A 144,179-nucleotide genomic window follows, 5' to 3' on the forward strand; every position below is an offset into this window, starting at 1 on the left:
TGTTGTTAATTACTCGACTTCTCTCATCAACTCTTAAACATTTTTACACATTTTAAATGTTTAAGTAAGTTTGCCTATATATAACAGCAGGCATATTGTTATAAACTATAAATTTTATGTTTAGGCTATAAAGTAATTTTACACAACAATCTAATTCTTAAATTTGTACATAATACAAAATTACATACAAACTAAATATTTTTTTACGATAATATAAAATTTTACGATAATATAAATATAAGGTAATATTAAGTCATGTTATTGTATTATTTTGAAAACAAGTTGCTTGTTGCGTTATAACTTTGAAACTAAAAGGATTTGTTAAAATTTATTTAACTACAATCAATGAATTTACATTATAACGGGTAGTAAATTAGATACCAAAAATCTCATAACGAGATGCGACTCGCCATTTAGAACACGGGAGCAACGGGTAAAGAACTTCGAAGAACGCCGCCGCGATAGGACATTATGTTGGCAAATGTTGCAACGACAAGCGACGTGCCATTCGAAACACCACGTGACTATCAGAAACCTTAATACTTTTTCTGCGGATGTATAAATAGCCGTGTAATTTTATCATTGCATTCCGTATGAAATAATTGCGCGGTTTACTTACCGCAGCAGTGGTTCATTTCGGTTAGGGTAATCTCACTACTCTCAAAGTTCTTTACAATAAAATTTATAGAGAATTTAAACATTCCTTTGATTTCAGATAGCAATATATTGATAGAGTTGAAACATACAATTTGCTCGGTTTTCAGTTAAGCTTTGCTTTTATTAGACTCTTGGACATAACCTTCTTCATATGTAAAGATATATTTAGTATCTGTAGATGTTAACGTTGCTAGCCCGAAGGCACAGGCAGCTGCAATGGATCTGAGTTCACGGAACTGAAGGGTGCACTAACTTAACAAAATGAACCTAGCCCGAATTGGTCAGATGAACGAAAATGAAATGAGAGTAAATGACGATGTGGGATGAAAAGGATCTTTGCAAAAAGATTAACGATATCTCTGAAGACCATTATTATCATCATGTCAGGTGATAGACGTCTATTGAAAGTCATACGTCTCCTCCAAAGTGCGCCAAGATGAGCAGTTTTCCGCTACCGGCAAAAGCAACTTCTCGCAATCTTGACTATGTCGTTGATTTACTTAATGGGTGATCTACCCACACCTCGTCTACCAGAGCTCGTTGTCGACACCGCTATACGACCATTTATACGAGCGATGTACACCAGCCACTAACGCTTCAGACCAACTGTTCTTCAAGCTACGCCGGTGACCTTGATTCTTCTGTTGATCTCCTTATTAGTAGCCAATAGGGAGTTTCATTTATGTCGCCTAAGTTTTAATTTTTCCATACAGATATTTATAATTCGGCCATGGTTAAATTTACTGTCCTCATGCTTACACTAAACCTTTTTACATATTATGCAAGAGGTATTTTACCTTCCTATTATCTTAAATAATATATCTTGCCATTGCAAGGAATTGTCAGACTTGAAAATAAAGCTTTAACTTTTATTAACAGTGGTGAGGTAATATAATATTAAAAAGACTAGATTTTCAGACTACAGTTTAAGATCAAGACGAAGCGAGCCCGGTATGACCGTACGCTAAGAGTCAAGTCGTCTTTCTTTGAACAACGCCTTATTTGGTTCACTCGCCTTCAAAAACGCTACTACGGATGACACACTTCGAGGAAAACTGCCACAACAGGACGCATTGCCAAACGGCTTGCCATACTATACGCCGCGCGAGTATTGGAAATCCTTATATATTAATTTATTACCCCCAAACTCCCCCTATTTCAGGATCACACGATCAAAGTTATTTTACTTTTCGCCGTCAACCATCTGTATCGTAAATGAGGATAGTAGATATGATGGTCGCTGACACACCGCATCTTGCCTTACCTTCGCTCTCATTTGATAATTTTTAGTTGATTATTTGATCCATTTATCATATTTGGACCACACACACTTTGTCACCTATCTTACTAGATATCTCTTCTCTTCTAGTTCTTCATATCTTGACAGTAATCCGTGATCCCTTCGGTGCCAAAATTGCTTTATCTATTTATTACATAAGTATATGAAACTTTCCGTATTACAAGTATGTTTCATTTTTGACATAAATTTCCTTATATATTCACGATAATCTTAGACCGTAAATCCCACAGCTTCTAATAGAAATGAATCTTGTGTCCTAGCCATAAGGGATTAATTTCTAAAACTGCGAATCCATCGATTTAATTGAAAAAAATTCTTTTAGTATTGCTAATATTATAATGTCAATGAAATTTTTCAAAAATTACGTTCGTTTTATCCGTAATTGGGCGACCAGAGCGAGTTGCAACTATGACAAGAAAATTCGTGGATTAAAAACGCTTTAACCAACTTTCCGCTACTCTTGATGTTGACGCTAGGTCTGTAAACGCTACCATGTTTTGCGGCTTGCGGCTTACTCTTAAACATTTTTTTTTATATAAAGTTAAATATTGCTACTTTCTTAATTAGATTCACTAATTTTGACAGAAAGAAACACAAATAAAAACTAGCTCTACGCAAAATTTTAAATTTTTATACTTTATTCCTTTTTTAAATGTAATCTTTATTAATGATCGATAAATGATCTAAACCAGCCAGATACAAAAAGTACAGCCAAAGAGGTTTTATTACAAGTTTGTACTAACTATTTGCGAAAAGATTTTTTCCCCGGCTTAATATAATTAATAATAATTATTATATATATATACATAATTAATAACTCTAAAGAATTAAACCCATATTTACGCAGTGTATATTACTATAATTTTTTATTTATAATAATGAAATCGTCGCTATAAATAAAGTTATAGTAAAGATATAAAGCTAGTTTTACTAAAATCCCGATAACATTTGTAAAAATTCGCACGTTTAAAGAATTATCTTTTTTGCTCTGTCTTTATCAAAAAGAAACACTTGACAACCTTTCAAGATTGCCGTTAAATAATGTGAAGAGTTTTACCGCGGCGCTCTCGAGGAACAGTGTACCGGTGTAGCTCAATAGCTACGGACCTGCTCTCGGCAAAATGGCGTGGGGTACCGTTATCGCCCTGTTTACACTTTGCAGCTTGTAAGTACCAATTTTAGTTTATGCTAAAATCTAACCTAACTTTTGATGTCAAATTTATAATTGCTGATAAGATATCGTAACCTTTTTTTCTCTAATCATCGTATCCGTAAACAGATAAAAAATTGTGTAATATAGTTCCGTAAATAATCATCCAGGGATGAATTACGGAATTGAAATGCGGTCTCTCATTCTGAGCTTCATTGACCAGCTCACAGTTACTCTACGAGCCATGGAGAGGGCTATGCTGTGGAATATCTTTACGAGATAGAATCAGGGATAAATAAACCAGATGGATCGGATATAGGATATATGGATAGAACAGATGGTCACTGGGACCATAGAGTTTCCCGCACGACGGACCGGCAAGCACAGTAAAGGATATCCAAGCACAAGGTGTCCACCTTGGATAACCTTCTTGAAATCGTTGGACCACGTTGGTTGCAGTCCACTACCTACAGTTAGTTAGTCCTGTTAGAAATCCATGGACAGAGCTATATCTAAAAGTGGCCATCTTGCGGCTAAAATGATAACGATGAAATAATTTTTTTTAAAACTATTATAATTTGCTTCGTTATTAACTAAAACTGTGAAATGATCGCACATTTTATTTAAAATAAATTTCGTGATATTACTTTATCATTGAACATTTATACGTAATTACTAATATTATATTACTTTTCCTGTCATTAATAAAACAATTGCTAGTATTTTTTTATAAATTAAATATTTTAATGGGGGTAATTAATTATATTGCCTAATTATTTTCTGGAGATGCTTTTGCTGGTTATTATATACACGATTAATTTATGAATTCCCAATAATTATATCTAACTAAGAGAATCTTTAAGGAAGTAAGCGGAAATACATTTATAATTTTATGCAGTTATATACAACAAACGCAGAAAGTAAATAATTTCATATTAATACATTAACAGGTTACCGTCGACACGTATAGGTATCGTTTTAATAATTTAATAGCTTTTTCCAATCAGCATGACATTTACAGTACATACGTATATATTAATATAAATTGACCTTTACATAAGAAAAAATTAAGGACAATTAATATAAGTAGTAATTACTGTAATCTTGTTTATCACTTTTTTAAATAGTATTATGCATACAACTCAATGCCACAAATAAGTGTATCTAAACTGGTAACATACATTCATAGATATGAAATAGACATCGAGTACGTGTAAGTAATAGAATACATTAACAATAATTATTTTATTGTTCTCATTGTGTCTAACACCACCCGCATGGCATCATCGAGGTTAAATAGCTAAGCGCACATCAATATCAATGTTTGCAGGAGTCAAGCTCATTACACGAAATTCCCAAAGGGATTCACATTTGGTGTAGCGACTGCCTCTCATCAGATTGAAGGAGCCTGGAATGTTAGCGGTAAGTTTTTGGTATAATAAACAAAATACGTATTTTTTTCGTCATCGTCATTTTAGCCAATAGACGTCCATGCAAGACACAGGCGTCTCCAAAAGATCTACAGAGGGATATACCATAATCGCCACGCTTGATAGGCGGTCGCAGTGTGGTATTATGGTACGGATAAAATGCTGCTGCTCGTCCTTTGGAAATTTGTTTGTGAGCGGTGGCAATCCTATTAATTATAATCCATAAAGTGTGAAATACATAAGATTGTATCCCGGGAATCGAACCCTCGATCGCAAGCTTCCGTTTCGCTTCCTTTACCGCAGAGCTACTACTGCCCGATTTTTCTTTTAAATAAAATTATAAAAAAATTACCTCTCGTTACGTGTACGCGTATATGCACATATATATGACGTATTTTAGTCTTTAGGTCTTTTATTCATTACAACTACTGATTAATAAATCCCAGTCGCTTCAAGAACTTAATGAACGCTGACATAACCCTCCTTGCACGTGAAATTTTGAAGAATCCGTTCTAAGCTCGCGTCCATCTGGTGAAAAGAATATTCCTACAAAATTTTAGTATAAGCCTTACAGTTCCAGAGAACGTTATGAGTAGAAATAGATGGTAGAAATTTCCAAAAACAAAATTATACTAATACGTCAGATGTCAAAAAAGGTTATAAAGTCATAAAGTATTAATTGTGATTTAATTTTGAATTTTTGCATTTGGTACTTTGTACAGGTCGGCCAAGAAATTAAAAAAAAATTTGATTCCAATTTAAAAATTAGGGACGATATAATTACTCATTTTTTCTACGAGTATAAATCTAATAACACTAGAAAATTACATTAAAATTTTTCCATATTTTAGTACAATTGTTTTGCCAATAACACCGTATCTGTTCCTTTTTTCGGAATTCTTGAAATATTTATAGTATACTTGTCAAGATGCTGTCATAAACTTAACTGTTATCTCTTATCTACATCTCAGTGACTCCCATGAAATACGTGAACAGAAACTAAAAGTACTTATAAATTTATCTCCACGAATTTTTATAAAACCGATATTAACGATAATCAAAGATTGATATGTTTTTGCTTACTGCCTTGTATATAATATACGATAATTTTTACAAACATCCTTAATATGGCAGTTAGAGCAATTCATTTCCTAGATTAATTATCACTAATTAATCTTTTAAACCATAATGGAATTTTTATGGCATATGGATAGTAACTACATACCATGGATAAAATAGAACGAACTTATCATTCAAACTAGTTAAACAGCGGGTCATAAAAATTAACATATTTTTATTATTAACAGTTAATGACATGTAACGTGTAATTAAATTGAATAAAAAAGAAGATTCCCCGATAAACACGAGTGACGAATGCATATAATTGTGGGACAAAAATAGATATTGATAATAATGTTTATTTATTGATTTATTTCAAAGTTTTTGTTTATAAAGTCACCGGAGTCATCATATAAGCATTGCTGGAACATTTCTATCTTCCATGATTAAAAAACTAGTTACTAGTTTTCTTGTTTCATTTCATATATGTTACTTTATTTTACAGGAAAATCAGAAAATGTCTGGGACCGTCTAAGCCACACTCGCCCTGAGATGATAGCCGATGGTACAAATGGAGACATTGCCTGCGATTCCTATAACCGATATCTCGAGGATGTAGAAGAGTTAGCTTATCTTGGCGTTGATTTCTACCGCTTCTCACTATCTTGGTCTCGAATCCTACCTACTGGTCGAGTTGATTATGTAAACCCTGACGGCATCCGTTACTACAATGCTCTACTTGATGCCCTTGCAGAAAAAAATATTGAACCACTGGTAAAACAATTTTAAATATATTTATATGGTACCTGGCATTAGATTCGGCACATCAGATAGAAGAGTACGATGGGCCGTATTCGATTTTGTGGAGCGGTCTTTACTGCATAGTGGTCGGAGATATATGCTTATATATTATTGATATGTATACAGAGTGATTGGCATTGTAGATGTAAAAGCTTTAAAGGGGTGAACGTATTGCTCTTATGCTATTAATAATGTATAGTACACCCTAAACAATAATCAATTGTTTCGGAAATTATAAATAACATCATGATAATATAATTGGAATCGTTGTTGTTTGGATTACTACAAATGAAAAGTAATATTATCCTTCCGTTCATACTGTGTACTGCAAGAAGTTATTAGCCTGTCAAATTTAAATAGAAAATATAAATGATTACGACATATCTTAGTCATACTTTTTACATAATATTTGGAAATAGATTAAAAAGCTTTAAAGCTTATTGGTGACAATTTTTTACACATATAACCAATCACTCTATATAGAATAGATTAAAATTACTGACAAAAAGTATTTCTGATGTGCCAAATCAAATGCCTGGTGACCAATTCACGTTTTGTATTCTTCAGGTCTTTTACATAATATTTATGAAATCATTAACAGGTAACGTTATTCCACTGGGACCTACCTCAGTCACTTCAAGACCTCGGCGGGTGGGCAAATCCGAAGATGATTGATTATTTCCGTGACTATTCCGACCTCTGTTTCCGAGAATTCGGGGATCGTATTAAATCATGGATTACGTTTAATGAGCCATACGAAATTTGCGAGGATGCTTACGGCGATGTGAAGAAAGCCCCCGCCATCGATAGTCATGGCGTAGGAAACTACTTGTGCAGTGACACTCTTCTTAAAGCACACGCCGAGTCTTACCATCTGTATAACGACTCCTACAGGTCCAAGCAAAACGGTACAATAATGATTTCTATCAACTCCATTTGGTACGAGCCCAGCGATCCGAGCAACGCTGAACAAGTCGCCTTAGCTGAAGTGGCAAACCAATTTAAAGTAAGTCAAATGTAAACATTAAAAATTACAATAACATTATGCATATTGTGTATGTACTCATAAACAAAAAGGAGCACATCGAACATATACATGATTACATATACACTATGTACACAAACCTTTTATGTTTTTACAGTTATTTTCAGTCATACAAAGCATTCACTCTTCATTCATTCCTTACTACCTTACCTACCCAGGCTAATAACTTCTGGCAGTTTAAAATCTGCAAGGACTGATAGTAAACAATAATTAATTTTCGTTTACCGTCGCCCAAAGCAAAGCCCTCAAAGATATCTATGAAGGATATATCATAATCGCCACGATTGACAGGCCGATTGGCGAAGTGTAGTGTTATGGTACGCAGAGGGCGCTGCTGTCCATCCTCTAGAAACTTGTTTGTCAGCAGTGGAAATCCTTTATAATTAATCGACAAAGTGTGAATTATATAAGATTGTATGCCGGGAATAGAACCCACGACCGACGATCGCGGTAGTTATCTGTATTTTAAAAATACTTTTTCATACTTAGTAATCATTAAGTTATTTATTAATTATGAAAAATATTTATTTTCGAAGAGGGTGTTCCACATAAGTGATCAAAGAGACGACCTTTTTATTTATAATAGAGTAACGCTTGAGTAGCCTTCATTGCCTATTAATATCCTGTACACAGAATATACCAATAAAATCAATTCAGCTATAACCTGTTCATTCTTAGCTCTATTTATTTTAGGGACAAAAAATAACTGCTTGCTTAAAGAATAAATTTAAATTCAAAATCAAAAAATTCTTATTCAATTTATTTTGAAATACATGTCTTATTGATTACATCAAGAGGAATATACCACCATTTCGGATAAGAAATCCTGGTTAAAAAAAAGAGGCGAAAGAAACTTAGCGGGACTATTTTATTTTCATTAAAAAAAAATTCAATTACAGGTTTATTTGACATTGAAATATCGAGACAAACATATCTTGTATGAAATAATTTACAGTATTTTACCTTTAGCGCACATACGTTCTTTGACATTTTTTAAATCTAGGAATGGGAGTTTTCTCAACATTATCCGAGCTTCTATTGTAAAAGTGTAGTGTGTGTAGTGTCGTATGTAGAATCAGCTTTGATTATAATAATACAATTATCATTGAACATTTCATTTTCCTATCTACTACTACTTTGTTTCGTATAATCCTCCTTGCGTCGTATTGTTATTACTGAGAATCACTTTTTCACATAAATAAATGTTCTTATCACGTGATGATATCTCAATATCGCTACATGATTTAAAATTTTATTGTAAAAAAAAACTATTAAACAAATAAGCTTTTCCCATTTTCAGTTCGGATGGTTTGCGCACCCAATTTTCACCGAAGAAGGCGGTTACCCTGCTGTAATGGTCGAGAACGTTGCCCAACAAAGCGCCGCTGAGGGCATCCCTAAACCGCGTTTGGAACAATTCGATGATTACTGGATTCAACGTATTAAGGGAACTTCTGACTTTCTTGGCATCAATCATTACACAACCTATTTAGTTACCGGCCCTGGCGTTGACCCAACAGCTAAATCACCATCGTGGCTTAAAGACATTGGAGCCGTAACTTCGTTAGATGTGGGAGGTGATTCTGCGTCTGCGTGGTTCAGGGTAAATAAATACATATAATATATTATAGTTATTGACAAATCGAATCAGTACGAAAGAGACCCGAAACGAAAGAAAATAACCAACATAGCCCCGCGGATTAGAAAGTTGAAATGGTAGAAGGTAGGCTCCATAGTGCGCAGAACAACTGACCGCTAAGGCGGCACGGACCGGCAACAAAATGAAAATGAGGTCTTGTTAATCGGTATTTTCTTAAGGGAGATATTAGCAGTATACACGATTAACAGGCGGAGAAACTAACACCTGTGCGTGTATTCGTTCCTCAAAATCCACCAAAACAATGAAAATGCAAAAACAAAATAACTATTTACAAAGCACCTGTGCGTAGCGGCACCATAATCACTTGTCGTAACTCCGTAAATTGTCATAACATTTAGTTATACATGTATATCAACGATGATGAAATGATGACAATGATAATGATTTATAATTTATTGTTATATTATTATATATTTCTCTATTTTGTGTGTATAAACTACTATTCGAATTAGTAAATAGTGATATTCTTTCATTTAAAAATATACAGAATGTTTATAATTGAAGTTGTTAACCCCAGATGTCGTTTTTTAATTGTAAGTAAAACATGTATTTAAAATATTTCAACACACGGCTACAAAAAAAAATCTTTATTCACCTGCCACAAAATGGTTTGTGTTTTTGGAATCGGAACAACACTCTTTGGTGATGGTATTTTTCATTATGTTCATGAACTATCTACCTATAACATATTTTAAAATTAATTCTTAGGTGGTACCAACTGGTTTCGGCAACCTTCTGCGCTGGTGCAAGAGCTCTTACAATGACCCACCAATTTACATTACTGAGAATGGTTTCTCAGACCGCGGCACTCTGGAAGATTACGGTCGTATTAAATATTTTGATGTAAGTTTGAAACCACAGACTATTTCACTATTTATTTTAAGAATTAAAATGGAGTTAATTACTTTTTACTTATGCTGTTATTGTTATATTTTCAAATAAATTATTATTTATTTATTGTTATAGATCAATATCTGAAAAATTTTAAGAATAAAAAGTTTAATTTTTTTTCATTTTTGTTAAAGCTATCATGAACCGATTTTGGTATTAATGTGTAAACTGTTTACAGGAATACCTAACAGAAATTTTGAAAGTTATTTACGACGATGATGTAAAAGTGTTGGGATATACAGTCTGGACGTTAATGGACAATTTTGAATGGAGGGCTGGCTTTTCGTTAGTACTTTTTTTGCTAAATTTATACAAGTGTAACATTCGATAAGGAATCACTTCAAATAGCAATTTAATCTTTATCATCATTTTAATTATATGAAGATGCGTAATTTTTGTTTTATAACTTGCAGGGAACGCTTTGGTCTATATCATGTAGACATCGAGGACCCCAATAGGCCTCGCACTCCTAAACTTTCTGTAGAATACTACAAACAATTGATCGCAAATCGCGAACTGCCTCAGGACGAAAGATTTAAAGATCCTTCGGTAAGCTTTATTCAATACTTTTAAACATTACTAATAAAATTATATTTTAGATGCTATATGTAGATCATTTAACAAAAGATTGATATTATTTAATAGAAGACAGTAGCACCTACTTGCAACGTTTCCGACTTCTATTTTTTTTTTGTAACAGCGTTGGATTTTCTAATTTAAACCGTAAGACTACCAATTTTTCGAAGGATAGGCAGCAGCGTCCTCTGCGTACCATAATACCACACTGCGATCGTCAATCCGCCTGCAAAGCATGGCAATCACAGTATATCACCCAAAGATATATTTGGGGTAAACTTATGCCTTAAAGTGGTTAATTTAAAATAAAAAAAAAATTCAATACAAATTTTAAAAACTCGCTCTGCCAAAACGTATTATCCCTTGACATTGTAATTTTTTTCTTTTTAAGTTAGATTTAAAATTAACCAAATGAAACTTTCTATACAATGAAAGCAAAGTTGATTGATTTTTTAAAAAGCGTAATTGACGCTTTTCAACATTTTAATAGTTCTCGACAATTTACAATTAAACATTCTATCGTGCTATAGTAACATCGTGTCTTTAATTTTGTAACAGGTTTTATCGCTAATTAGTTTATTTTGTGAAGTACCACAAATTTATTTTAATATTCTGTACATAAACTTAGTCGTGCCATATTTTCTTCATTATTACAAAATATAAAATAAACTAACATTTAAATTAAGCTAAAAGCATTGTTGTAAAAAAACATATTTGCTGTAACATATCGCGAATTCTCCAAATAAATGTCTTTAGTGTTTGTTCTATTCATATTTTTGCATTTTCTATTGGAAATAAATTTTAAATCAATTTTTATATCTATATAATTGGCATGATGTTACAATTACTAGAAGCTTTAAAACTAATATTTTAATTTTCCGTTTGTATAAAGATTTGTATTTACTGCATATGTTGCGCTTTATGTTTATTTGTTTGATGTAAATAGTGTAAACTAAAAATACACATTCAAAAGCATGTACCTTAAAATAACACATATCCTTTCAAATTCGTTTTAACTAATTACATTTCTTACGTCACTAGGAAAGATGTAAAATAGATAACTTTGTATTGGCATTACTATGCAAAATTCAAGGTTTTTTCAATATTAAACCGAAGTTTAATATCACCCACAGATATTTTAAAGTCTAATTATCTCTTTACATTTAGAGGTCAGTGTACATAGAATTTAATTAATTACTTTAATAACTTATTTTGCTTTTATAATGTTGCATATTATAATTTAGTTTTTATTTATGTAATGTAAATTAACTGTAGGCCTAATTAATATGCTTTTCTATATAATTAATTAAAACTAATATTTTAACAGGAAAGGAGGCTGTAAAGCATGCGGTGATGGATATTGTACATTGCTGAAGTATTACAAATATTTATTTTTATTAAATAGAACAGTAACACGTTAAAAATGTTTTCTTTTTTTCCCACAGCTGTCAATTAATGTAGAGCTATAAATAAACAAAGGAGGCCAAAATGAAACATGTAATTGATATTGAAACAAATATTTATTTAGTTCGTATAAGAATATCAAATTATTTACAATGAAATTATAGCAAATTAAAGTTAAATGACATTTGTAATTTCATTGTTATAACATTGATACATGATGTGTTATATACACTACATAGAAAACTTGCATCTGCGGTCAGACTGAAAAGATATGTTTGTAATTAAAGGCTATCTTAAGAAATAAACTATATATAGTTTAAACTTGATATATTGTTCAGCATATTACTCCTTTATAAGCAATGCCAAAGGCTCGGGTTTGGGCCGGTGGCGAGCGGATTGTTGTAGCAACATGGAATGTTTCTCATTATGTCATCGTGGTGACAGTTAAAAAACGAGTGCGACCGTGCAATGTTCAAAAACAGTAAGCAACCGGGCGGAGAAGTGGCCAGCAAACTCTGAAATATGTTTCTATTGGATTCAAAACTTTTTTCTTAAAATGTCTATATGTCTCTATATGCCTTGAAATTAGTTTATACACTATGTTAAGAACTTTTCTAAAAATATGATTTTATGCTCCCACTTCTCAAGCCGCTAGCGCGATTCCAAACTGTTCCTAATGTTGAGACGAAAATGACATTTATTAAATATAATTCAATCGCTGCCACAGATACAACTTTACTTGTGTCAGTCCGATAAATTCTAATACCTTATGGTAAGGAAGCGCCAAGAATAATGAGCCGAACAATATGAAAAGTAAATCATAACTTAAAAGTATAAGAAATAATATACGACAAATAAAGTACAACGAATGGATGTTCAGAATACAAAATAAAATGTATCATAAACCCAGCACCGTTACACCTAATTACAATAGTTACAGTTGCTAATAATTGCTATTTAACATAATAATGAAGATTACATTAAGTCTTATAAGAATAACAGTACTTTTACTAATATGGCAAAGTTTTCAATGTAGCATTTTTATATAGGGCCTAATTTGGATAATATTACACACTTTTTTTAAAAATCAAGCTAAACTGAATCGTAAAAAATAGACTAGGTGGGTTTTAACAATTTCGAAATATTGCGCATTCGCTGCACCAAGTTCTTATAACAAATATAGGGAGTATTGTCGCAGTCAGACGTGTGTTGCACGTATATGTACCAGAATACATTTAATTTGCGTACAAAAATAGTTTATTTACTTTAGAAAGGGTCACGGTTGGTAATAGCGATGAAAACGATAATGGTAAAGCACACCTCCATGGCACACCTCCCCGACTAGGAAAGAATGTGCCAACTGAAATAAACAGAGCTGGCAGACATTTGCCAAAGAAACACACTCCTCAGCGGCACCCAATTACGCCGTGGTTATTCGCTAATGTTATTTCCTAGTGGCACTAACACACATGCATGGAGATACATCGTCCACTTCAAAACAAACATTACAATAATATTATACTTAATAAGTAAACGTAATAGTTGCCAAAATAACTATCTAGGTCACGATTTAACTAACTAATCTATGCATAATCTCAAAAAATACGCAAGGACGGTGTAAGTAGACAAAACACGTTATTACAACAAGTACATAAGTAATATAGTTTTAATTATGTCCATCGACTAATATAACATCAAAAGTCACCAATAAGTGTAGAAATATTCAATATAATCTTAATAAAAAACACAATAAATAATTTTTATAAAGGCACAATAAGGCACTGTTATGTCAAGGTGTTATCACAATTTCATTATTTATCGATAGAGTTATATCGTCAAAGTTATTCACGTATCGAATTCACAAAGTCGAGGATTTCCTACAGTCTTAGAATGAAAGAGTATGGAAAACCTAGCTTACGGGGGAGCATTGCAAACACCTCCTTTCACATAGGAAAGAAGCTTTTGCAGCGAGCGCCATCTTTAATTTATCTCTACTTGTTACATTGTCATAAGCGACTAAGATATAATATTTATAGTCGCTTTGTTATTTGTGGTTTGTATACATAATTTTTTAACTATAAAAATTTATAAAATATTTCGCTGAATCCATAAACCCGTTATGATTTACAGTTTTGTAATAATATGGAAAAAAACCTTGAGTATACAAGTGAGTTTATAGATTATTCAGCACGTTAATATCAGATTACAACACATTTCCTTAAAGTACGTCAAATGAAACTTCCTATTTTATAAAATTTCGTATCACCTATCTCATTCAAGTAAATGCTGAGATGCAATTTCCAATCGGGGTGACGCAGTATTCACAAAAACTATTTGTTAGTTCACTTGTATTTCTACCGCGAATACTATTAACTAACAGTATGATGCGGCGACGACCGCACCGGTTGTATCTAGCGGCAAATAAACGTATATTCACACACGAATGTCCATACACCCTAAGCTAGTTATTGTCATTTTCTGATTGAAATGTACACCATCATTACCGTCACCGACGTTACGCATGTCGATGTTTTCAATATCCACTCCGACCAACCGTGCGATAGATAATCTGGACGACACGGAACAAAACCAACCCTACATTTAAAAATATATTCATGTAACCATCTTCAAAACTGATGAAATAAAAGCTTATGTAGCTCTTTGTTGCTATTGGAATTAGGAGCAAATATAATTGTAGATTGAATATAAAATATAACTAATGGAGAAGCAATATTATTTTTTTTATTTTATTTACTTTTTTTCAAACTTCTATAGAAAAATATAACTAAACTAAAATGATTTAACTAAGACCGTACCGTATTAAAACATTTACTTCAGATAATTTCATTATTTTTATCACCGCAAATAGAATTCAACGACATTATACGTGAGTTAAAACTTTGGAATTTTAAATTTAAAATGGCTCAAATTTTTACTATATGTACTTAAAATTTTTTAAATTCAAAGAAATATGTGTTTATGCAAATATTTAAACTTAACGTCGTTATCAGGGTTTAAATGATGGATGCGTTTACCATCCCGAACTCTGTCCACATCGTGGCGTTACGAAGCTACCGCGCGGTCAGTCCGGAGTGGTCTCAATGTAAGTACTAATTAAACAATAGGTAAATAACAGCTAATACAAAGTTTGTAGGCTCCGGGCGGAAGGCGTCGCCTACAGCCAAGTGAGCACGTTGTCGGTCTTGCTCGGTGTTGAGTTTATTAGCGATTGTACGTCGTCCAGCAGTATGTCATTTGTGAATTCGCTCAACTGAAAACAATATTAATATTTCATTAATTTCTAATATTAGTATTATATCTCTAAACACATCTTCATATTTATCATAGCTATAGGACGTCCACGGCTGGACATGGGCCTCCACCATAAATTTCCAATAAGACTTGCATGAGCGATAACATAAACACGGTCTTATGTGCAGTTTATGGGTGGACCTGCTTCGCTGCGCTTACCGATCCGTAGTCTACTTACTCCGTAACCTTACGGCAGCCATCAGTCATCTCATCAACAATGCAAGCAATTTAAGTTATGAAAACTGAAACGAATGATTGTTATAAATTCTTAGTACTTAATAATTCACCTGTAAAGAAGGCACTAGATCGTCCGTGGAGTCGATGTTGTCGCCGAGCGTGATGTCGGTAGGGTCGAGGTTTGCGCCTGCTTCGCTGGAGCAGTCCATGCGGTCGTCCATGCCCGCCAGGAAGTCTTCGGGCGTGTGTGGCATAGAGTAGGAGGGGTTGACGGCCATGCCTAGCCCGCTGTCCGCGGACTCCTGCCGCTGGTGGTCGGTGAGGCCGGACAGGAACGGGTCGAGAGGTAGCTCAGTGCCGGCGACGGCCCCGGCGCTACTAGCCAGCGACGACACGATCGAACTCGATTGCCGCCCCATTAACTCTTGCTGGAGAAATTTTCATGCATCTTGAGCAAATGTTATTACATTTTCGAAACGTACATATTTTCGTTCGCGGTTCGATAGCTTTATGAGAACGTGCACAATATGTTTTTGATGAGATTATTTTATGCAAGTAAAAGTGGAGTGAAGTAAACTCATTAACAGTTATTTGCTCAAATCGAATATATTAAAACTTTAAGAAATAGATCACGGCATACTGTTATAGTTTCATGTCCTACTTAAAACATAATAAAAATTTTATGTTAAAAATAAAATGTACGTCATAGTTGAGCGGTATGCGAGTGACTATCCCGTATCTATTTAGAAGCAAAACTCTCAGTATCTGTTCTCTATCAACATAAATACATAAGGTGCCTAGGAATACACGAATAATGACATGAGCTTTACTTATTCCTCTTACTTTAATAAATCATAATTAAAGGAGTTTGTTGCCGCTCCAAAAAATACGTGTATAAGGAAAAGAACCTCAGTAACGTAACCGTAAATGTTGAAGTTACATAATGAACTCATGATATTATCTAGACAAATAATAACGTGTTAATTTACAGTCCTAATTTGCATAGCTAGTTTTAATATTTTTTGTGCAAAGTAATAAAAAAGTTAAGGTATAATGATAAGACAATAATTGCAATTATTATACCTGGAGCATAATCTCCTGCTGACGCTGTTTGAGCCTCTCCCGTTCCATCTGCAAGGACTGCAGGCGCAGCTTCTGCTGACAGGCCTGAAGCGAAGCGTTGGCCCATCCGCCGCCCGCAGCACCCGCCCCCGCCACAGGCGTGCGCTGCAAGTGTTGCGCTGGAAGCAACGAACACAAACATTACATAAAAACATCCGCGCATGTACACAGACGCGCACAATACAATCTAAAACTTACGTATTCTAGGATCGAACCAGGACGTAGTGCGAGCGGCATGATTGATGAAGTAGATTTCTCCCTCCGGCGTGGCCGCCTGCTCCCAACCGTCCGGCAACGGGCCCAGGGGGTCTGTTGTCGTGTTACTACTTGTACTCTTCGCTGCTGAAATTAATCGGAAACGATCGATCAGCGGTATGTAATGCAATAAATCGGCAATTGTAATCGATGTCTGATCCTCTCAACAGCGACTAGTTGCAAGCGGGGGGGAGTTGCGAGTTTTAATATAAACGGGCACGTGATGGAAAATCAGGTGCGGGAAGGTCACGGGGCTCGTTCCGAGAAAAGCGTAGCGCAGATGTCGCTAGCGGCGGCCGATGATTCAGACGGATGTCGCCGCATCACCGCCGCGCAACGAGCGATATTAATGCATGTGTGCGGACATTTCACGCAACAAACAAGTGCTCATTCATAAACAACGCTTATATACATAAGGATTTAACTTATACATGTACTATTCTAGTGATTTTATTTAAAGAATACACGCGTAGTCATACATTTAAAAATATAGATGACAGGAAAAATAAGACCAATCTATTTATTCAGATAAATTCCTTTTCATTATAACATCCAGACCAATTGTATATTAATCATAGTACGTACATTTTAATTTACAATAAAAAAAATTACAAATATATAAAATATAATACATAATGAGGTAATTAAGTCAATGTATAGTGATGTCAAGTAATACATAACAAGATAAATAAGTAGAAATCATTACTTAATAGGGCAACGGCTGATCGATGGTGCTTTGCGCGTTGGCACGGTAATCTATTATGTCTATCTACGTCGTGTATGTTTTCTCGGAGTACTTAACATATATAGCTTACTTAAATACTTGTCGGCTTACATTCAAAGAAAGGGTACATACTTGTACGTCTCCATGATACATCCCCTTTTTCGGATCAGAGGATATTACAAATGTTTGAGACTTTAGTTCCTGTTATTTGCTGGTTTATTTACGACGGATTCCCGATTTATGAACAGAGACAAATAATTAACAAAAGGTGAACTGCCGGAGAACAAACTCCCATGTACGACTTATGTTTATAGGCAAACCTACGTACAATTTCATCTGAAAACAAAAGCCGACCAGTTTCTAGCTTAAAAAAATTAAAAAATTAGAAGCGCTCTACCGAAACTAAACCCGTCGAATTATACACCTTAACCTAAACTGCAAACAGTAATGTTTTATCAAACTTCAAGACATTTCAAAGACTTTAAAAAAAATTTAAAACAATACAAATCAAGGAAAAATGTATTCTATTTAACGATATTTTTACGAAATTAGATAACTAAATAAGCATTGAAATAAAACCTTTTCTCTGCCATTTCAAAAGACTATTTTATAGCTAATTCGCAAGTCTTGTGATTATTAATAAAAATATTTTCACATCTTCTTTCTACCAAAAAGTGACAAAACTAAAAAAGGTGTTTTCCAGATTATGCTTGAAAAGGTGAAGACCGCCACCATAACCGTTACCGTCTTTACATAAGACAAGTGATATCAAAAAATATTAAAAATAATATTCATTCAAATTTATAACATTCACTAACTATCAACAGTATATTTTAAACTATTGGAACTTTTAGATAATTATCTTTGACTTCCTATATTAAACAGACACATGTACTAAATATATTATATTATGGTAAACAGTGATATAATAATCGCATAAGTAGGTAATGAAAACAATAATGGTTTGTTTTGTTTGATAAATATATTTGTATTATATCATTGTATATAAATAGCTGCTCCCGAGAAATTCATCAGAACGTGTTCTCGAGAAAGATGTGTACGTAATGGATCATAAGAATGTTATTTCATATTTGAAAGGTAATATCGCGACATGAGATTATATCAAGGAATGCACTATAAAAACACTATTCCTATGTCAGGTGATCTACATAGACGGTCTTGTTTGCGCTGTAATAAAACAAAGATAAGGTTAGATCAAACACTGGATGAGGCGGGAGTTTCGAGATTCCTACTAAAAATACGATATGAACGTTTTTACATTACTTCCTGAATTATGTTAAATAATTAATTATATTATTCGTTACTATGTATTCGATGACGAATTGTAAATATCAAGAAAAGAAACATCTTGTACTACAATATACCACAGCGCCTTGACGAAGGTCTTTGACCAATGTCTGACTTACGGCAGTGAAACGGGAATGATTCACTTTGGGAATCATTAGTTAGCTCAGTTGCTCAACGAGATAAGGAGAGCCTATGCTCGGGATTTGTTCACGAGGATTCAGGAATGACATCTATAGACGAACGAAAGTAGCCAATATAGCCATTAAATTGGGAAGCTAGAGATATCGCGCTGCTTGGGCCGTAGGGTTCAGGAGAGGAGACCACGGAGCGACAAGCATATCATCATAACAGAATAAACACTCTCAAGGTGGACTGGCGAACTGATTAAGTTCCTCCGAAGACGCAGGACGCTTACGACAGGTCCTATTAAAAATCAACAGAGGAGACTTATGTCCAACAATGGACGTCTCGCAGTTAAAATAATGATGATTAAATATGAAGGCGTATCTGATAAGTAGTTTTAGTAAATCCCGTAATAAATTACATTCCTGGATCTTGAATTCTAGCAATGATCATATATTAACTCGGCAGCTTGATAACTTACATGTATTGTACAGACGTAACTCTCCTTTGAAATAGCAGATAAAGTTTTTTAGTCATCACAAAAGCTTTTAATAAAATATCGAAAGTGATCTACACGAATATATACATTAACAATTGGATGGAACATAACAATAGAAGGTAGTTTTGCAAATACCTTATTAGATATAACGTACTAACAAAACCGGTTACATATATTTTGGCTTTCATTATAATCACATGATATTTAGCGACAAAGAACTAAAATTTTTCAAATTGACACGAAGATATTAAAAAAGTGTTCAGAAAAAGTGTTTTCCTACAATTCTATACTTATAGTATAGTCAACCGTATGGGGCTCGTGAAGGTTTATCAAAGTAAAAAGTACTAGCGAACTTGGGATAGCAATTACATACTTTTTATGTATTTTTAATTGCTGCTGTTTGGAATATATACGCCTAATAGGCGAAATTTCCGTAACAGACATCTTCATTTAAGATCAAATTGGATATAAAAACTCCATTAAAGCTGCTCCTGGCATAATATATACAAAGAAATCCAACAGACAGTACATACGAGATTTTACCATCGCTGGGTACATGTGCTATTAATATACTTAGTAAAATTTATCTTAATTCGAAACAAGTCATTGCATAAAAATGTAAACTTGCTATTGTAGCCATTATGAATTTGTAATTTGCAGGCATTAAAAGTAAATATGAAAACAAGGAGACTGTATTCAAATGACCAAAAGAATATAAGTTAAGACTACATCTTTATATGACGCATGTATCAGAAGGAAAGAGTTTTCGCCCTGTAAACTCAAAATTGTCAGAAAAAAGTCTACTTAATGAGTTTACATCAAACGTAGAATTAAAACAATAAAATGATGCGTAATGTCTTTCAACCTATAAGATAAGTTTGTAGCCTATCTTTGAAAATACAAAAGGAAGGAGACAATAGTTCTTTGTCGAAAGGTTTTTTTTTGCTTGAAGACAATGACATCGTTCATAAATTTATGAAAGGTTATTTGCTTTTGGTCAACTAATTATCTTTTTACGGAATCTTTAAAAAATGCAAAAAAAGTCATGCTTTTATCTTCGATATACTCAACTTCGATATGAAAGACATATGCCTAATGCTAAATAAATGGAAAAAGTATTTACTTAAAACTTAGATTATACATATTTCGGAACCGTTTTTATTTCTGGAAAATTTAATTCCGTTATCCGGAACAGGTCGTACTGGATAACTTGAAGGAATAATGGAACGTCCGGATAGGAACCGGACACTTGATGACCTTGACAAACTTGGTGCGTCCGCCTGCAACGACCTGCAATACTCTTTAAACGTGACTAGGGCACGTATTAAATTAACGCATGGACAATGCTACACTTGCATTCTAGGCAATGAAAACGTACGTAAATATACAATTCAGTAATATTATATTATTCATAAATAAAAATAGCACGTCCGCAATGCGCTAATTAGAATCATATTGCCACCAAAAAAGCTGATATTCACTACACTACCTTTACATTTTATAATTGAGAATAATGTTAGACTTATATTAAAATGATAATCAAATTGAAGTTAACAACTTTTTGGTTTTGAAATGTTTATTGTCATAAATTCAATTAGCTTAAATTGATTCACCTGTCATTAAAAACAGATGTTCATTTTTTTATTTATCATTTTATTATCGAAATAGGGTAATTTAAAGTGACCATTCGTGTACGTAATAAGAATACAAGAAGATATACTAAATGAGGCATCCTCCAACTTAAAGCTTCGAAACGCGCCCTGATCTGAGATGAGCCTACAACATACTCAGACGGTTTTTTTTTAACTTTGCAATATTATCAATACATTAATTACAACAACTCCTTTCTTTTTTACAACTTGTTTTAGGATATCATTAAATTTATTACAAGATAATATTAAAAAACTACATGAAAATGTATTGTGATAGAGTACGCAGTTCACCACAAAAGAGTTACTTATTTTGTGAAGCCAAAAGAGAAAGATATAACAAACTTTTCTTTTTTTCTCGTGACTTACGTAAAACACTATTATTTTTAATTTTATATATATATATATCCATAAATATATCATATCGTATATCATCTATGTACCTTCATAATATTTTGTTCAACATTTTTTAATCTGAGAAAGTCATGTTATACGAGTTTTAATTATAGGCCAGAAAGTTATTTCAGTATAAAGAATATTCAGTAAATGCGACTGTAAACAAGGTATGCGACAGCTGTAGTGTCCCGAATAGGCACGAACTCAGCGCGACACAGTTGAGGCAAGGATAGCGGCACCTTTCACGGATATTATGTCGAAAGCGCTGAAAGGCGCGGGCGCCAGCGGCGGCGCCGGGACAACGATGTATTTTCCGAACCTCCTTTCAACGCACGTCTCGCATCAGCCGACGGAAACAACGCGTTAATTCCCGTCATAAAATCAGTTTTAGAATTCGGGTTATTTACTTGTTTTTATTTTAGTTTCATGATAATTTTAAACGACGGTCTGCAGCCAATTAGATCACGTGAACACAAACTCCAAAGGTTTTCACTGCCTTTTCTCATGAAGCTTTGAGTTATTTTCATCTAAAGATTTTACAACGATTTCCTTGAGATTTAATTTCTTACAAATATTTAGAAACACTCGCAAACTTTAGTACACGAAAGAGTTAGTAAATTTTTGTCTTTGTTCAATCTATAGTCTTTCTTACTTTATTTTATTTACATAATTTAAAATCTTTCTATTACATCGAAGAACTTATTACTGCATCCTCATTGGGTGTACAACTAGCAACTTTTAAAAATACCAAAACAAATGTCATTATTCTTAATCAATAATTAGAACTTTATTTCACTCCAATAACTAATGAAAAAAATTGATTGCATCATATCTATTGGTTACCACCTTTGGTCACATTTTAAAGTTTCTAATGGCCGTGCCGAGCATCGCTACCTTAAGAGTTTTTAAGGTAAGCGCCCTTTATACTCTGCCCCCTCTGAATCAATCCACAAACGACACTTAGATAGCAGTGAAAGCCAAGAAAACAGAAATTATTTAATTGAGATATTGCAATACCTGTGGGGGTCGCTGGTGCGATTGTCTGTGGTGCCGCGTTCTGTGTGAGGAGGGTCTCGGCACTCTGCGCTGCAAGAGTTTTGCGCGGGTCCTCCCATGTTGTGGTCTTCGTTATATGACTGCAATGTAAAAATTTCTCGTTAAAAATTATCCCAACACACACATACATAGGACAGCATTATCGCTATAGAACTATAACACTCGGTGTCGGAACGAAGAAGTCTTTTCCTCTAATAAACTCGATCGATTTGTCAGCTCAGTTTTATCAACAGGTGCTGTTTATAATTATTGATTTGTCTCTTATCCTATGTATCCAAAATATAAACCAAAAAATATGATATTATTATGTTAGACTTTCTTATATGACAGTAAAATTTCACTTTATCCTGGTAAACAATGAGCCAGTCGACTTCATACTCGCAGATAGTTTTAGATTTAAGTTATTTGTGAACAAGACCTAAGATTTTATTGATATTAATAATTTAATGTTCAATATTATGTGCTATTTAATAACCTTGTTATGTAATAAACAGATGTTAAACATCGAACAAAACTATTTTTAAATATGTATATAAGTAGTGTTTTGATAATATCAATTATAATATAGCTATTATAATTTGGTTACAGAGAAGGTTAATTTCTAAAGTCGCATCCGTCTGTTACACTTAGCACAAACCTATCTGCTTTAAATATATTTTTGAATTTATAACCAAAACACTAAATCCAATTATGAGAAATAAACTTTTTAGCTTTTGTACTAAAACCAATTTCCATTATCAAATGAAATAGATATAAATCAGACAGACAGACAAAATAATCGTTCCCCGATCTCAGTAAGATATTAAATTAATAAATAAAAGTGATCACTCTGAAATAGGTTTTAATTATTTTTATTTATATTTTGTTTTATGTATTGTGGCAGGTTAAACTTTTGACAATACAAAATCGATTAGTACAGCGTGTCAATTATAACAATAAAGATTTATATTATAATGATGTTTGATAAAATAAAAATGTACGATAAACCTACACTTTACAACGTATAATAATTATTATTAAAATTAGTCATAAATACATCATATTTTTAGTATAACAGAATAACATTTAATTATTAAGCAATTAAAGTTTCTTTGAAATCGTTACTAATTACTCATTAGCCACAGTAGTTTTTTTTTTATATTGTTACAAAACGTGCACTAGTTTTCCTTAAATACATCAATTTACGTCATACGTATATTAATTTTGAGTGGAAAATTATTTGTTGGATAGGATTACACATTTACTGGATTAATGTAAATAAACACTTATGATCAATGAGTCTCAGTTCGATTCGAAGACTATAGAAGCTATAGAGTCAATACTTAAGTTTTTAATAAGTACTTTACTATAAGCCGTTAGCAACAGGCGCGTACGTCGTACCAAATCTTCCTGCTTAGCGGTCAATGTGACCAATTTGTAGTAAACCGGACGCGGCGACTGCGACCTAGTGAATAAACAACCACCGCCATGATCAGTGTCTGCCTCTTTTACTTTCTTTACGCCGAAAGTAGGCGCATGTGACGTCACTCGCTCAAAAGTTTATTAAACCTATTAACTGACAGCCTGTGTTCGCTGTTTAGTCCGTTTCGTTTTACATTTGTACAATGAAGTATATTATAAAGTTAAAATCCTATACTAGTACACTTTATTTATGTCTGATATGTTGATAACAATCGTCATCGCGTTACTGAATTGTAAAGACAATGTAAAGTTTTTGGCGGTTTTTCAGACGAAAGACTAATTTTGCATACACTTGGTATTATTATGAGATTAATATCCCATTCTTCTTCATTTTCTTTTCAGCCGATGGACGCCCACTGTAATACATAGATCTCTTCTAAAAGATAGCTAAGATGACCTGATCTGCGCTGCACGCATCTAACAAGTATCCGCGACCTTAACTGTCGTTGTTCACCTAAAACTAGATTTAGTGTACAGTTAAAATATAGCATTAAAAGATAAACGATTATGTAATAAACTGATCGATAAAAATTACCTCAATTTTATCCACATAATATATCCACAGACATACAATAACCGGTACTATTATTTTTTCATTAAAATATTTTTTTCTTTAATGTCGTCTAATATTGTTCTTTTATAGTAGGGGCAATTTTTAGGTTGTTTTTAAACAGGTGTTGTGGGAACACCCACAAGGTGGACAGACGGCCTTGTTAAGGTCAGAACACAACGGACGCAAGCTGCATATTGCCGGTATTTTTAGAAATCTATGAGGGAGGCCTAGGACCTTATGTGCACATTTAACGTCTATAAGAATGATTAAAATTTATGGTTGATGTTCGGTTAGTTTCAATTTATACGTTATAAATTTATGTACAGTAACAATTCCGTAATATGAAAGATAAGGAAAATGTTTAGTATTGGAAAGCGCGAGAGGGCGTCACCACAAAGAATCGATTTGCACGGAACGGTAATGAACTTGGCCGTGCTATCAGCTGTCCGATGTCACGCTAAACTTGCGGCCGCAACGAGCGCTGCACCTGCCTTCGCTCTCAACTTTTATAATTGCGATTATTCGATTCGTGAAGCACTATACAAAATATTACTAACAATAGTACTACTTTCCCTCATAGTTCTAATCCATCCACAACGTCTACAGGCTTACAAACATATTGCATACCAACCAAGAGTAGTGTTGATTCTTGTTCAACTAGAAAAAAACATGTTTCAAAGTTAATTAGTATTTTATATACCTAAGACTCGACTTCATCGAGTTTAAAAATGTTTTCTATGGTCAACAGTTTTCGTGTATCCCAGATAATGTTCAAAAATCTTACCTGAAATATAAAAATAATGTTAAAGAACGTTCGCGCGGTAATGGTGTGTGGACTATTAATGTCTTCATAAAAGACAGCACACTTTTGAAAATGATAACCTCCGGGTTTAACTTTGAAATATCAAAATTTAATAAATATATTATGTAATATTTCTTTCAAAGTATATAGTCCAGGTGAGTTTCTTTTACCTATTTTTCTCAAGTCTATGTCATTATACATCTGATTCTATGGTAGACTCCTATATACGTCAATAGGAGAAGTAAAACATTCTAGGTTGAATAAAGAATTTTTGATTTTGATAATATCCCATAACCCTGGAATTGGAATGTTAAACGCGTTTCGAGTTGCTAAAGTAGAAATCTCCTCACGACCTATCACTCTATCAAACGTACGTCTGAACGAATATATCACATATTATTACAGGATAAAAAACTGCGAATTTATTGAAGGAATTATTTCAGCCGAAGTGCCTCTACTGTGAGACACAGGCCTCCTCTATAGATTTATAAACGGACTGGTTGGAAGCGACCTGGCAAGACCGTCTGTCCGTCTTGTTGGTAGACGTCTTATACTACGATTGACGTTACGTGGTCTTCACTCCATATCTCTAAGGCATCTATTCTGCGCGCTGTGGCGTGTCCACTGCCACTACAACTTGCCGATACTTTGGGTTATATCGGTTACTTGCGTTGCTCTACAGATCTTCTTATTTCTGGAGAAATCTCAAGCATAGTTCTGCTTGACTTGTTGAACGATAATGAAGCTTGCCAATGCTTGCCGACGTGAGATAACTCGTTTCAGTGCCGTAATTAATCAATTACCAACACATTGGTTGTAGATGTTCGTATTATAGCAATGAATGATATTTTAGATATACAAAAAAAAGTTTCGCTTGCGGTGCGATAACAGCGCCCGTCTCAGTAGGCCGGCCGCAGTGATTGTTTTTACAATACTTCCCGTTACTGTTTTTCTTCATTATTGGTTTCTCAAGAATTTACCACTAAACTGTCAAACAAGTGTTACCGCATCATATATTATTCACAAGTTATCCTTCACATATTTAACTTTATATAAAATAATTATTTATTAATTACATAACAATTCGATTTAAATACTTGAATTTTTCGAAATTTTATTTCGCAGTTAAGTACTTATTGGTGGAGAAATATAAATATTAAATTAAAAATTATTAAATAAACATTATCCAAACCATTTATACAAGGAAACACTTTTATTAGAATAAACCGGCAGGCATCATCAGCAGGTATCGATCTCTCCGTTAAAAGACGTAGCCTAACACTTCAAGCCAACGAGGCAAGGTTGCAGTCGCTCAATGAGCCATAGAATATAATGCTCTGGATTTCTCTTCGTGATTGAATCAGAGGTTAAATAGCCAACCAGATTGGTAAGTTGAAGTGGTAAAGAACAGGCAACGCGCAGAACTGATGGCCGCTGGGACCTAAAGATTCTGAAGTCGAGACCACGGACAAGCATGGCAAGCGCAATGTAAGACATCAATGAATGACAAATGTAGGACGGAAAACGTATCAGATTAGTGCCACTAATCGGTGTAACATTACTCCTGAGGATGCCCCGTGGAGAGGTAAAACACATGTTGAGTGATTTAATGGTGGTAGTTGTGTAATTCGCATTGTTTGCCACATGCGCATTTATCAGCGGGCTGGCGGGGGGTGTACTTTATTGCACGACTACTGCTGTATTGGCGGAAGTAGCTATATATTGGTTATTTTCTTACTTAGGATGGACTTCCGCAAAATGCCGCCTGAATCCATTAGATACATAAGGTTACCTGTCCACCCACCGGCCAACCTGGTTATGGTCGTAGGAAAACGCTGGTATCAAAAATGTTAATCCGATATATCAAAGTTCAAGTCCTCTTATGCAGCTTGCTATTTAGCTAAACGCGATTCCAATATCAGTCAAAGTCTATCACAACCTAAGCCATGTCACTCCATGGAGCGTCTTCTTAGGCGATATTAAGGCTACAAGGCCTAATTAGGTAAAATAGGTAACTTAATAGCCCGAACCATCGATAACAGCCATAGAACCTTGATAAAGAAACCTATGTCCGAACATTATGAAGCTTTAAATGACAATTATATTACAAAAATACACGTGAATGAAACAATTATCACGTAATATTAAATTTTAATTCATGTATAACATTAACTTGCAAACGTAGTAAATAGTATCAGTTTACTATATTGCCTCACAATAATCTTTGTTATTCGTAAATGCCACAATCTAAATAATAATAAAAAAAATCCCTAACAATAATACGATGGAATTTAAATACATTGAAACCGATTAAAAGCATAAGCTTATGAAATCCTAACTAATCGCCACACATCAAAGTTTATATTTTTTATCAATGGAAGCGAACGTCGTTTGTTTTAAAGGAATGATAATATCCATTATAAGAAGTCATAACTCGTGACCATATAAAACAAATATGACATTTAAAAACCTTGTTATTAAGTGTATAAGGAGCTGTGATGTCGACAAAAAGACTGTGTCTCACAACCGATATGATATTAAATACATTTGTGCAATAAAAATGCATATGTTTAGAAAAGTAATAATTGCTCTTCGGAGAACTTTGAATTCTAAAGTTCTAAACAAATTTTAATACATTTTATTTATTTAAAAAAAAAGCTGCACATCAAACATTATAGAAATCAAGTTGCATTGCTGTTGACATTTATTATACAAATACGAAAAGTGTATATTATTTTGTAGTGATATATGTTGTAAAATTAAGCCTTGCCTTTGAACTAGGTATTAAAGTGTTTCTGTCTATTACAATGTACACTATAATTGTTGGAAAAGGATGCATAACGTATATATATTTAAATATTTACACACATAAATTTATTTATTTATTTCAAATACACTTCTTACACAAAGTATTAAATGAAATTATTCATCGGTATTACCGAGTGGCGGTAGAACTAAGTTGACCGCTAAAACTGTGAACTTAATATTATTTCGCAACGTTAGATAAGTTACTAATGGTTACAATGAATTATAATATACTTTATATTTACTTGAATTATTTGTATGTTATATAAACATATAAATATATATGTGGAGATGGCACTAGGCATAACAGGTAATTTTAATATATTTTTATTTTTGATTTTTCAAGTCAATTGTATTATCTATATATTATGTGGACATGTATGTTAAACGTTTAGTGTGTTACTAGTTGTAAAATTTTAGGATAATCGAAGATTTTCTTTACCCAAAGCATTAATTAAGTTTAATAATTATTTTTTATGTAGATATATTTAAATTTTGATTGACTTGTTTGTCTAAAAATCGACCAAGAAAACAAGGGAATCCGTGAGTAAAGCTTGTCCTGATCCATTTGAACACACTTTATAATGTCTCCGCTTTTTTCACTTGCTGGGACACGGAAAAGACGTGTTGATTGCGTCAATAATAAATAAATTAAAATTTGATAAAAGAGCATATTGTTTACAGTTTCAGTAAACGAAGAGAATGATGACTGCTTTAGGCTAACTATTTAATATTTATCCTTAAGTAAGCAGCCTATAGAACCGAAAACACCTGAGTAAAGTTTATCTCATACATATTAAAATGCAATATTCAAATCAAATGGCTGTTTTTGAAAGCACATACTGTACGTGATGCCACGTGACAACGGTGCACAGTTGCGGGGAGGTCATTGCGGGACGAGAGGACGGGGAGGAGGTTGGAGGGGGAGGGAGGGGTGCGCTCGGGTGTGTAATTACAGCGCAGCCTGCCGAGTGCCGCTGTCGGCTCTACCGCGCAGCTCGGCTCGTGTTGCATAACACCGACCAAACTGTTATACAAGGAGACTTGCACCTATCATGTTTGTACACAATCACATTATTTACTCACAACCCACACACTTCGCGGAACACAATAAGTAAACTACACCTCCCAGGCGTGTTACCGATTTAAATTACTATTCGCGAATATTGTTTCCTCTCAAATGTGTTTCCCAAAACAATAGTTCACCCTACAATCATAATTAATAAATAATTTTATATTCAGTCACTACTTTACTATATCTCCTGCTATAGGGCGGAATCAACACAAAACTATCTTTACTTCCATTATTTCCTTATATAATTTTTTTAAGGATTTTTTTGAAAAAAAAAATGGTTCAGATTACTAATAAAACCTTCTTAGATAAGCTCCTAAATCTTTAACAGATGCAATACAAGGACTCATACAATTAGTCAACTGCACAGACAACTTCGTAAGCAAGCCGGACCTGTAAATGAAGTTATATTAAATAGGCTATGTGAACAATCACCAGATGACAAGCTACGTTGGGAAACTACATATCTTTCTCCCTCGTGAAGGCCTTCCACTCTTACACAATAGTCGATTGCAGTTTCTCGATAGCACAGATGTCAACCGGCGCAATTGCTATAGCATAAAGACATCGACTATACCACTTTTTAATCATATTTAATGCAAAATTATCGGTAACACACATTATACATAATTTATAGTTTTGTATGATATATTTCATACGAGTACATACTGGAAAAACTAAAGGACCAACGCTCTCAAAACATCTGGAACATAAAAATAAAATAAAGCCTGAAATAATCCGTTGAAATGAATATATATGAATAAGTAATATTACCGTAAATATGAGACATTATATTATTAACTGTTTGATAATGGAATTCTTTGTGTAAGTTATGTTTTTCAATAAACACACGAGGAACTTGTCTTTCTCGTAAGTTACGTCTCGCCTTTATATAGTGACAATATAAATAATTTCAATATGAATAAAAGGAAAAAAAATATGATCATAATACAAGTTTGTTTCCTACATGCCGCACTATTGTTCGAACTTGGTTTTCATAACATAATATTTTCTACACAAACATCAAATGACTAACAAGAACAATCTGCTTCAGACAGTTTTAAAATGGCGCTGGTTACCACCGGACGAGCATCACATGTCGCACGCACATCCGCGTCGAATGCTCGTAATTGTATCAATTTTGAGGTGTCTATAGAACTTCCCGTGTTCAGACTTCCCTTTTTTAGACCGGACTTTCACTGCTGCCCAAATGTCACTTGCAGATATCGCGGATTATTATGGGGCGGGTCGCAAAGCGCGCCTAACTTAAGACCTCTTCCAAGGTAGTGAAACCAGAGGGCTCCCGGAGCAGCCTCGATTCGGGCTTTTACAAACTACTACTTACCCGAATTAGGAGGCCGACGAGATAAAGCGCTTCGGCGGAATCAGATTTCTCATACAATAAGTCTACTAGGTATCTTTTTCTACCATTCATTATCATTAAAAGTTATTTATTATTACCGATGTCACTAATTGCGCACAAAAAGCCATGTCTTTTACTGATAAATTTACACGTTGTATGTAGTATTGCCATGTAACCTCGGAACAAAGAAGCTTATTTGCCCATTGTAACCGATTACGCATACTTAATAAGCAACTGTTAATATTATCAGAAGTTAACACAGACCCCTTAGTAATCAAAATGTATTTTTAGTCTTTACATTTAGTCAGAACGGGCTAAAACAAAATCCCTGTTATTATCGTATTGAGAATTTCTCTGTCTCTAGTCCAAAAGAGAATTTATACCCAACTTCTAAACTCTTGTCGTCGTTAATCATGTAGATAGGCCGGGGATTCTCCGTGAACGCTATCACAAAACCTTTAATAGTACACTTTACAATCCTGTATACTGATACATGTTTTGGGAATTGGAGAAAGACGCAACATTTTTTTCATCGATACATCAAAAGGCTCCTTTTAAAGTGTGAAGCCAGTATATCACGACCTAGTGTTTCACATACTATCCTAAAAATGTGGGGGACGAACTCGCTCCGATACAGCAACGAGAGACATCTTTTTTATGCATAAAACGAAGGAGATCTTCCTATTCTATATTAAACTCTGTTGTAAATTAGACGAATCAGAGAAGTTATATGTAGTTTTTATACTGCTTTAGGATACGCAGACAAGATTTTTTAAATGTCAATAGTCATTAATAGTTCTTGTCTATTATCTTTTACCGAAATTTATCACAGCGCTAGATGTTTGTTTACGCATAATATTTTCGTGTACATGGTACCGTACCTGGACAAATTATGTGAAACATTTCATGAATAAAATTTCCGTTTTTTGTTTTAAAAACCAGGTATTGAACACTGATAAGAGTGAATGAAGAGGTACATTAGGTGTTCATAGTAATCGTAATTAGCTTGAAGGATTATTGGTATAATATGTTATTTCATTGATTTTAATTTGAAATATTTCCCAGTTCCTATAATGACTGCAATCTAAGATATCACAAAATAATAATAAGTAAGTATAGTAAATTCAAAATATGTTTAAAGTAAATTTTTAGGTAGATAGTAAAAGACCATGGCGATATATTTAAAGAAAATTGTATTTTTAATATAAAAGTATGTCGGTTCTTACCTAGTATACATAGTGAGTATAAAAATATATTAAAACAGTTTCAACCCTAAGAATAGACAATAATCTAATTACAAATGCTGAAGGGATTCGTAGTTCTATAGATAACGGATGATCTTGAAAATGTTTATTTCTTCATAGCTGCTGCTTTTTATTGCTATATTTAACGTGGATAAAACAAGCAAAAGTTTTTTCTTATCTATAACTAAATAATCTCATAAACAAAATACTTAGATTTTGTAAAGAGGAAATGTTTATGTACTAAATAGATATTTCTCAACATTTTTATCTATTATTTATTACATAGTAATTGTAAAAAAATTTCTTATGAAGATTGAGTAGGTTAACTTCTTCGACGTTAGTTCGTTCAACGCACAGCCAAAAAAAATATGTTTTAAATTTGGAATACGGATTAAGAATAATCATAACAAATGTGTTAATAATAACCAGAAATATTTTATAAATTATATTGACGTTTTTACGCTTTGATGATATTACCATTATTTAGTATTTATGTATAAAAAATAAATATATATATATATTTATTACAGTATTAAACATGCTAAACATCCTAATTGATCATTTTTAAAATAAAAAAGCAATTTGTCGAGTTTGAAGTGTGAAATCGAAATAATTATGACGTGAATAAAAACACGAAATTATAATTTTTTCTAGGTTATATCGTTACATAAAAAAACATTCACTTCACATTGCCATAATATAAAAATTAACACTTTTGCAATGTACTTTTCTACATTACTAAACTCTTACGAAGCAGATAAGGAAAAATATCGAATTAGACATATTCAAAATTTATCAGATTTTTATTTTCTTTTACAAGAAGTGGGGTCGCTGTCCCCACAGCCCCTAACGATATCCATTGAAGTCTCTAACATTTAAATTGAAACGATTATAGTTCTTAAAGATCTCAAAGTGATTTAAATGAACGATGATAGTGCTCCGTAACAATCTGGTGGATAAATGAACCAATTCTGGGCGTGACTCATTCATTCACATGAATACGCTTTACTAAGCAGCAAAATTTATTTACGCAAACACAATCCTAAAAATGTCTTCATGTTTTGATGCTACTACTATTTACTTTATTATTAAAAGACTGTTTATTAAAATTAACTTTTTTCTCACATCTTAAATTAATTACAAAGTAATCTTTCATAGATTACTTTGCATCTAAATTTTCTTGTTTTTTTTCATATTCATTAGAAAATACGTAAGGAATCGCCGTAGCAATCTTGTGACATTTTCACGTCTTCCACGCGATAGATTGTAGGTTTTTCACCGAGAACAACATGGCGGAGACGGCGTTCTAAATTTGAATCTCGGACGAGTCGGCGCTCGCGTACGTAAATAAACGCACACATAAGTAATCAGTAATACAACACAAACGAGAGCAACGTGTAACACCATATTATAACGCAGTCTGCATGTCAGTCAATTTCCCTTACTTAATATACAAATAGTAAAAATGGTATGCCAAACACTTGTGCTAGCCTTAATACTCTGTCAAATGTTCCAAATTGGGTAACCAAAATACAGCTAAGACTATATTATTGTTCACTCACACTAACACGCAAATATACTCACACAAACAGAAGTGGACGAAAACGGCTGAGTGACGCATCGACTTCCGGCCGATGATTTTATTACGGGATCTACTGTACTGTTCCAGCCGAACTATGGAACAAACATAAGTAGAAAATTTTCGCTTTAAATTTATTTTAGACGCAAAACATACCAGACTGTATAACTCTTACAAATTAATGCGTGCAACGTAAAATCTTCAAACAAAAGATTTGTGTGGTTTTGAATATAGGAACCGTGGCGCCAGACGACGCACACTTGCAACGGACTAATTTAACTACGCGTTTCGGTTTCTAATCTTTTAAAAAACAAGAGCGACAGATAGAATACCTGTTAATAATTATTATGAAGTTTTTATCCTATATAGCTCGTAATAATTACGACATTACATCGCTAAAGCTTTACACCTGTAATCAATTACCCTGTATATGTAGGTAAATAAATATGATTTAGACTTATTAATGTATGCATGTATATGAATATATACTTACATATTTTTATTTACTAAATAGCAATGAGTACAGAAAGATTGTTAAAAACTTTTAATTGAATAAAAATCTTCAGTTGCATCACTAAAACATGAACTGAAAAAAGGTCTAATTTATGCGAAGTAGGCCCATTTGTAAGATTGCGTAAACGATAGAATATTTACAATCGTAAAGAAAATCATTTTTTGTGAGGACTAAAGGTCTATTTAATTGTGCACTACGTGATGCGAATAAAAAATTAATAACTATTATTACTAGGTTTAGCCGACGTGTACTGTAGATAGTGGAACAGCATACAAGGCAGTGTGCGCCAGAGACTAGACGGCCTTGCGGCTAGGTGGTCCGCCTCTCGCCGCCAGAGGTTAACAACATGTTTTTTTTTTCATCTAACTTTAGAAAGTACATGGATAATACGCCAGTCACGTTAACTTAAAGAAATTACTAATGTCTTATGAACACACTGTGACATCAAAATTACAAAAAATAATCAGTATCGAATTATTTACGACGTATATATAAAACAAATTCGAATTAATGATTTCTTGATTCTCATTGTGCAATCAATATTTTAATGCCTTAAAAATTTCAAATTTAGAATATATAAAACTCGAGTGGCGAAACAAAGACGTTTCATTATTCGAACTGTGTAGTAAGTAAATGTTTTTGTGATAAAAAATTCAAATTTAGTATATTAAAAACTTGAATGGCGGAACAAGGATGACGACGCATCGTGACCTGCCTTTTGTGATGCGTTGACTCAAACTGGACCCGCTTTAATATAAGCAGCATCCGGGTCGGAGTTGTCTTTGAATCCTTCTCATTATAGAACACTCAACATAATATATTGTTGTAAGGCCGTCAGCAAGTTCTTTAATAGTGCAGAATATTAAAACAAACTTATAATATATATATAGACTTATGGTTTAGTTTGGACAGAAAAATAAATGCAAAGTGATTGGTTATAGGTGTAAAAGTTTTATCTGGGTCAATGGGTAGCATCTCTGCGTTTAGCTTTTAGGCCTGTTTGAAACGATTTCTCTGACATTTGTTATATTAATTTGTTATTCAATTAGAATGCGATAGGCCAATGACTTTTTCAATACAAAGTTTGCATGGATAGACAAGAATTATCAATTAATTTTAATACATAGTAATCCGATTTTTGTAAACGCTTTTTCGTACTATTTTTAGATAGGATGTGTTTTGCCGTCAATTATGCATACATTAAATCCAAAAATATAAATTAAATTAAAAGCAAATGAGCTATATATCCACCGCTTTAAAGCTTTTACACCTGTTTCTAATCACTATATGTTCAATTGTTGCAAAATGAACAAAATATATAATTAGAAACGATTTGTTATGAAAATGAAAATATATGTTAATACGTAGAATTTATTATTTATAAGAAAGTAAAATATCTCATTTCATTATAATTACCACAGACTGTCACGTGATGAACGTATTTTTGGTTGGAAGCGGTAATGAAGTTATTTCTAAAGGCGTCGTAAAATATTTGGTAAAAGTACGTATAAACGTCATTTTATGAAACGTGTGAATGGTGTACCAGTGTAGCGAACTACGTCAATTAGTTCTAATGTATAGAATAGTTACACTAAAATATATTACTTACACTCTGTATTACACAATTTTTACTAACCAAATGATGATTATATTTTCTCAATAATTTAACACATAAAAATGTTTCTTTAGTAACTCGAGTTTATTCATCTGCTTGCGGTTGCCTACTGCTATTTTTATATGAATGAAGGAGAGGAGCCCGTTTATTCCTTGTCTAACAATGGCCAGTTTACAAGTTGACGTTTACGTGTAACCATCAAATTGTAATAAACTTACACCCACAGTAGTCGATCGCTGTTGTTTCTAAACTCTATCCAACTACAAATAAGTCGCGAACAGTGTTATTGTGCAGTAATTATATTAAGTCGAAACTGAGTCACGAGGAGTCATGTGGAAATCTGCGCCCTATTATTAGACATTAATCAGAAAAAGGCTAAACGCGGTGCAAGTGCCCGGCGCCAACGGAAATCGGTCTGGCACGAATAATTCATTGTGCATTACGCGCTTCTCATTCATATGGCTGCCACCGCCAGGTCTTGGATAGAGCGCCCATTCAGAGATGAGCGCAGGAAGCTGTAATAGTCGCCCGGTATCGGGTACTCTTGCACCGGATTCGCTCGCTGCCACCGGAAACTTAATACGTCTGTCGTTCTCTCGTTTCGTTCCTATTACGCCTACGGATTTATTAATATTTTTATCATCGTACACTATTTGACATAAGCAAAGGGCAAAATAATTAACATTATAAATCTCGTAGCAAAAACTATTGTTTTGTATAATAAATCGATAAATCAATATGTCACTCGATAGACGCTTGCTGTAAGTCATAGACAAGCCTTCCCAGAAAAATTAAATTATTATCATTATTCTTAAAAACATAGTTTTACTATAAAAAAAACATTATATCGTAGTGCAAGTTGCACTTTACTGTTCTCAGCACGATGGACTTTGTACCAAAGTGTACGTATATACATCCTTTTCTTTCATTAGTCTTTATATTCTGTCTTTTTCGTTTGTATCCCCCGCGGCAACGATGCTGCCTCACTTCGAGATTCGTGTCGGTTAAAATTTTTCTATTACCGACGACTGGGCTCTTCAACGTCAAGATTAGTGATGGTTACTAACCAATGAAAGACTTTTCTACAGATATGATGAAACCAGTTTAAAAATATTCCGTGAGACTAGCATATTTTAAAAATTCATTTTTGGTTTATTATTAAAAAAAAACATACACTCTTATTTCGTAAAGATGACTGAACTCAATATGCATGCATACCATTTCCAGCACGCGATTTGTTGAATGCATAAAATTTGTCCCTCAGGCTCAATGGAAAGAACGGTTAAAGTAGATAAACAGGGCAACGTGTATATATATATACACACCTTGAGACAATGCTAACACGTAGTTGTGAAACTTCTACTTCTAAGCGAGAAGGGACGGTGTACACCGCGCCCGAGATGCAAAATGTCAGCTCCCACTTTCGTAACATTTGCCTCGCTCGACTCGTTATTGTCTGATAATTCAAGGACTATACGAAAGAATATAATATGATTTCTTTAACTTAAAACATATCTGAAATATATGATGACCTTTCTTTTAAATTGAAACAAACGCGAAATGAACCAAATTCATCTATGATGTACATATACAGAATGATTTAATACGAATTACTACACATAAAATCATTTATTTTTTACTGTTCTTGCAGACTTGCCCGCTGCATTGTTATAGAAAAAAAAATCTGTGATAACTTCATTCAGTGATAACTTCGTACAGTGATTGTAATAGTAGTAATAGTATAAAAAAAGTCTAACACTAAAGCTTTTTCCTGGCGAATGAGCTACAGCTTACCCCCTTAAAGCTTTTAAACCTTAACCAATCAACCTGAACGCGATAAATTAACCGTATAATTTTTAGGATATTTCACAGGAGTTTTCTTTTGCAATTGCCCATTGTAAAAGAATTTGACAACACCTTTGTATTCTACCTGTGACGCTAAACTGCGTTATCAAATCTCGCTTCCATGTTAAAGGAAACTGGGTATTAAAAAAGTTGGGCCCGTTTATAAGGCTTTGAAAGATTTTTTATAGGAAAGACGAGCAAGCGGCCCAGACCATCGTAAGCGTTCACTGCCACCCACGAATATCCTGAATTAAATTTAGTTAATTTAATGGAATACATACATTACAAAAAAAACTTCAAAAACTTTCAAAATCTTCGTCCAGACATTTGTATAAAAATGGTAAATGTAAAGGTAATTAAAATTTAAATATTAATAGCTAACTCGTTTCTTACGTTGTTAAGTTAACGTTTAATAATAATCTATATAAATAAATATTTATCGGCTAAGAATTTTCTTCGTAGTGAAAAGACAAGTTCTAAATAGAGAAAAAATGTAAAAATTGCGAGGACAGTAGTAAAAAGTACACTTTTTTTTCTCATGCAGACCGAGATAAAGGCCTCGTAAAGATGTAATCAAACAAAAAATTTCGTGAATTATAAATCATCACAAAGAAAATTACTTATTATTAGGATGTTAAATCCTCTCCGTCCTCTGCGTACCATAACATTATACTGCGATCGCCAACTCTGCTTGGCAAGCGTGGCGATTATGGTACTTAGCCCCAAAGACATTTAGGGGAGGCATGCAGTGGGCATCTATGGGTTGAAACTTTGACTTATTATATCAATAAATATACTAAAAACGTAATAATTGCAATCTTATTTAATGAATACTAACTTTCGACAGAGCGAGGTTGGTCGCGGCAGAAAGTCTTGTAATAAAATACAATAACAAATAACAAATGCAACAATGGCTGTCCATAAACTGTTGGTGATTATTGATGATTGTCACTGGTACCGAGAATCGCGGCAAGCCGCTCAAAAGCCGGGGCGGAAAAGGAAAAAATCAATCCCTTTGTTATTAAGAAGTTAGATGTAACAAAATAAAACGATCCGAACACGCCCGACTCTGCTCTCTCACACAGGGAGGCGCCAAAACGGCCACATAATTTATTGACCGCTATATTGACGAGATGTTATTACCGAGATAAAGATTTTGAGCGCCATAGTTAATAACAGAAAGTAAAATATTTATCATTCAATATGTTTTTTCATTAATAATACAAGGCTATATATAAATTAATGTGAAAATATTTTATTGTTACCGATTTTATGAAGCTTCATTAACAGTTTATCGATATTCAATTCGTATTTTTTCAGGTATTGGATACTTAATTCATTTAATGATCGGATTTAAATTTATCTAGTCTATTTAAGGCTTTTCAAACCACTAGAAATATGAAGAGTATTAAAAAATATTAAAATATCTTAACGACGACAATTAAATACAATTTGATAATTAAAATGACACGTAATGTTAAAATAATGGTAGTCAGTTATTCCAAAACAAAAATATAACTAAAATACAAATTATTATAAAATGTCATTATCGCATAAAGGCAATTTTTAAATAAATACTATTGTCGTGAAAAAAAGTTCTTAAGGTCTTTTAAATAAAAAATCATCAATGTTTTATTTTTAATAGATTGTGAGAGGAATATTATAATTGAAATATATTATATTTGAACATTAGATCAGTGAGATATCTTTAGTGCCTTAAATATATTCGTGAGATAAATGTCGACTATTCTCAATAGAAGCAAATGTTGAGACGGGCTACAAAGCGAGTCCCGGCAGGGAGACGATTACAAGGGAGTGCGCGCGGGGGGACGGGGGCCGCGGGTTCGATTCCGAGAAGCAGGAGCGAGCCGGAGCCTCCAAGGCTAACTGCGGTAACATCACAGAGCCAAGCTCGTTAACTCCGTGAGGTGAAAAACACACGGCGGATGCTCTTTAAGCGTACTCAATTAAATTTAAAACATCGGGCACACCGTATTATTCTTTTTCAACCCTGAATTTTATAATTAAAGTTTTATAACATGGAATACTTTATTACGAACTATATAATGACACAGAAATATTACGTGTATTTTTATAGAGCTTTCTGTCAATAGATTTCCTCGTAAAAATGTTACACTTTTTTTCTAACAATCTACCAAATTATTTGACAATCAAAAATTCCCCCCAAGTCCTAACTCTTTTTATTCCGATTTATTACAAGAAAAATGTTCAACCGCAACAGTGCACTTTGCTCTTTCATAATAGTTTGCTGTTTAAAAAAGCCTGTCTGAATTATTTATTGAGTCGTTTATTATCATTATATACATCGAAGTACAGTTACAAATATATGTCTATTAGCATAACTTAGCCGTCGCCATTGTCGTCGTCTTTTTACTGTTTATCTTTGCACTAGGTTCGCAAGCATAAGACACAGTAGTAACAAATACGTTTTAATATATTTTTTTTAATATTATTATATTTTTTACATTTATCTTATTGTTGGTTTAATTTATATTCCATGCTTCCTCAGTTTTCGGCCACCTAACTAATGATGCTATAAAATACCATATTATGAACAATAACTTTAACATTAGTCCGTGTTAAAAACCTACTATTAAACACAAATTAATTCAAATTTTTCATTTATTAACATATATAATGTGAAATAAATTTATATCAAGTATTTTGTGATATTCTAAATATTCTTGCATAAAAAAAACAGTTAATAAAAACGATAATAATAATATCGAGCGTCGCCTACCGTGTAGTAATTTGATTTATGTTCCAGTAACACAACAAAATTATAGGTTTTATTGTGTTACGTAAATAAATGCACAACATAAATTGTAAAAATAAAAATAAAAGACGTTATTTTTTGACACCGAAACAAGAAAAAGAACCATTACGAAGTTAATATAATTTTTTTTATTTTATACGATTTTTTGGCCGGTAAACAATTATTTTATCTTTTATTTATATACTCTTTATTGTAAGTACATCAACACAGATACAGAAAGAAACAGACAAGGGAGGTAGTAAAAGAGTTGGTCTTATTCCAATCGGCGATTCGTTACTAAGGAAAATAGACCAGGCTGTAAAGTGATATGAAGGGTTGGGGAAATGAATATAAAGAGATTACCTGTGTTATGTATATACATAATACAGATACATGGATACACATACAACAACAAAACAGATACAAAGAAAATATATACATCGACATTGTTTAATTTTTGTTTAAAAGATGTGTTTTTGTGGAGTTTCCAGCTACGTCTATATATATTCTATAACTATAATACCTTGCGAAGCAGAGTGGAGTTGAAAATAAAATAGAGTTATATAAAGTTGTCTTGTTAAAAGTTCCAATGTGGAACAAATTAATTATCTTTCACACTCCTATACACAAATTACTTTCAAAATTTCTTTTTGCGATGGATATTTTTTTTATTTAATCTCTGTGCGTTTGACTAAATGAATAAACCAGAAGTGATTTGGTCATGAAAATTAATTAAAAAATGTGCACAAAAATATCAACTTTAATTAATAATTGTCAATGCAAATTACGTAAAATACTCTATGTGATTATTGTAAAAGTTGGTACACCTAGCACAACTTATAAAGTAACATGAAAACTTCAAATTACATTCTCAAACGTTTTAATTAATAGGAAAAGAGATTATTAGGTAGAAACTCAAAACTGAGGAAAACAGATGTTTTCTTTCGTTAAATATAGACAAAACATTACCTAAATTAGTAGTTACCAAAGTAGTCCAGAGGTCTACGTGGGAGTAACAGAAAATAGAGCTTCACAATTTGTTATCGGAGGTCCACAAACATGTATAAGCTTTCGATAGTGAAGAACAAAAATTTTGGCTTGACTTCACCTACGTATGAGGGCAATTTTTACAAAAGCTAAGCGGCAGTTACTTGTTTTACAACTTGCATATTCCATATTTACGGAACACAAATTTGCACATCTAATTTTGATTTTTTTTTAAAGTTTTGGGAATATAGTAGAAAAGCAGCAGCTGTGGTTCCACCGAAACCAGGCAAATTGAAAGTAATCTATGAGGAAAAGTGTTTGAACCTCTGGGCTAAACGATTGGTAGTTGAATTATTAACTTATAACTAAAAGAATATTGTATTGAAAAATAATTATAATCCATTTAAGATACACTATATATATGTAACGAAAATAAGTTCGCAAAACGTCGTGGTACGTCGTGTAGCGGCGTCCGCTATGCCGAAATAACCGCACGCGCAGTATTCAATGGGCAGGCGGTCGCAGGGCGAGCAGGGGCACGGGGAGAGGCGGTGTCGCGGCGCTCGCGCCAAAATTAGACGTAAACAAGACGAACGAGGCGCCGCCATCCACGACGCCGGTCCCAATGCCCCACCTAAAAGCGCGATAACTACCCGTAAGGGTTTACAAAACTCTCCAACGACGAAAACCCTTTATTGTAAAACCATTGACTAGTCATTTAATTAATAATGATTTCCGGGTCACCTCGATGAATTTAGAATATGTTTTATTAATTTCAATTAAAAACAAAGAAGGTTATAATAAAGTTAGTATTTGCAAATTGAAAACAATACTTCCTTTCTTATACAACAGATATTATAAAAAAGATAATAAAAACTCTTGTCCCTAGCTGTCAAATGTTTGACGTCAATCAAAAAAAAAACCCGTGAACAGGTGAGTTAAGATATAATAATATAATTACAAAAGCCTTAAAATGAAAATTCGCAGTGTACTAGTTTTGCATGTGAAAAAGAATTTATTGTTGGTAAAAAATAATCGTTGTTTATCATAAAGACATTAATTCAATTAACAAACTGATTATCCTGAAAATGTTTCGTCTGTTATTATTTTCTGTAGTATTGCGACAGAACGATAACTCTTTTAACAAAATTAATTATGTTAGTGAATAATTAATTTATTCAATGAATATTTAAATTAAATATTAATTAAAAAGAATCTCATCATAAAGATTACCGTCTGTATTAATTTTTAAACCAAACATTTTACTAATTATAAAAAACCGTTAAAGAATTTATGACAGTTTTTATCAGCGTTGATAAAACCTGTGTAATTATCATTTAATAGGTGACGATAAAAACTAACTAGGTAGCAACTAGAAGCAGCGAGATAATTAAAAAAATATTAAACTTCAGTTATAGCTAAGCCAAGGATACTAGTATTGACTACTGAGGCTTTTTTTCTGACATACATATTGTCTGTCATCTTATACGAGTAGTTGTCACTACATAATTTTGACAATTAAAACAAATTTCAATACAATACTTTATTAGGAGCATCTTATGTTCGACACCAACAGTAATATTTTAAAACATCTAGCAAGTAACAAGCAACTATTAGCTTTCCTCGTCGTTTCGGCCTATAGATGTACCAGCAAAGCATAGATCTCACCCAAAAGTATCCATTGGCGACATACCACAATCGCTAAACTTGACAGAAGGGTTGGCGATCGCCAGTGTATTATTATGATAAGCAGAGTTCGCTGGCATAGCAATGGCAATCCTATAAAATTAATGTACAAAGTCATATAAGATTGTATCCCTACAATCGACCACCTCGGATCGCAAGTTCCGGTCCTCAAACACATTTTTTAGTTCTTTACCGACTTCTTTCTTTAACACTACATTGTATTTCCGGACAGATTTAATAAAGCAAAATACCTCTTATCTCTTTGGTTAGTACAAGCTAAAAATGCGTTTATACTCAACTTATGTGTTGATTATTCTCGTTTACCTGACGATTTTTGTCTTTAGACTGATTTCTATTTAACCTATGATTATGCATGTTCTTGCATTGACACCAGTTTCAAATGTGGCTTAGGATGTTTCATGAAAAACGTGGTAAGTTTATAGAAAAGCCCAGCAAAAAAAAGACTGGAACGGCACTTTTTTAAAAAGAATATTATAATATCAATATTATACCAAATTATTTCCTTTTCCTTCTAAAATAATATTTCTATTCATGACCGCAACATTTAAAAGTATCGAACGAGGAAGTATTACCACAAAAAACCAGAAATAATATGTGAATTGTTATAGGTCAAGGTTTTTTATAAGAAAGAGTATGTCTTCGACTACGTTCATATTAAAAATGGTGACAAACGTAAATCTTGTTTCTGAATGGAAAATATATACGAATAAATGGATTTATTTAATAAAAATGTAAAATCAAGAAATGTTACCCACGCATATAATAGTTTTTAACGCAATTAACATGTTTCAACACATGTCAAATGATAACTCAGTCGACATGTAATGTCGACTGAGTTATCATTTGACATGATTGCTTGCGCAAAAATAATTTCATGTCAGAATACTTGGCAATTTTTTATAAGTTCGACGCTTAACGACAAGGATACAGGGATCACCTGTGTGCACCTATGGACAACTAACTGCCTAAATTTCTTACCTAAAGGTCAGGATCAAGGGAGACCAAATATTATTGAAATCTTCAAGTACTTTCATATCTTTACATTTTTCTGATAATATCAGAGCATTATATGCTATAAAATCGTCTTATTGACTGAACAAGTCTATTATCGATTATAATATCAAAAGATGGATAATGTTAAACAATTTTCTAGTATGTGTGGTAATCACCATGAACTATATGTAAAGTGCATAAAAAAAATTCACGGATAGAGAACTTTGATCTTTGATATTTCTTGATGAATTCCACATGGATCATGACGCCACTTTTGTTGTACAAAGTTCCTTCATATCATCATTTCACGATAAAAATAATTATTACTATTTTTCCGAACACAATCGTGGCGCCATTTGTATTATTTGATTATGATTGAGTCCTCTTTATCGAGACGATAACTACACAGATAGCAATAATTATGTGATAAAAAAGCGAAGCGTATTAAATCATTTTTAAAGGAGATAATTGCTGACATTGAACAGTTAGTACTTTATATGGACTTCAAGTACATTCACTTACCAGATTGTGATGGGTTTAATCAATAAAATGTGGATTAAACTTTTTTTCTTACATTTGATCCTAAAATTTGATCTATATTAATTTGTATAAAGTATAAATAATCTTTATGAATTTTTACAGTTTTCTTCACTCAGGAAAACTTGCAGAAAGAGATTGTTAAAGAAGAGATGTTATATAAATAAAACGGAAAATAATTCAGTCCTGAAGGTTGTAGCCCTCTATAACTTTAAACATATGTAAAATATCGGTAATTCTTTTCTTTTATTGCCAAATAAAAATTATCTTCTAGTCCGACATATCACAGCTATATTATTTTATTTTAAATGTACAATGTCTTATATAATTTCGATTTTCAAATATTAATACTAACGGTCCCCCGCCCGATTCGTGAACTTAATGAACGCTCCTCTAAACGAATGGAATTTCGCAAAATCCGTTCTTAACTGACCTTTACTCTATAATCATAGATTATATGCTTGCATATAAGTAATAGATTCTGTTAAAAAGTTGTCATTATATGTCATAAAATTGTAATATTGTGTGCAAAGATTTGACTACACCTTCCTCGCTAACCTTAAGGCCGGTACACATTCATGCGAGGCGGACGCAGAAACCGGTCGAATACATTAAACGACTAAGTGTGCTTTTATGAATATTAACACACAAGTATAAACGTATAAAATAAAAATAAAAACATTTTAATTAAAACCATGAAGACGAGATCAGGTATCGATGAACTATAAACAGGAAAATACATATAGTGGCAGTATTTTATTTTAAATTCAGCGAAAATTAAATGTCACGAAAATCCAGTTGCCAACAAAGAAACGATAGATTAGCTTTGTATTTATGTATTTATATACTAGTATATTTGAAGAAGATAAAAAAATGGTAACAGCAAGTTTATAAGCTGTATACTAACGATATAAAGTCATTTATGATAAACAACAATACATTAACTTCATCGTGCTCATATCAGCCATAGGATGTCAAACATTGAACGTAGACCTTCTTATATATTTCAAATAGAACCTGTTGGAAGCGGCCTGCGTCCAGCGTCTTCCGACAACGAACATATGGACAAGGTATATTATTATTAATACAAATTTCATGTCCTAAAATCATAAAGAACTGAAATATTGAAGACATTATAGACTGCTCTAATTTCAAAAAATTATTTGATTTTCTATGGCACGTATCTATTATATTGAGGTATATTTTGTACGTCTATACGAGAGGCAGAGGAAAATAAAAATATTTGATAATAAATATCTCGTATAATATTAAAATATATCGTAAGGGTAAAAGAACATTTACGTCATCTCCCGAAGAGCTTCCATAATTGTTTGTAGCTAGCCTCATTCAGGACTTAACATGACGTTAGCCCTAAAGCGCCTGTCAATGTACACACTTGACCCCTTTTGATCTCACAATTAGGCATGGAGATACTCTGAACTGTACTTACACACACAATAAACCTATGTCACCGCTTGAAATTATTCAAAACATTTTAAATTTATTTACAAATGGATCTTTTATACGTAGAATTTTTGAAAAATTTTAAGAAAATTAACTACCTATAAAACAAATTGATAATAAATAAGATTTTATGTATTTACATTTAAAAATGCGTCATTAATGTTACCACTCTGTAATTCAATAAAAAGTAAATATACCTGTCTTTTGGCCATCATTTATTGTGTAATTTTTTATTGAATCACATTCATGAATTATTTTTTTATAACATAATGATTACAAAAGTATATAAATTTTCGGTGTTGTGATATAAATATTACATTGTTTTCAAATGTCATATGGTCGTAATATTAATTGCAATCTTTAGTTACAGATGTGTCAACATTAATTATTATTCGAAGTAATTAATAATAAGTAGATGTAAGTTTCAACTAGTGTGGTCCGAGTGAAAACTCGGCCCCACTCTATCAGAACAGACGGCATTGTTGACCACAAGTATTATTGGAGCATATTAATACCGATGACACAATCCGATGAGAACCATCTGTGTCCATACGATTCAATAAAGTGGCGCGGCGAACAAAGATCTACCCTTGAGGGTACGGCTGAGGTGTATCAATAGCTTGAGAATAATATAAAAGTAAAAAGCATTCTTTTCATTTGAACATTTCTTTATTTCTGTGTAGATAGTAACACATGATCAGCGGTAGAGGACTGAGACTTGCGAGCATAGGTCGCGGCTTGATTCCTAACATACATCCTATAAAATCCACATTTTATGAATTACCAATACTCGATCGCCAACCTGTCTATAAAACGCGGGGATTATGGTATATTCCCCCAAAAATTTCTTTGGGGGAAGGCCTATGACTTGCGGGCGTCTATAGGTTGCGACGACGACTATATGCACGAAACGGAATAAAAATGGTAGAAAAAAACGATACCATATGATGATAGGGGAATTATAGATGTGATATAATAGTATCTACACGCTGCTGCTATATAACTGGGCTACAATCTAATCCACAATAGTAACGTTGTCTTTTACGGAATGAATATTTATGGCATAAAAAAAATGTTTAAACATTTTAGTGTACCTGTTAAGATACTCGAATCGATTATATAGATACAACAAACTATAAATAATAAGAATTTTAAAGCAAGGTAACATTTGCGATTAAGAAATTACAGGTTATGCATAATTATTAATATAAATTATCTGTTTTATCTTGTACTATGACTTTAAAGTAAACCAAATTTAATTGTTATGGCATGAACATCGTAGAAACAAGCACATATTAAAAGATGTGTAGAAATTTGAACAGTATTGATTATTCATTTGTTTTACGTCATATTGACTGGGCCAGATAATTATTAAAAAAGGCGAGGAACACATAAGGATAAGGCAGGCTTCAGATACCAATGATATTTTTTTTTAATCTTTCGAAATGTCAGAACTCAGATACAAATAAGGTACATTTAATTAAATAATTTATAAGTATTATTGGTTTCAATTTTCTCCATATGCTATTGCTAGGATCGGAATGTTAATTTTACGGAGAAGAACGTGGGAATAAAACACATAGATACTCTTTCAAACGCCGATATTACAATTTTTCATGTTACAAAACGTCCATTTGTCACAAGAAAATCATTATGATACTAATCCCTGGTATTTTTGACTCCTTTATAATCTTTTTTAGTTTTCTAATAATTAACTGTTTCGGGTACCATTAGAAGATTATAAAATATACCAAAGATAAAACGAGTAATAATGTATTTATACCACGTTTGCCTGTTTGCCGTTTGCTATTAAGCTTGCTATTCATCAGAACCTCAAAAAGTTTTTTTTGGACGGTTCATTAAATTCATTGCCAGAACGTATATATCTACTTTTGGAGAAGCGAACTTTGTATAATTCTCCTAATGTAAAGACCCGTCTCTGGACATAACGTAACGCAAAACATTTCGATGTTATGTTTGCAGGCATTCATTCGTCAGATTTATCGCCGAAGTAAGGTTTGGCGAAGTAGAACACACCGAAAAGCTTTTTTTGACGAAGAAAAATATAAAAGAGAAAAATATAACGATAAAGGTTAAAAAAAATTTATCATCAACGCTAAAATTTACAACATAATATTAAAAGAAGTTCATGAAAGAAAAAAGAAAACATTTTTAATGAATGTTATCAAAATGTCATTTCGGAGCCATTTCTGTTGGAAGTGTCTACAAAATATCAGACAATGTATTGTCAGTATTGGCCATTGTTAAGTCGTTCGTAGTGGATAAAATCCGTAAAACTTCAATCATAGAAAGAAAAACTGCAAGTGTTAATAGTTAAAACATTTTAATTTTTTTTTCACAGAATTTGTTCATACGTAACGAGACTAAATGATGCATTTAAGGAAAACAAAATTAAAAGGAAATCTAAATAAATATATCTCGTGAATTCGAATTTACTTTGCGTCGTAAGGAGTAAAAGTAAATTAATATTATATAAAACTACTAATGGAGACTACATCATCACTTAAAACACGTAACACTGTCTTTTTTATATTTGCCAGTTAATCACTAAACTCTTTTAAACAATGGTCTTATTAATTACTGCGTGTCTCCCCTTTTTTAATAAAAAAGGCGAAATTAGTACAAAAAAACAGAAGATATTTTAAAACGAATATAACTTATACATTTAATAACTCGATGACTAATACAATTAATATTATTTAGCAGTTTTGAACATTTGCAGTTATTTGAGTAAGAGCTCTATTTCAGTCCTTCAATGGCATTCATTTATGACTTTCATAATCTATTTCTTTAATTAATATAGAGTTAACTATTTGTACTAACAACTCACTATTCCACCGAACTACGTTACAGATCGATTCCGATAAAGATACTGTCTAGAGCCAACATCCAATAATCAGAGCGTGGAAACTGAACGAGTACTTTGTTGTTTCAATTTACGTCGCAAAGAAAATTGTATTTTTTTCTCAACAACCGATGGTCGAAAATCTTGCGGAAATAAATTTAGTTTTAACGTAAGACTTAATTAATACATATGTGTAAATGTATATGTCACAGTTTTAAAAATTGTAACATTTTTTGGATGAAACTTTAATATTACAGGACTTTGGCATTAGTTTAAGAAATTTATAATAATTATTAACACAACACAAAGTCTTACATAACGTGGAGGGACCAAGCAATTATTGACGCAGCAGAGATAAAACTAATACTTGTCCACTGCACCAACTATGCAATAATTTTAGTGTGAAGGATTTTATCGATCAACTTTCTCTTGATAGGAATCTTTTGCAGGTATTCTTTCTGTTTTTAATCATTAAAACAATAGTTGCAGATATGTTTTCAAGTACAATATAACATTGTTCGAAAACTCAAATTGTAGTCTCGACGAAAGTTCCGTTAGCTATGGCTGGCTACCTGTCGCCTCCGACAACTAAACGAACGGACGGGTTCTTGGAAAGCGATAGCGAGCTGTATTTCAAATGTTATCGTTGTGAACACACTACGATAAGTTTACTTGTTATGCATGTGACTACTTGACCGTGATTCGCGGAAAGTCTTAGTTACAGTTTTAGTGTTCTTTTTTCTGAAATAGTATATGTTTTTAATATTATAAACAGAACTACATCTCTTACAAAACTTTGAAAAAGGATTCCACCTATAATAAAATGGTGAAGATTGTAAATACCAAAAGTGACATCCGCATAATCTTATTTGATAACAAAAAAGAGAATTTTTTTTTCATTTTACCTAATAAAATAAGAATGAACCTGTAGAGAATTTCTTGTTCATATAAAAAAGTTGAATGAACTTACACGTCTGTTTTCGTACGCGACACATAATCTTTTGTATTCAGTGCAAGCAATTCCACTTATTAAAGATTCTAAGGGCGACACTTAAAAGGAAATTTAACTTGAGCCCCAATCGCTTAGTTTATTGTATGACCACTGATCAAATACGACGTACATTTCCATACAGGCAATAATAATAACGAAATACCAAATCACATGAAACTAAACTTAATTAACAAAAAAAATAAAAAAAATAGTCACAAATAATAAAAACCGTTTAGAATAATGGTTTTAAAAATATTTAATAGTAGTGCAAAAAAACAAATTTTCATAGTAAGAATAGAAATAAAGAATAAGGATAAAAAGCGGTTACTCAACTTGTACATACAAACATCCATATACTTAGTTAGGTTAGATTAGTATATATATATACTAAATATATTTCTTAAAATATACTAAGAATGAATGCATCTCAGGCAATGAAGATATTTCTCAAGACTCGCTGGTTTTTAAAGCCCGTTTTTAATCATTGTGGAATGCAATATCTACATCTTACGAGACGTGTTTTTTTTAAATTTTATTTTCGGTAAAGAATCACAGAAATCTAATACAGTTTATGAAATGCAAAACATTAAAGAAATGACTTAAAGTTATGTGACGCAGTGTAGTGGAACATGTAATAATCACATATTTTATTTTGAATAACCCGTGTCCTCGCAAGACTTTACACATTACTGTACCTTACATAAAGTATATTCCACGTCGAGATATTATGAAATACAAGAATATTTTAGACGACGAATGAAATTGGTTGAAAAAAATTAATCTTTATGTATATCTAAAAATATTTACTGGTTTCAGTTAGCCAACAAGTGCGAAGTTTTGGCGTGACATGTAGGGCCTAAAAGTTGCAGGTCAAGAGTCAACAGATAGGTGCAACGCGCTAAAGCTACTGGGCTTGATAACCGCCGCGTTGGGCGACCGCCAAGGCAATTTGCATCGCTACCCGTTTCGGAACATCGCCAAGTCTAGCCGAACAAAACCACTGAGAATTACCCTCCATTCCAATAATAATTGAAGCAAACATTTCGCAGGCGAGACGCACTTAGGAGCTTATAAACCATCGACCCAACTTGCAATTAAGAAATGATACGCAATACTATTTGCTGACACGGAAGACACGCACCGCTTGCAATGGCCCATCGCGACGCCGCGACAGCGCTTTCGAGAGGAGAGCCAAGCGGTTGTCTAATTTAATAACTTTGATATTTGAAATATCACAGGTTTCACACGAGTTAACGAAATCATTTAATGACATACGGTAATAACGCCTCTGTGAAGAAGCAAGTTATATCAACAAACAATAGGAAGCAAAAGATTTAAGAAAACTCTTAAGTGTCATTTATAAGGAACGAATTTACTCGATGCTGGTATTCAAAAAAATATCTTAATCTTAACTAGGTTCTCGAGATATTTTTATAGCAGTTATTTTAATCTATGATAATTTTATAACGAAATTAATTATGTTTCGGCCATCTTCTAAGTTAATTAATTATAAAACATCATGCATCAATTAAATCTGATACAAGATACTTTAATCGTCTTCGTTTTTTATTTTTCGTGATAGCTAGTTTCACCGGTAAGGTTTATTTACGAGGTGGCAAAAGCTTTGATGTTGCATTGGCTGTCGTCCACGCCCCGTGGAAACGACTACGCGTCGAGCGTTTCACTGACTATTGCTGTTACGTTTTGTATTTCTTAACTAACCAAATGTAAGTCTTCCGCTTATTATATTACAAAGACTGAAAATGGAACATCTATTGATAATTATCTTTAAAACTGAACAAAAACTTTAATACTTTCTATTTCAAAATATTTATTGTTATTAAAACTATACAATGAACACCGTAACCGTCCTACCCACACATATGCGGTATTATTCTAGACAGTACGCAAGCAAAACGTAACCTAGCTGCAATGGCATCGGCGCCAACCAACAAGTTATTATAGATTATCGATATAATTATTTTAAACTCAACCAGCACCAGCTTGAAGGATCTATTTACATCAAATTTAGATCAATGAAGTAAGCTATATCTGTTTAAATCAATCGATCGGCCTCCTTGTTTTGTTTTTCCGTGTATATTAAACATTAAACATTCAAAATAACAATATATACCTAATTTAGGTAAATTCTTAATGTCAATTTTTTACGAACACTCGTTAGTTTTTTTTTGGTCGAAACTGCATGACTGAAATGGTGCCTATCTACTTTAAGGTAGCGAAGCTTGCAGGCTCCCGAGAGAGCCCTCAGCTCGGACCGATGCACAATTCTATTTCACTGGATTGGGAGGCCGCCGCGCTTTTGAATCGCTTCGGAGAACGCACCATTCATATTTTTTTGTCATTTTATTGTACATAAACGGAAATACACAGGGCGATCGTATCATATACCGCGATTTCTTCTAGATAGGTAGTCATTGGATTTTTAATTTGGTTAATTTGAAAAAGTAAAGCAAGCGGTGAAGTGATAAATAATGTTAGAAATGAAAGCACTTACATATAATTGTCATTTATTACAATTTCAGTACATACGTATGTACTGTAATGATAATGGTTAATATGTATTAACGATTATCATTTCAGTCGTAGGACGTATAAGACTTAATAAGAACTCAAAAAGGATAGGCTGGAAGTGGCCTGCATCAAGGGTCATCCGACGACCTAAACGATTTCCTCGGTCCACCTTCTGTGTACACTTCCTACACTGCTCTAACGGCTCTGTGGTCTCTAAAGGCCTCAGCGGCCATCAGTTCTGTGCGTTGGTGAGATCGGAAACGTCTATTCAGTGGAGGTATTAAAGCACAAAAATCATAACACCTTTAACCTAAAAGAAATTTGCAAAAAGAGAATAGTTTTCCCAAGATATATCATTTACTCTCTTCAACGTCATCATTTTCAAAAAATTAATTTTCTAGTATAATAAATATATAAAAATGAGAAACAATGATCATTTCAAGCAGCCTAATCGTTCTTCCCTAAGAAATGAATCATTTTTGTGGCTTTATCAGGTCTTATCGTGAGTGTGCTCTGACGAAAAGTAACCTACCTATTCGATTGCGATAAGATAATAAATTACGACTATATTTCAGCGTAGAGCTCGTGATAACAGTGATAAAAAGATAAGTAGTCTTACTATCATCTTACAAAAGAACATATATGTGGGAGAATACTTACTTAATTACTTTTAAGATTTTGTTTTAACACTTATGTTTCTTTCTTTGTAATATTCGTACGTGGCGACAATTATTTACATTTTTTTAACATTGCAACACCGAGTCAGTGGAGCTGTCACATGCAGAAATGGATATTATTTTAAAACATTTTATTTTATATAATTAGCATTAAATTAAACCCGCATTTGTAATGTCATCAATGTTTCACAAATATCGGAAATCAGTCATTTCGATTTTCTAATAAATCCCGTGTAATTAAGTAGTAAACGTTAAATTAACTTGTAATAAAAGGATATTTAATAACAAATTATTAAAATTCAAACCTCACACATGCATATGGTTAAAAATAAGTTATAGCATTTTCTTTAGCATGCACACTGCATAAATCGTAGAAGCAATATAATATAACCGTGGCAAAAAAATCGACAAATTGTTATATACATTTGTGTTGTTGTATACATTTACTTTGAAATATGAATACATATTTTTTTTAAAAACGTATTTATTATAAAACATATACTACACACGGATAAAAGTCTTACGTCTTAAATCATTTAATGCCAAATAATTAAAAACTTAAATTATGTAAATGGCATTTTTTGAGAAAAGAAATTGGTTTGGACGCAGTTATTAACAAAAAGTACGCCTTTAGCTTATTTATCAATATTATAAATACTAAAACTGTATAGCCCCTTAACATTTATTTTCATAAACGTATTTTGAGATGGATTGTTAAATGAAGACTAAAAATTATATACGTTTACTACATATTCTATCCTCGGATCTAGTTTGAATCAGGCTACAAAATAGCCAGGACATGAACCCATCTACATCCATATAAAACCCTCATAAAAATATCCTTTAGCATTAAGTCGGCATTTGATTTCTGACTACACTACACACTGCCACCCCGTTTGGTTGCACTCACTTTGTGAATTATGACCGCCCCATATGAATTTTTTTTTAACTAAAAATTCGTCTTTTTTGCTACACATATTAACCGCTAGCTTATTTTATTTATAAATGGACAAATGTTAAAATTTGAAAAAAGTATCAATTTTAAGTACGTAAATATTCTTCATTTAAAAAAAATTACGTAACTTCCCTTTACATAAATAATTTGTCTTGTAACAAGTAAAGCCTCGATGAAAACAAAGCAAAGTAACCGTTCAACTAGCGCAAATCCGTTCATTCACAGAAACCATATTTATGCTTCTGTTTAGGTTACCTTGGAATTAGTTTACATTGTAAATTATTGTTACAGATTCAAACGTCTATTTTTTAAAGAAAAGAACTGATTTAAACGTAATATAGACAGAGCGGCAGAACATCAAAAAGTAAAAGACTACGAATGTGGTTTTATTTAGTAAACAGAGTAAGGTTTTCACAAGTGCAATTGTATTTTTTTCATTCCCAAGACTGATGTAAATAATAATGGACTATTGAAATAATCAATTATCAGGTGTAAACTTTCTACTACTCTCTCCATTCAAAAATCGTTGACAACAGCCAGTTGTTCCATATCATATTATGGTTCGAAAATTTATCGGTAAATCAATTCACTACATATTTTAGTAATTGATAACTGTAAATGTAATAAAATATCTAAAATTACAATATGTTATGTAATTAAAATAATAATAATAGAATAGCATCCGTCACCTGTTACTTGTTTGCTATCACCTGCTGATAAATGAGAGTTTATACAAATCGATCATTACATACGATTAAAGTGATAACAAAGATTATAAAAATATACTTTTTGCTAACCTGACCATCGGCTTCCACAACTATGTTAGCCTTAATTAACCAATTAACTATTATTAATAATTAAAATACAATAAGAGTTCATTGTAAACTGTCATACCAAATTTTAAATTAGAACTCACACAAACCTTAGAAGACTATACCGACAGTTAAAAATAAATTATGTAATTGTGTACTAATAATATTCTTGTAACAAAAATCATAAATAAACTAATAACGGTCAGGTAACTTGTTTGGCAAAATGTTCAGTTGCTGTGATTTAAAGCAAATTTTACAAATAAAGTAAATAAGATTATTTTAGAAGCAGTTATTAGGACTTCAGCTGATATATTAGCGAATGATAACCACCCGACCAAATGCTAAACGGAGATGCAGTCTCCGTTGTAAAATTCGCTAGTCTGGCTTTACCACTCTTTATACGTGATTTTATGTGTGAGAAACTTATATGAATTAAATAACATAATCTTATTGAATATAACATCTTACTTGAGATAATATATCTGGCCTTCTGGAGTGCGAGCTTGTTCCCAACCGGACGGCAGCGGACCAAGATCATCCGGAATATGAGTGCCGACATCATACGATCTCTGTTTTGAGTGTTGATGCAGTAGAGGTGCTTGCTGGCTTTGTTGCCCTGCTGCATAAGTCTGTTGCAAGCTGGCCGGTGAGGAGTGTGCTCTAGAGTGCGACACCGGTGCAGCGCCTGTCGCAGACGACGAACCGAACGCCGAATCAGCCGAGTTTTCTCGCGAGTGGGACACGGATGGCGACTTGGAACCGGTCGACGGCGGGTTAAAGAACGACTTTGGAAGCTGTCGCATACGTAGAGGCACCTGTAGCGGTCGCTTTGAGTCCGGCTTAAGCACTGTGTCGAATAAAGACTGTAGAACTGAGTCCGAATCCTGGTCTACGCGGAGGACCAGGTTCGATTTCTGTTCACTGTCCGAATTAAGAGCCATGGTTTTTTATCGGACCGAAAAAATCTCGAAACCGACCTGGCCCCACCGCTGTGACACAACACTGATACGCGACGGGCTGGCGCGGCGCCACCCGACGTACTTGTAATATAGCGCTCGCTGCGCGACTGACGCATGCCCCGCCCGCACCGCACAATGCTCCCTGCCCACGCGCACCCGCCGCACCACCCGCGCAGACCGGTCTTCGAGAACGATGCCCCTCAACCTCAACCCGCTTTGCTTACTTATCCTTTACTTCATTACCCGTGCTGCTGTGACAATACTTCATACTCTAGTATTATCCGCGCCTTTTGCAATCACCTAAAGAAAAATCATAATTGTACCCAAAATTCCAATTTACAAATTAAAAAAATTGATTAAATGAATCATTGAAAACAGATTAAATATTATTTAGCAAAATCAATAAAACCTTTTTTTATTACCAAAATACTGGTTCATGTAATTAGGAAACAATGCATAGTTAAGCAATTATCACCATTAAGGACATGTACGTAAAATTTAGATAAGTAAAGTATATTATAAAATTGTCATGTAAAGTACTTACGTTATAAATGAAACAAATAATATAATGAGTCTAAAACTGTTAATTATTTATACAAAAATCTCCGATAACAACCAGTACATGTTTTTGTAAATTTTAAGTACTAAATCTTATGTTGAAAGAAAAATATGATCTTAATAAAATGTTTTCAGTCTGGCTAATAATCATTTTTTTAAAATAAATAACCTTCAACGTGGTTGGGTATTTCTGTTATATTTAACATAAATAACTAAAAGGTAATGCGTAAATTATTTTCAAAATTTAACAATTAAACTCATTTGCAAGCTAAATAGAATTTGTGGAATAGTTTGATGTTCTCGAAAAAGAAATAAAAGTGTATCTACTGGTTGTATAGCTATTGCGCTTAGACAAATGATTTAAGGTAAGATACGCATACAACCCAATATAAGGCAAGAAGAATAATTGAATACTTATAATCATTTGATTACACAAACGATTTTTTTTATTTTTGTTGGCTACATTGATTATCAATTATCAGTTGCTGTCAGTGTTGCTGAAATATGACAGTTACCAACAATACGGTGTTTTTGACATTCGTTACAATGTCCTTTCTTAACAGACTACGAGTTTGCGCCGTAGAGAAAACTGATACCGTTTTACCAGTTGTGCGCATTAGAGTATTAGCGTGTAGACTTGGCATGCATTTACCATAGAAAGTTGAAGTATACAAAACTTAACATCGCTATCTCCCCACGCGCATGCGTATTCGACAATGGAAAACAAAGTAGAAAAATCGTTAAAGAAATCTCACATATACCCAGGACGGAGACCTGAAGCCCGATTACAGATTTTTAGCATAACATGACTAGTTAGTGTAAAAAAACTATAATGACTCTTAATGTAAAAGAAAGTTTCGAGCGATGGTGCCGCCTATGTGCCGAGGAACAAGAAGTTACGATAATGATTTTTAGCACTGAAGCCCAAGCAATGCTTCTCCACGACAAACTAAATAAATATTTATTGATCGAGGTAACTTAAAATAATATAGCTTCTATGCTAATATGAAAATGTAATACACAATGTGATTTATTTTACTATCACGCAAGTTATTTACTATTTGCAGGTCGATGAAGATGATAGATTACCTAAAAATATTTGCATTCAATGCTGCACAAAATTACAAACTGTTTGTGAATTTATAGATAAAGTCAAAAAAGCTCAGGAGACATTAGTCAATCACAGTTTAGTGCTCAAAAACTTACAGACTGAAAATTGGTTCGTACCTCCAATTAAATCCGAACCTGAATCTGAATCCGATATTTTAGACTGCACTACAAAAGATTTACCAATGGAAGTTAGTGTAGATCCAATGATGGTTTTGCAAAACTCTGACGACTTATTTATGGAAGAAAACCTAAACAGCAATGCTGAAGAAGTCATGTACTTAAATGGAGTTGATGGAGAAAATGTAACCATTAAACTTATTCAAAAAGCTGATATCTCAAACACAAGCAATGATAAAACAGTTTCTATATTAAAACCATTCATATGTATTACATGTGACAAAGGCTTTTATTCAGAAATGGCCTTAAAAAATCATTCCTGGGTCCATTTTAATGAAGACAAAGCTGCTAGGAAGTATAACTGTAGTAAATGTCATGAAAATTTTGATTTTAAATGTGAATTAATTGCACATTTTAAAAAACATAGTACTTTAGGTGTATGCCACTTGTGTGGAAGGAAGTAAGTTATGTAAATAGTAATACAATATGTTGAAGTAATAGAAAACTTTTTTACAGGATAATGTGTTCTTGAATAACACGTTTTTTGTAAATGGCCATAGGTGAATGATAAAAGATGGAAATATATTTTCTTTATCTTTCTGATCTTTAATATTACTTATATTATTAATGTGCTTTGTCCATTACATGAAATAATATTATCAAATGAATTTTACATTTTTATATTATTAAATTCTTTATTAGAAGTCCTATAAGACATGTCTGAGGAGGGCCTATGTACAGTAGTGGTCATCTTACAGATGAAATGATGAAATTAAAATTAAATATTCAAGAAGGCCTTAATATGCATTTTTGGGAATCTTTTTACTATAATTTATTTATTCATACAAAAATAAAATTTTTGATCAAACCTTTGTGACCAAATTTATTTAAACACTAAATTATGTATTTACAGTTTCAGAAGTGAAAAAAATTTATCAATACATATGGCTGGACACATGTCAAAATGTGTTTCATATACATGCAAAATTTGTCATAGATCTTATAACACAAAAAGTAATTTAAAAACACACAGTATAACACATAGTAATGAGAGACCTTACAAATGTCATCTATGTAAGAAAAGTTTTAAGAGAAATCAAGACTTAAAGGTAAGTGTATCAAGAATGGTTTTCTACCATTAACTAATTCATCATTAGACAACCCAAAACAATTTCTTCACAAGTGTATATTTCTCAGACTGCAATTAAGCAAATCTGTATCTTGCCATAAATATACAGAGTGATTGGTTGTAGTTGTTAAAGCTTAAAGGATTGAATGTATAGCTTGTTTGCAGGTAATTAATGTAGATTATACCATAACCAAAAATACATGATTTTAACAATAATTCAATAATAATGTTTAATTTCAAAATTGAGATTACTACATAGTAAAAAATATTATTGAATACTATCTGCCGCTGCAATCTTGGTACCACCAGAAGATATTGGCCGCTCACATTGCAAAAGAAAAAAAAATTGACTTATTTCACAGTAATCACTAATTATAAGTGTTTGGAAATAGGTGTAAAAGCTTTTTGCTGAGAAATGATACATTGACTCATTTAAAGCTGTTATGTCAATAACCAAGCTTCCTGTATTTTGTTTAACAACTCAGGTTACATAACCAAGCTGTTAAAGCACTTAGCAATTAAACAATGCTCTGCAAAACTGAACATAGCTTGTCTTTGAAAGAAAGAAGAGATTTATTTGTAGCAAAGACAGGATATGTACACTAAAAGTAAACAAACAAGACATAATGGTATTAAAATATCTTCCTTAGAAATAGAGTTCAACTTAACAATATGCTGAAACTAAGGTCTTTGGTGGTTATTAAGGATTGGTGAAAATGGTACAGGAGCTCGAACATCTTCTTAAAAGTGTAGACATTTAGGTCCCCATTGTCCAAGAAGTATATGCATATGGCTAATACCTAATATAAATAACACTGTCATGTTTAAAAAGTCAAGTTTTTCATTTTGCCAGTTTTCATTGCATAGCTAAAAATTGAATTTTATGCAATGATTTGCAATCTTTACAAATCAAAAACTCTTTATTGACATATAATGGATGATAACTTTTAACTGAATTTGATGTCAAGTTGGGTCTACCACCTATTTAGAAGAAATATCTCAGGCCCGAGAAGAATAGGAGATAGAAACTTGGAGGGATTTTGCATTTTTTTTATAACATCAACATGATGCCATACTAAATTTCTGATACTATAAATTTAAATATTCTTATATGGATTTAGATGAGATAATTTGAATGTTCTAGAAATCCTATCTACCTCTTTTAAAATTAACAGTGGACTAGGTCTCTGTAATAAGATATTTTTAACACCTAGCCGGTTAAGTAATTGTAAATTCTTTCATAATCAAAAATATCACAGAACCAATCTTGACATTTTTTTTATAAATACATGTTCATTAGACCTTTAAATGGTTCAAATTAAGAACACTAAAAAAATCTTAACATCAATTGAAATCAACATAATGCTTTTTTTTACATTGCCAAGTTTGGAAACTAAGATAATTATTTTTGTTATTAAGAGATAAATTTGAGGAAGAAAATTCATGCAGAAACTGTTATTAAAATATTTCTGAATCTGCCCTTATGCAGCTAATAGTATATGAGAAATTTAAGAAGTAATTATATATTTCCTAATAACAATGTAGAAACCCATTTTTTAATATATTTTTTATTAAATTCTAGTTCCATATAAACCAACACACGGGTGCGAAGCCATATAAGTGTCCTTTTTGTGAAAAGGCATTTGCTAGTTCCGGTAATTGCTACTCACACAGAAGTCGAATGCATCCTGGTAGACAATTAGAAGGGAAAGAACATTCACATACAACTTTCCCAGATAATCAATTATTCAAGTCACGTGTTATAACACCAGCAAAGAACTCTCTTATTCCAGTAAAAGGAATATTTAAGTATCAGTGCCAGTTATGTGAACATAGTTTTATGAAGAGAGATAATTTCATGGTTAGTACCATTTGTTCTTAAAATTCAGGCACATGTGGTGAAGAGAAAAGTAAAATAAAGAAATTTAAAGTCTAAATTGGTAACTTACAGATATATGACATACTTAATTTTAAATAAGCTTTATATGTTAGTCTTAAAATTGTAATATATATTGTGGTAATCCATTAAAGAGTTTAGTTTCAGTAGTATCAGTAGACCAATTAAGGATATTAAGCAAGTATGAATTCTACATAACAGAAATCTGTGAAATATGTATGAATCCATAATAACATGTTGCTTTTACATCATAACACAATACATGATTTCTTATTAAATTTGTTCATAACTGATAAAGCATCTCAGTTATTATGGTAAAATTATTTTAGAAATGCTCTATCTAATGTGTTTTTATTAATCTATTTTCAGTACCACATGTATCAACACACTGGAGAGAAACCATTTCATTGCACTTTTTGTCCTGAAAAATTTGTAACTAGAAAAGGTCTACTCATACACCATGATAAAGAACACCCTGGAAAGGATCGCCCACTTGCACTGATCTCTAGAAATGTTTTACTCAAATAGGAATAACTAGTTTTAGAGAAGAGCTGCAAATCTTCTTATGAAATCTGTAGGGAATTCATCATTTTGAAGAATTCTAAAATGGTTAGCTGTTTGTTTATGCATTGTAGACATTGATTTAAATATTGTCAATAATAAATTACAAAAACATTAGTTTTGCAATTCATTTGTAAAAAAGGTATGTATTAAGAGGACATTGCTTTGTATACATGATTTGTGTTATTCAATTAGCTATAAATAAAAGTTAATTATTTCTTTCCAGCTTGATCATAGATTATAACAAAAATAGATATTGAAAAGTAGTTTGTTTTTAATAAATTGTATGTATCACAAACAACCATTATTGTCAGCTGAATTTATTAGCGAAATTTCATCAAGAGAACTGTTAAACTAATAATAACTTTATACAGATTCATTCATTGACAGAGACTATTTCAATTACTTTGGTTAAATATAATTTTTAAAACAGTTCAATCATTAACCCGATTTTAACATGTAAACTATTAATGTTTTACGACGTTTATAATTTATTGTAATCGGTATTGTTATAATTTAATTGGTCAATTTTTAAATCGATATTTTTAATAATTAGTTGACGTTCAATACCGCATCTTTAATTCGTTACATATATTTTATAATTTGGTGGCATTCAATATTTTTAATGTTTTTACAGTAGTAGTGAAATAAAAATATTTAATAATTTTTGTAATTAATATTATTAATGCATTTGCTATCAATGTCCATGTGAGTTCAAAGATTATTCTTTAAGAATTTTTTCAAACTGTAATAGTATTTTGTGTACAATTTATTTTAGTATATTCATAATGAAACCTATATTGTCACCAACTTTTATAAACTATCCCCACAACTATTAAGTCAGGTTGTTGTGTAGTTAATTTGCACCATGTAAAAGTCCCACAACCTTCCACAATTCTCGCAATATGTTTTGGTTAAAGATATGAGCTCGCGGCCAGGTGAGAAACCTATCTAGTAAACTAGCAACATTACAAAATTATGATACTGTAAAAAAAAATCATTAGATGTCATTCGGTTTGCCGCGCTAGTGTATTATATACATTATTCAACTTGCATTATAGAGGTTTGGATAGAAAAGGTTTTGACACAAAATACTGTTTATGTAATGGTTACTTTATCATTTTAACTTTTACTAAATGATGATCGTTTTCATACTACTCATCAAAATTTAACTTTAATGATAAGCAACTGAAGTAAATTATACTTGCCTTAAAACTGGACTGTCTATCAAGATAATTTACGGACGTAAAATTTATATTCATCGCGATTCAGGACAAGCACCTGAACATACAATACAACACGGCACTTTTACAAGTCTGTCAAACATTCAATTAACAAAAACCATGAATACATTGACAAATGACTATAAGATAGAAATTAGTATCTTGTAATTTGCCAAAAATACAATAAATTCGCCGGGTAATTGAATTGAAACAAAAACTAGGACGGTTGAATTAGGTTGAATGTGGCACTTGAGGTAGAATGCAGATTCCGTGCAGTGCATTCTACACCAACATGCTCAATCCAGGTAATCTCAGAATCTCCGCAGTTCCACGAGATGTTCGAATCTAATCCTCTCGAAACTGGATACCAAACTTAGTGCTCCACAGTTAAAATATTAAGAAACGTGGCTCAGAATATTAAAAACGAAGATTATTCCGTGTTCAGGGGATGAAGACCCTCAGTAACGACGAAATTTATGCGAAGAGAAGGAATAGGGAAGTATTACAAATGATCACAAGATCAATCGACAAAAAACATGAGAGAAAGACTAGCTTTTTATGTGGTTTTCTTTTCGAACATACATATATTTGAACTATAACATTCGCATTTTATAACTATTTAATTTCCTTTATTGTAAGTAATACTTTTTAAAACATAAGCCGGACGAGTAACAGCATGTGAAAAATGCTCAAGTTACAATTTACCGTCCACATACTGTCAGTATTAAATTTACAATCAGTACGTTTATGTTACCGTACAAGGCATTAACTGAATCTACGAAGTCCAAAACGCGTTCCAAATACAGCTTAAATAGAAATAAGTCCAAAAACAAGTTACAGTGTAATCGCATTTACGCTTGGTGCAGACGACAAAAGTTAACTGACATGTGTAACACGTTATTATCAGTAAATATTATAAAATTTGCGTTTTTTGGCATTATCTCCGCGCAGGAAACAAAGTCTATGTGATGATTTAATTTTTTTTTGTTGCCGAAAATAATTTCTTGCCAAATTTGACGGCGTTATAAGTTTTAGGCGATTGTCTCTCGCTTCGGTATCCTATTTAATTAAATTAACACTGATTTGAAACGTTTGGAAAATTATTTGTCACTGGCTAGTGATACTACAACACTACTACAAATATACATCTTATAGGGAAAATATCTGACTGATTGTATTATTTAATATAAAATATTAGACATCAAGCATTTATTAACTGTTTTCTAAATGTTGCAAACATTACCCATATTATATTTGAAACACTTCAAATTTATAAGTTATTTTTCATGTATCATAACCCAGCAACACTATTTAGATTTATATTTTTTTAATGTATGAAAGTTAATTTTTTTGTTAACTGATGGCAACTTCAATTGCTGACGAATATTTTAATCTGTATATGATTTCTTATTACATAACTATATTTTAATTATTTGTACTTGGCTACAATCTTTAAGTATTTTTTATTGAAAAATAAAGTTTGATTTGTTTGACCTTTAAAAATGACCTTAAGTATAAGTAGTCAATAGGATCTACATTGCGCATGCGTAAACTTTACGTCAAATAGTATTTGGCGCGCTGATAAGCACGGTTTGCTGATCATGATGAAATTATTTCATTTAGTCATTGAGCGGGTACCAAACATTCCTCACGTTCCTAAACATTTGCGTTGTGTTAGTCAATTTCCTTGCGAATAAAATGTCCATTAACGAATCGATAAAGAATAAACAAATGTCTCGTCAAAACGGAATTGTACAGCCCCTTCTAACTGGTATGTATACTTCGAATAACTCGTTTAATTTTTGGAGCGAATTTCAAAATGCCTACGCGCAGTGTTCAAGTTTGAAGTTTAAATTATTGATATAATATATTATTACAAATGGTGAAACATTTTTAGGTGAAAATATATTTTGAATTATAGGTTATTAAACAATAGTACAGTGTTATTATTCAACAGTTGTAAAGATACATGAATAAAGAAAATTTATTTTCAGACTTGTACCAAATAACGATGGCCTATGCTTACTGGAAGTCTGGCAAAATCAACGACGTTGCGGTTTTTGATTTATTTTTTCGCACTAATCCATTCCAGGGCGAATTTACAATATTTGCTGGACTTGAAGAATGCCTTAAATTTTTGGAAAATTTTCATTATTCAGATAGTGGTAAGATCTAAAGAGAAAGTTTTAACTATGTAATATAACATAACTTGCACTATTTTACAGTATTAAGAAAAGAACAATATTGTATGCATAAATACAGTTAATAATACAGGAACTGGTATTTTCTTTAAAAATTTGCAGATATTGAATATTTAATGCAGACACTACCTGATAAAACTGAACCAGAGTTTTTTGCTTATTTAAAAGATTTAACTTGTAAGGACATAAAATTAAGTGCTATTGAAGAGGGTTCGGTTGTATTTCCTAGGTTAGTATATTCAAACTTATTTGTAATTTTTTTAAGGCTCTGAAAATGTTTAATTTTTTTGTTTTTATCTATTTCATCTTTGTTTTTTTACACTTATATCATAGCAAAAAAGCCATTGGACTAGGGGTTATTTTATTTAACTTTAAAATTTTGTTAAGTATGTAAGTAGTAAAGTACATAAGTTTTATGTTATATTCAGTCTTCCAATGGCAGTCAAACACTACAATAGACTAAAATAACTTTTACTTCTATTATTGAAATAGGGTAAAAAGACACTCATACAATATTTGTTATTTTTAATAAGGATTAACAATTTTTCTATTTTCCCAACATATACGATACTTTTTTACGATAATTTTTTTTATGCGATTACTGATTTTAGTAGGACTTACACTTCCGCTAGCTTTATATTTAAGTAAGATGTGATAATTCTCTCCAAATTATAAAAAAATTTACCATTTAAGATGTTTCTACAAATATAATTAAATTAATATATCTTTAGTTACTTTTCACATATAACTTTGTTAAAACAGAGCTAAATTTCTCTTAACTCTTAAAATAAATATTATTAATATGTATAGATATATTTATTAGTACCACTATGATCAATTGAATTAAACTAGGTACATTTGTTACATTTTGTTATTATAAAATTGATACAATATGTGATACCAACAAACACAAAAGAATATGATGTGCAGAAATGGAAGATGAAAGTTTATTATTATTAAATTATTTTTGTAAAGAATTTCGTAAAAGATTTTATAAGACTGATAACAACTCTTTCTCTGCAGTGACTTATTGATGCATATGACAACAAACTACCCTTGATTGTGCAAAGGGAGACTCAGAAAATAGTTCCTTTTGTTACTTAAACATAGTTGATCGGAACTGCATCTTTTTTATAACTTAAACTGCTTAATTATATCATTAACTTGTTTAAGGCAAATGAGCATCTGATTATCCTATCTATGATAATAACAAAAAAATAATATTAAATGTGTTTAGTATTATTGATGTTGAGACTAGCCAAATATCATAACCAAAAACATTTTCCAAAAACCAGCCAGCCATTTTATTAACTTTAAAATACAGGTTGCTTGTACTTACTAAGTTATGAATATGTAGAGGTCGTAGAAATATACATATAAGAAACAATGGCCATAACATCAGTGACAAGACACATTGTATGGTGAAAGAACAATCTATGATGAACAACCAATATAATCTCAAAATGTGTAGAATTATTCTGAATATATTCTAAAAAATTTTATGTTTTAGTATTCCATTTTTAATATCAAGGCAAACTGTTAAAAGTGACATTCTCAATCTTATTTTAGCTGTTAAAATTGCACTAAGTTTCTTGTTAATTTACTATTAAGAGGGCTCACATGTATTTGAATTTCCAGAGTACCCCTGTTACGAATAGAGGGCCCGTTAATAGTCGCGCAGTTATTGGAGACGACTTTACTGACCTTGGTTAACTTTGCAAGGTAAGCAACTTTAGAACAAGATTTCATTTGTACACCTGCACATGCACTCTCAATGCTGTGTTTGAGTTTGTTCAATGTAGAAAACGTTTACTTTTTTCTATAACGCATATGTTCCCAACGGGATATGTAGCGGCCTCTAGTGGTCAATGGAGCTCTTCATGGTTCTATGAAATACCTCTATTTTCATGAAAAAACAATTTATCCATATTTCATTGGTTCAAATACTAAGTCTAGACTAGATTCAATTAGTTTTCAAACTCTATGCAATACCAGTATGTACTAATTATATATGAAAGATTTTCCAGCTTTGTAATGACTCATCGCGGTATATCTGAAACCGTAATGCTTAGTGACATTGAAATTTGATAGTAATACTCATATTGTCCAGAAGAAGTCTGTTCAGAACGGATTTTACGAAATTCCATAAAAAAGTAAGGACGAGTAGGTACGCGTTCATTAAGTTATGTAAACAACCTAAATAGCCAGGTACCATAATATTTTAAGAAAATCAATCAATCAATGTTGTGTGACAAAATTAAGTAGCATGATATCATAGAGGAGAATTCAAGCCGGCAACTGTTTTTATATTTCGTCGACTAATCTTACGCCAATGATGGATTACGAATTGTCAACATGACTGTCGAATACATTTTTGCTTTTACGAATTGCTTTTAATTTTCTTGTTATTTTCATTAAAGTTATATATAGGGACCGATACTTCCCTATTTTTTTCATCATCATGAAAATAGCTTTTCATATAATACTTCACTTTACTTTCTACCCTACCAATATCTAAATCTGAACTTGAGATTGATGTGAGAGAAGAACACTGCTTTTTTCGAACGATTGAAGATATGTAATCCACATCATAATTTGCCCACAAAATAAAATGTATCAAGCCTCATAATATATCAAGTTTGACATTATAAATCTTGTTCAGATTTAATTAAGTACCTAAACCTATGACAAATATCTGTCTTAGATGTTTATCTTGTTTATGTGACATAAGTTATGAATTAGTTTTAGTTTAGTAAAGGAGGAGGGTAGTTCATTAAGTTTGGGAATCTATGGTTTAACGGAAAAACTATGCCGTCTCTAATAGTTAACACACACATGTTTATTTTTATCAGCGATATGCATGATCAGTAAAGTTAATTGTATATTTATCTTATTTGCATGATAGATATATTTACGTAGAAAAAATATTAAATGTGGCTATACCAGGTGTTGATATTTTTTTTAATTAATAATCCTGTGTAAACGGGTATAAATCATGTAAATATTATCCTACGCGTTTAGCGATTTAGTGATGAATTGTTTTGAATGAAAAGGCTTTTATTACTTAAGATATTGGTGCACCTAACATTGAAATGTCAGGTCATTGAGCGGATTCGGATGATGTTGACGCTGTTAGCCTTTGTACGGCTATTAGTTTCGTTAGGCTCATAGAAGCTAAACAGTTGGCTCATTGTAAAAAACACATCGAAAAATTTCCGGCATGAAACAGAGGGACAGATGACCATCCCTGTTTGTATTAGCAAAACGAAAAATTTGACTTCAAAAATAGTATCGATTTTTAACACTTATAATACATAAAAATATAATATTATATGCATTGAATAAACCATCCGTAGTTATACGGAGTCCATATGAATCACCAATAAATCATTAGTTTTGCATTCTTCTGTGTACTCTCAAGCGCCGTTTTACTATTAATTAAATATTTTTTCATGATCAATCTGTATTTGTAAAAATAAAACCTCAATCTAGATAATCATCATCACCATCATAGTTTCAGTCGAAAGATGTTCACTGCTGGACATTTGCCCATACCTATTTCATATAATTGAAATAAGATCGGTAGAACAATAACCTATATTAACTTAACTAACAATGAAACGAAATATCTAAAAAACCAAAAAAAAAATTGACCTTTATTTCTCCGCAGTGACTTTGAGAAATTAGTTTTGTATATCAAATTACATTTCATAGGTCAGATAAATTCTACTTACTGGTAGTTATATGAGATTTGTGTAGCACTTAAAAAAAGCAGCGAAATCAACAATGTAGTTTCTTGGGATGTGTGGAAACATTGATTTTTAATGTATTACTTACTTCTTTTAAAGTCATTAAACAAGTTAACATATAACGTATAATAATAATATTTTTATTGTCTATGTAAAACTGTCTGAAAGCTTGTCTTATCAATCAGGTTTTGTCTATTCCGAAACTCGAACACGGAAATTTTAAAAATTATAGAAAAACCTTGGTTTAAGCCACTTGAGATTAAGATAGCAATTTTTTTTTGTTTGATGTTTTGGAACATAATAAATTTATTTTATTATACATACTACAGTATAAAGTTTGCTATTATTATTAAATTTATTATAATTTGAAACGACTTTACGTAATTTATTTGATAATGTAAAAATATTAAATTAACACGTTAAATATTCAGAGTATACTCATACTCCGAATATTTTGCGTTTTAAATATGTATATCCATGTAATAATGCATTCTTTATTTTACTATAATTATTGTTTGTTATAATTATAGTATTTATGGTGAATGGTAATATATTCTATATTTCAGTTTAATGGCCACGAATGCAGCGCGTTACAGAATGGTTGCTGGAAAAAATGTATCATTGCTCGAGTTTGGTTTGCGAAGAGCGCAAGGTCCCGACGGTGGGTTGTCGGCATCGAAATATGCCTACATCGGTTAGTTTCTGACTCTATGACTCCACGAAAACTACTTGTCTCAGCTTATTGATTATAATAGCGCTTCCCTGCAGATAGTGTTGCCGGTGAAACCGAGCTCAGCGTGCCTGGCACCGGGCCTTGTATAATAAAACACGCGTCGCCACGTCATCCACTCGTAAGAATCCCCCGCCCGCGGATACGTCTATTTAATCTTTTGTAATCATGCGAACTTCAGTCCTTGACACTGAAAGTTTTTCCATCATGCCGGATCGTTAAATCGAAAGTTTTTACACAGCCTATGATAATGTACAAGGTGCTACATAAACGATTAACTGTACCCGCCTTTACCTATTTACATCTTTTTATTGAAAACAATAAAAATAGCTATCAAATGTTTTTTTGAATTAGACAATAAATGCATTCATTTATAACCATTACCATGCCAGGCGATACATGGCCACTGCATCAGGAGTCAACACAGTATTTAATTACAACTTTTAAAAGCCTATTCCTATAACGACATGGACATAACGAAACAAGACTTAATACTAAATGGACGTAATATTTTTTTAGATCCCTCTATATTTTATTTTAATTAATATTTAAACTATATATATAAGTAGAAACAAATTTGTTATCATCATTTTAAATAGGTAATTCCTTCAAAGTCACTTGAACACATCCTATGACATTTCAGCCGCAGGATGTCCACTGCTGGACATAGGCCTCCCTCATAGATTTCCAATAAAAGGGTTGCAGGTGGCCTTCATCCATCGTCTTTCGCCAATCTTAACAAGATAGTCAGTTTACCTTATAAGTTGACATGATCTCAACTCCAGATTTTTCTAATGACTCAGTCTTTTGGGCCTCTCGTACCATGTCTGAGTAGGGATCTTTTATACAGTAATATTTTTTTCACGTAATCTCTTATTTTTATTATCATTTTATATCTTTCTTAATGTGTACTACACTGTCTCCTTTCTTCATTTAAGATTGTCTTTTATTTTCTCTTATTCATCACTTCTCTTCTGGATTCTACATTTACATTTCTTCGTTCATTTATGGTTTTAAAATTTGTCATATTTTTTTTGTTTATTATTAATTCTTCTTATTCTATTTGTTACTGGCTATACACACAAATATCACATATTAGTCTATAATTAAACCATTGATACTTACAGATATAATGAAGTACTATTAACAAAATTATACTCCGATGTCGTTATTTTGTTTCTATTGTATTTATTTAGATTACTCTTAAATAATACGATATGGTTATTTAATCTCGAAAAAGCAGATACGTATTTGTTTAGAGATGACAGATTTATTAAACTTTTTTTGGTAATATTTACATACATATATTCAAACCTTGCATGAGAAAATAAAATATATACACAGATTTTTTAACTCGTAGATATTACAGTTATAAAATGTCTATAGATAACGTCTACATCACAAGAATATTATATCAATAAATATAGATTATATTTACCAACATGAATACATATTACAATATCGCAACGCTTATCAAGGGATTATATCTATTATGTCAACAAAGTACAATTAATGCATTGTATTAATTAACTATATTTATAGATATTAACGAAAAAGTTAAACAATAGAATTTTCCCGTGTTACAATAACATGCAAATAATATGAAACACTACTCGAAAGATTGTGTATATAATTTTAAAGGTCCCAATTCGCGTTGTTTAAACGTTAATTTTTTCTTTATTAAAAAAAACTATTTTAATTACTAATGTGGTTAATTAAAGTAGAATATATGGTAATTTTGTGTTCATTATGTTAGTTTTTTGTACTGAAAGCGTTGAATCAGTCACAGTTACAGACACATGAATTTCGTCATAAAAAGTTATCATATCCTTAACGGGTTTGTGTACACATATAAAAGATGGTGCAAAAGTAATGTCATAATGCTATAAATAGACATAATTCGTCGTTAGTTGACAACTCATTCCCTATATATCTACAACATTAATGTCAAAGTACAGGAAAATTAAGGCAAGTTCACATTATGAAATTGCTTTTGCGTCATCTGTTAAAATAAAGCATAATTTAGACCTAAACTAGGTCTTCTTAGTTTAAATTATACAGTAAAATTATATTATGAACTAAATCTCATAATAGCATTCGACAGTATTTAGTCGATCAAAATGTGTTGATTTTGGTTCGTTGATTCATTTGTATGCTTGATATTATAATGTATACATAAAATATTATAAAAGAGCGATTGTTGATTTTGTGGCCGACTCCTTTTAGCAGCACAGCATGCCAAGCCCGTGGTAGCTTACTTAATATAATTTTATTTATTGATTGATTTAAAAGTGCGTATATATGCATACACGAATAAAGATTTTTTTTATTTTCATCGCGCGTGAACCATTGGCGCAGTGCAGCGGTTTCGCTAGCCCTGTTGTTTATACTCTTTTAAGTTATATTTCGTAATTGACAATAATGCTACTATAAAATTATTTCAGGTGGATTCGACGGAACAAGTAACGTTCTGGCCGGTAAAATGTTCAACATTCCCGTTAAAGGAACGCACGCACATTCTTTTGTGACGTCATTTAGTTCTCTAGACGATATCGCATCGGTGGTAATAAGACACGCGGAAACGCAGAAACAGTGCAACCTGTTGGAGCTAGCGATAGAATGGCGGAAGCGAGTCTCCTCCATAACAGACGTGTCACCCGAGGAAGCGAGCGACGGGGAACTCGCCGCTCTGATATCATATGCCTTAGCATTCCCCACGGGTTTCTTGGCTCTGGTGGACACGTATGACGTGAAGAGGTATAATTTTCAAGCCTTACGACACGGCCAACGTATAAATGGGCATTCCGGCTACAATAGCAACTGTGGATCCAATGTCAATAGAATAAACAACTGTAATACATATGGATATAGCATGGTCGAACGCACACTGAGGTAAACATGCAAAAGCACATGTTGACATTGGTGTTTGATATATTTTATTATTATTGTTTTGCGTTACATGGTGCATTAATGGTGTCTCCCTCATTCGATTTACATACAGTGGGCATGAACGATCACGTCGCTGGGTTATACATTTTACAGCACATCCCGAACTATAGCTTCTGGTCCGAACTCTCCATGGTCGGAGTATACAGTGTATGTTTTGCTTTGACGTGAAGTGCGATTTGACGGCGCTTCTGTCCAATGGTCTTACATTTTGCTTCAGTGTGACGTATTGTCCTGAACTTTAGAACCGTATAGCAGGGACAATGTTGTCATTGGGCACAGTTGCATTGTATAGGGATATGCACACTCACACATTCACATATAAATACATGCACGTACTAGTCAGTCATACATTTGCATCATTGTGGTCCGTAAATGCTTAGAAATAGTTTACATTTATAAAACATTAAATTTATATGTGCGAAATTGCGTTCATTTAATTTAAACAATTTAATCACTTGTAGGATGTGTTAATGAATTGTTTATTTAAATGGTTAAGGTAATTGGTGGGATTATTAATAAATATTACAATCGCAAAATTTGTTATATTTAGCACAACCGTAAAATCATCCTAATTGTATATATATTGGAATAATTTTTCCTGTGTTTCATAGCTTGTGAAATGAATTAAAAAAAGGTCTTCTGATCCTGTAATAATAACCGGGACACTGTAAGAAAAGACCTATGTATCCACATACGTCTTCAAGTATGTCTTGATAGAGAGTGGAGCATTTAGAAAGTAATAAAGATTATTCGCCGTTATCGAAAAACAAAAAAAAAACATTGAATGATAATTATTAATAGAAAACATTATATATACGCGCAACCGAAGGAGCTGTAATACACCTTGGGAAAGTGCGGCGAGGTGACGGTACTGAGCGATCGGTATAATCTACCCCCTCTCCCCGCGCGTACTCTTTAGGTGCGGTATAGCGGTATCGGTAGAATGTAATTTTAACAAAATCCTACATCAGACAGTTTAAAACGAATATAAACTAATGTTTTGTCGTCTGTGATATTCTCTAATTGTATATATAGTGTTGATATATAAAACTACTTACTACGAATCAAATTTAACAAATACACAATATAGTCATTGTGTTACATTTGTAATGTGTAAAATTTGCAAAAATTGTTGGTAGGTGGGCATTTGTTAAAATTGCTGACATGAAATGTGACACCTGATTCGATTACGGACGCGCGGACTAAATGAGTATTAAAGACGGTCGAAATGTTAGGCGCTTATACATAGGTTCTCAACCTTCTTGAATTCTATGAGAAAATAAAAATGAAAATATTTTGAGTAATTCTAATCTTGTTTGGATATTTTAATTTTTTTTCTATAAAACAAAAAATATATTTGATTAAAAATATATATGAGTAAATAGTATCTATAAGTGCCCTATTAATTAACTTGCGTTATGGGCACTGGAGGTTCACAAACTGGAAGAAAAGAGCAGCTTAAAAGAAAAGAATTCAACCCTCCATTTACAGAATAGTTAGCCTGGGAAGCTGGAATATTGTAAAATCCGGTCTTAGCTAACATATATCCGAATAGAATATTCATACAAAATTAAGTCTCTAAGCTTTATGATTTCTTTTGATTGATAGAGATATCGCGAAGAGATAATGTATATAAATATATATAGCAATGTACAGCCGAACCAATTAGTTAATAATTAATGTTTATTTACCTTAGAATAATGTGATAAACATTTTATACTTCTAGGTAATTTTTGCACGAAAGTAGGAATATTTTATAACTCTTATATGTGTCTTTGTATTGGCAACCGCTCCCATGACACTTCCACTCCCACTAGAGGGCGGTAGTTCCCCTTAGTTTTAATGTAATAAAAACTATTAATGTCTTTAACAGAAGTGGTCTGCTAAACTTCTGTGCCGTCGCCCTGGCACTAAACGATTGCGGGTACCGAGCTGTGGGCATTCGTATAGACAGCGGGGACTTGGCATACCTCTCAGTATTGGCGAGGAGTACATTCGAAAAAATATCAGAGTTATACAAGCTGCCATGGTTCTCCAAACTGACTATTGTAGCGTCAAATGATATCAATGAAGACACTATACTTAGTTTGAACGAGCAGGGACATAAAATTGACTGCTTTGGCATTGGAACGCATTTGGGTATGTCATATCTCTTAGTTTTTTTTACACAATCCTATCAATTTTGTTCAAACACGTGACCTTATTTACATAATTTAACCACTTTGTGTTCTTTCAATTATGTAATAATTCACGCATATACAAATGAACAAATGTTTCAATTAGATATAATTAGAATTTGTTTATTTATTTATTCCAAATAGCCTGCAAAACATAGTATTAGTTTACATTTGTTTAATATATGTTTGCGTATTATAGACTTACACAGCCCAGGTCATAATTATGTTACCTTAAATCTAAACGTAAAGAAATGAATAACAGAGATAAATATTTTTATCGCTTGTATACAAATGTTATATAAAAATAATGAAAGATAATAATTTATTTAAACACAGTAACATGCCAGCGTCAACCGGCATTAGGATGCGTTTACAAGTTGGTTGAAATAAACGGACAGCCGCGTATCAAGCTCAGTCAAGATGTGGGAAAGGTGACGATACCTGGACATAAAGAGGTCAGTACTGCAATACTAATCTAAGATCCTAGATGTAAAAATGGACAGAGCGTTTCAACAATAAAACTAATATGTACAAAATACGAAAGAGCGTATTGTAGTGCTACTGAAACTGCTGTATCGCGCCTCAGGAAAGCGCGGCAAGCTGGAGAGCTGAGAAAAAAAAGCATAAGCGCTTGACTGAAATAAGACCTAGATAAATCCCCCCTCCCCTTACACCGGTGTCTTGCGGCATAACTAAGGCGCGGTACAGTAGCTTGAGTAGCTATATAAAAAACAACTACGTTGTATTTACCGAACGGAGTCAAATACTCTATTAAGTTTATTAGTTAGTACTAACGAGGTAAGTATGTGTTTTTGCATTGACGATTGCTGTTGTGATTAGTTTCCAGAAAAAGGAGATTGAGACGTCGTTTTTCGTCAACCGTGAAAACGATGATAGAAATTACTATATATTTAAAAAAATTGGCCACATGTGAACGCATTTTCATTGCATTTCTTAGCACTTAAAATACTACTAAAATCGAAAAAAAAAAATCTTGCTTATAGTAATGTTTTTGAAAGAACGCTGATTACACGTTCCGACGAGTAAATTACATAAATAAAATTATAGTAAAATATTGCTTGGAGGGTGGACAGACTTCCTTGTTAGGATCTTCGGAAGATAATGGATGCTGGTCCTATTGAAAAACTATGTCCAGCAGTAGATGACCCGTGTCTGAAATGATGATGATAATGTAGTAAACTACTAATAAGGGATATTAAATACGTTTTTAGTGATAGCTCAATATATAAAAAATAAATATAAATTGTACTCGTATTAAAATATAGAAAAATCTTACCAACCATGTTATACATCATGGTGGTTTTTTACACCAACAAACAGAAGCAGCTTTGTCGTAAAGAAATAATTGCTTATAACAAAACAAGTGATACTAATCGTATTTTAGTTATCAATTTTTCGGCATGTAGACTGGATAACGCGTTAGCGAACAAAATTATATTTATTCCGTATTAATGATAATAAATAATTTCCACTTTGATGGGCCTTGAACTGTTGAACGATAAATGAAAACGTGACAGCTTTATCAATTTTTTACAAATTGCCACAAAAACAGACAATGAAATGGTATTGCTTTTGTATATTTGAAATCACTGTTTCTTTTAAGTACTACAGCGCTATACAAAATATCCCATAAATCAAAGTATATTGTTTTCAAATGGTAAGGCAGATAGAGGCTAACTTTAGAAAATTCAACAAAAAATTTAGTGTTTTCAATCACGGTGTTAGGCACTGGTCGGTGTAACATTACCTCTGAGGATGCCCCGTAGAGGGGTGAAACACTTGTTGAGTGAATTAACGGTGGTAGTTTTGTAGTTCGCATTGTTTGCCGCATTTATCAGCGGGCTAGCGGGCGGTGCGCTTCATTGCACGACTACTGCTGCATAGCGGAAGTAGATAGTTAAGTTACTTCCGCTATGCAGCAGTAACAAAGGGACTAATATATAGATGTTTGTCCCTTTCTTACTTAAATACATTGTTTCAAAATCAGACCATTGCTTAGATCTTTGTCTGTCGTTTACAAAAGGCTTATTGACGGTTATATAGAAAGTAAGTAGCCATAGTAATAGAAAGAACATAGACGTCCATAGACGCCCACATCAAGGCATAGGCCTCCACCAAATATGTCTACGAATATACCATAATCGTCACGCTTGGCAAAGCGGGTTGGCGATCGCGGTGTAGTGTTATAGCTGGTTTATAAGCAGTGGCAATCCTGTACGATTTTACGAATGCACAAAATATAAATTATAAAAGATTGTATCCCAGGAATCGAACTCGCAATCTACAATCGCTAAAACTTAGTCCTCTACCTCTGGGCTACCTCTGCTCATAATGGTACAAAGAAATATTTTATTTTGAATTGCAATAATTTAAAAAATAAATGACTTTTAACTCTCTGGGTGTAAGCATCACTACTATGTCACCAGATTTCGGTTTGACGTTGATATGTGGGACATACTGTATATTAGGTTAGTTAATATTAAAACGATAATATTTTTTAGTCTTATTCGTCACAGAAATTTATTTTAAATTGTAAATACGAGGGTCAAACTGAAAGTTCTTAGAAAATCAAAAACTAAGCATTCTAGCAAGTTATTAGTTTTATTATAACTTTTCAAAATAGCGTCCATTTACATCAATACATCGCTGCATTCGATGGAACCATTGAGAAAAGCACCTTGCCCACTCGGCCTTAGGGGTCTCTTCGACGGCGTTTTGAAACGCAGCCACTGCTTCTTCGGCGTCCATAAAATGTTTTCTTCGAAGTTTTTCTTTTATTTTCGGAAATAAATAAAAATCGCAGGGTGCGAGGTCGGGGCTATACGGCGGGTGACCCAGTAATTCCACGTCTGAGGTCGCCAAATAGTCGATCGTTTGCCTGGCGGTGTGCGACGAGGCATTGTCGTGATGAAGGAGGATCCTGCTGCGAGGTCGTTTCTCTCGAACTTTTTCCAAGACAAGTGGCAAACAGTTGTTAGTGTACCACTCTGCATTAACCGTTTTCTGATCCTCTAAGACAACTGTCGCGTAATGACCTGTCTTTCCGAAGAACGAGGCCACCATCTTTTTTCCAACACTTCGACCTCTCTTCACTTTAGTTGGCAACTCTTCGGAAGGAAACACCCACTGAGCAGACTGTCTTTTGGTTTCCGGATCATAACAGTAAATCCACCTTTCGTCACCCGTTAGTATGTCGAACACAGCATTTGAGTCACCTCCGTTAAATTTTTGGATCATTTCTCGGCACCAATCAACACGGCGAAGTTTTTGAGCCTCGGTCAAATTATGCGGTATCCAGCGGGCACAAAGCTTCCTGACCGCTAAATGTTCATGGAGGATTTTGTGCACTTGACTCATACCTATGCCTAGACTTGTCCGAATCTGCTGATAGGTCACTCTTTTGTCAGTCTCTATCATACGCCGCACAACACTGATATTGTCTTCAGTCGTCGCTGTAGAAGGCCGTCCCTCACGCAAATCATCGGTGAGATTAGTTCGACCACGTTTGAATTCATTAAACCAGTTGTAAACTGTGGCACGAGATGGGGCTTCATCGTGAAAAGCCAATCGAAGTCTATCATAACTTTCTTGTTGACTTATATGACATCGAAAGTCATAAATAATCATTGCACGAAATTTTTCTCGGCTTAAATTCATTCTGACGTGCACAGACAATTTTCAATTTGCTGTCAAATCGTAAAACAAATGACAAATGAATGAAATGTATACTCAATATTATTGGTAAAGAGTTCTATTTTCAAAATTTAAACTTATTTTTTTAATATAATGCTTTTAAGTTGCCAGTTCTAAAAACTTTCAGTTTGGCCCTCGTATTCCATAATATGTAATTTAACGCTACCCAACGGGGACGTGATAGCAAATTATTTGCACTTATATATGTCTACGTAAAATAATAATGTGCTGTTTGTACGTCATTTAAAATAAGTCTGTTAGTGATAAATATTGCACTAAATTATAAATAGAATGCATTACATCCTCATGTTTTCACTTCGTTATTGTCCTGTAACCTATAATTCGAGTGTCAGTGAACTGAATCATCAAAATGTCTTATTTATATTGAAAACATGTCATTACATATACCTACTTAACATTGATGTAGTGGTCAACTTATACTTCAAAAATTTATGACCAACTTATGTACAAGTTTATTTCAATGTTTATAGATAAAAAATAAATGTACAGGATGATTGATGATAGGCGTAAATGATTTAAACGGGTGAATTTATCTCATTTGCTGTTGACTGATGTATGGTGTACACTTTCTAAAAATTGTTGAGAAATTAATTATTGTATTCTATCTATCCCTGCTGCCAGAAGGTACTGGTCTGTCATATTACTATAGAAAAAAAAGTAACGTATCTCAGAGTGATTCATTTAAAGATTTTACACTTGTATATAGTATGGTACAATCATCCTGTAATTTTACAGAAAGGGTCAAGCAAAATCTTCAGTAGTAAGGGATACAAAATGAAGAAAATCATATTATATATGGTAGCACTTTTAAGTGCTCGTTAGAACGGTGATCATCTTTATAATTCAAATTTGTAATTACAGGCATATCGTTTATTTGGAGCCGACGGTCATGCTTTGATAGACCTACTTCAAAGATCTACTGAACCCGCGCCAACCGTGGGACAAAAAGTACTATGCCGACATCCTTTCCAGGAATCTAAAAGAGCTTATGTTATACCTAGCCAAGTTGAACATCTTTACAAGGTAATAACACGTTGTAGTCGGATCGCATGTTAAGTCGTTATTGGTCGACTAGTACTAGAGAGCGGATCATATATAAATATGTTTTGTGGCGGTAGAACGCGGGGTTCGCTTGTAAATATGTATCTGTACGTACTAGCGCACCGTATAGCGGGAATTACCCAGGTAAAAAAAACAATGGAGTAGTTTATGGTTAGCAACACGTTATTGCGTTGAGATAACGATACATACAATTGTATAAACCTTAATTTATACAATTAACATTAAACCTTAAATAAATATTTTTTTAGTTTATGTCGGTACTTATCAGCGGTTGTGTATATTTCCAAGTGTGGTTTTACATTATAATTTATGTATTTTGTTCGAAAATCCTAAAAACTTTTAATTGCTGATTTTTATATCAGACGGTTGGCTTTTTTGTTAGTTATTTAATTTTTAGTTTGTTTTACAATTAAATATACCTATTATCGAATGAGCAAAATGAACCGTTATGAAGAAGGTGAGAATGGTAATACACCTATCCCCCGATTTACACGGTAGATACGTTCCTGAGAGAAACGTAAATCGAAAATTAAAAATTTTCGAGTCAAAAGTCGTGTAAGTCTAAAAGCTTGCAGAAAATGCATAATTTTGCTATTTAACAATTGTGATTTTTTCAATATTTTTAGGTGTGCACAAAAATAAAAATAAGATGCATTAACAAGTTCTAATATTTAATTTATTACGGTAACACTGTTTTTTTTATTTAATTACAATACATTAAACAGAAGAACAAAAAAAGACCGAGAAAAAAAAAACCAAAGGTGTTTTATTATCCTTTATCACTGTCAGAAATTACTCTTATTTTTTTTCGAAATCGAAGGTTCGAATTCACTTTCATCACTCGAAGTTATTTGTGCCAATACGATATTTGAAGCAGAAATATTTACATTATGAGAGATGGTAATAAAATCGGTTATTGAAACAAAAAAAAACTTATTTGGAAAACCGTGTAAAAGCGAAAACGTGTAAAACAAGTACTGTGTAAATCGGGGGATAAGTGTACAAAAAAAAACATAAAAATCAAATGAGTATTTTCCAAAATATCGCATTTTACCTGATTGTCGAATCTCGCGAAAAATGCCCGCTCCACGCAGTCTCGCGGCGCGGGGCGCCCGCATACAATGTGATAATTGTAAAATTTGTACTAATCATTAATACTTTTGGCTTCATCATTATAAGGTCAGCTAACGGACGCCTACTGCAAGGCCTTTCCCAAATATCTGACTAGTCTTGCGTTGCTCGCATCCAGTTACTTCGTTCAACCTTGACTATATCGTTGGTCCACCTAGTGTGCGTATAAAGTACAATACGCATGTTCATATACGCAAAACATATAAGATTATACTTCTTACTAAACTCATTGCTACGAACTACGTTAAATAATGTTATTATGTAAGAATCTAATAATCATTGCGGTTACTTTTTTATGTGTATACAGTGATACTTTTTTATGTTACTTTGACCTAATTTTATAAACATTAACATTTTATCTGAAAGATGTTACTAATTTTCATAGCTACGATTACGTTAATATTGTGGGCAATTATTCAAAGTTGCTATCTAATATAAATATTTATAAATTCTGTGATATGTTTGGAAATTATCGAATTTGTAAAACTGAAATTAATTTAAATTTCACTCACTTGGTATAATGTAATTCCTTTCATACAATAACCACAAATTAAAAAAGTGGTTTACAAGACACATTCTACATCTATAAAATCGTATAACAATCAATCAGTGCAATAATTGTTACTAAGTTCTATCGTGAAATTTAATTTTACTTTATATTTTTGTTTTGTCTTCAATAGAGAGATCATTTATTTTCTGATTGTAGCAAAATTTTTAAATGCCTCATGGAATTAATTATATTACCAAAAACACGTTTCCAAGTCTATTCTCAAAAAGTTCTCAGTTCATTAACAGTCTTCAGTAATATCTCAATTAAATGTCCAACTATTATTTTATTCCTTCTTCTTTTTATATATATATTGTGTTGGTTAGAACATAAGGATGATTACATTTTAATTCCAGGAGTACTGGAGAGATGGTAACATCTGTATTCCCCTGAAGCCACTGTCCGAGGTTCGCGAGCGCGTGCAGACATCTTTGCGCACGCTTCGTCAAGATATCAAAAGAAACTTAAATCCCACGCCGTATAAGGTTAGTTACAAAGTAAGATGATGTTGAAGCTATATATCCTATATATTACTTTACACGATGTGTAAATTTCTACAACAAACTCCCGTGTAATTTATTAAAAAAATCATGGAATTACTTTGGAAAGGTTTATAAATAAAAAAACTCTTTCGTTTAAACAGTTTCTTTCTTCCTCATTATATATATTTATGTAAACGATTACAAAAAAATCTGTCTGTGTAAGCTCTTCTCAGATAAGAGCTTGATTGGAAACCTCAAGGCCATGTTATTTTTAGTTAAAGGATGCTATCACAGGGTTTGTCAATTTTATTATGGTATCTGTCAATTTAGACTTTGTATCCTTATGACGTAAAATGATTAGTATAAGTAATTCAAAGTTGATAATAATATATGGTGATGGGCTATACGTGTTCAAGGTTTAAAGTTTATGATATACTCTATCCAAAAAGGGTTTTAGAAATATTAAATAATGCAATGTTAACATAGCAAGGAAAAGCGTTACTGAAATTTGGATTTGGGTACAAAAGATATCTTTTTTTACTATCTGACCCAAATAATTTATGAATAAGAAATTATTGCCCGTCGCATTACAATTGTAAAAAAAATTACATATTTGATTATTATATATCGGAGTGGTTGGACATTTTATACAGAAAGTTTGGAAATAAGTGTGCAAGTTTTAAAACTTTTGCCGATTTATGAGCTATAAAATCATCCTTCAAAGTTTTTTACACTTACAATCACCCTCTATAATCAATTTGCTCATAATGCATCTGCATCAGTTATTTAGTGTAATAAAAACAATATATATATATATATAAAAAACAAACGTTTTTTTATTAGCTGTAGTAAAATATTTGATTTTTCAGGTTGCAGTAAGTGATGATCTTTATACGTTCATCCATGATCTGTGGCTACAAAATGCACCTATCGGAGAGTTATCTTGAAGTTTATGTAGTTGCCCGATTTAATGTGAGAAAAAAAAGAAGGTAGATTACTAGAAGTAAAGTTAAGTTATTATTTTGTTTGAAATACACTTTTTCCGGTCCGGGGGCCGTGTTTTTACATATATTATTTGTGGTGCATGGTAATTTAAAAAAAAATGTTTTAACTTTAAATTGTAAGGAACATGTTAAGATAGAATGCTAGATATTTATTACGTTGACCAAATTTTCATTGAAGTTTAGTTACATAAATTTATGTAGTATAACAATAAACATTTGTATGATTTGTATGTTTTTTGCCTTAGGTATAATATATATTTTTCATCGTGATATCTTTAAGATTATTATATTTTTGCATTAAAACTTCTTACAAAGCATATAATGTTAAAAACATATATATTTAAAAGTAAATAAGCACTGAACACATTTTTACTGTAGTCATTGATTTTTCATTATTATGTAAGATATTTTTTCATTTTATATATATATATATATATATATATATAACCCATCACCATATATATATATATACATATATATTAAATATAACAATTACAATATATCTAAGTGTTTAGTCAGTAAAAAAAAAGATATTTTCAAATTCAATTTTGTCGTGGTATAGGATGTCAAACAACAAAATATATGTAGGTATGCCTTACACTATCGTAATCGTTAATTGATTACTAAATACTAGATATTACAATCCTTCGTAATGAAACATATATACAGTGATTACTTTTATTAAAATTAAACTAGTCAAAAGAACAAATTCGCAACATATGTCTTTATACCAAAGCAATTATAAGATGCCACTATAAGAGTATATTTTTGTAATTATAAAAAATGTTTTTGTTACTCTATTAAATTATGCTATTATTTAATGTATGAAAAAAAAAAAAGATTTATATGTATGAAGAATCATCGTAAGAATATTTAAATATATACATAGGTTAAAAAAGAAACCGTCAAAAGAGATACAGGCAAAATAAAGTTATTAATGTACTAAACATTACACGTAGTGTTTAAATTTCTTTTACATATGTAAATGTTGCTGGACAAAGAGGTAAAAATTACGAGGACACGCCCTTCTTATCAACTAAACAATTTTTTTTTCTGTAAAGGTTTTTGTTTATGTTTATAAAATTTAAGGAAGCATTATGTAAATTCAAATATTATCGTGACTTAGCAGCCTATGACATTTTTTATAATATATCTATATTTATTAATTCATTTTAATTATGCCTAATAATTGAAGATATATTTGTATACAGTTTGGCTTTAATTTTTTAGGATTACATTTTAATGGAAAATAAAAATGTTTCAATGTTTTGATTATGAACCTAACATGGTTCATAATCAAAAACGTTAACTTAACAAAATCGCGTACCCAAGTGCGATTTCAAAGCAGGCTCAATGATCAATTAACCCAAAGGTCAAAAGAATTTCCTCGAATGCTGATTTGCAGTATATTAATTATTGTTGACACATAGTATAATATGTTTTGTATTAAAATAGTTACAATAGTTACAATTTACCTGATAAGTACTGGCCTATGATTAACTTAATATATCACCTTTATTGTGCATCTAAGTTCATTTTATGATTTTTATATATTAAACATGCCCAGTAGAGTTCACATTTAATTCTTTGTTTACAATATATTTTTCATAATTTATTGCTAATTTTTGGTAAATAATTCACATTAAGTTAATGTCTAGTGCATTAGAATTGTGTAAAAGATATTTGCTTGATTGGAATTTTGTTTAAACCTTATTTTTGTCATTCATACAAGTTAATTTACAAAGACACATAATTAGAGACCAACAAGATTTTTTTTACGGAACCTGATTAGTCATAGAGATTTGATTGGTTAAAAACGTGATAAATTATGCAGTGTTATTCCTAAATAAAAAAGATCTTCATTTTATTAATTATCATTTAAATAGATTTATAAGTTTTTCAGTACATAGTACTCTAGAAATAATAATTATGTAGTAATTTTATGATATAAATATAAGTTGAGTACATTTTATTATATAAAAAAAATATATTTAAATATGTCACTAGCCTTGCGATCAAAACTAAAAACTGTTATCTCTAGTTAAATATAAAGTATTTGATGTAAATAAACCAAAAATTTGTTCAAGTTCAATTTCGGGAACTTGTTATTTTTGGTTCATCAAAATATTTCACAAGGTAAAAAGATTTAAATTAATATAGCCCTATTTCTATAATATGGTATCTGTGCCTTTACGAAATACCACATAATAAAAGGAAGAAGCACATTTTTGTATAATTTTATAAGGATTCGTAGTTTATTTACATTAGCTTGAATTGAGTAGATAATAAAAAAAAAAATGCTAATAAAAACCACATACATGTTTGTTTTATTTGTATAATAGGATTTCATTAAAGTTAATAAGCTTTTTCCAGTTGCAATTCTTGTTGATTCTTATCCATACTCAATTAATATTATACACTTAAATTTTAAAAGATGATAATTTACCTAAACCAAATTTCTGTTAATACTCTCTTTATACACGCTGTCTAAATTTAGTTTCCGTGAGGGTATTCCTGAATAAATTAAAGTTAATTACGAACTAGATCACTTCCAATTTGAAGTTGCTTATATGCAACCTTCTCCTAAATTTATTTCCGGCCAACATGAACCTTTTTACTGCTAAGTAGAGAAAGCAGCTAAAAAATAATATCTAATGACAATTCCAAATTAAGAGAGGTTGTAAGAAAGTTTCGCGGGTTTTTTTGTGTCGATTAATATAAGAATATCTTATTCTTTATATTTTCAATATCAAGGATCTTGTAAGCTTGGATTTTTACTCTTATTTATATGCCCTGTAGCAACAATGTTTATAAGGCTGTTCCTTGCCAAAAATATTCTCATTTGAGTTTGTTTAAAACTATAACGTTAATGACCATAATCTAGAACAAGAGATTTTCATTATAAATCTATTATTTGACGAATAGATATACGATAGAGGCAGTAATGGTTTATGTTGGTCTTGCGCTGCTGAAATCTCCCGTTACGTTCTTTCATAATCATTAAATTCGATAATCTAGAGGCGATAAAAGACTTGCAATGCAATATTCAACAGCTTATTGACACGATGGTGGTTTGATGTAGTTCACTCTGCGATAATTCTTCGCTTGCAGAAAGCTGGAGATCATTGTTATCATGTCCGAAGCGGCAATCGCAAGCTAGCATTACTTCTTACGTCGGTGAAATCTGGGATAAAATTTTTAAACATAGTCAACCTAAAAATTGGCAATAGTCATTGTGTGTTTCGATTATAATAAACATAAATATAACATAATGTAATAAGGTTGGAACACAATTGTGCATTACATTTTATTTTGTGGTGTTATCTGTGGTTCTCCATAAACTTTGAATATCAATACTCTGTGGTATCGTATCGTGACAAGTAACTAACCTCTAACAAGACTGATTTTTTATCAATTTTTCATTAGTCTTTAATTTTATAAATAAGTGTACCTGTCCTCGTTCTTTACAAGAAATTGCATACTTTGTGGACGTTCTGTAAGTATCGAGTAATATAATTATTAATCATATAAAAATATTCTATTTTAGATTATACATTAAATTTTAATGAATTTAATAGCTTGTGTATGGAACTCTTATAGTTGAACTTAATGTATGTTTATTAACAAATGATAACAACTGATTTCCAGTTTTTTAAAGTGTTTTTTATTACACAGCTTAAAAATAAGTTAGTTATTTTAAGGGACACTGCTAGATTCATAACGGTCTTTACAGGTGAATTCTGAGCATTTTGTCATATTGGTTAAGTATTATTTACAAATGTGTGCAATTTGAAGAATTTCCCTTCTATAATTTACAATTTTGTTGTAAGTATTGTATAAATATTTAGTTATATACAAACATTTAAGTGTTACTATGATACTAAAATTATACTTAGTGTTAATGTTTTTGGCAATTAAACTATTTCTTAATTGGTTGACATGTTAGTAGTTCCTCAATTTAACAGATTCCTAAAGCAATTTGTTACAAAGTAAATTAAAAAATTTTTGTTTTGGAAAATACCATTTTTAATTTACATTTATATTTAAAATTTAAATTGGGTAGTAAATCGGAATAAAATGGTATCTTTTGATTTTAACAAGTTAACAAACATCTTTTATTTGCAATGTTCTATATGGTTACAGTAGTTGTTATTGTAGTATTGTCTGCTGGTGTGACTGATTTATTGCTCATAATGCAAGACTGCCATAATATAACTAGTATACTTTTTGGCATTAATGCCATAATCAACCGATTGATTATCACTATAATATAATATAATTAACATTTTTATTATTTGGCTTTATAAGATTTTTTTTTTCTTTAATGACAGTTGTTACTCTAACAGTTGGTTGTTAGTATGGGTAATTTAATGTAAAAGTAAGTTAATGTTAATTGAAGTTTGGAACTATTGGACATTTCCTGATATATTTATTAAAGCAGTATAATATGAATTGCAGTAATGTTGCCTGTCCTGTACAATGAAGTACTGCACAAAGTTTTAGCATATAAAATCACCACTATATTTGCATTCTTAACCCTACAATAGAATGAGACATCATAAAAATAAATGTGATTGACAATTCAAACAGTCTTTCCACATTATTTTTCAGTAGAAACAGCCTGAGATCACATCCTATGGTCATGTGAAAAAGATCCACCTCAATTAACCATTTGTATTTGAATACTAGTGTTATATGATACATACATGACTCATAAATATTCCAGAATGTAAAGACATATTATCTACTTTACAAGAGTTAATATGTAACATGTTTATGCAGATTAAATGTATCATCATTGTCCATAGACCTAGCCACTTTCCATAGCTTATAATATTGTTGAACATTAGTTGCTTTTAAAAAAATTCCTTCAACTGAGTCAGCGCATGTAGAAAATTATGATTAACTGCATTCTTAAGTTAAATGAAATATATTTCAAATATTTTGTACAGAAATAAGCTCAACAAATTTTGTAAATTTTTAATTACTGACTATGACTCAAAAAGATACATTTTTAAAAAATACTATGTAAAGCTGTTGTTTCCAGCCTTTTTTGTGCCATGCCCCACCTAAGACTAAAATTCTAACATCACCCCTGTGTAATATACATCATTTCAATATGATAATAATAATAAAAAATGATAGTGCTAAATTAGTATCAATTTCAATTTGACTCCTGTTTAACAATCAAACTGGCCCCCTGTGGGGTGCGGGTCCCACATTGGGAAACTACTGTCGATCATTAATGCTTTTCACAACCTTTTCATATTTTGGTAACATTGGTTTCAAATTTTTAGTAAGGCATGCCTATAGTCAAGTTTAATATAACAGAATAAATATTATGATGTACAGAAAACATAGAATATTCTTTGCAGAACTTTTATCACTTAAATCTACTGTACTACTGTAACTCTCACGAGTGATATAAATACAAGAGTCACTTATTTAGTGTTAAAAGTGGTGGTTTATATAAAAAAATTGCAGATTTCTTGTACATATTCTAAAAGATTAAACTGGATTTGTCTGAATTGTCAAACATTTGTTTAAGCACCTAAGTCTTGATTTAATTTACTACATTATATATTATTGACATTGTCAGGGATATTTCAAAGAGAGCTGTTATTATTTTCTTTTAATTCAATTATTTTTTCCCTATTCATAAATAATTATTGGACATGCACTTTAACGAGTTTTTGATGTGATTAATTTGCATATGATTTCTATTTTCCACTATTGATGTGGAATTCTTGTGAGTATGAATTTAACATGCTTAAAAAGTATTTTTGATTTTTTTTTTTAGTAATGAGATTGTTTATTAAAGTAATTATTATGATTACAAGTACATTCTGGCCTTTGTTTTCAAATTTATTTATAATTAAGTTTAGCTAAAGACTGACTGCCAAGAGCATTCTAGAACATGTGATAAACTATTTCAGAAGTAATGTACGGAATGTTTTCAAATGCAAAATAATGATCCCTAACATATTAAATGAAATATACCTATAGTACAAAAATTTATTATCTATAATCAAAAAAATATTGTAATTAAAATTATTTTACATAATTACTGTTAGGTTTAAACTTTAACAGAGTAACGCATTTTGACATATATGCTGTTTGGTTTCACACTTTTAAATTAGCTAAACTAAAACATTGTATTGTCGTCCAGAAAATGTCATGTTGGCACTGGCCTCTAATAAAGAATACCTTTCGGTTGGTGATGTTTCTTTACCATACTGCCTCTGTGCTTTGTTTAAAATAATAAAAATATGTCTAAATATAATATAAGTATATAATATGTTAACTCTAAACGAATCTATTTTTGGAGAAATGAAGATTAGAATTACCCATTTAACCACATCGCGTGCTGTCAATTAGATAACTGTGTAAAAGTACTGGTTATAGAGCAAATAGATGGTGAAAGATCACTTAGACGCTGACTTAACCGCTGATCTGATCAAATTAAGTCTGTAAAGTAACAGAAGATAACTGGTGTAGGAACAGTCCATCATCGAAGCTTTTTAAAATGGATAAGAATTTCTGTGATAAAGAAAAATAATGAAAAAGAAGAAGAAGACAATGAATTGATTTTTTTAATACAAACACATTTTGGTCACCAACAACTAAACGTTTAAAAAAAAGTTTTGTAACAGGAATCTTTTACGAACACTAAATATTCTTAACAAATTTCATTTCACTGAGCCTTCCGTTTCGTGAACTCAATATCGAAGCTGGAAAAGCCCTCCGGGCTAACAGCAAAGGCGTCATCAGAAACAATAGATAGAATAAATTTATGTCTAAATGATAAACTTTTTAAGACTATCATATTTAATCGTTACAAATTACAGAGATAGACTTTAATCTGAAAAAAGATCTAATATTACATGAAAATGTGTGAAATTTATTTAATAATATTTTAAAGGGAACGAATGAATTGAGTCCGTCAATATTCGCTTTGGCAAGGAAAAGCCTACGGTCTGCAACATTTACTAACCAGTTACATAATTCATCTAGTCAAGTTCTACGCTCCTCTTACGGAGTTATTAATAATGACCGTTTTCAGTTCCCAAATGTTTGCTGAGGAGAATTTGTTTCGTTACATGCTAGAGAAAGCGAGTTGGTAATTGAAATCCTGTAACCTACATTGAGAATAATTTCGAAAAAGGAACAAGACAATAGCTGTTTACAATGTTAGCAAAGGACAAAAGATTTAGGGTTCCGTGAAGGTTGAGGGAACTGCGGTGGGCGGGCGGCGCATCCGCCCTGCGTCAGTGCCGTCAGTCGCCCGCCGCCGTTCGCCCGGCAGGCCGCGACGAACGCACGTCCTCTGACCGCGCAACAAAACACTCCATGATGGTCAAGGACCTCTTTCATCCACGTTGTAATGCTTAATTAAACATTTTAAAATCAACAATACAAATTTTAACACTGTTATCGTTCTTGTTTGTAAATTATAAGAGTCTACTGTTTTATATTTAAGAAGAAATTCATAACTTTACGCATTCTTTACAACTATGTTCAAAAGTTGTTGTCATCGACCGACAAAGAAACTGAGCAAGAGCAAATCGAAACCAGAAGACATGGCTTCTTTGTCCCATTCAAATATTCAAGAAACTGACGCAGGTGAATACAAAGAGAACGAATGCACTAAGAAAAGCGAATGCTTAGAAAACTGTAAGGAAAATGAAAACGAGAAAGAGGTTTTACTTAAGCTTTCACCCACAAAATTATTAAATCTCGAAGCAAAGAAAGTGTCACAGGAATCTGTTAATTATGATACAGAAATCGATGAAGTCGATCAGATGGTATCTAAGAGGGACTTACTCAAAAAAAGATATTCTGTAGATTACAAAAAATCACGAATGGATTTCAAAAGATTTTCTATGGACTGCACTCGTAATGTGGCTACTCTGGAAGAACTGGCGAATCTCGAAAAAGAGTTGGCCCGAACCAATATTGATGTGCGTCCAACAGGTAGACGAAAATCTACTGGCATTTTGAAATCCACCACGAGCAGCAATGACATAGGCGAACAGCGTCCTTTGAACGTGCAGGAAGTCAGTTCAGACGACGATGAGGTGTTTGAAACTTTAAACGGTAAAGCGAATAGTCAGGAGTCGGAACGGCCTCTGGACCCTCCGGCTACTCCTGTGGGCCGCGATGAATTGGCTTTAAGAAGACATAGGTTCTTTTCTGACCTAGTGTGCGCGGCGCGGGCGGCGGTAGAGCACCGTGTCCGATTTGATCCCTTAGGACCAGTTGTAGCAGAACCTGGTAAGTGTCGAAAGAACATATAGATAAAACTAGAAAAATATTGAATATCGTTATATAAATGGTACATTATAACACTGTTATACATTTAACTCGTATATAAAATAAAAGTTGCATACAACATAAAAAATAAGGACATAGTCACGGTTAATATTCAAATGTATAAAAATAACAAATACTCATGGATTTCTGAACATCGGCGACTCGTGGATACATACAGTAGCTGCTACTACCGCAGGTTAAGTTGTTCTAAAAAAAGTACGAACAACACTTGAAGTTGGAAAACGTCAACGAAAGTAATACCGTCAGAGGAATACCAGCATAACGAACATAAAAAACACTGTTATGCAAGGTTAACATACATAATTAATAATTAGTAAATTCATTAAAAAAACTACAATTTTGAACTAGTTTTATATATTTCGAATATATAGGATAAATTAAAAATTTAAACTATTTGCAAATAGAAGTAGCTCCGTGGAATGAAAATCAATGCGGGTTGCCTGATGCCCGAGTAAGCGCTCTTTTTTATTCATTTGATCCTCACTACATTTTGACTCTCGAGTTTCGTTTCCGAAATGCATAATTAATTTTTAATGCTTATCATTTCACGGCTTTTTATTAAAATCCAAACATTATTTGCTTAGGAAACTCTGACATGAATCTTCTTAATACTTAGATCTGACTTAGTACTTGATTTTCATTGAATTTTTCCACAATAGAGTTTTTAATTTATTTATTTGTATTAATTTTGAACTGTTGTACTTAATTTTAATTGCTACTCCAACAGAGCGATTATTTTTGGCTATGAAATAGAATAAAATATTTTTATTATTGTCGATATGTTAATTAAAATAATTGATCGTTGTAACTACGTACACTACGACCATGTGTGTTCCCATAGATGATTTACGATACAGAAATATAATCTATCACTTCTGGCCTCGTTTGCAAGCCCAGTCTCTCAACGAGCCACGGAGAGTGCTACGTTCGGTATTTCTTTACGGTATAAGAAATGAGGATATTCGTAAACGAATGAAAGTAGCAGACATAGTCAAGCAAGGCAAGTTGAAGTGGCAATAGGCAAGCCACGAAGCCAGACGAAGTCAATACCATCCGGTATTTAGGAAGTCCAGTACGTAGCGACAACCGTCTCGAGTCTGACATATCTGGCCGAACCGCCAAAGCCGCTACTATTTTTGGTAAATTGAACCAAAGAGTAGGGAAGTCTCAGGACCTAAGGCTCCACACAAAAGTAGCCGTCTATACAGCAATCATACTACCACTGCTTCTGTATGTCTCGGAAACCTGGTGCCTGTACAAAGATGACATCAGATATCTTGACGTCTTTCACATGAAGTGTCTCCGTGCCATCCTTCGTTTGAAATGGCAGGATCGTGTCTCTAACTCTTAAGGTCTTCGTCAGACTAAAACTGCTAACGAAGTATCAACTACGCTGGTCTGAACACCTAGTGCGTATAAACCCCTCTAGGTTGCCAAAGTCAGTCTTCTATTCAGAGCTTAGCTCAGGAAAGCGTAAACCTGGAGGACAATATCTACGCCACAAAGATGTTCAGAAATTATATGAATGATTTCGTATTAAGTAATATTCCGTTCATGTTATATTAAGAAACGAAGTCAAACAAATATTAAACAAAATTATATTTCTAGTAAAATTTCTTACTCGGCAGCGATGTAGTAATTTGATTTGTTTTAATTAGAAAAACTGAACGTTTATACCTTTGAAAAGGTTTTTAGTTCGTATCTATAATTAATGTCGAGTGCTTAACACAGTTTTGCGCGCACCTGGGCACGGTTTAAGTAAAACTGAATTGGTTTTGCAAATGCAATGTATATCAAACTTCTGTACGTTCTTTTTGGTACTGGATGAAAATCTACGATAAATTACTGGTTTGTTTTTTTTAAATAGTAGGTTAAAACTTTAACATATTACCATCGTATATGACATTAATAATTAATGATAATATTGTAAAGGTACAATAATCAAAAGCTTTAATTGTTAAACTTCTTTTTGCAATATAATTTAAAAATTTGAACACTTTTTTTTATTAATTTCTAAAGATAGAAGGTTTTTATTCAAAAAGAAAATTGGGTAGTAACTTTATAATACAAATTTGGCGAATTTGACAGTTCGCTTTGAACTTCGCGCGTTTGACCGTTCAAGCGCTAGAAATTCATATTATCGTGTAAAAGCTGTATCGGTCAGTATTTATCGATAACAAATTCGATTTCTTTCACATTAATTTATTTTTTTAAATGGAAAGCGACCGGCCTACAATTATGTGTCAGGTCTAGTCTGTCGGGACTTGTAGTAGAATGTAGTTTTTTTGGGATGTATATATATATAACAGCACTCATAGGCTGTTATGTATTGTTCGTAAAAGCAACACTACTTGTCATAAGCCGTATGTACTCGATATTTGTTTTAAAATAATGCTTTGTTGAATGAAAAATGTTGGTGTTTATTTTGAAAATAATATCGATTCCGCGGCACGTGTTAAACTGTTCGCTATTAATGTTTACTGTTCATGTAATTCTAAACATTTGCCGTTATGAAAGATTTCCTGAAACATTTCTATTATTGTCTTTCGCCATTTTGCATACATGTCAGTAAATTGTTTATCCATCTATATTTAAACAACTGCTTGATTGTTTTAATAATGTACAAAATTTTTAAGGTAGATTTTCAAAATTGTAAGTATTAATTATAAATTCCTTCGTTTAGTTTTTATTTATGTCCAGGGAAAATCAATTTAATACTAGCAATTTCTACTTATAAACGATACAAAATTTTGTAACGGTTTAATACAATAATTGTTCTTTCTTGCAAAGAATTGCATTTCCATAAAACACTATATTTCATTGATGTTCTATGCAGTTTAAAATTTGAATATTTAGAAGTTTAAATTTTTTTTTGTAATAAAGTGTTTAGCAAGTGATTTTTTAGAGAAAATATACAGTCGATCTCTCGATCCACAGTATATATAGGCATGTATACCATGAAAGTGTCCAGCGTGTTATGATTGAACCCCGATAAGTTAAAAGTGACTTATTGGAGTGTTGAATGTTTGGTATGTAATAAATTGGGCAGTGGTAATCTAGCCTTAAAGATCTGGGAATTGCGATCGTAGGTCGTGGGTTCGATTTCTGGACAATCTTATAATACGACTGCCACTGCTCACAAATTTTGAGAGGGGGGGCAGCAGCGTCCTTTGCGTACCATATTAACAGAGTGCGATCGTCAACCCGCATGCTAAGCGAGGCGATTATGATATATAATCTTATATATATATCTCTAGGGGAGGCTTACGATTTGCAGTAATTATTTGTCTTTTTTAATTGTTAATAACGGTAAAAAATTAAAAAAAAACCAAATCGTGTCACGTTAGTGTCAGTGATTTAAATCTTTAATAAAAATGAACTACGGCTGAGTTTATCTTTCAAAAAGCTTTTTTTGAAAACGGAATACAGAGTCCATCAGTCAATTATAAAATAGGCACATAGAGAACATATATACGATACAGGGTTAAAACACGTATGTATTCCCTGAGCTTGGACTCTTCGAAAAAGGAAAATCTTTTGGCGGTTTACTGTCTTTCTCAAAGGTACGTCGTGCAGGATTTCTCACAAAAAATAATGATACAGATACTAACAAATAGCTGTAATATACGCGTGTATTGTTAACGGGTACTATATTTTTACCAAACTGAAACACTGCTCAGCAATTATTGTGATGAGTCCGTTCGTTTGAATATTTCGGAAAATTTTTTTTTGTTTCCCTCAGATGTATTCACTAAGTTTTATCACGATAACATTTTTGAGAAGCCTTGGCTTTCGTTACTGTTTACCGGTAAAGTTTGGAAACGTATTATACATTAATACACTCGTTACCCGTTATATAGACTTGTACAGCAGTTCCGGACGGACATATAGTAATACCGGAACCGATATACTTCCCGTTAGGTAGTTAAGTGTACCTATTGTTATCGGTCTGTCGCAATCCAATAGAAAAAAAACTATTTCATAGTACTTATCGATTTGTTATAGTAAGTTTTCCACTTCCAACAGACCAAACTTAATCCTATCACATCTTTTATGTTTTGATTGTACCATGTGTCTAAGGAAAGGTTTTAATCATTTTCATACAAATTTTCTATGCTTAAAAAAAGTTCCTCGTGCCTCAAGAAAAATCAAAATGGCGGAGCTTATTTTCAGTTTTAAGCTTAGTAAAAGATACGACCTTTCATTTTGGTTTGCATAGAGATAACTATGATACATCCGTAAAAAAAACAAGGTTTTGATTCCTGAATATTTGATATCCAGTCTATATGGTTGGTTTTAGTATTAGTTGTTAAACGTATTCTCCATTATGTAAACATTGCTAAATATTCTCATTAAATTTTAACATGTGTTTAACCATCCAAACATTTACAGATAGGATACGATAGTTTCATTAAATCTACTAGGGTAAACTCAAACATAAATGCGGTATTTTAACGTTAAAAGCTTTAAAGCAGATATTCTATTTTTAGCTGTACACGGCAGCTAGATAGTTTGATTAAATACGTTTAAAAGTTTTCGTTAGCTGCTGCGTGACTAAATAAACTGTAATATTTATCTTTGTCGTTCGATTATTGGATCGTTAACTGTACAAACTTACAATAATTATTTCGAATATTAAGAGTTCCTTATAACGTCACTCCGCCATCGATGATAGGGTAGTGATGGCTAATCCCAAAAAACAAATTAAAAAATGTGTATGTCACGTATTTGTAAAATTATTGCTTTTAAACAAATAAATGTTTTAAAATATAATTCTTTTAAAATATAAATCTTGCTGCTTTTTACTTTTTTACTTACATTTAACAGTGGAACAACAGACACAATCGCATACTTCAATCTCCTGATTTTGAAATAAAAAATTGCAATTTGTGTAAAACCCATGCACTCTAAATTATTACGACGTTCAACTTAAACCGACTGTGTTTCTTTTAACACCGTCATTTGAAATAGAATTTTTGTCTATGTATTAAAATAAGTACTTTACGTAACTTTTATATTTTTAAAGTAGGAGACGAAGATTTTTTTATTTTTTCGGGTTCAGGAACTGTTTGTCTTCTCACCCTATTTGGGCTTGGAATTTTTTTTCCGATTAAGTCAATGGCATTCGTATTTTTTCCATTGTACCTGTGTATTTTGATGTTATATCTTAAAGATAAGTTCGACATTGTGTGATACATGTCAGATGTTGCATGAGTGCACGTCATCGAGGTGACTCACTTCGATGTTTCTGTTGAAGCCGACGAGACGAGTACACTCGTTCGGCCTTCGTCGTTTGGTTTAAAGAGAACGAGTGACCGGCACTCCGGTCGGTCTCTGTATTATAGAATCGTCCGTGGATAGCATCGTCCAGTCTTCTTCGGCGCACGCGTCTGCATGCACGCATACGTGTCTCTAATTTGTGCGTGACACAAACGTTGTGTTCAAACATTGTGTTTAAAGTGAATCTGTGTTTTTAATTCGTATTTTATTTCGAGGTAAGTTATAGAGTAATATTTATATCAAACATAATCGTTTTGAAACTCAGCATGAGTAATTCCAGAAGCGGACACGTAAATACGAACGTTACACATTGGATTATGTGAAACTATTAATAGATACATGCTTATTGAAGCTAAATTCATTTATTATATCACCCCTTTAAAAGTGTAACAGTGTTTATATTGTTTATTTATAAACATGATAACACTCATAAGGTAATGATATAGCAATGAGCAATTTACCACCGGATGGTAGTTAAAGCGATGTCATTCAACCGTTCCCGTTTTAAAAGATTAAAATGTTTGAATAATAAATTCAATAGGCATTGTCAAACGTTACTCTGTATTCCTATCGATCTTTTTAAATGAATGTATAGGCGATTGGAGTTATTTCGCATTTTTCAATCGTAAAATTACGGTGTAAATCATAAATGTGACGGTCTAAGTTAATTAAAGTTTTTAATACAAATCAAATCGATAAATCGCTGTCATTATTTTTACTAAAGGTTTATTGACAACACGTTTCTGACATAGGATCTGTTTACTTAAGAAATTAGTTCCTTAACCATAGATAATAAGTTTACTTTTCTAACACAAACCATTTTATTGATTATTATATAACAATAGCGTCTACACTCAGGATATTCGTTGTTTGAATTAGCTGTTATCTGTTTGTGCCCGCAATACAAAATGAATCATTTCTTGGACGATGACGCGAGCTAACGTTGTCTGTTTTGTTATTGGAAATAAAAATAACATTTCGGTAGTTTTAATACATAAGAATTTTAAACCGTAATAGATATTAAAATACGTTTTTTTTTTAAAAATACTAGCTGACTCGGCGAAAATCAAAGCAGATAACAGTCAATAAATAATTTTTATTATACGGCTAAACTTATGTTGTAGTGGTTTTTTGTCGATATTTTTCATTTGATAAATACCTTATTACAGTATTTATTATCCTTTTCGGTCAAATTTAAATGGTCCTGAAGTTTTTGTGTTATAAATCGTGTAAATTAACACGACTTTATTTTACGTATATAGATTTTGTTACATTGAAGTAATAACTAACAAAATTAAAAAGAAATAGAAAGTTCAATGGAAAAAGATCGCGTTAGAAGAATTTAAAATGTTCTTTACGTATTTTTAGTAACTAAACCTGTAGATAAATCCACCACGCTCCAACGGATTTAAACCACATTAAATGCGTCCGACAATATACGTAATCCTGTTTAAGTTTCACGATGTTTTTTGCTTCCACACATCTGGTATCTTTGTCTGTACGTTAACCTTTTGTATTATAACAAAAAGTCAGTGTAATGTAACTTATGGAGTCTGCTTAGTATTTTATATATTTATCTGGGTGCACAGAGTTAGCTCAGCGATGGAGAACTGAGACTTGCGATTGTAGGTCGGAAGTTCAATTCTCGGGTACAATCTTATATTATTCACTCTGTGCATTAATTATATAGGATTGTTATTGCTCATAAACAAGTTTTCAAAGGATACGCAGCAGCTTTCTCTGTGTGGTGAATCCGCCAAGACATCTTTGGGTGAGGCCCAGGCTTTGCAGTGGGTGTCTATGAGCTGAAACGACGACGATTACTTTATTTTCGCGGAGAACATCACATTAGATGTATATATTCAAGACCGGTCATCTTGACGATCTTTTGGGGAGGCATAGCTTACTGTATGCGTCTATCGGTTACTGTATTTCGTCATAAGGGCATCGAATTCAGTAGTAATAATAATTATCGATGTAGTGTTGCTTTTAGTATTGTGTTAGAAAATTATTTATATTTAATTGTAATTTACATGTATTTCCATTGATGTTCTTGTAATATAAATAATGATAATTTTTTTCTATGCTACGCTGGTTATATTTAATTTTCAATATCAACATGGAATACAAATATTTCCTTTGATAAAAATAGTGAAGGTTCGAATTTTGTTCGTGAAATGTGTCGCTTGACCTGGCTGGCAAATTTCCCATTCCTCGAATAGCGTAATGTATTAGAGTACTGAAAAACAAAGTTATAGCATATCTTATATATAGTTTCAATATTGCCTTATAGACGTCTATAAAGTCTCTCCAGTTTTTATTGGTCTCTAGAGTTATTTAAAGACGACGCCACCCTTTTATACTTCTGTCGTATGTAATAAAGTTTGGAACTTCATATCATTTCTGGGAAGTGGTAGTCGTTAAAAATGTACGAGTCACTTATAGTTCAAGGGTAAGAAAGTAGAACACGTTGAGAGGCCTATTTATTCTAACCTCCTTTCAACTTGCCTTGATAAGTATACTACATAGTTCGACAGGAACCGCTGAACCGTGCGTTAGGTAGTTAACTGTATAATATGTGTTTCTTGTTTAACATAATATGAAATACTCAATTTTCAATTTACACGAGTTGACTGATGACCGAACTGCTTTTTGAAAATAAATTTGAATATATTAAAGATTATACCGGCTTTCCCATAAATCAATGTCAAAGCCGGGTAATTTACACAGCTAACCTAACCCCAGAAAAATAATTAATAAGAATCACCAATGCTACTATTTTTTTTTAGATTATTGCCATACGAAAAAGCGAATTGATATTCTGCCGGTGACGTTGTTTCTATTACTATAACTAATTCCTACTTTTCTAATTTATTTAGAATGAATTGGATAATCTTTTAGTAACCGATAGACAAAAAATCAATGCAATGGCCTAATTGAAAAAGAAAATTGCACTTTTTCAAATCATATACTTAAAATTATTACTATACTTAGGCCGACCATTTTTAAAAAATCTTTTCAATTAATTTTCTAAGCATCTAGCGGATCGATTTCCGCTTGACGTTGAATTATTGGACAGTGCATAATATCGAATTTCCTTAGCTCTACATGGCTGGTTAGTTAAAAGGGCCACTTGTAAAGTTAAAATAAAGTAGTCATTGTGTAGAAGAAATAAAAATATTGACGCTTTATTAATGTAAAGAGTTGTTAATAAAGAACCTAAAGCAACATTCTATGTGATAATACACCGGTACATTTCCTGTACGTACTTACGACGTAGAGTTCATTTCCTCGTCTTTGCTAGTTTCCTTTTATAGTCGGCTTTGCAATAAAGCGTTCATTTTCTCTAGTTGTACTTTGTTTTTTTAATTACTATATATTGAGGTTTACATTGACTTCAGAACTTCGCTAATGGACTAAAGATTTGTAGGATTTCGAATCTGTATGCTATCAGAATCAGAGTGTCAAAACTTACTTTCATAGACTTATTTATTTGTCGTGAAATCATTTGGACTATTTTGTTAGCTCAGTTTTCCAACCAATTTGACTAAACTATTTTTAAATGTAATTTGTCTTGTCTGAACGTTTAACAAACAGAGCGTAATATTCTGTTCGCTTACAGTAAACAAAAGCGAGCTCTAACAGTTGTTTGCATGAAAGAAAATCAAATTAGGTTTTCTATGCAGTGAAACTTTTTGTAAATAAAATTAGCATCAACTAAATCCTTTATTAAAATATTTTTATGTAAACTTTCTCTTTCTTGGTAAGTCATCGCACTACTTGAAATAAAGGAATTGTATAGTTTATAAAACATATTTAATTTCAATAAAACACATTAGAAATTTATTACACTATATTATTTGTGTATAAGTTCAACTAATGTCATATCTATCTTTCTTGATGTCTAGATAGTATATTTAATAATGATTATTACTGTTCAAATTAAAAATATGTATAAAGCAATGGTAGCTCAGCGGTAGAGGATTAAGATTTGCTATCGTAGGTCGCAGTTTTAGATTTCCAGAATACGAACTTACATAATTACACACACACTTAAATTCACATTGTTTTAATTATGTCGGATTGGCACTGCCCACAAAAAAGTTTCCAGAGGATGGGTAGCAGCGTCCCCTGCTTACCATAATACCGCACTGCGATCTTTAACCTGCCTGCACGGCGTGGTGATTATTGTATATCTCCTAATAGGTATCTTTGAGATAGCCCTAGCCTTTGTGGAAGTCCATGTGCTGAAACGACTAGGACGACGATTACAATATTTGGGCGGAAACCATCGCTCGTGAAAGCCTTAAGGTTCTCGAGTGGCTACCACGAATCGGTAGACGCGGCTTGGGTAGACCCGCCACTAGTTTGACCTACGTAAGCCGTACGTTAAAGTCGACTTGCAAGTCGCTGGATGTGGGTGGCGCAAGATCGCTTATCGTACCTAATTTTCGGGGAAGCCCATGCCTTGCATTGGACTTCTCTGTCTTATATGATGATGAATGTATTTTGATTTCAGTGCATCATTGTGTAGGAACAAAAAGTATCAATCTAATAGTGGCTTTAGTATTGTGTTACAAAACTGTATATCGCTGTTCTGTTATGGGCGAGCCGTATCAGTAACTTTCGGGTGAACGCCCTGCTACTGCCATTACTTGCATCTATCTATAAAAATAAAAATGAATCACCGAATGTGTTGCTAAGCGCAAATATCGAGGACGCCATTGTAGAAATTTTTTTTACATATTTAATCAAGACGCGAGGAATTTCGTTATAGAGAGAAAGCTAGAAATATTATAAAATTTGATCACCTGTCAAATATTTGACCACAAAATATTATCAAACAGAAAATATCTTAATAAGTTACGTTTTAACTCTGATAAGGCAGAGAGTTTTAACCAAAATGTCTAATTAATGAAAAATCAGAAAGCATAAATTTACTTGGAAATTCCTTTTTTATTTATATATGAAACAATCACTTTAGGTTTAAGCAAAAATTCACCACGAGAGCCTAATGACAATTTAACGTTAGTGATAAAAACAAGTATGTAAATTTAGTAATGAGATTACGTACGCTTTTAGGTCGTAATGTTTGCAAATTAATCAATATAATTATATTACATAATCATGTGTTTTAAAGGAAAATAAAGCGCATTGTGAAATATTGTAATGGATCGTTGTAACTGCATTGCAGTTTTGGCTTGGCTTAGAATATAAATGCGGCTATCGTCCTTGTTGCCATTCATCTCTCATAGTATTGCACTTACTGTAAACATAACAATAGTGTACTTGCGCTTATGTACAGTCTAGAGGCGAGATTGAAGTCATATTAAATACATTTTCTATAGACAATGTTTGTCATTTTATTTTACATCGATTATAATATTAGTTTATTAATTTCACGCTATATCACCACAACAACCGATCAACTAATAACTATCAAAAAGCTGTTATGATTTTTCGACAAAAACCGTTGGCGATCACCAATTTTGATTGTGTTATGTTTCGATCTAAATGTTTGGGTTTAAGATTAAAAAGCTTTACTAATAATAAAATATCGTGATCTCTCACTTTAGGTCTTATTGACAAGTTTATAGTCACTCAACGTTCCGAATGAAAGGAATCGACATAGCCCAGCGTTGACGGAAGTTGACGTGGCGGTGTAAAGGCTAGATAGCGCGCAGTATAGATTGCCGGTGGTAGAGACCACGGAACCGAAAGCGCAGCGTAAGACGTCCACCCTCAAGATGGACAGACTTTTTTTAAAGTCGCAAAAAAATCTTTGAATGAATGCAGGCCGTTTTCAACCGGTAAAAATCTATGGAGTAAGCCTATGTCGCAAAGAATATTCAATCATTGTTATCGTAAAACTATGATCTCTGATGAAAAACGACATACTTTTAATAAAAATTCACTTATATAATAGATAAAGTATGACAAGAACAATTATAATAATGATGTATTATTAACTAACATTTCGTTTTTTCTTTGATTAATTCGTCGATGGCCTATATCCAAGTAGGACATAGGCAGTGGATGTTCTACGGTTGAAATGTTAATGACGAGAAATAAAAAATACTTCTTATGTTTCAGCGTTTATGTAATCAAAAATATTAAATTTTTAATTTATGGAAAATATTAGATAGCGCTAGAGCAATAAGCTTTGTTGAGCCAGGCGCGGTTCCGCCAAGTGTGCGGTGTTGTATAGGTATATACGAGTTGGTGCGTGGTGAGGTTATAAACATTTTATTTTATCGGTAATGAGTCATCGACTCCTGATATTTTTGTTATAAAGGGGCGTTGACGTAACTCCAATTCTTTAAATTACAATTATCTAATTTGTATACACAAGAAATGTAGAATATAGTTTGCATTATTATTTTAATGATTAGAATACGCACGCGAAGGTTTTCAGCATTTATTTATTTTATTTAAAAATATTTTTTAATACATTTCATCATCATATATATACATACATCGATATATATTTGCCTAAGGTTGTTACCTACCACAGAAATTATTTAGGCGGTTCTAATCTCTAAAATCTAAGTCTCACTGACAAGCTTACAGTCAAAAATTTAAAAAAGTTCGAATCAAGTATGAGGAGATCCGTCGACGAATAAAAGTAACCACCACAGCACAGCAATTAGAATTGGCAGTGGCCATATAGCACACAGAGCGGATGGCCTTTGGAGCCTTGAGGGTCTGATGTGAAGACCACGGATCAGTAAGCGTAGCGAAAGACGTACACCAATAAGCTTCGGTAAACACCTGACGTAGGCCTCTCCCAACCGATTTTTGGATTGGGGATCTAAGAGGGAATGCAGCAATGGACAATCGTCGGCTGGAATGATTACGCTGAAATTAAAAGGAACATTTTAAGAGATTCTTCCTGCGCATGAGTCCCACATAGTAAATCGTCTCACTTTCACAAGCATGTATATTTATCCATCTTGTCTTCGTTTTCACAATAACACAAGTACAGACACAACAGAACCTTAACTTCACGTACTCTAAACCGTAAGAATTAAAATTGTGCGGTGTCTTGTTGTTTTGGTCATGGAATGTTCTAGGTGCCGGTTTTTGAACGAAATTTTGACATCATTAATTTATATTATGATTTAACTGAAGTTACTAGATAGCTGTACTTGCATTCATTCAATAATAGATAGCACTTAATATTCATAATAATACCGCGTAATGATGTAATTGTTGTTTTTCAGAAACGAGAATGAATAGGCACACGTAACGCTTGCATTGTGTGCGATTTATCTGTGCGGTAGTCGATTTAGTCAGTTTATCGCGTTCCTATCTCAGGTGACGAGTCTTAGATAGTGCACGTCCAAACATCACATTATATTCTTTTTATTTTGTCTATACATTTGCCAGTTTGTACTATTCGTGATAGCGTCTTTATATTGTACGGTGCTAATTGGTGTTATATTAATATGAGTAGTGACAATATACCAAATATGAGGCATTTAATAAAAATGTTCGAAACCCGAACCATTATCGAGAACGCGTGCACCGGGGAATCGACTGACAACGACATGGCCGGAAAGTCTGACGGTGTGATATAAAATTTATTGAATTTTACACAATCTATGTACAGAATGATTGGTTATAAATTTAAAAGCTTTAAAGGGGTAAACGTATAGCTCATTTACTGTCAAAGTTTTAGAAATAATAAATAACGTAGTGATGAACATAGTAAGAAAAAGCATTTTCAAAATTGTGATTTCTACATCTGTACCAGACTTTGTACTTCCAGAAACAATTGACCTTTTTACAGGACGACTGGAAATAGGTGCAAAAACTTTAAAGTTTTTAGTTTCGTAACCATTTACTCTGTGTAATTTAGAAATATTTTTTTACGTATTTGACATGTTTGTAAATGAATTGTACTTCATGCTATAAAGTAACTTAAGAAATACACAGTACCTCCTTTTAAGTTTGAACTCTATTGTTTTTCTAATTTGTTATTGTTTATCCGGTCCATTTATATGTTACAGTATCAACTTTCCATTTTCTATTCAAATATTTCGATTAAGCGACGGTTTGTGTTAAAACGAATTAGATAGAATTGGTTTAATTAAAAACATCAAGTCGTCAATTAATCTTGTATTTTGTAAAAAAGTGTATGAATGTAGTTAGTGCCGGTCATGACATGACATAAATTTTTATGTAAATGTACATAGAATTAAAATTCCAATTTCTATCTACAAAAAAATCCTTTTCCTGGGGAAATTAATTCTTAACAGCAATAATTATGTTTCGGTCGAATAACACCAAGAGTTGTGTGTAAAATTCCGTAGAAATTATGTTATTTTAACGCCAACCGCGAATGAACAGTTTTCACAACCGGTTGTTTATTAATTTGCTGGAGTCCAATAACGGATTTTTTGAATATAAAATAGTTTCGAGCAGATGGATTTAAAATAAACCTAAATAGTTCCTTTCTTTCTTATTTATTTACTACACACTTTAACTATGGCAAGAATATGTTGGTATGTTATAATGAAAACGGGGCCAATAATTATGACGAGTTTTTTTTTTATTTTACTGCTACCGTGTACTTGGGGCGGTAGAGCGCAAAGGGCGTTTAGTCTAAGACCTCTTTTAAGGTAGTGAAGCTTGAGTACTCTCGGGTCGTTACATACTACTTTTTTACTGTATTGGAAGGCTGCCAAACCACCACGAGGAAGCCGCGCCATGGGCTGTCGTTCGTTTAGCATTCCGACACAAGGGTCTGGGAGGACTTGGCATCGATTTGATCAGTTGTTATTGCCTGGCTAATAACATCACTATTGAAAATAATTCGGAAAGCGTTAGCGCTGGAAGATAAAGTGGCGAAAGAAACTCTAGCAAATATTCTATCTAAGATGGCCGTTGTTGTATATTTGTTGTGCCTTGTGATATATGATCCGGCCTCGATTTTAACGGGATTAGCTGGTTCTCGACGGTTTCGGGAGAAGTTTTGAAGTAACTTTGCCACCACACTCTTATTCGTGATAAAAAAAATATTTTATTCTTCAGTTATGTTCCAAAGCTAATAAACTTTTGAAAGAAAGTTTTAAATACATCTGTATTTCCATAAGATCGTTCTTATACATTTTATATATATTTATTATAAGAAATGTTAAGTTTTATTTATGTTATAATTTTGTTACAGGCAGCGAAGGAGAGCAGTTAGCCGCAGGTAACAACCCAGCGGCCGACTTCGAGGCTCTCATAGAACGTCTGGAGCGAGTGACCGCGCGGCTCGAGCGACTGCCCGTGTTCCACGTGCGAACACCCTCACCGCCTCCGACAACCCAAGCAGAAGTCCCCGCACCGTCACAGGACGCCGAGCAAAAGATATCATTTGAAGACAACATGAGTGTCAACGGATACCAAGATTTGTTACAAGTAAGTTTTCTGCGGCTCTTTTAAACTAATGTGTTTTGTTGTCATTAAAATAGAATTGGCTGTAGTAAATAGTAGTAGTGCAGAAACTGTCATAGTATATAGTCAAGTTCGTTGAAAGTACCTGGACAAGGGTAGCGCAAGACAGGTCATTGTGGTAATCTTTGGGGCGGAGGATCTATGCCTTCCAGTGAGCGCCTATCAGCTGATATGATGATGATGACAGATGTTGAGTTTAAAGCTGATTCTTACGAAGCGTCCTTCACAAAGTTAGTGTGGTTTGATTTATTACAACCCTAAAGCGTTGCATATTTCGTCTATATATACGTTTGAATCAATTTTGCTGTAGAATGTACGGAGTGCACGGAGACATATATAATGACATAGTTATTTTTATTCATGAGATTCATGATCGTTTAAAGTTCTGTTCATTTCACTATATGAAATATATTTAAATCAAAGATTAACTCAACTAAAAGTAGGTCGGGCAAAAATTTGCGTAAAGCAATTACATAGACAGGAATGATGAAACATAAATCAAAAGTTTAATTTTTCGTTAGGTTCCGTAACAAGATGGGAACGGAATTGGGAAAGTTAAGTAAATATAATACGGTATATCTTTAAATAGCAATTATTTAAAAAAAAACGAAAATCAATGGTTTTAGAAATAATAAATAACGTAATAATAATTGATAACTTAAAAAAAACCCGTTTCTAAAATTTCTACATATTAATATTAATTAATATCTACTATACATTCCTGCAGACTTTGTACTACTAGAACTTAATGATATGTTATTGGTATCTAATTTTAGTTAAAACGAATTCACTTTCACAATATGTATGCGTTTATATACATAAACAAAACATAAAACGTTCCATAACTGAAATGAATGTTTCGAATATGAAATAAATGATATCGTTATTCTTTTGTGAGAGTATCTTTCTGTCACTCTTTTAAGTTATTTATAACTAAAGGAGTTATCAATGTAATTAATGGAAATTTGTATTACTAATAATATAATGTACCTTAATGAAATGTTCTCAAATGTTATTTTTTAATTTACAATTTCGGTGAGTGTTTATAATGGCTAATAATCTGTATTTCAATTGATCACTGATTATAATTTTATTATCCAAGCTAAAATTTAAAAACATCGTTGCTGTATAAGGCCAGTTATATAGTTCCATCATCGCGCAGACTCATTAAAGTATCCAATGAACATTGAACTTACAACTTATGATAATGGTTTTATAGATTTTATAGAAATAGTCATCATAAGAAAAAGCGGTCCCCGAAAGTTATTCAAGGCGCGTAGCCTATAAATATTGGGAAACGCTCGAGTAAAGCCAATATTTAATGTTGCGTCGCGAAATTATTTATCGAAGTCTTGACTGTTAAAATATAATGTAAAGTACAAAGAATATTATTAATAACAATTAATTTACTCATGGTTGCACACAAAAGCAATTATTCATTATCTTACTAAGCGTATCACAACCACGTAATCCATCTAACCACGTAAAAATTTTCAGAATATAATATCTCTTCAGTACGACCAAATTTGTTGGCGCACATTTGTTTTTTATTATTCATTATTTATATTACATACTTACAATTCTACACTTAAAAAGAATCACCGATAAATTCGATATTAATAGCTTCAGTTAATAAAAAGTATTCTGCATAAACATTTTTTCTGTTATATACGGCTCATGCGTAAAATGTCAGATAAACGAGTTATATCCTTTATTCGGGTAAATATCATAAGGAACTGTCCCCAGCCTTCAACCGTCCATTACTTTTGGAATTTCGTAAAATACTTTCTTAGTTGACCTATACCCGGAGCAGTGGTAGCCAAGCGATACAGAACTGAGACTTGCGGGTTCGTTTTTCAGGATAGAATCCTATATAATAATTCACACTTTGTGAGTTAATTATATGGCATTGCCATTGCTCACAAATAAGTTTCCAAAGGATGTGTAGCAGCGTACTCTGCGTACCATAATATCAACCTGCGATCGTCAGTCAGCCTGCCAAACGTGCGGATTGTGGTATATCCCCCCATAGATATCTTTAGGGGAGGCCAATGTAACATGGCGTCTATGGACTGAAACGCCGATTCGGCAATAGGATTTTTTTTCCAAATTTCAAGCCTCGTAAGCCTTATAGCTCCTGAGATATCCGTGATAAATCAGTACAGAGATGGAAATCTCCAGATTTATGTATTTTGACCTTTTATGTGCCATGCTCAGCTTTAGTCTTTCCAATTTTTTTACGCCCCGCTATGTAACATACATATTTTTATATTAAAGTGAAATGGTTAAACTCGTGTTGAGTCCACTTTTCGAATTGCCCTCCTTAACAATCAAATTGCCCCCTTCTGTAACGTGGGACGTTGGGAAACACCGATCTAGATAAAGATAAGGCATCACAATCAAAATATGACCACATTATTGCTACAGTCTTGCAGTGTACAAAATGGAATATTTGTTTTTATAAATAATCATTGTTTGTTCTTCAGATATTTAATTTAAAAGTAAAGCGATCCCTCTGAAATACTTTCAATTATTTATTTTTTTCTTTTACCCTGACAGGGCAATTACTTCAGACAGTACGAAATTTATCGAGGCAGTTCGTTGTGAATTAATATTTGGTTACTGATAGGCTAGTATTTACAGTAGTTACGTCATTCCATCTATTATACACAAGGAAAATAACAATGCATGAAGTAAATATTTATGTTCGATAGAGTACTGAACCGAAATAAAATATTTGTTGATAAGAACTACAATAATATATTAAAATTGTTTCAATTATAATTTCATCGACAAGTATGGTTTGTTGCTCCTAGCAATGTTTAATTTTCTTTTTTACTATAGAATTTATATGATATAACTTCCGACGATATAGTTAAAATAGGAATTCGCTTAATGCGGGAAGCGCAAGACCGGTCATGGTGGCGATCTTCGGCTTACACGATGCTGATGATGATCATTTAGTATGAGATAACGCTGGGTAACGATAGAAAAATAATGGTAGTTTATGTAAATTATATTAACTTAGTACTAAATTTGTCGTATCAGCTCACTACAAGGTATAGTCTTCCTCCAAAAATTGCCACAATGACCGGAACTTAACTATGTTGACGGTCTACCTAGTGAGAAGCAGAAGTAAGGCGCATCTATTGCCTCTTAATTTGACAAACGCCACTTGGCCCAAAGCCAGCACGAGCAACGTGTCCCGCCCGCTGCCACTTCAAACAACTAATTCTTTGAGCTACGTCGGTAACCTATTACTTAAATCATTATAAAATAATAGGTATAATTACACGTCGAATTTAAGATCAAAGAGAAGCTATTATGAGTCAGTAGTAAATCGAAATTTTAACAGAAACATGTACGTTTTCTATTATTTTATTGGAGATAAATAGACAGTCAAATAAACAAAATAATGTTTATAACTTAGGCGACAGATCGATATTCGAATTTCATTTTAATTTATTTTGTATCATACGCCATCATGGTCATGGATGTACATTTTTAATGTACATCCATGACTATGTATCAGTGTCAAAATAAACTTTTTTTTTTTTTTGTATTGAAATTATTTATTTGTTTTTTTTTTTTAAAAGGGTCCTCTGCGGACATACTTGGAGCTGTCTCAGCAGATCGGCGGCGATGTCGCCACTCACGCCAACCTTGTCAACGAGGCTTTTCAGTAAGTTTCGAGTGCCATGTGCCACTTTATCGTCCGATTAAGGCTTAGTAACAGTTTTATATATAAATAACAAGAGATAAAAGATTTTTGTATTGTTTTTACACCGAGACTATTTATACAAAATATTTCATAATAAAATTGATTTATCCTCTTTGTTAAATATTTATTTGGAATACGGTGAAAGCCAACTTCGCGATACAGAGATGTCTTACATAAAAAGTAATGTCGCTTTCTCAAGTTAAATTCACACGACTACATTTTTAATAAGTTTTTATTTCTAATCAACAATAATTTCACCTTAGTTATCAAAAACCTTTTGCCATATAGTATACAAATTTACAATGCTGGAGCGCTATATATATCAATCGGTTTTTCTGTAAAATACGTCGACATTACTTTCCGGGTATTTTTACCGAAAATAGATTTATTGTACTAGCCTGAAATTGCTACAATTTTAATAATATTGTATCTAAAATAACACAGCAGTTTTAATTTTTGGAAAAGTTAAGATTGACGAGGGGCTTAGAGCTAGACAGATGCTTCGTTTAGGTATTATTTCCTCGTCTTTTAGTAAACTGGGGCCGCTGAGTATCGAACAGTATCAGGCGATTTCTCTCCACCATTTAATATATAAATCAGTGGTATATCTACCACTGCTTTCATATTTAAAAGCCTACTATTGTTTCGCCGACGAGTCTTAAAATTTATTAGTCATATGTTATTTTGAAAACTTTTTGGTTACATGTTATGAAAAAAAAGTAAAGAGAAGTAGAAAAGTGAAGAATAAAAAAAATTAACGACTACGAAATATTTTGTTTACCGTTATTTGTATTTGAAGATTTGTTACTAACTACTATGCTAGCAATTTACATTAACACTTGTGATATGAAAATTGTTTATATCCATATTCCGTAACAGTGATATAAGATTTTTTCTATTTTCAATTTTGTAAGACATTATAGCTGAATGTATGATATTAAACAGAGCGCAGCTTCGCTACATCCAACTGGCGTCATCAAGGAGTAAGCCATCACAAGCCGAAGAGATGCAACTTCTAGCACCGACCAGCGAAAAAATATCTGCCATACAGCAGTTCCGAGAGAAAAATCGAGTTTCGTCGTTTTTCAATCATCTGTCCGCAATCTCTGAGAGTATTCCCGCCCTCGGCTGGGTTGCAGTGTCACCAACACCGGCACCTTATGTCAAGGAGATGAATGACGCCGGACAATTTTATACTAACCGAGTCTTGAAGGAGTGGAAGGAAAAGGACAAGAGGCACGTAGAGTGGTGCCGCGCTTGGGTGCAACTCTTATCGGAACTCCAAGTATACGTTAAGCAACATCATACAACTGGACTTGTGTGGTCTGGTGAGTAATTATCTTTTTATATCTTTATATTGTTAGTCGAGATCATTTTTGTCTCAAAAATGTACAAATCTACCAAAAACCTCCGAGGTTTATATTTAATACACGTGGAAATTTGTTGTGGTTTAATTAGCACGAGAAAAGAAAACCACAGAAAAAAAAGGTTTCCTAATTAAAGCATCGCGCTGGTGCCTTCTGGCACGCTCGGGTGGTCATTAAAGCAACTTAATAACTACTGTAATTTGTTAGAAAAAGGACTGACACTTTTGTAATACGAAGATCAGGCGTTATCTATTTTATTTAAATATCAATATAAAAAATAAAACATTTTTAAATATTATCGTAATAGAGTAAAATAAAAGAAAATCTTATGAAAGTAAAATTTTCTTTTATATTCTTTCGTTTTCTTTGCTAAATATTAACTAATGATATTATTTTATAATGATTGCTAGGTTTGTTTTTAGTTTAAACTATTATCAAAACTTTTACTATTTCAACTTTATGAACACTTTTTTTGAATAACTGAATATGATTAAGATGAACTAAATATACCGAACCGTTTATATATTCAACACAACAACAACAACACAATAATTCCAACAACATTATACGTAAAAATAAAACGTTTTAAAATGTCTTTTATACGAAACAATTAAATAGCCTGTTACATGTGAAAGTTCGTAAAGGTTTTTTCGTTTTCTTCAAATTTGTTATATAAAGAAGGTAACTATTTTTGCATGCCTACAGGTACGGGAGCTGGCGTACCACCTCCGCCTCCACCTGGAGGTCTCCCTCCACCACCACCCATGCTGCCCGAAGCGGACTTCGCAAACATGACCGTCGATGACCGTAGTGCGCTCTTTGCAGAGATCAACCAGGGTGAAGGAATCACTAGCCGTGAGTTATTAATACTTTTTTTTATTAAAGATCTTTCAAAAATCGTTTTTTTTTTTCATATAGCTATTCAAAGCCTTACGTAATATTATCGAACCGTTCACATTGCTTGGATGATTTTCTGTGTCGCTTCTGCAGAGAGAAACTGAATAATAAAATTTATTCATGTGATTATTTCGACGTGCGAAAATTATTTTATATTTTTAGCATATTTCGTCGTTCGAGAGCAATCCCTCCTTCTATTTATTCATATTTTATGATACATATCATATATCATCATGAATCTTAAATAGTTTTGATCAAGATATCATTTTTTTCAAATGTTTAGGTACATTTGATAGAAGAAATGGTAGAAAAGAATGGTCGATCACTCTGTATGAATAAAATCTTATTCATTTATTCATTAATAGTCATTACTTGTGGACGTTAACAGAAGAATACCAAAGAAGCTTAATTTAAAAGAAAGTCGTAATAAATTCAGCTTTCGTATAATGATTTATTATATTTTTCACAATTGTCGTACACACAAATAATGTTTGCATCTATATGGATTATGCATTGACGTATTTTTAATTCGCCAGAGTTTTGTCTGATACAGTATTTTTAAATTATACGAATATGTATTTTCTGGTCTGCAGATTTGCGTAAAGTGACCGCGGACATGCAGACGCACAAGAACCCGACGCTGCGACAAGGACCGGCGCCGTTCAAGGCAGCTCACAGCGCGCCCACCAAGCCGCTGCCGCAGCCCGGCGCCGGCCAGCTCGACAAGCCGCCCGTGTTCGTTCGCGACGGCAAGAAGTGGCTCATTGTAAGTGAACAAGTTACTTAGTGTACTTACAATACATTTTCTACTATACAATCTTTGTGTTTCGTAATTAAAATTAAATTTACGTATCGATATATAGATGTTCTACATCCTTATGATAGTTTTTTGTTATGTGGGTCGCATTTTTTTATTTATCTAAACTCAAAACATACAGTTAGCTGCCTCGAATAATCTCATATTAAATTTATAATGATAATATTCTCAATTAGCTATGAAATCATTTTAAATAAATAATAGTATGCAACCATTATATATATTTGGCATACCTCGCTTTTTATTGTAAAGAATTGTATTATTGTATTCTCATATTTCGTCTAAAATGTTTTTTATTAACTGCATAAATTACTGAAACTTGCAATCTTAACTTTAAAATATCAATAAGTGATAAAACTAACAAAATATTAATAGTATGTGGTTAAGAGCAAAGTTTAAAAAAATGTCAATAAAAGAATAATTATCGATAAGGAATTTTGTAATTTGACATTTTAAGTTGCTGTGTATAAATATTAAAATGTGCCTGAGGGCTTCAAGTAATGGAATATAATCTCTAAAAAACGTGCATTTCTCAAAGATATTAATCAATAAATAAAAATAATTTAAATTAGACTTCTGTTGATATATATTTCTGTTATAAATTTTGAATCTCTCAAATATTAACAACTGTAAAGTAACCTTGACAACCATGTACATGTTCTACTGTTATATGTTTTATATATGTTTGTATGTGTTATGTATGTTTTGTATGTGTTTTCTCAAATAAAATATTAATTAGCAATTATATATAATCAAATATGAGTATCTAAACTACCCATTATTAAATACGTAATAAGGCTACATACACTATTAACTCGATCGACACGCGTGTGTGTTTAGGAGTTAATAAACTTAATCCCAAAGTTAGGAGAGCATGAAACATAAAGCAAGATACGTCTCGGTGGCTCGGAACTCTGGCGAACTCGACCGTTATATAATACTGTTGCTTTTATTAAGTTTCTTGCGTATATTCAATAAGTGTTTGCTAGAATAATAAAACTCCTCCCTTGTGTTTTATTGTTTCGATTTGATAACAAAACTATTAATAATATAAACTTAAGTCATTTTTTTTACCTAAAGTTCGCTATTATAACTTTGATGAGATCGTACAACAAAATACAATATATTAGATTATAAGTCGTATTCCGCGCTTGTTTTTTTGTAGTTCGCACTGCTTTTGGTAGGTGTAATTTCGACTAATCTATTATTGGAAATTAGTATAAATGAATTGGTATAAACCGTACTCGTAATCATTAAATCAATTAGATTAGTTAAATGTATCTTCATAATTTAGTTTAAAGAGTAATGAGTGCAACCTTTGAAAATAACGTAGTAATTTGCGTCAAAGAGAATATTCTTAAACTGATTAAATAGACATTTTGTCTTTTACAAAAGATTCGCTCGTTACGAAACGGCTTCATTATAGAAGAAAATAGATTAAATAACGAGAATACATAAATTTTAATGATAATAGTCTTAACATATTCTAGCACTTGGAATGTAAAAGTAAAAAAAAATTCTTTAAATATTTATTTAACATACGATAGATTAAATTCGTTATTAACGTCAGTCTACCATGTTCGGTAAATGCGTTAAGCCCGGGAAAAATAGACGAAGTATCTTGGAGGCGAGGACATCATTCCCAAGGCGTGGAAAATATAACCTGTTATTGTGTTGTGTATTAATGCGTGTGCGCATAAGAGTGTGTTTCAAACGAATATTTCGCACTTGTGTATAGTATGTTTGTAGGCCATCAGCCATTGTTGAAGGATATGTTCACCTTTAACAATTTTTGTCAGATAGAAAGTACTTGTAAATATTAAAAACTAATCAGGTTAAATATATATTACGAGTTAAATTGAGACATGCTTCAATTTGCGCAAGTCAGGCCTCTAGAGATTCATGGCTTATTGACGGTCGCACTAATTAACTTCAATTATTTACACTGTGATGGATACAATTGTAATTAGTTCGCCTAAATCAATAATGGTATGTGCAATATTACCGTAATGTGATGATTAATGTCCTATATATAACGGATACAATTAAATCTAGAGATGGTTGTGAACAGAGACGTAATAATTTTAATTTTGTTGGCAATTCAAATGGCCAGCTGTACCTTAAGATTTACAATATTTTAATTGTATAACGATATCGTAAGATTTGTTCGACAGTATTAATCTTAAATAAACTTTCCGCTCGTCCTCCACCTCGACGCGTTTACCTTAGGTGTGGTACAGCTTTTTCGGTAGCAATGTAGCCGTCGCGTTTGAAAGTAACAACTCATGACTCCTACTGCCATTTAAATAAAGACTTGTCCATGGCTTGGTAATAAACTTTTTATTACATATATTTTTCTTCAATGTTTTAACAATGAAAAAAAAAATACTTTTTTGTTGTTGACTGTATACCCGCGTTTTCTGGGAGCACACAGAAAGTAATTCTAGGTTTAAATAAATAATCATTGGAAGATAAATTTTTGATTATGATAATACTAGCCAGTCAATGATATTTTATAATTATTGATTAACAGGAGTATCAGAAAGGAAACTCGGGGCTGGTCGTGGAGAACGCTGACATGAACAACGTGGTGTACATGTTTCGCTGCCGCGATTCGTCGCTCACCGTTCGCGGTAAGATCAACGGCGTGGTGCTGGACTCTTGCACCAAGTGTGCCGTGGTGTTCGACAACCTCGTCTCCAGCGTGGAGTTCGTCAACTGCCAGTCCGTACAGATGCAGGTCAGTCTATTTATTATATCTTAATTTTATTGTTTTAATTTTATACTAAATACTTAATAATGCGTATTTCAAAAATACTACTGGATAAACAAACCACAATGAAAAAAAATCACATTAAGTAAATTTAATATTTGATTTCTTAACGTTAGTTATTTGAAGTTCAAACCATATAATTTTTACATGTACTTCATAGTAAAGGCCTTGATTTAGTAATTTTTTAACGACAGTTTTAATTATATTTATATTGTATATAACATTTGAGATTTAAGTTGTGATTGTACACATGAAATAATTTTGTGATATCTATAAAATAAAAGTCAGACCTTTTTCATGCACGGTTGTGCAGTTTACTGTTTGCAAGAGCTTACAAAAGTTCACTGTTACTTTTACACAGAAAACATTTTTTTTAATATGTAATAACTGTAATCAATTAATTTAAATTTTTATATATGGCTTTCGATGATTAACGGCATTAAAACGTGGTCTCTCACTCTAGGCCTTATCGGCAAGCTCGGCGTGTCATTACGAGATCAAATCAGTAATCAAATTGAAGTGGCTCTTGTGAGTGGGAGTGCCGATTTCGTTATGGTCGTTGGATACGTGCAGGATGCCGCTCCTATTGTAAATGTATAGGGGAGACCTTTATTCAATAGTGGATGTCCTACAGCTGGAATGATGATGATCGAGTTCTCGCGACTCTGATTATGTCAACGGTCCAACTAATGGAAGGGCCTATCCAGACAGTGTCTACCGGCTTGTAGTCGCCACGCTAAAACCTGTCAGCCCCAACGGTCCTTGGTTGCAAGAGCGATGTGGTTCTGACCACGGCCATTTCAAACGAGCAATTCATGGAGCAACATTGGTGACATTGGTATTTCTGCGAATTTTGAGTATTTTTTTGAATATACGAGAGGGGTTAGATTGGTAAAATAAGGAGAGACAAGTTTTGAAATAAACGTCTTTCTAAAACATATACAGCAGGTATAGGAGAACAATTCACATAGACACCATGTCGCGACAGTCCCAGTCTTCGTCGTCCTCGCTTTTGACCTCCTGGATGGCCATCTGGCTGCTGGTCTCCTCGGCCACAATGAACAGGTTGTTGTGCAGCCTGGCGCCATTCCACTCGCACGGCACGCTGGCCGGTTGCACAACTGCGTAATCTCTATGGTCGTAATATTCTCGAGCCATTTCTGGTGGGTCCTAAATAAAATAGAGACTTTAATAACGTTCGCTTTATTTATTAATATCTGTTATTTGATATTTTATTCCAAGTAAATATTTAAGTTAGCAAATATGTGTTTTAGGGCCCCGATTATTTGTTCAAATAAAATCCTTTACGACAAACTATATTGTCAAATCTTTACATGCAGATGTGTAACATAAATGGTATCCGCTTTTTGTACTATTTGATTTATAAGTAATATTTTTTTAAGTTAATGGTTTAGTAATACGAGAAAGCGACATTTTATACTTATAAATACATATATTTCAGATATTTATATTGTTTGCCCACGTTACTAACATGTTTTAATATACTATGAAATACAAGTGCTCATTACATAAACAATATTATTAAAACACAACACCGAGATAACGAAACGTGCATGTAAAAAATGTATAACAAGATTTGATGTTTTACTTTATGGCTGTAATAATTTGAGCTAAACATTGTTGCCATTTTGTTTTCTGTTTTCATATTTGTGTGAAGAATGAATTGATTTGAAGCTATAAATATATGTAAATTCACCTGAAAGCAATATGTGGATTTTCGGAAAGGACTCTGGTTCCAACTGAGGTCACTGTCAGAATCTGAGAATTCTCGCAACTGCGGTTTCGTATAATCTCCCATGGCTTCTTGCGAAGCCCTCTCTATGTGATTTGAGTCGACATCAAAACTTGCTAGCTTACTGTTAATTACCATGTTTAGCGTTTTCTGCCAGTCTTCTAGTAGTTTCTTTATATCCTCCATCTAAATAAACAGTTCTTATAAGTCTATTGTTGATCTATAAAAATAATTATCATAAAAATAATTATGAATTGTAAATAGGAAATTTAGAGATATTAATTAGATTAAATATTTTCGTATGTACTGTACTGTTTCGAAGATGTTTTTGCTGCTAGCCCTAAGGCTTTTACAGCTTCGTCTGATATGAGTTTACGGAGCGGAAGGGTCCGTGAACTATACTGTTTTCGTATTGGTATAAAAAATGAAAGGAAGTATTTCCACGTATTATTTCTAGCAAAAGATACGCTTTTAGATAAAATAGAAAATGACCGTTACACCTTTTTCTTCAACAATGCTTGCTTTGAAGCTCTTCGCAGTCTCTTTTGTTTAATGAAGTGCTTAAGGTACGACACTTTGTAGACGTTCGTGACTTTGACAATTTTCACATGGCACTCTTTCTGACTCTCACTTGCTGATGAGTATACGCTAGTATCAGGACTGGAAGGATCCGGCGGTGCAAATTCTCCGTACTCAATGTCTTCGGCCGGGACCTCTGAAAACGTTTCGTGTCCAAAATTTAATGTCAGTTTTAGTTACGTAAAATTTTATTTAAAATTTTTTATTGTTCATACATAAACATTTAAATATACAAAAGGTTTTATGGTGCGGGAAAGTAATCTAAAATAGTCTCATATTAATCGTAATCGGCAAGTTAAAGCGATGAAATTGAATTTAAAGAGAACGTTTGTTTTTTTTATCGTAGAAAAATGCTTGTTGGCTCAAGACTCAACTTGAGCCGCTGTTGTTTCATTTATTTCTATGGATTTCATCGCTCTAAAAAAGTGTATTTTTTTTACAAATTGCTATTACAATCGCGAAATAGCTGATGGCAAAAATAGAAGCACTTATAACTTAAATAGCATGCAACTTCGTAATTAACATTAAATTATGTTAGTGGATATATAAATTAACGATACATTATACATAGATGTCCACTGCTGGGTATAGGCTTCCCACAAAGATTTTCAATAGGAAGGAAGGAAGCGTGTTCATTTACATTGCTATAACTTCAAAAAAGTAACAAAATACTATATTTGACGTAATATGAAACGTTACACTTTAATAGATACCTGTATGTAACAAAGGATTACGGCTGGATATGTTGGAACGGTTAGAAGTAATAATACACGAGGGTATTGGAACTATATTTAACAAGCAGGTGAATGTTTCCTCCTCTCCATTATTACAAATCTGCTACATAGCGGAAATAGCTATATATTAGGCCTATCTTACTTAGATAAGTAATATCAAAATAGATAGGATAGGATATACGAAATAGGTGATATTAATGCGTTGATTATTTATCTTCTCAACGTATGAGATCTGTTATTGATAACCTTATAAGAAGGCTGAAGGTCACCCAGAAAGCATCAGACAGGGCTATGCTGGGAGCTTCGTTGCGAGAAATAATTAGAAATGAGGAAATCTGCAGATGATCATGCACGTAGCTCAAAAAATTAATCGTGTGAAGTGGCAGTGGGAGGAGACCGACGACCGTTGGGGCTGAAAGGTTCTAGACAACGAGTCACTATACTTAGCGTGAATAGGTCTATACTAGATATGGGTACCGCAAGACAGGAGGCCTATGCCTTGCTAATGGCGTACATCGGCTGGCATGATGATAATAATGGTTTAATGTATTAGTATAACTTTTGGACCTTGCTCGGGAAGTTTTTGCGCCGCGATATCGGGATTTTTGGCGGAGTTCCCAAAGGCACGGCGGAGCTCATCGCCGTCCGCTACGATCTCTCGTACGCGCGCTCTCGCCTCGTGCAAGCGGTCCAGGGCACGCTGCAGGTTTTCTGTTTGCTCCCTCAGCTCCGCTTCGCGCACACTTATCTTTGTTTTTATAATTTCAGCCTAAATATGGATTGATTATTCAAAAAAAATACTTTGAACGTTTCAAAATTTAGGAAAATTGTACACAGGATCTTATTTGGCACGTAGGAAATTTAAGCTATTTATATATACGTATAGATTCTCGTAACAAGAACGTCCGTCAGGCTGCTTCCAGCCGGTAAATCTATGGGGGTAGGTTTATGTCTATCAGAAGACCTAATACGACAAATGACGATGATGATATATACATATATGTAATCATTAAAACCATCTTTGTAGGTTTGATAAAACGGATTGTATTTTAAAAAGATTTATATTTGTAACGAGAGATATTTCCGATGAATAAAAAATTGTGTCTAACCAAGCTGGGTACGGTACGCCATTCCAATATTAATTGCATAGAAAGGATTACGGTCATAAATTTAATTCATTAAAGGTCAACTGTAATATTACAACATTTATTTTTTTGTTTTCAACGACCGAAAAGTCTGCATGTTTTCTTTTATAATATATATGATTAAACTAGCTAAAAGTAATAAAATAATGTATACTAATCTAGTATTGTAAGTCCAGTAGTAAGTGAAATAACGAAGTAAATAGGATGCACTTTCTAAATAGATATGTATTTAAAAAGCAGTAGTGCCACGTTTTGTTAAAAAGTTGTTTGACTTTTAAACTCCCAAGCCGTTATGTCACTAATTCTTATTAACTAACAATTTAGTCCATAATTCCGATACACTTAAAACACGAAACAGCTATGAAATTTTAAATGTTATTCAAAAATATAGTTTTTTATATTTACTCGAAAATAATACGAAAATCTGTCCCATTTACGTTAGATCATTTAAAATCAATTTATAAACTAAATATATTTGCAAAAGCGTCAAAACTTTTGCGTCTGATAAACTTTAAATGTAATGAAGTCTATTTTACTTGGGATAATGTATGCTTCACATTGAGAAATAAAAAAGATTCCGGAAGATTCCAGCATCCTTTTATAGAATTATCTTAACTTTTTGTTTCTATAATTTTAAACGAAATTTATGTCATTCGTTTCAGTGGATATCAATTTTTACTTATATATTATTACCTCATATACAAGAATGCACTAGAGGTATGTACTGGAGTATAAAATTCGTTGCAAATTATCACTCACTTGTAATTTTATATCTTCAAACTCTGAGTATTTTTGAACGAGCAATTTTCGTACAGAACTGTAAAAACTCTTCATGTATCTGAACATAAAAAGTGTTGTCGACACGTACTTAAACAGAAAAAAAACCTATAAAGAAAATAATATGTTTGATCATAATAATAAAGTCAATGTTTAAATTTAGACATGTTGAATAGTTATTTAACATTATATAAACACTAACCAAGTTTGTGAGCGTTAGATAAGCATAAAAAGTATATAAATAATTCATACAATATTTTCCGTGTACTCCTCCGTATTTATGTATAATATTTTCTATTAAAGTGGCCACGTTCCACGGGTTCACGGTATTAACTTTGCTGTTGAAGTCATTTGCCACAGTCTCCTCAATGGTCATTATTTTCCGCAAATACACCAATGGAAACACGACTGCAAATTTTATGAACCACGCGAACATCTAAAATCATAAGCTTTTTCCGAGAAAATTGCTTTGTTTCTTTGTATACATGTTATAAAAAATGTTGCAGACGTTGAGTCTGACAGCGATGTGACAATGTTCCTTCTTTGAATGATTTTTCTTTGTAATTTTAAAGCTGCGTTCATTATTCTTAACATTAACGAGTCTGTATTATTTATAAAAAAATATGTATTTTCGCTAAAAGTTATTGAAATATTAAAACATCTTGATCTAAAATATTTATTTTATTATTAATCAAAATTTTGTAAATACCGTTTAAAACTTTGCGTGGCGAGTATAAATTCCGAATTACAAAATTAGTTTTTTTATCGTTGTCTATCTTTAGGTTTTAACTTTTATAAAAATAATACGATACATTTGTTTTCAAAATTAATTATACGTAATAATTTGTGGTTGAGTATACAAATACCAATGCCCTATGTTTTAAAATTTTGGAGTGGAAAACGAGAGATCAAAGAAGGCTTAAGGCTGAATGAAGTGAACTGCTTTTGGACTTTAAACATTTTATATTACTCCCAACGAAATAGATTCTAGTGGTAGAGGTGTTTGAATGTATTAAAAGTAATAATACAAGACAAACAAGATAAATTTTTCTTACTGAATAAGTCCGCTATGTACATTAATGTCATATGATTTGGTTATCCATCTGACATTATTGTACTAGGAAGAGACATGGGGAACACTCAACAAACTTTGTATATGGGTTTTATTTAATTTATGAAATGTTAATTCCGTTCGTGAAATCGTTAATCTTTTACTGGACAGTCTAGAGTTAAATCCCTCTAGCTGTATTGGCAGAGAGACTGGTGGGGTGCATTAAAAATCGAAACATCTATTTCAGGTACTGGGGAAGGTGCCTACTATCTCGATCGATAAGACAGACGGGTGCCAGATCTACCTCTCGCAGGAATCGGTGGATGTCGAGATCGTAAGCTCCAAGTCTTCCGAGATGAATGTCCTCGTGCCAAATGCCAACGGAGATTACGTAAGCCATTAATTTATTTCTTTCAATTTAACATCGCTGTGTCATATAATTCCGTTGTTATTTCGGATAGTATATGTTGAAAAGAAGTAAGTGTCACCTAAATATGTCTTTATAAACTTTCAATTATTCAACTCCTAACGATTTTAAACTTTTAAATAATTACGTTAATAATGCAATTTTAAATTTTATCAAAATCAGTACTAGGCATCATTAATAATATTAAAAAAAATACTTACATTTTTTTTCCTGCTTAGTATATGATGTTTGACTTTATTACATCCCAGCCAACTTTTTATAGTTTTTATCGTCGTTAAAGATTTGAGAGGAACATGATTTAATTTTCTCTGTAGTATTGTTTTTACATGCCTCGCAATTTTGAATTTTTTGCTTTCTATATACTTCTTCTTGCTTTAATTAAAAACGTTAGTAGCTGAATTGGTAGAAGTGTTGTTTTCGTTTATTTTTATTAAAAAAACACAGCGCGATTTTTATGTGCTAAAATTAATAATTTTGATTTCAGTCGGAATATCCGATACCTGAGCAGTTCAAGACAATATTGAATAAGCCGCCCACCGGCCTCACTACCTCGCCCGTCGAGAACAAGGGCTAGAGGCGTCGCGCCGCCAGCAACTCACCGGCCGGAATCTATATGCTAATATCTCAACTTACGCCCCGTCTCTGCAGGCGGATCGTTTTCCATTACTTCATAAACTTTTGCACGGTCTAGTTCGAGATTCGCCCACTCCACGCGATCCGCCTCGCGATCGCGTCGCAGCACAAAGTAACATTAACTCCTAGGTTAGTATCGTGTACGTGTTTCCGGACGTGTGAATTCATTTAGTCCTATATAATCTATTCGTTTCTTGCTCACTTCGCTCGATTTTAGAGTTTAAGATACAAAACTTATATGACGTAGAAATACTAATTCAAGTATTTACTGGCCTTTGTGTAATGTAAAGATGTTCCTTACATTCGATCTTTTTGATATTTTCATTTTGACTTCGGAGTAGAAGAATTGCAGTACCGCTCGGTACGAATAGATTAGGCTAGCTTAAGGAGTGTCGTCTCCAGTTTGATATAAAAACTTTGCATTCTTTTATTTATATATTAACTGTATGTAACTAAATAGAGTGAATACAAAACCCCGACGAGCGTAACTATATTTGGACTTTCTCTAGTATTACTTTCTATGTTTAATTAATTAACAATCGCATTGTAATCATTTATATGACTCATTGTTATTCATTGATTATTATTACAATTCATGTCCATGTGAAAGTATTAGTGTGCTATAATGATAAACATTTCTTGTATTTTTTTAATGTAACGATTGACATTATTTATTTCGCCATGCTTATTTGAAGTTTTTATTTATTTTTTGGAGAGATTAAAATTAATTTTTAAGACATGTGGTTTTTCATTTATAATATGATCTGTGTCTTTTCCTTTGTAATCTTTTACCTTTAAAAAATAAACGACGAAGCCAAATGCTTTCACAAACTGAAAAATGCTATTAATATACTAATAACTGATATCTTTAACGAGGAAGTATAATAATAACTTTGAAAACTGTGTTTCAAATAATTATAGAAAATTCTAAATTAAAATGAGATGCATGTAATACATTTAATTCTAATATTTATACACAAACTTATACCTATGGAAAATGTTTTTAAAATTTCATGTCATGAAATTAAGTCAAAAATGATTACTACAGTAAACAATATTTCTTATTTATTAAAAAAGTTACCTCATACCTACGTTGCCATGCTTTGCAGCGTCTACGATTACGTACCTTTCTTAATTTTAAAACCTATTTAACAATGGTGAGGCGTGATCATATTTGGTTTGATTATTTATTAAAAATATTTTGTGAAGAATTTAATTGATAAACTTTCTTGTTTCAGTAAAAACGTATGTATAAAGGCATAAAATAAAACACAAATATGTAAAAGATTTCATATTTTAATTTCATGGGTTACGTCGTCCATTTGAATTAAAACAATTCAAACGAAAAAGGAAATCCATGCAATTGCAATAAATAGATTTTAAATAGTAAGTTTTATAAGTAGTTAGCACGAGTAAGAAAATAAAATAGTTGGGCATATAAATTCTATATGTACAATGCCCGGACTGGTTAAGAAATTTCCTTAAGGTGCGATAACATTGAAAGCCGTAGCTAGAGTTATTGGAAAAACTTAATGCTACTTAAAAATATCAGTCGAAATCGGAAAAAAATATTACTGGCTATTAACATTCTTCTTATCAATTGGCGTTTGAAGTATTTTGGGTCGTCCTCTGACAGTATCGCTCATCGCTACCATCAGAACATTCTAGAAATCCGTTACAAACACTGGACAAGGGTAGACATTCTCCGAGAGGACACCTGAATCCTTTACAGCTATCAACAGATATGCGCCTTCTGTTTTCTGCTGTTTCTAAATCCACGTAAAAGTCTTCGTTGGACGTGGAGTCTTCACTGACCGTCGTGCCGTTTTTGTGGGGCGTGTAAGTGTCTATAACACTATCAATCCAGTCAATGTAATTGGAAACCTTTGTGTAGACCCCGGGTCGGTTTGCGCGAGCACATCCATATCCGTTACTTGTAACTCCGTAGATGTACCATTTGCCACCCTCCTGTAAAGAGTAATTTTGTTTTATTGAGGATTGAAACAATAACATATGCGATAAAAGTCTAAATAAATAGTTGACGAGTCAGGTCGGTAAGGTTGTATTTATATACGTATAAAATAGTAATGAATCTTACTTTCACAATATCTGAAATTACAATAACTAATAACAAAGAAAAATATTAAAAGTAATAAAAAAAAACACTACACTAGGCACAGCCTGCCTTGTAGTGCCATATCAAATAATTTCGTCAGGTGTGCAGCGTTAGAAAAATTATAAAACGTTTAGGAAAAAAAGTATTTACGTAATAACATAAATAATATTTGGCAACGTAAATTTGATATCGCGTAGGCCTCTCGCCCGTGGCGACTTTTTGTAGCGACGCTATTACGTATCCACATTGATATAGTCGCGGTTCTTCACTCATGTGAGGCTCTCACTCCATTCTCATCCCGTGCATTGGCTTCGCTAAAGTTCGTTGCCAATGCGTCCAACACGCTTTACTAGCGAAGTAAGTAGGGTAGTTTCACAATATAAAAGCTGGTATTGTTTTACCGTTCTAAGGATTTCGGATCCGCGAGCCCTAAGTCCGAAGAAGCTGTAAAAGCCACAAAGTATAACAGCGTTCAGTACCATTCGAATTTAGCCATGTACAGTCGTTCTACAATGGTAGAAAAGTCGTTCTACAATGGTATAGAAGTCTGTAGTTATCGGCATTTTAGAAAGAAAAAGACTAGAGAATGATCGCTTACTCGCTGGACTGGTGAAGTTACAAAGGCGTGCAACACTAACGTGCAAAGCTCTGTAAAGCTTTACGAAAACTGAAAAGATAGTAGAAAAAGCTTGCCGCGACACGAATCAGCAATGAGAAGTTACTTATATAAATGAAACTGAATCGACGTAGATCAGATGATTGGGAATTTGAAGTGGCAGTAGGCAGACCACATAGCGCGCAGAACTGACAAGTTACATTAATGAACTAATATATTAAAATATGTCACCTGGCACATTAGTGGGCCACCGGAGTCTCCAAGGCAGGCGTCTCGACCACCGCGTTCGTAGCCTGCGCAGAACATGTCGTTGGTGACGCGGTATAGCGGCAACAGTCGCGTGCGTCGCCGACATTCAGCTGTCGAAATCACCGGCAATTCCACTTCTTGTAGAGTGTCCGCTGATGAAGAATTAATTTTTAATTTTAGACAAGAACATATACATTGGCACATTTTTTATTATCAGTCTAGCGCAGTTATATTCCTTTGGGAGTTGTGGTTGGCCTAATAAGTGTTATTTTGTGGAGGTGTTTAAGCTAAATCACTTTATAAGTGAATAAGCTCGCAGTTCTTTTGGCCCGGGTCTTTACGTATATTTTTCACCGGATAGGAAGGCTGCCAAGTTTTTACACTTGCGTCATTTTGCGTTTTAGAATTCTGATTTAAACTCGCCGAGGGGGCCGTATTTATCGGTTTCTTTTGTCGGGCTATCATTCTTATAATTTCAGAGAGGTAACGCTCTCGGGAGAAGTGACGGAAAGAAGTCTAGCAATGTTTCTTACTACGATTGGAGATAACCTACCCGGTATACAACGATTATTTACGATTCTTACTCGATGTAAGATCGTCAATGTCGGCGAGAAATGCGTGACAATATGACTATTTATAACTGCGATTTGTTTCATATTTGTTCTGGTTAATGATGATCGATGACGGAACACCGACTACATTTCTCGGCCCCAGGACGGTGTAACGTTTAAATGTCATAAACACCACCCGGCACCCGCCGTGCCGTTCTGAGTCCGCCCTCGAGTCTTTGGACGCCGCGACGATATTAAGACAAGTTATGTAGAACATAAAAAGCGTTGCTGGAGTTTCTTCCATCACTTCTCGAAGCACTAACGCTTTTCGAAGTGGTTAGTCAGGCAATAGCAACCGGCCAACCTAAGCCAAGATCCCTTTTCGGGGGTCCATGTGCCAAGATCACTACATGGAGCGCTCGTCTTAGCAAACTAAGAGCTCAACGTCCTCATATTCTGATAATATAGCGGAAAGTAGCGGCCCGAGACAAAGTTACCGTGGGAGCTCTCAAGCTTTGCTACCAATAAAAAAAAGTTAAGACTAAACTCCATCTGTGCTTCGAACCTGCAGAAACTAGAAATACTATTAAGCTAGCAAATTAGTCAAGATAAAAAACATAAATAGTAAAAAATTAAGACATAAAAGGTAAATAAGTAAGTACATACGGAAGACGCGTTCGTGCTCATACAGCTGTCCCCAACCGACAACAGTGCAGTGTCGTCCCGCTGGTGGAGGGGTGCGTGATGGCGGCAGACAAGCTGGTCGCAGGCGGGCGTGCAACTGCAGAGGTTCTACGCGCAGCAGTGCAATATCGTTGCGGAACCCTCGGGCTGCGTACCGTGGGTGGAGTACGAGCTGTCGCACCCGCGCCACGCGCTCCCACGGACCACGTGGCCACGCACCGCGACGCAACGCACCCAGTCGTGCCACCCAGTGCGCCTCTGTGGCCCTATGTTTAAAACATAGTTAATAGTAGCAAATGATCAATAATCATCATCAGCATAATCATGACCGGACTCTCACTGCTGCTGAATTGGCATTGGCAAATTCCGGCAGAGTACGGAGGCCACCTACCCTTAGACTGTCTTTAAGGTAAGCTCGGGACTTTTTAAAATTATTATAATTACAATGCATTAGAAAGCAAGCATTCTTTTAAATTACAGGCGCTTCATGGAGTTCAAGAACCTCCATCAGGGAATATCGGCTTAGACTCTTACTCGTCGATAATATCCCCTTAGCATTTCAACACAAGGTCGCCCGTGAGAGCAACAATCATGTCTGGAGTTGCAATGGAAAGGCTCCCGAGTAGCGACCTCGGGCCAGTAGACACGGCACGTTTCCCGCCGGCAGGTAGACCGGCGGATAAAGTCAAAGTCGTGGGAAGTGGATACGGACAGCGCAAGACCGGTCATAGTGGCGATTTTATGCCTGTGCCTTTGGGGAGACCTATGCTTTTCAATGGAAGTCTTTCGATTGGCATTATGATCATCAACATCATCATCATTTTAGCCATAGGAGGTCCACTACAGGATACTCGCCTCTCCCATAAATTTAATGAATAAATGAATGAAAATAACGTCCATTCAGCGTCAATGACTTTTAAGATACAACGAAACTTGATTATTGATTTCTATTACGAAGTAATTTAATAAAAAAATAGCAAAGGTATATCCAGGTACATTAAGCAGATAAAAACAAGTATCCAGAAGAGGGGCAGGAGCGTCCTGCCCGCCTGTCAAACGTGGCTATTATGTTATGTCCTCCTATAGACATCTTAAGGGGCATATGCCTTGCAGTGGGCGTCTATGGGTTGAAAATAAAAATTAAAATGCAACTTTAAAACGTTAATAGTATATCTTATGCAACGGATGAAAAATAACCCAGAAGAATTTTGTAAAGAAGAAGAGAATATACTTAATAAAAAATGGCAGCGCGTGTTAAAATGAAATGTATGCAGTATGATAGGTGACACCTATAGTGTAAAATACTTAAAGTAGTAAGCAATAAGCATATTTGCCAGTAAAAAGTTTTTACACCTATTTCCAAATTATCTGTATAAATTGATCATTTTGAAACACTATTGGAATGCGTCAGGCCAATAAAGTGTGCTTGAACAGTCAGTAAATCTTAATTTTGAAAACGCTTTTCCTTAGTACATTGTGATTACGATATTTAGTATTTCTGAAACCATTGATTTTTGGGTAGGTTGGTGTGGTACCATAAAATATACAGCAAATGAGCTATATATTCACCTCTTTAAAAGTTTTACATCCTCGACACTATTAATTTCTTTTAGTTAATAAATTACGTCTGAACCGAGCTTTGTCTTATATGCGTCTACCCGACGATTAACGATCCGGTCAAGTTGTAGTGCCATCTATCGGCGCTATCCGAAAACACAACTTTCAAATGTATTTATTAAAAATACTTACTGATAAAAGCAATGACTGGCAGAGAGCAACCACTGGGATGTGATGAGGGTGGCGCCGCATTGGAAGTCGCCGTCGCGGTAGAGCGCCGCCTGCCACGGCCACGCGCCAGCCGCAGCTCCTCCGCCGCCCACCACCCTGCCCCACCGCACGCGCTCGTGAGATACTTCCCTACCCAACACACCGCCACACGTACCGACAATGCTGCCACTGCTAACCACTTACTACTAGTCGTTGCACATTGAGGCAAAAGACTATTGATTTGCCTCACAATCACAGTCTATATATCATCATCATCATCATCATTATGTTAGTCGATAGACGCCGTCCTAATGGGGCTTATGTACATCGTGTCTACCGGCTCGTGTTTGGCACAATACATATACATTTACATATATATATATATATATACACATAATTTATATTTATATGTATATGTATATTTACATAAAAGACATATGTGAAATCAATCGTAAGGCTAAGAGACTTAAAATTTGGCAGGAATATTTTTTTCGCAGAAGGAGAGGTCAGTTAAGGAATTTACGAAGTTCCTCCCGTAAGGATAGTTGAGAGGACCATTTAAGTTCGCAAGGCGTGCGGGGGATAGCAAGTATCTATGTATGAATAAAACATTGACAATTAGCCAAATGTGATAGTATACAAAAATACGAGAACGGCTCGACTTATTCCTCTATATTTTTAACATATTTAGGTCAAGGCACATTTAGGGAGGGTTCGTAGGGGAAGACATATCAGAAATTTTATTGTATTTAAAAGACAATTTTAATGTACAAATAACACAATAACTTAAAACCACTGACACCTGTCAAATATTTGAAGTTAATCAAGTCTTAAGGCATTAGAGTGTAGTACAACATGAATTATAGAATAATATATTTTGAATGTAACCCTTCATGGGTTACATTCAAAATATATAGTAAGGAATAGAAATAAAAAACATATTCCTATATGCACTCGTTGTTAATAATTAGATAAAATAATAAATAAAGATTTCACTTCAATCTTTTTATTCATTCTTTAGTGGGCCGGCGATAGGCAATAGAATAGTTCCAAGTATAAGTGTCGTTTTTAAAAATAATTATGTTCATTGATTTAAACGCATTTATCTACTTGCAAAGCTATTGTGATGATAATATGACGTTTATTACAGAGAAACTTGCGTACCTCGGTTGTTGGACGTCGGCATGCGGCCGAACTCCACATTCGAGGTCCTCGCAGCGCACGCGTAATGCTCGGCGCCGCGAACACTCGGCGCGGCGAAAGGTAAGGCGCGTGTCTGCCGCTCGTGCGGCCACGTTATGCCACACCTCCCAATACCCAGCGGAACTGACGCGTCGGCCCTCGCGTGCCTCACGAGCCCATCTCGAACCACTGGAATATCGAACGATATAGTCACAAGTTTGTTAATTGAATATCACTAATCGTAGCAAAGATACATTGTAATTATATTGAAATCAAAGTATATAAACGTAATTCAAAGTAAATAAACATTTTTTCTGTTTACCTAAAAGTCATAGCACGGCAAACGGCTCTACCAAGGTCAGGTAATTTCAAAGAACTATGCGCCTCAGCCACCACATCTGCAAAACTTTCTACGCACAATCGTCCCCATTCGCCACGTTTTCGAACCATTACAAAACCTAAAAAAGTTTTAATAACAAATAACGATTAAACATACTGCACTAAAAAAATTGCTAAAGTTAAAAGATTTAGAAATGTGACTTACCTTCTTCATTATATGGTACAACTTCGTTATTTTCTATTTCATCAGAGAGTGCGACGCAGGTTTTTTCATCATCTCCGAGAGGGCAGTCTGGTGTACCATCACAAACGCGAGACATATCTATGCACTGTCTTGCATTAGAACAAACGTACTGAGATTCATCACACCACTCTGCAAGAAATAGTTTAAATTTTACTGCATCACATAACTCTCTTCAACAGCTAGGTTTAGATAAATATTGTACCTTACCACATTTGTTTTCGTCGGAGTAATCCCAACAGTCTACGACACCGTCACAGATCTTTGTCTGTGAAAATTCTGCTTTCAAATAATCAGCGCAAGAACAGGCATGTTCATCTTCTCCCTCCGGGCAATCCATGAGGCGATTACATCTAGAAGTAATAGGCAAGCAAAGTCCAGTTGAACATCGAAACGACGTCACATTATTGCAGCTATCTGAAAGTTATAAAGAACACATTGTTAAAGATGTATTCTAATAAAAATAACTTTATTTTTGTATAATTTTATTTACCTTCTTTTACTGGGTCTTTTACTACTTCATTTACCCTTTCAGGTTCGGTTGACAAAGGTTTGCTGTGGGTTTTTTCGGGGAGAGTTATACTATTTTCTTCTGACTTCGAAGGTTGTGTTTTGTGGTATGTTTTTGTTAGTATTTTGAAACCTGCTTGGTTAAGGGTATAACTTGAAGGTATGGCTTTTGTTGATATTACACCACCGGGCGGACGAAATAAACTGCTGTTATTATATTCTGTTATTGTAGCGAGGCTCGCTAATTGTTTTAATTTGTCAATTGTGAGTGCGTTTGTTTGATTTATCGGGATCTCTAACACTACATCAGGCTCTAATGCTAGCTCATATGCAGGGAGTTTTTGAGTTCTATTTGCCTGTTTACTGCTAACACTTCCCGTGACATGGTAAGATACTTTGTAGGTCCCTTCGGGAATATTGTTATCGCTGCCGAAAAAACTGTTTGAGGTCCGGTCTAAATTCATTTGTTTCGAAGAATTTAAATCACTGCTCGATTTAGGAAGTCTATTGCCAGTTGATGATGTTATGGGAACATCGTCAGAACTTTCCCCTTTATCTGGCATATTGGCAATTACTTCATGATGCTCTATTTTATAACCATCATCGTCGGGAGGCGTCGCTATTGATAAATCATCACTATCACCATCGGGATGGTTAAAGATTGGCATAAAATTTTCAGTACTAACTTCTTCTATTAGTTTTTGAGCTTGAACAGCACTATTGAAAAAGCTTCGTAAGTTTTCTTTTACTATTTCACTTTCGTTTTTTATCTTTGGTCTCGGCCTTAAAGGTCTATTTCCGCCGAGATTAGATTTCACTGGCATTAATGTTATTATCCTGGCTGTAGTACTTTCAATCTCTTCTTCTGGTATTACTTCTACTGACCCAGTCATTTCCATTTCATCATCGCTTTCTTCAACATCTATTTTGCTAACTTCAATATTCTGGGGTTTCACCGTGCTATGTGTATATTTTTTAATTATATCGGTTAAATTTCTCAATATTGAAATTTTACTTGGAAATTTTGGCGTTGTATTAGGGAAAATAGCATCATTTTTTGTAATAATGGCTTGCAATGTGTCATTATAATATTTTTCAGGCGAATATTTAGTAAAATTGTCATTTTCGTTTGTTGATGTGTTCACTAATTCCCAAGTATGATGCGGAGTATTTGTTATAGGAATAATAGAAACTTTGTCGTTAGGACGTCGTGTAGAAATTTCTTTGGTTGAATCGTTAATATTTTGCTTATCAGCTAATGCTACGGTCTTTGGCGAAGTAGTATGTATCTTTTCAGTGGAGAAGTCGTTTTCAGAAGTCGTTGTGATGTTCGATCCAGTATTAGTTTTTAATCCAGTTAAATTATGCTTTTTTAAAATTAAATTCCCATCAATTGCCACTTTTTCAGTACTGTTATCATGTTGACCCATTTGCAAGACGTTTATCACTGTAGAAGTCGTTTTCTCTTTAGGAGGCCGCATAATTGGCTTCCCGTCATCCTCATCGTTTGTGTTCTTAACTTTAGTATCTTGCTTTGCCGAACTAATTTTATCAACTGGTAAAGGAAAAGGTTTTGGATACATTGATCCCAAAGTCTCCATGTCTTTTAAAGGAGGAGCAAATGTTGGAAGGGTAAAACTTGTGTAAACAGGACTAGGTACGTAAATGTCAGCCGATAAATTTGGATCTATATCATAAAGACCTGCTGATCTTGGTGTAGATTTCTCTGTATAATGTATTGGCGGTATTGGTGGTATTGGACTTATTATACTTTCCAATATTGACATGTCTTCTACTACCTCCGCAACTCCGATTCGGTCTTTTGCCATTTGTTCACCAGATGTTTCTCCAGCAGCAATTGGAAGATGCTTTAATGTTGTTGTTTCAAAGTATGGTCGGGTTATTGGACGCCAGGGTTCATTATCGATTACATGTGGTACGGTAAATAATGTATCAATCTTTGGTAAATCCTTATTATGGTTATCATTTGTCAGAAGATCAAATAATATTTGCGAAACATTAGCTGTAGTACTTTGGATAACAGTTGATGAAAGGGTAGTTGACATTGTTGTAGATGGTGTCGAAGTTATCGTTGTTTTTGTAGTTTTGAGTGTTTCTGGTTTTGGCGTTGATGTACTTCTTGTTTTTATTCCTAAATTAGATTTAATTGTAAATGGGCGTAGTTTTGGTGGAGTAGAACTGGTAGTAGTGGAAATATTGGGTGGAGCTCTTGTCGTTGTTATTTTTGTCGTTGATACTTTCGTTGTACTTGTAGACTTTACTGTTGGTTTATGATTGAGTTTTTCGTCACGTCTAGCTGGGACATTACTATGTTTATTTTCTGTTATATCAGCTTCTGTTTTCGTAATTTGGAAAGATCCCTGCACAACTGGAATGTTTTCAGTATCTATATCTGGTTCATCGGGATCTCCTTTTTTTATAGGTTTAACTGTAGTTTTACGAACAACTCCTATTCTACTTTGCAGTGTTTTATCGCTTGCATTTTGGTTTGAAGATTGTTTTGGATTATAATTTGCTAAAGTTTCATTTAAAACTTCTCTTACTTGTGACTCTGTGTGGTAAGTATGCTGTAAATCCCTTTTAATTGCTATACTAGATACATCTATTTTTATTTGCCCAAACGAAGGCTGTTTAGATAGTAAATCTTGGACTATAACATTTTTAAGTGATTCTTCTATATTTGATACCGAACTGAAAGAGATAAATTGATTTAGTAAAGAAGTATAAATAAATTTCCTAACATTTTATTGTATTACGTTCGAAAAAAATAATAATTATTGTGTGTTTCACCTGGGAATTTTTCTCCTGTCCAAGTATATTCTGAAATGAACATCTAGTTTGCGATCACCAAAGCCGGTGACAATAGCTCCGACAAAGGCCTGCCGTAAGGCCGATGGCGCAGTAAAAGCTTGTTGTAACCCTACGCTGTACCGCCTCGCACGCTCGTTCCACGCAGGGCTACCTGGTACTCCTCCATAAACGTCTCCTCTTGTCACTCGAAAATTACCTTCAAAAGTCATTATTGCTGCAATAGCAAAAAACTTTGTTTAAAATGTATTATTGTAATAAACGTACAACTATTTAGTAACTTTGTAAACAGTCTTATCAAATTTAGTAATCATTTTTGTACTTCTATCGTATAACATAGGAATTGCTTATGGGTTTATGGACTGCGATTATTTTTATGAGATGGTTCTCAAAGTCTCAAAAAGGACTCAAACAATACAATACATACATTATTATACATATAGGATAATCTACTGTGACCACTTGTGTACGTTTTGAAGAGAATGCCAGAAGATCACAATTTGGTCGAAACTCCAATTACATAGAACTCCCTAAACACATTCTGATCTGAGAAGAGACCGCTACAAACTTAGACGGCTTTTTTGTGGTCACTATTTTATATGCTTCATAAAATAGTATAGCCGTTCATTTCAACGTTATATTATCACTTATAAGCACATCCACACTGAAATATGTTTTTACCAACTAAGTTTGTTGAATAAACTTTTTGAATTTATTACATGATAATATAGTGACATTACATGCGATCGTATTGTAATATCATATTAACTCACAAAAGAGTCGGAGAGAGGTATAACTAGATTATTTTTATTTCTGGTCCTAACCTGATGTCCATCGCCTTCTTTCGTATATTCTTATATACATAGATCAGTATCACCCTATATAAGTTATCCGTAAGACATAATATTATGTATTAATGTAGGTTAGTACTCACGTTCACCGTTGTCAGGTCTGAGTGCACCCATGTAAAAGGCAAGGGCAGCGACGGCGAGGACCGCAACGGCCGCCAACAAAGCACCTGCTACCAACGCGGCTGAACATAGTCCTCCTCCGCTACTTCCATTGCTGGCGGCTACACGTGGGTAACCCCCGCCAGCGAACCGATATTCGTTCTGTAATACAGACTGTTTAAAATGTTAATGTAGTTATTAAAAATATCTTTTATCTATCTATAAGAGATTTTCATTGATTAAGATTGACTCATTTTGAATGATAATAAATAATCTTGTAAATGCGCGAAATGGAGCTCACTCGGTGTTCGGCACTGGTCGGTCTGACATCTCCTGAGGATGCCCCGTGGAGGGGTTAAACACGTTTGAAGTAGATTAACGGTGGTAGTTGTGTAATTTGCATTGTTAGCCGCATGCGCATTTATCACGAGCTGGCGGGCGGTGCACTTTATTACACGACTACTGCTGCATGGCGGAAGTAGCTATATATTATTTCCTTTCCTAATCTTCAGTGTTGTAAGACTTAGAGACTATATATTTGAAAGAAATATTACTTCCGCCGGGTAGATCAGCTAAGAAAAAATTTTAAGAAATTTATCCCATAAGGGCAAAAGTTGTAATTTTAACACTTGGCAATTTTTTTTGGTATATAATAAATTACTAAATATGGTTTTTATGAATCCCAAATTGACAAACCCTTAAAAGACTGTACAAGTGCGTAAAAAATGAAAAAAGAATGAGCTTTAAAACCACGCGAAGCGGGGCAGGGGACAGCAAGTATACTAGAATATATACATATATGACTACTATATACGTTTAAAGTCTAATTGTAAATGATACCCTCATAATAATGCAATGTTGCGTTCCTATGATATTCTAGGAAATCAGTGTTTTTTTTGTAATTGTAATTAGGAATTGCTCTTACTTATGTCTATATGTAGACAAAGGTCCTTTGGTAGACAGATTAGATACCAATGATTATGTCATTAAAATACCTGCAATTAGAAAAAAACAAATACAAGCTATATGTTCCAATGTTCAATGTTCCAAATGTCTGTTAAAAATATATATTTGTTCTCTAGAAAAATAGCAGAATATCAAAATTAAAATGTGCTTTCTTTTAGGAAACTATATAAATAAAGTGCCCTCTCCTTCATGTCTCTCAACTCCATCCAAACTTTGTCTGGTAGAGATCGCCTCGAGCGATAAGACCGCTTCTTGCACCTCTGTGTGAACGGTTTCTTTTTTATTTTATTTATTATCTATTTTGTACAAAAAAGTGTAAATAAATAATTAAATTAATTATTATGTAATTTTTATTATTACGTAATTATTATAATTTTAAGGTATGTTTATGTACTTAAAAAAATAACTTCATATACGTGATATTTCCTTTTCATAATTTTGTTTAGGCATGAGAAAATTTCTTGTAAAATATCTGTTCTTAGCTCTCATATATCTAACGTATAATGAAACTCAAAAAGTTTTGCTGCGTGCCAAAACAATTTATATTTTTTAGTGATTATTGTTAATAATTAAGAAATTAAATCAATTAAAAAAGTGTTCGCGCTGAAATACGTTTTATTTATTTATGTTTTCTGTGCATTAGACCTATATCTTTTGACAGTACAAAGTTTGTCAGGGCGGCTAGTGTAACAATATAAATTATTCATGGACCTCTTACATAACATACTAGTATTTTTTCTTTACTAAGGCTATGTTTTGACGATAATTTCGATATTTTACAGTCATCATCTAATTATTCAAGTTTTTTCTATTGGATTTTTATTGGACTATTGCCATTAATTTTGACTGTACGTGTGACTGGACTTGCTGCTTTTCTATGAAATATATTGAAATAGATGTAGATTAACTATAAAATAAGTATTTTAGCTTCTGTAGCACAATATTACCAGATATAATTATAAAAATAATATTTATAAAAATATTATAAAACATTTAATATCATGACGATAAATAAATCCGTCAATTGTTTCTCAAACTGCAAAAAGTAATCATTTAAAATCAAGTAAACGTTCCAATCCACATGCTAAATGCAAATGTGACATTATTGTCTTGAAATTTATCGGCGGTATCATTAGGTCGGCGCGATTTAGTACGATCATTACCGATCCGATGGGAACAGGCATCCGCTCCTGAGAATTGTTCGCGGTGGCCCTCCGTTCCGCCCTCCACCTCACCTCCCTCTACGCGGCGCTAATCGACTTGTACAAAACAAACCTGAACGAATCATTAGAGATGTACTAACAACGAAGACGAAACAAAAATAATAATTTTACCTTTGCTGTTGAATTAATTTTTATTTTTATAGTCATGACATAGTTGTTAATAATGTTCTTTACTTGTAACAAATTTATTTAACATATGGAGTTTTTAAAAAGTTTAGTGTTACACGTTAATAGTGTAATATTAAAACAAGATTGATTTACATTTTTAAGCGATACATACCTAACACTTAATAGCGAAAAATTTAACAAGAATTTTCGTTAATAAATTAATGAGTTCAAACTACTATACTAGATGCATCTAAATAGCTAGGGAACGGCACGAATTATTATTAGAGCTCGAAATACTGTTTTAAAAATGCAATGATAAATGCATATTTTGTCTTATGAAAACTTTTTATATTTACTAAGGTATTTAATAATTATATATCAATTGATATTTGTACAGACTCTCACACAGTAACATATATAATGAAAAATAAAACTTAGTCAAACCATCTAAAATTTTATTCCACCAAAAATTAGTAAAGTACGAATTAATGCAATAATAAACGTTATCAAGGACAAATTGTTATAACTATATAATTTCTAAACAATTTCCAAATTCACTAGATTAAAGTATAGATAAAAAGCATTGTTTTTTTTTTATTTCAACAAATTTACATTAAAAATTTAAAGTCAATTGAAATCTGAATCAATCAATTTTCAATATTATTTACAATAGACAAAATATGACTGTGTTGTACATTTATTTAATTTGTTGTGGACCTTTCTTGTGAACGTGCCCCTAAATATGAGGCGCATTATTTACAGAACAAGGTTCGAATTACGACGAGACAAAAATCTGAGGTCGGCGCTTTTTCCTCACCTTAATTACACGGTGGAAACGGGGATCATTAAAAAAGATTTCGGGCTTTAAACACAAGAAGACGGTCGACATGGAGATGCGTACATGCAATCGCTTTGTAACCGATACAATTAAACCAAGATTTATTGTAAGTTATCTTCTGTTATTCCGTTTTCGTTCCGGTAACTTAAACGGTTGTACATATTTGCATAATAAAATAATTTTAATATTGATTATGTTAATCTGTTCTCTGAAAAATTAAATTAGGTTCCTACAATAAAGACATGTTAAAGACTGTCTTAGCAACTTGCATATAAAGTGCTGTAATGTTAACAAACGTACCAAACTAATTGCAATAATTCGTTCCCCAACTCCAATTATAGTATGGTACACACTGTTTTAAAATGGTTTTCAATGGATTTCAAAGTAATAAATAAACGATAATATAGCAATAGCACCACTAACTACTAAAATGAATTATTGTTTAAAAAAAAATTACTTCATACGACCACTTTATACAGAGTGATTGGAAATGAAAGCTTTAAAACTTTGTTGGCAAATGAGCTAAACTTTCGTCTCTTTAAAGCTTTTTACATCTATAACCAATAACCCTGTAAAACAAAAATAAACAAACAAAGTCATTCACTGCTGAACGCGGGTCCGTAAACTCTTTCTAGTACCAGGAGGCATTTGTATTTACAGTTGGAATATAAGAACTAGAAGCGACTTCAGTGGTAGAATTGGTTATATCGACGTATCGTCTTTTAAACTGTTTACGTCAAAGCAGATGGCCATAACCAATAGTTAGTCTTTCCAAAGCTCTATATACGGCGTAAGCAGGATATTTGAAATTAAAAGCTTTTACGAATTTCGCCAATAATTTTTAAGAATGGAGATGATTACAGTAAAAGATTGTTTTTGAGGATTTTATTTACGAACATAATAAATATATATAACACATACTAAATAAAACTCCCACAAATGTCTCGTAAACTTCATTGAAAACTGGTAGTTAATTATAACTAGAATTACTTCGTGGATAGAAAAAGCTAATGTGAACAAACAGAGCTAATTAGCCCTAAGGAACGTTGTTTCGTAATTGAACTCCATTTTAATAAAGACGAGTTGTGTAATAAGGACCTTGAACTTGTTTGGAAAGTGTTGACGGTTAAATTGTTCTACATAATATATTAAGGGTAAGGTGCCTTTTAATTTGTTATTACTAGGGAATATTTAATTTACGTATAATAAAATCATTAAAAAAATAAAATATTAAGTATTATTTATAAAAGGTATTAATCATAAACTAAGACATAAAATAATCTCGATACAACTCAGCTGAGAAGCGATTATGGTTTATCACCCTATAGATATCTTTGGGCGTCATAGCGTCTATGGCCTGAAACAACGCAACGATTTATGTTGTTCTTTTTTATTTGGTTGTCATTTATTTTTGTAACACTAAATAATATTGTAGAACTAAATTTTTTACTGCCAAAATTATTGTTATTTGTAAAATAATAATGTATAATTTTTTAAAGCTACTATTACTTAAAGCAAAATACATATAGAGAGGCAGTTGAGAAATAAAAAAATATAATGGCGGACGTGTTGTTTTTATATACGAACCTTTTTATATATCCACTCAGTTGGCTAACAAAATTTGTTTGTGTATCATTTGGTCAAAGAGTGTTACAATCCATTAAACCATTGAAAGTTACTGAAAAAAAGTATCCGAAAAATTAACCTACTAATACCAATTATTAGGTTCTGATATGTTTTAAATATAATAAGAACTTAGTTATTAGATAGTTAAAAAAGCATGGAGCCAAGTATGACAGAAAGAAAAGGAACCGAACCATTTCCCTCGAAATAGGTGCCCTACATAAAATTATCTTAAGAAAAACTTCACCTGATTTACACAAAATGCGAAAATATTCTACGTGTCACAAAGACTGGATACTAAAAAATCAAATCGAACAGAAAAAACATATTTATGTATTAAAAATTCATCATTTAGATTAAGTAAATCGTTCTTTGACGCAATTGAATTTTTATGATAAAAAAAACCAGGTCCCACCGAGATTTGAACTCGGATCGCTGGATTCAGAGTCCAGAGTGCTAACCATTACACCATGGGACCGTTGAAACATTGGTTTCTAAATAACAAATATATTCATTTTGTTACAAATTTGAATAATTTATAAATATTTTTAATAAAAGGTTTTAGAATTTTTTTAAAGTATATATCGTTACTACAGCGCTATCTTGCGATTATATTCAAAAGCTTTCAGTAATAAAGAAAAACTTTTGGTATGAGGTACATATAAATAATCCGATAAATTTGGCATTTCGCCAAACAGCCATTTTATTTTATTTGCAAAAAATGACAATGTATTTCGATGTAGGGAATGTATTACAGTTATGTAATTATGTATATGAAACAAACGTTAATGAAATATTTTTTTAATTTTTATATTTATTGTAATCCTTTTAATTCGATTACTTGTTTTAGTGAATTTTTTTTCGGAATATCTTTATAACCATTCAGAAAAGCTTAACTGTTTTATTATGGTAAATTTCTGTTCATTGATTATTTTAATAACGAACAAAAAGATTCGCAATAAAAGGCTTTCCGAAATATCAAGAGTAGAAAAGAATTAGGTTAATAGCCAAAATTAGTGCTCTATGCAATGTAAACAAGCCATACTACATTTACCTTGAATAATTAGCTAATATACACTATAGATAATGATGATAAGCATTGAACGGTAAATTTTATAGGAAAATAGAAAATAGAATAGTAATAATGATGTTCCGATGTGTTGTTGTTATTGAAATGGAATCATTAATGGACTGTTTGTGGGCTAGAATGAGGTGACACGGTGACCGTGGTCTCAATGCAAAGCTAAGCCAATGATAATGATCTGCTGTACATCAGGCCGTAATCATTTGTTATGTGTAATTGTCCTGCCTTTGTTTCACGTTCGCTTAACCGTTGCAAGCGAATAGCCTACTGCTGAATAAAGTTATATGAAAAAGATTTTCGATTATCTGTTATAGACGTATCTTTTTTACCCTAATTCGTATATACAATATACTTTTAAGCGTCGTTCTTAATGTGAATACGTGTTTTTATTAAACAAACGTGTATTATTATAAATAATAGTTACATCAAATTAGTGATATTTTTGTGACAGTTAATTTTCGAGGTTTGTACCGGACTAATAACTATAATCTGGTCTTTTGAGCTGAAAATATTATTTTTTGAAACGTACGTAAGCTTACGTTTTGAAACGTAAAAATACTTGTAAAATATAACGGAAGAAAAGAATGGGATTGTTATAATAAATCTATAACAAGGTCTAAAACAGTAAATATAACTAGCGTGTATATTTTAAATATTAGTTATAAACAAAGATTTCTCAAAGCTTTTCATAAAATTGTGAATTGGTATCAACAGAACAGATTTTTATTGTTGACTTAGTTTAAAATTAATAATATAATTATAAGAGAACTAACAATGGGAACCCTTAGTTACGTACTGCCATACAGCTTAACACGTACTTAAGCCCTGATTTTCAGTATGGAATCCAGTTTTTTGGGTATTTTTCTATTTCTGCATAAAATGACCAGCCGCTACTGCTGAAAATCATCAAATCGCTATATAAAGTGGAATTTAGTTATAAAATGCACTAAAATAAAATAAATTATTAGCAACATTAAACTATTCAATTGAAAATTGGATGGTAAGTTAGAGTATACATATTGAATATCGTATTTATTTTTGCTTCTGAAGTTAAAATTTTTGTCTCTACACGGCGATACTCCGTTGTTCTAGCAATGAGTGGCAGGATATTTAAAAGATCCCTTGTACGTGGTGTTCCTATGTTTGGAGATCACCAAGGAAATGAGTTTAAAATACCAAATACTAACTAGGCTAAATGTTAATAATATTTTTATTTCATTATGTATAAATGTAATAAAAAGTTACTTTGAAATACTCGTACGATGTTCGCTCTAAAGCAAACCGGAAAATGGTATTGACTAAATAAATGTGCGTGCGTATTGACGCACACATTTATTTAGTCGATTTCTTCTATCGATATGTAAATTGGTACGTATTGCAAGAAGATGATCGAGAAGAGATTGAAATATTGTCTATGGATTAATTGTCAATTATTAAAAGCTCTCTCGGCTTTCAGATAATGACAGTGGTGGACATGGAGTGGTTGGCCTTGTGGCTAGTGTGCATGACCTTACATCCCAGCTCCTCTTGCCTGAGCATTAAAACTTATCTCGGATGATCACTGTCAATGAACGCCAGCTATTATTTAATTGTTGTAAGCAATAACAACAAATAATAGATTGATTAAAATTATTTAATACGTTCTAAAAGATAAACGTTGTTTTATTAGAATCAAATTTAAAATTAGACTTATGTTTCATTCAAAAATGGTTTAATTTGTTCTACTCATATTTTTTAAAATTGCTTCAATGACAATATTACTAATGATGATTATGATGTCATCATTTAAGCAGTTGGACGTGCACAGCTGGACAAATACCTCTCCTAGAGATTTCCAATGGGATCTGTAGGAATCGGTCTGGATCAAGTGTCTTCAGATGACATTAACAAGAACGTCTGTTGGGGGTGAATGGCTGTGGTGTGGTGGATACCTCTATTACAGACCATCTTATATTCACTATGAAGAAATTTAAACTAGGATTCCTTTTGATAATGTGTCACTGACTTTAGAAGGTTATTCTTAATATACCTTTATAAGGTTAAATTTATAAGGTTAAATTTCTGAAAAGTTTTCATAAAACCTTAATTTGATTTTGGTAAATAAATTGAATCCTATTTGAGAGAAACAATTTGAATCCTAATCAAATACGAAAACTAATTTTCTTGTACTCCAAATTGTATCATTTTAATGTATTCGTTTTTGAAGTGCTTTTCTAAGAATATAAATAATGGGACCTACTTGCTGTTTGTTCACTTTGCGTATTACAATTACATTTTTTTATTCTACACACTACGACTCCCAAACCCAGTTAACCCTTCTTTGCATGATTTTTACTATTTTTTTAAAATAAATCAGGGTGATGTAATTAATGCTCTAGATTAAAGGAAAAATATTAAAAAAAATCCTAGTGTGAATAAAAATATGTATTATGTAAAAAACAATATGATGGAAATTTACATCATCATGCAGTTTCACATATTTAGCCCGGTACTAAATAAATAAAAAAAGTTGTTTACTTAGTCTTCTTTATTCTTAGTGATAATTCAAAAAACAATAATTATTTTATTTAAGCAGCGATTGACGCCACATTTATTACACGAAATTGTAGAATAGCCTTTATATTTGGGAAATTTGCACCGGGGTGACCCACCTACTTTTGGTCAATGTTCAGCACCATCTTTTCTTATGTCTTTTGGAGGTGGTGGAGCTGGAGAGCCTTTTCTTTTTTTGATTGTAATTCTTCTTCTAGTACACTGGTACCAGGACGCCCTCTTTTAGCTGCTTTGGTGGTTCCTTTGTTGCATAGCACAAAGGACAATTCATTTCTGAATTGGCCCATTGTAAGCAGACTCTTTTTAGGTTCATCACTTTCTTGAGCATTTTTTTTATAAACAATCCAAGAGTTTATAATAGCAAGATTAAATAGATGAAAAAAATACGCAAATACCACTTTTTAGACCCCATTTTTATATGATTTCTGCCCAAAAAGCTATCCATGAGATCTACTCCTCCCATATGTTTATTGTATTCTTGGACAGTAAACGGACACGTAATATCAGTATGTATACCAGTATGATCTTGTGCTAGGAAATTTGATTACTGGCATGTATAATAATATACCAAAAAACTTATACAAATCATATTCTGTAAATGATATAGATGAACTGGGATTACTCTGTTTTTTATATAAATTTGTCTCCTTTAGTAATGTTTTGATAAAATCTTCAGTGATAAAATGGTTAAAACATTGATATGGAGTTTCTAGGTGTGATAGACCACCTGAAGCAGCAGAACTACCCAAGAAAGTAATTTTATCTGTGTCACACACCAGATTCCTTTTTTTCCAAATCAAGTTTCTTTTGTCAAATGGAAAACTGGATGAAGACTGCAAATTAGATGAATTTGATGTGTGAGAGGGTTCTTGATCGTCTGGTTTTACAAGAGGAGGTTCAATGTCAGCAGTTTCATCCACATCGTCATCATCATTCTCCTCCTGCAACACTTATAATTTCATCAGCATCATGGTTTTCATCATCGGAATCTTGGTCATTAAGACCATCTTCTGAGAGCCAACCACCTTATAACTTACAAAGATAATCTTCAATATCTCTTTCATTCAAGTTTCCCCAAAAAACAACATAAAATAAACATTTACAAAAAAAAATTCCCATACATTACAAGTGAAGTTACTGCATAGTGATGTAAATTTCTATCACAACGTTTTGAGAAATTCATTTATAGTGTTTTGATATAAATTGTACATAAAATAACAAAAACATGAAAACAAACCTTTTTTCCACTCATTTTCATTTTTTATTGTATTTTATATCTCCGTTTATTTCCATAAAACAATTTAAAATCTCGCTCCTTTCTTCCAGTCTCAACAAACAGCAGCATAACAAGTTCTAGGTCTGGTAATTCACAGTGACCTTTGCTATTTTTCGACAACCGCGTTTTGTTGTACGCAATAGTCGCTTAAAAAGTTGCGAGTAACAACAAATTTACGTTACAAGGGTTTTGAGTATTTTTTTTTGTTGACTAAATGTTATGATGGAAATTTCCATCACCATGCAAAGAAGGGTTAAATTTATTTTCTACTGTTAGTTTATGTGTCATTTTCAAATTCATAGTTGTGGAGCCTTGTGTCTAATTTACAAACCAATTAACATGGGCCAAAATTTACGCACTTATTGCAGAATGTGTAGGTCATGGGTAAACTTCGATAATAACCAATTTAAACGCTTGTTACTCACAGTAATTTTATCTATTATCTCATTGTATGATAGAATTACGTTGAAATTACATAATCGTGCAAATTACAATTATTTTTTTATTAAGTACCCTTAGTTGACATGACTACTGTTAGGAAGCAACATAGGCGCATAAAACAGTAAACAATATTACGGCGATTTTAAATTGTTTACTTTGTTGTGTATCCTCAACAATACCTATACCAATTTACCTTTATCACACGTGGAAACACCTTAAATCTCAATCCGTCTCGA

The 144,179-nt window shown here is 32.8% G+C and overlaps 7 protein-coding genes and 1 non-coding gene across 14 annotated transcripts in view; 4 read left to right on the plus strand and 4 right to left on the minus strand.

Annotated features, from left to right (window-relative positions):
• Positions 1-3,027: 3,027 nt before the first annotated feature.
• LOC137926857 (myrosinase 1-like) lies at positions 3,028-12,063 on the plus strand. 3 transcript variants are annotated; one of them, XM_068770581.1, is made up of 9 exons: positions 3,028-3,122; positions 4,438-4,529; positions 6,102-6,370; positions 6,999-7,403; positions 8,743-9,045; positions 9,811-9,945; positions 10,172-10,278; positions 10,407-10,542; positions 12,015-12,063. In XM_068770581.1, exons 1-9 carry the CDS (start codon positions 3,079-3,081, stop codon positions 12,036-12,038), a joined length of 1,515 nt encoding a protein of 504 aa, XP_068626682.1. In that variant the 5' UTR covers positions 3,028-3,078; the 3' UTR covers positions 12,039-12,063. The 3 variants fall into 3 exon arrangements, with proteins under 3 accessions (XP_068626682.1, XP_068626683.1, XP_068626681.1); XM_068770582.1 differs by lacking the exon at positions 12,015-12,063 and adding an exon at positions 11,897-11,996; XM_068770580.1 differs by lacking the exon at positions 12,015-12,063 and adding an exon at positions 11,611-11,733.
• Positions 12,064-12,070: 7 nt separating this feature from the next.
• On the minus strand, positions 12,071-55,816 carry yki (Transcriptional coactivator yki). 3 transcript variants are annotated; one of them, XM_068770585.1, is made up of 6 exons: positions 55,213-55,816; positions 22,556-22,674; positions 16,783-16,923; positions 16,546-16,703; positions 15,573-15,890; positions 12,071-15,244 (listed from the first exon to the last, which is right to left on the minus strand). In XM_068770585.1, exons 1-6 carry the CDS (start codon positions 55,683-55,685, stop codon positions 15,149-15,151), a joined length of 1,305 nt encoding a protein of 434 aa, XP_068626686.1. In that variant the 5' UTR covers positions 55,686-55,816; the 3' UTR covers positions 12,071-15,148. The 3 variants fall into 3 exon arrangements, with proteins under 3 accessions (XP_068626686.1, XP_068626685.1, XP_068626687.1); XM_068770584.1 differs by having other exon boundaries at positions 16,783-16,926; positions 55,213-55,815; XM_068770586.1 differs by lacking the exon at positions 16,783-16,923.
• A 975-nt stretch (positions 55,817-56,791) lies between these two features.
• Positions 56,792-61,288, plus strand: LOC137926858 (zinc finger protein 84-like). The gene is made up of 5 exons (XM_068770583.1): positions 56,792-57,234; positions 57,329-57,948; positions 58,402-58,597; positions 60,200-60,478; positions 60,884-61,288. The coding sequence occupies exons 1-5, from the start codon at positions 57,094-57,096 to the stop codon at positions 61,040-61,042; spliced, it is 1,395 nt and encodes a 464-aa protein (XP_068626684.1). The 5' UTR covers positions 56,792-57,093; the 3' UTR covers positions 61,043-61,288.
• A 2,426-nt stretch (positions 61,289-63,714) lies between these two features.
• Naprt (nicotinate phosphoribosyltransferase) lies at positions 63,715-82,414 on the plus strand. 2 transcript variants are annotated; one of them, XM_068770578.1, is made up of 11 exons: positions 63,715-64,069; positions 64,293-64,463; positions 64,602-64,728; positions 66,138-66,221; positions 68,815-68,942; positions 71,423-71,870; positions 73,801-74,066; positions 74,441-74,559; positions 78,701-78,862; positions 80,936-81,064; positions 81,931-82,414. In XM_068770578.1, exons 1-11 carry the CDS (start codon positions 63,997-63,999, stop codon positions 82,006-82,008), a joined length of 1,785 nt encoding a protein of 594 aa, XP_068626679.1. In that variant the 5' UTR covers positions 63,715-63,996; the 3' UTR covers positions 82,009-82,414. The 2 variants fall into 2 exon arrangements, with proteins under 2 accessions (XP_068626679.1, XP_068626680.1); XM_068770579.1 differs by having other exon boundaries at positions 71,423-71,735; positions 81,931-82,413.
• A 7,126-nt stretch (positions 82,415-89,540) lies between these two features.
• Positions 89,541-122,536, plus strand: capt (adenylyl cyclase-associated protein 1). Of its 2 annotated transcripts, none has more exons than XM_068770610.1 (9): positions 89,541-90,339; positions 104,852-105,087; positions 108,720-108,805; positions 109,790-110,172; positions 110,917-111,066; positions 111,702-111,874; positions 114,459-114,665; positions 120,985-121,128; positions 121,649-122,536. In XM_068770610.1, exons 1-9 carry the CDS (start codon positions 89,580-89,582, stop codon positions 121,736-121,738), a joined length of 2,229 nt encoding a protein of 742 aa, XP_068626711.1. In that variant the 5' UTR covers positions 89,541-89,579; the 3' UTR covers positions 121,739-122,536. The 2 variants fall into 2 exon arrangements, with proteins under 2 accessions (XP_068626711.1, XP_068626710.1); XM_068770609.1 differs by lacking the exon at positions 89,541-90,339 and adding an exon at positions 103,025-103,248.
• On the minus strand, positions 115,567-120,166 carry LOC137926595 (uncharacterized). The gene is made up of 6 exons (XM_068770263.1): positions 119,889-120,166; positions 119,669-119,794; positions 118,311-118,533; positions 116,952-117,205; positions 116,416-116,637; positions 115,567-115,868 (listed from the first exon to the last, which is right to left on the minus strand). Exons 1-6 carry the CDS (start codon positions 120,120-120,122, stop codon positions 115,662-115,664), a joined length of 1,266 nt encoding a protein of 421 aa, XP_068626364.1. The 5' UTR covers positions 120,123-120,166; the 3' UTR covers positions 115,567-115,661.
• Positions 122,537-123,273: 737 nt separating the features above from the next.
• The window catches only part of LOC137926840 (uncharacterized), a 39,084-nt gene continuing 18,178 nt past the window's right edge, over positions 123,274-144,179 (minus strand). Inside the window, exons 2-12 of the mRNA XM_068770559.1 lie at positions 133,816-133,993; positions 132,864-133,098; positions 130,036-132,764; positions 129,753-129,959; positions 129,507-129,674; positions 129,285-129,420; positions 128,945-129,151; positions 127,763-127,930; positions 125,996-126,279; positions 124,761-124,930; positions 123,274-123,765 (exon numbers count right to left, since the gene is read on the minus strand). Of these exons, the coding sequence (XP_068626660.1) occupies positions 123,394-123,765; positions 124,761-124,930; positions 125,996-126,279; positions 127,763-127,930; positions 128,945-129,151; positions 129,285-129,420; positions 129,507-129,674; positions 129,753-129,959; positions 130,036-132,764; positions 132,864-133,098; positions 133,816-133,993 (4,854 nt within the window). The 3' untranslated portion in view covers positions 123,274-123,393. The remainder of the gene's footprint in view (positions 123,766-124,760; positions 124,931-125,995; positions 126,280-127,762; positions 127,931-128,944; positions 129,152-129,284; positions 129,421-129,506; positions 129,675-129,752; positions 129,960-130,035; positions 132,765-132,863; positions 133,099-133,815; positions 133,994-144,179) is intronic.
• Positions 138,996-139,067, minus strand: TRNAQ-CUG (transfer RNA glutamine (anticodon CUG)). Its single transcript has one exon. It is a non-coding gene; the product is annotated as a tRNA-Gln (tRNA).

The sequence above is a fragment of the Battus philenor genome, unplaced genomic scaffold (genome assembly GCF_028537555.1).
Source record: "Battus philenor isolate CCGP_79_NKW_IND1 unplaced genomic scaffold, ilBatPhil1.0.hap1 SCAF_3, whole genome shotgun sequence".
NCBI lineage: Eukaryota > Metazoa > Arthropoda > Insecta > Lepidoptera > Papilionidae > Battus > Battus philenor.

Excerpts from the sequence above, each read along its gene's own strand:
- LOC137926858 (XM_068770583.1), top strand. The coding sequence starts at position 57,094 with ATGACTCTTAATGTAAAAGAAAGTTTCGAGCGATGGTGCCGCCTATGT. Across the intron at positions 57,235-57,328 it reads ATAAATATTTATTGATCGAG|GTCGATGAAGATGATAGATT; the intron begins GTAACTTAAAAT and ends TACTATTTGCAG. Across the intron at positions 58,598-60,199 it reads AGAGAAATCAAGACTTAAAG|TTCCATATAAACCAACACAC; the intron begins GTAAGTGTATCA and ends ATTAAATTCTAG.
- LOC137926857 (XM_068770580.1), top strand. The coding sequence starts at position 3,079 with ATGGCGTGGGGTACCGTTATCGCCCTGTTTACACTTTGCAGCTT. Across the intron at positions 9,046-9,810 it reads CTGCGTCTGCGTGGTTCAGG|GTGGTACCAACTGGTTTCGG; the intron begins GTAAATAAATAC and ends ATTAATTCTTAG. Across the intron at positions 10,279-10,406 it reads GAATGGAGGGCTGGCTTTTC|GGAACGCTTTGGTCTATATC; the intron begins GTTAGTACTTTT and ends TATAACTTGCAG.
- yki (XM_068770584.1), bottom strand. The coding sequence starts at position 55,685 with ATGGCTCTTAATTCGGACAGTGAACAGAAATCGAACCTGGTCCTCCGC. Across the intron at positions 22,675-55,212 it reads GGCCAGATATATTATCTCAA|TCATATAACGAAGACCACAA; the intron begins GTAAGATGTTAT and ends TTTACATTGCAG. Across the intron at positions 16,927-22,555 it reads CGCACCAGCGACCCCCACAG|CAGCGAAGAGTACAAGTAGT; the intron begins GTATTGCAATAT and ends GATTAATTTCAG.
- LOC137926595 (XM_068770263.1), bottom strand. The coding sequence starts at position 120,122 with ATGTTCGCGTGGTTCATAAAATTTGCAGTCGTGTTTCCATTGGTGTAT. Across the intron at positions 119,795-119,888 it reads ATCTAACGCTCACAAACTTG|GTTTTTTTTCTGTTTAAGTA; the intron begins GTTAGTGTTTAT and ends TTTTCTTTATAG. Across the intron at positions 118,534-119,668 it reads TTGAAGATATAAAATTACAA|GCTGAAATTATAAAAACAAA; the intron begins GTGAGTGATAAT and ends ATCCATATTTAG.
- capt (XM_068770610.1), top strand. The coding sequence starts at position 89,580 with ATGTTCAAAAGTTGTTGTCATCGACCGACAAAGAAACTGAGCAAGAGC. Across the intron at positions 108,806-109,789 it reads CTTGTCAACGAGGCTTTTCA|AGCGCAGCTTCGCTACATCC; the intron begins GTAAGTTTCGAG and ends GATATTAAACAG. Across the intron at positions 111,067-111,701 it reads GGGTGAAGGAATCACTAGCC|ATTTGCGTAAAGTGACCGCG; the intron begins GTGAGTTATTAA and ends TCTGGTCTGCAG.
- Naprt (XM_068770578.1), top strand. The coding sequence starts at position 63,997 with ATGTCCATTAACGAATCGATAAAGAATAAACAAATGTCTCGTCAAAAC. Across the intron at positions 64,070-64,292 it reads TGTACAGCCCCTTCTAACTG|ACTTGTACCAAATAACGATG; the intron begins GTATGTATACTT and ends ATTTATTTTCAG. Across the intron at positions 64,729-66,137 it reads GGTTCGGTTGTATTTCCTAG|AGTACCCCTGTTACGAATAG; the intron begins GTTAGTATATTC and ends TTGAATTTCCAG.